The sequence below is a fragment of the Tasmannia lanceolata genome, unplaced genomic scaffold (genome assembly GCF_043159265.1).
Source record: "Tasmannia lanceolata isolate RefF3 unplaced genomic scaffold, GAP_Taslan_0.1 ptg000012l, whole genome shotgun sequence".
Classification (NCBI taxonomy): domain Eukaryota; kingdom Viridiplantae; phylum Streptophyta; class Magnoliopsida; order Canellales; family Winteraceae; genus Tasmannia; species Tasmannia lanceolata.
In genome coordinates, this window is record NW_027518689.1 from 4,461,793 (window position 1) to 4,605,971 (window position 144,179).

Genomic DNA, 144,179 nt, shown 5'->3' on the forward strand with positions numbered 1-144,179 from the left:
CTTTCTTTAGTTTGGACTTTGGTGATTTAAAACTTTACTTTTCTTTTGAAGTATGAGTATTGAAATTGTTATGGTAAGACTTATTTAATTTGGAATAAGATTTTGTTGCGGTTGTTGTTTATAAAATAAAAAAAAATTATTTCTATGATTTTTGCTTTGTTCTTTTGCTCGTAGCGACTTGACGGAATCGGGTCGTTACAGTTGTGGTATCAGAGCTCTGGGTTTTTGTGAAATACCTGGACTACGTGAGAGTGGGTAGATTATAGGATTGGGGTAGACAATTAAGACTTGTCAACCAAAATATATGCACTCTGATTTCTATACCCTTAAAGGGAAGACACAGTACTAAATTTTAATACTACTCAATCAATGGCAACCAAGTCTTCTATTAGTATGGTACTTCCTAGCAATAAAAAGATTATGTCATTGATATATACATATGACTATGTATTGTTCATTTTGCAGATGTATTAGAGGAGGGGAGCTGCTAACCAGGCTAATGTCCATAATAATGATGGACATGAACCAGCTCAGCTCGGTGCGCATGGCCAGGATGGACCTGACCCAGCTCAACCCCAAAATCAAGATGGTCTGCAAATGCTAGCAGAGATTCTTAGACAAAATCAGATAGCTAATCAGACCGCCCTTCAGGCCATCGCAGCCAATCTCGGGGCTCGTCAGGAGTCGAGGCCTCGTGAGGATGCCTCGTAGGTACACCGTCAGTTCCGAGACTACCATCCATCTGAGTTTACTAGTTCAGGTGACCCCTTAGCAGCAGATCATTGGCTTACAGAGGTAGAGGGGATCTTTGCCGTGATGGAGTGCTCTAGCATTCAGAAGATTCGTTTTGCTTCCTTCCTACTGAAGGGAGAGGCGGGTGTCTGGTGGCGGACTGTGGTTCAGAACTATCCCGCAGTCTTGTCTGGAACTTGAGGACAGTTCAAGTCCCGCTTCAATGAGCAGTTCTTTCCGGAGTGCATAAAAGATCAGTTGGCGGGGCAGTTCACAGAACTAAAGCAGGGGGCATTGACTGTGGCTCAGTATGGAGCCAAGTTCAGGGAACTGTCACGTTTTGCACCGGGATACGCAGCGACGGAGGCAGATCGGGTTCGGAAATTTGTTAGCGGTTTTCGCCCTTCCATTAAGGCGAGTATCGTTAACCTTGGTACTAGGACCTTGGCAGAGGCCTGTGAGAAGGCCGAAGTGGCGGAAGACTGTGAGAAATCAGTGCAAGCAGCTAGATCTCAATCATTTGCTAGCAAGAATCAGGGACCTCCACTCAAAAAGCAGAGAACAGATGGTGGTTCGCAATCCAAGACCTTGTGCCCTCTTGGCGAAAAATTCCATTCAGACCAGTGCTGGAAATCAATGAACGTCTATTTCAATTGTGGGGATCCGAACCATAAGCAGAGATATTGCCCTAAGAAGAAGTGTCAGCAGTATGCCAGACAGCCATATCAGCAGCAACAGCATCAGGCTCCTCCTAGACCTCCACCCCAGCCGCAGCAGCAAAATCAGTGGAGGGGAAACCCAAATCACATACCGGTCCAAGGAAGAAATGCACCCCAAGCTCCTATCAATCGGGTCTTTGCCTTGAGTCAGTGCGACGCTGAAGCATCTGATGCAGTTATCGAAGGTCAGCTTCTCGTTAATGGTATATCTGTTCATGTCTTATTTGATTCTGGCTCTACATTATCATTTATATCGCCTGATTTTGTTCGAGAACTAGCTTTATCTCCTGTACCATTACTACATCCGTTGAGAGTGGTCACACCAGTAGGCGATGTGGTAGTTACTGACAGGATATGTAAGGGTTGTATAATTAAAATTGGGGACCGTGAGCTTTTGGGAGAACTTGTATTGTTGAAGATGAATGACTTCAAGGTCATCTTAGGCATGGACTGGTTGGCGTCTTATCACGCCAGTGTGGATTGTTTTCATAAGGTGGTGGTGTTCTAAATACCCGGAGAGGAAGAGTTCATGTTTGAGGGTGTGAAGCGCCCTGGCAAAATCAAAATTATTGCTGCATTAAGGGCCCATAAAATGTTAAGTAGAGGATGTGAAGGTTTCTTGGCGTATGTGAAGAAAGAGGATGATGGTGTAGGGTTATCAGCAGCTGATCTTTCCGTGGTGAGTGAGTTTCTTGATGTTTTTCGAGAGGATCTCACGGAGTTGCCTCCCCACAGGGAGATCGACTTTACCATTGACCTCGAGCCAGGGACCTTACCCATTTCCAAAGCACCTTATCGGATGGCCCCTGCCGAGTTGAAAGAATTGAAGGAATAGTTGTCTGAGTTGCTTGAGAAAGGATTCATCAGGCCAAGTTCTTCGCCGTGAGGTGCTCCTGTTTTATTTGTTAAAAAGAAGGATGGCAGCCTCCGTCTGTACATCGATTATCGGCAACTGAATAAGGTCACTGTAAAAAATCGTTATCCTCTGCCTAGGATCGACGATCTTTTTGACCAGTTGCAGGGAGCTTGTCACTTTTCTAAGATTGACCTCAGATCAGGGTATCATCAGCTTCGTGTCAGAGATGAGGACATATCCAAGACAGCTTTCAGGACCCGATACTGTCATTTTGAATTCGTGGTAATGCCATTTGGGCTGACTAATGCTCCAGCCATCTTTATGGGTGTAATGAACAGGATCTTCAAACCCTTCTTAGATCAGTTCATTGTAGTACTTATTGATGATATACTCATTTATTCTAAGACCAAGGAAGATCATGCAAAGCATCTGAGGAGCGCTCTTAAAACTTTGAGGCAGAATCATTTGTTTGCCAAGTTTTCCAAGTGCGAGTTTTGGTTAGAGAACGTGACATTCTTAGGTCACGTGGTCTCTAGGGAGGGCATCTCAGTTGACCCAGTTAAAGTAGAGGCAGTGTTACAGTGGAAACAGCCTACTAACGCAACTGAGGTCAGAAGTTTCTTGGGGCTAGCCGGTTATTACTGAAAATTTGTTGAAGGATTTTCTACATTGGCTGGTCCTCTGACCAAGTTGACTAGAAAGAATGTCATGTTTATTTGGGCGAAGGAGTGTGAGCTCAGTTTCCTAGAATTGAAGAAGAGGTTGACTTCGTCGCCTGTTCTTGTCCTCCCTTCTAAAAGAGTGGATTTTGTTATTTATAGCGATGCTTCCATAAAGGGGTTAGGTTGTGTACTTATGCAGGATGGGAAGGTGATTGCATATGGCTCACGGCAGTTGAAGCGGCATGAGGTGAACTACCCCACCCATGACTTAGAATTGGCAGCTGTGGTTTTTGCGCTCAGGATCTGGCGTCATTATTTGTATGGTGTGAAGTTTGAGGTTTTTACGGACCACAAAAGCCTCAAATACCTATTTGATCAAAAAGAATTAAATATGCGCCAGAGGAGGTGGCTTGAGTTCTTAAAGGACTACGATTTTACATTGAGCTACCATCCTGGTAAAGCCAATGTGGTTGCCGATGCTCTCAGTAGGCAAGGATGTGCTAGGCTTGCATGCTTGATGATGGAAGAGTGGAAACACCTTGAGCAGTTTAGAGATTTGACTTTGGATGTTTGCAAAGTGGGTGAAAAATCAGTCTTAGCAAATTTTCGAGTTCAGTCAGACTTTTTGGAGTCGATAAAGGCGGCTCAAGCAGATGATGCAGAGTTAGTCAAGTTGAAGAAAGAGGTAGATTCCAGACCAGACTTTTCAATTGGGGCAGACGGTTTCTTGTACTTTAAAGGCAGGATATGTGTGCCAACTAAAGAAGATCTCAGAAGGAGTATCTTGGATGAGGCCCACAAGTCTCGCTATACCATTCACCCGGGTAGCACCAAGATGTATCATGATTTGAAAAGAAACTTTTGGTGGAGCGGAATGAAAAGAGAAGTGGCTAGCCATGTTTCGAAATGCTTGACTTGTCAGAAAATAAAGATTGAGCATCAGAAACCTGGAGGCACTCTAAAGCCTTTGGAAATACCCATGTGGAAGTGGGATAGCATTTCTATGGACTTCATCATGGGTTTGCCCAAAACCAAGAGCGGCTGTGATGTGATAGCATCTGGGTGATTGTTGATCGTCTCACCAAATCTGCATATTTTATTGCCATGAAAAAGACTTGGACTTTGAACAAGTTGGCTGAGGTGTATGTGGCTCAAATTATCAGATTGCATGGAGTACCTGCTTCTATAGTATCAGACAGGGACACCAGATTCACTTCTGGGTTTTGGCGTGGGTTGCAAGAGGCTTTGGGATCGAAGCTAAATTTTAGTACTGCCTAATTACCAAACTACCCTTGGTTCGACGCTGGATTTGTGGTGGGCCATCCTGGAGCCACGTGTCAACAGCTAATTGGCTGCTGTTTTTCATACCCCTCCGTTGAAGGTCGTCACTTGAACCTGACGGAATGACTCAAAGTATAAGGTAGACCCCCTCTAATTCTGAATTGATTCTTATGCAACTGAGTTGAACTAGAGATCTTAATTAGCATTGATAGTGTTTCAACTGAGGGGTCTACCTTATACACGAAAAGCCATACGGTGAACTTGATGAGTTTGTAACTATAGGATTATCGTTGAATGTGTCAGAAAGTTGAGGGGGTGTAACTGTAATTTTCTCCTTTTTCTCTATGGCTGTGTAGTTGTAACCCAAAAACCATTTCTACAACTAATCCTAACCCTCCTATCTATAAGGTTTCTATAATAGGCAAATTTTTTTTATAGATTGGAGGGCTAGGATCAACCTATGGGAATGACCCTCTGGCATCAAATGGACGGTTTTGAAAAATACTAGACTAGGCGGACTTACACAGTATAAAATCCCTTATTTTGCCTTATGGAGTTGATCTACTGTGTTTGTGGCCCTATAAATAAGCGGTTTGGATCATTCTTTGAAGTGGGCCAAACCATGTATGCATCCCGTGTCGTGTATATCTCCAGTCAACAAAAACATATAAATCACCAAATCCACGGTAGTAATCATAGAGAGAGAGAGAGAGAGAGAGAGCAATGGGGGGAGCAAAAGCAGTTCTTCTACATCACATAGCGAGGGAAACCTTGGATGTGAAGCGATTGGCCAATTTCTACGAGGAGATTTTAGGGTTCGAGAGGATCGAAGCCCCTAAATTTGGAGAATTTGAGGTGATCTGGCTCACCTTACCTTCTCTAATTTCCCTACATCTGATCGAGAGAAACCCTCATTCAAAGCTTCCAGAAGGCCCTTGGAGCTCTGCTTCTCCGATCGCAGATCCGAAGAATCTCCCAAGAGGTCATCATCTCTCTTTCGCAGTCTCAAACTACGATTCCTTCGTTCAAACCCTAAAGGCAAGAACATTTCTTTTCATTTCCCTCCTGTTCTCTTTCCATAGGGTTGATTTTCGTTATGGATTTAGCTAACATGAACCTCGAGTTGAGGATAATAACCAGAATCTACTCGATTGAGTTGAGTCAATTCGGCCGAGTCACCCAGAATATATGTTTTTTTTTTTTAATTTATTAAGGCCATGTTTGGATTGCAGGAAAAATACTTCTGACGGAATTGATTTTCTCAAGAAAATTTTTCTTTCCACAATTTAGAGGAAAATAAAGGCCTGTTTGGTTACCAGATGCATTTACATCACTCATCTTCATGATCATGTTTTAAGAGAGAGAGAAAGAGAGAGAGAGGGAGGGAGGGAGGGGTGTCTCGCTGCTGCCGGAGCAGCGACGGTGAAGGAAGTTGCCACAAATATTGATTTCCAAATAATGTCTCGCAGAACAGATTTGAAAATCGGAATTTTTTTGCACTGTTGTTGCTGATTTGGAAATCTAAGGATCTGATCGAGTTCAAAATATCAACTAAATCCAAATCTAAATCTTATGGGTATCCAAATGTGGCCTAATAGTATTTGGTTAATTTGGAAAGATATCATCATAGGATGAAGATCCCACTAAAGATACTTGGTTCAACTTATCCTTTTTCAGTGTAAATAGAGAATGTAATTTTGGAAATATTTTTCCATCCCAAACTTTTCCAGAAAATTCTTGCAATCCAAACAGGGACTAATAATGTGTATTAAAACTTTCGTCTTCAACTAGTATTTCTTGTATGTGTTACATTAAAATAGCACACACTATGCACAAACACGATTTACGCAAAAAATATGTTTTTTATGACTAAATTTTTATGAGTTAAAAATTGTTATGTATTAGTTTAATTTGCACCTGGAGTTTCATGTTAATAATCTAGCACAATGAGGAATATTTATTTTGATTTTGAATGGTATATTATGTTGAATGCTAGCCGCCAAAAATTTGATCTTTTGATCACATCTTAAAAACCCACTCTGCTCGACAGGCGATTGAGTTGAGCCAATTCCGCCATAATGTATGTTTTTATTACTAATGTGTCGGCTACCTTGCGCCTTCAGCTAGTGTTTCTCGTACATGTATACAAGAAAATAGCAAGCTTTCATGTAAACATTAGGTGCTTTTATGACTAAATTTTTATGAGCTAAAAATATAGTCATTTCTGAGAATGTTATGACCATTATCTGCTACTAATCATATATAACTTCAGAATCAAGTAGCAAAGATCTTTAATATTAGAAGCCTCTTCCTTCAAAAACCCTAGAGAAGAAAACACCAAAGATGTACGCTAAGAAAACTCCCAAAAACTATCTTCCTCATTCATGTCAAAACATTTCCCCAGCGTGGTTTACATTGGTATTTATATTCCCTTTACATTGTTGCGCGCTTTAAAACCTAATAATAATTCAAATAAACACTTTAAACTCTAAGAAAAACCCTTGGAATAGTGATATAAATAGTTCCTGAACAGTGAAGTGGGCCCACATTTATCCAAGAGTCACTTAAACTCTCTCCTTATGACTCATAACGTAAAGAAAAAAAAAGACATGACATGGGCCCTATCACCTTAACTTATAACTAAATGAAAGACATACATGAAAGTGACTTTCTTTCACTTAACTAACTCAACTCAACTCAACTCAACTAAGCCTTTGTCCCAAACTGGTTGGGATCGGCTAATGAATCCTTTAGAAAAATTTTATGAAGACAAACTCAACTCAACTCAACTAAGCCTTTGTCTCAAACTAGTTGGGGTCAGCTAATGAATCCTTTAGAAAATTTTTATGAAGAAGGTGAAAGAATCTACCCGGCTCAAAGTGACCAAGTCTAATCCTGTCACTAGTTGGGTTTGTCTACATGGATCATTTTCTTCCACTCTCTCCTATCCAAGGTCATGTTCTCTGTTATGTTCCTAGCCATCAAGTCTTTCCTCACTGTTTCTACCCAAGTTGTTTTCGGTCTGCCCCTACCTCTTCTTACTTTATCACCTTTCACTTAACTAGTGACTTAAATAAACTACGAACCCATTTTCTATGATTTGACTGCGATTATTTCAAAGAGTAATATGACATATTCGATGATCCAAATGTACATGCACTTTTTTTTAGAATATGATGGAACCCACTTCATTTGATGATCCAAACCATTCGTTTATTGTGTCCCAACCCTCTGATTATGAGAGGTTTCTATGATAGGCTGTCCCTCTACAGATCAGAGAGTTAGGAATTATGATCATTCTATGAAGACGTTTTTCGGGGCACACCTATTTACATTGGGCCTAAAAAATGAATGGTGCAATACTTAGGATCATTCTTTAGTACCAAAGGATGTGGTTTTGCTTTTCCTGTGACATGATGAGGAAGCTACTCAAAGGTAGTCTACAGGGGTTATTCTTCAAGGCTTGGTTTTAAGCAAGAAAGAGCGACTCAAGCTGGCCTGAAGAGAGCTCGATGTTTGTTTATATAGAGATATAAAGGTAAAATTAGGTGGCGAATCTTAGAAAATCGGCATGGGAATCTTAGAAAATCGGCAACCATCTCTTCATCTTCTTCATCTCTCTCTATAAAACCGTTTTCCCACTATCAATACTACTAAACTTACGGGATATATCTGTCAGAAAATCAGCATGGGAATCTTAGAAAACCAGTAGTCCCACCAGATTTACATAGTATGAAATGCCTAGGAACATCCTCCTTGGCTAGAAAGAAACACCCATGCCCCGTTACATTTCCCAATTGCCCCCATTGTATCAAATCCATTAGGCCCTACCACATCAAGATACGTGTCCTGCCATGTCATACAAATTTTTCCGCCACATTCCAGCTGGCGAATTCAAATTTCAAAAGTCTCGCTCGGGAACCAAAGGGTACTGTGCGCCCCTAACTGTGCACAATAGCCCACCACCCATCATCTCCGGCAACCTCTACCTTGGATCACCACCGAACTCCAGCGAATCCCATTGAATCTGGCAACGTATCTGTTCCATAGGTCTGGCAACCTCCGGTATCCTCAGTCCCCACGACCTCCCCATCGATTCTGATACTAAAAAAGGCAGCCCACTACCACCCACGGCCTCCCCATCTAATAATTTCGGCAACCGCTGGCATCCTCGATCTCCAAAAACTACCCCATCGATCCATTGATAAATCCGGCAACCCACTGCCTCCACGGCCTATATTCCATCAACCCCAGCCTTCATGGCCTGTTTCCCATCAACCCGGCCTTCTTGGCCGCCATTTCCTTCCCTGGATCCAAGTCCGACATCCCACGGATCATCCTCAATCATCACAGCCAGCCTCCACCACCTCAAATACGGCCACACCATCCAGTGCCAGAGAGAGAGAGAGAGAGAGAGAGAGAGAGAGAGAGAGAGAGAGACCTCTATCATCCTCTTTTTCCATCACCATTACTTCCACATCCAACATCCTCCTTTTTCCCCAAATTTGACCACCCTTTTTCATACTCTGCCATGTCCACCACTTCCAACGACTGAGCAGCCCAGTCTCTACCTACCCTACCTATTTCCGACCCTTATCCCAATAGATCCGGCCATTTTGCACTTTCAGCCACCCTGACTGCATCTCCTGCGGACACTACCCATCTCCAGGCATCATCCGGCCACCGGCACCTCCCTTGCCCATCAAGAGAGAGAGAGAGAGAGAGAGAGAGAGAGAGAGGGAAAGATCAGAAATTAGGAAAGATGGAACAAAGGAGAAGAGAGACCGAATAGAGAGAAAGAGGGGGAGCAGAAAAAGTAGAAAGAGAGAGATCAAGGAGAGATCAGAATAATGTAAGAAAATGAGATGGGAGAAGAGAGAGAGAGATCAGGAAAAGAGAGGGAGAGAAATCGATTAGAGAGAGAGAAAAAGAGGCTAGTAAGAAAAAAGGGGGGAAAATAAAAACAAAGAAAAAGAAGAATGGGGCAAGAAAGAGGCAAGGGGAGGAGAGAGAGAGATAGATAGAGAGAGAGAGAGAGATGAAATCATCTCCCTCCCTAGGGTTTTCATCGCCTAAGGAGAGAGAGGGGGAGAAAAGGGAGAGAGAGACGAGAGAAAAGAGGTAGAGACGAAACAAAAAAAGAGAAATGAGAGAAGGGAAGAGAGACAGAGGTGAGGGAGAAAGAGAGAAAGGAAGAGACCAGAGAGACGAAAGAGGGAGAAGAGGGAGACGAGAGAGAGGAAGAAAGAGAGAACGAGAGGGAAAAAACTCCATCCGCCTCCCTCCCTAGTAGGGTTTCCGACGACCTAGGGAGGGAGTTTTGCTTTCGCCTAAAAAATCGCCCTTTCGGATTCAGCTAAGAAATAGTATTGTAGACACCCAATCTCCAAAGTGCTCCCGTGAGCTGATAAACTACACGATAATGCTTAGCTCTTTCCGCTTGAAGCTACTCGGGACTCAAGGGGGCACTTTGGAGATTAGTAGAGAGGGAGAGAGGAAAGAGATAAGCACTATCGTGTAGTTACAACAATCTGGAAGGATAGACTTCTATCCAAAAGCCTTTATCAATAAGCTTAATTGTATTAATAGTGGGAAAACGGTTTTATAGGGAGAGATGAAAAAGATGAAGAGATGGTTGCTGATTTTCTAAGATTCCCATGCGGATTTTCTGACAGCTATATCCCGTAAGTTTAGTAGTATTAATAGTGGGAAAATAATTTTATAGGGAGAGATGAAAAAATGAAGAGATGGTTGCTGATTTTTTAAGATTCCCATGCCGATTTTCAAAGATTCCCATGCCGATTTTCTAAGATTCGCCACCTAATTTTACCTTTATATCTCTATATAAACAAACATCGAGCTCTCTTCAGGCCAGCTTGAGTCACTTTTTCTTGTTTAAAATCAAGTCTTGAAGAGTAACCCCTGTAGACTTACCTTTGAGTAGCTTCCTCATCATGTTACAGGAAAAGCAAAATCACATCCTTTGGACTCAATAATGATCCTAAGTATTGCACCGTTCTTTTTTTTAGGCCCAATGTAAACAGGCATGCCCTGAAAAATGTCTTCATAGAATGATCCTAATTCCTAATCCTCTGATCTGTAGAAGGACAACACATCATAGAAAATCGGGTTCGTACTTTAGGCATGTACTCTTTGACATAATCGCAGTCAAATCATAGAAAATAGGTTCGTGGTTTATTTAAGTCGCTAGTTAAGTGAAAGGTGATGGAGTAACAAGAGGTAGGGGCAGACCGAAAACAACTTGGGTAGAAACAGTGAGGAAAGACTTGATGGCTAGGAACATAATAGAGAACATGACCTTGGATAGGAGAGAATGGAAGAAAATGATCCATGTAGACGTACCCAACTATTGACAGGATTAGACATTTTTCGGGGCACACCTATGTCACAGAATGGAGATTTTTACAAAGAGTTTTTATATGGTGTAAGCCCTTATAGTCCCTTATTTTTCAAAAAGAATTGCACGGACCACATCATCGGACTATCCAAACCGTCCATAAGATGGAACACAACGTAAATAGGCTGTTCCCAAAAAATTATTTCCATAGGATGATCCCAACCCTCCGATCTATAGAGGAACTGCATTTTATGGAAATCTCTATGATCGGAGGGCTAGGATTATCCTATGGAAATGATTTTTGGGGAAAAGCCTATTTACGTTGTGTTCCATCTTATGGACGGTTTGGATCATCCAATGATGTGGCCCGTACAACACTATTTGAAAAATAAGGGACTATCAAAGATTGAAACTGAAAAAAAAGGAAATGAAATGGAACACTAAATACATGCCATGTATTATTCATCGCGTGTCGTGTAACCATGGAGACTTTTCGTTTTATATCTCCACCCAACAAAAACATATAAATCCCCAAATCCACCCTAGAAATCAGAGAGAGAGAGAGAGAGAGAGAGAGAGAGAGAGAGAGATAGATAGATAGAGAGAGCCATGGGGGGCCAAAAGCGGTTCTTCTACATCACATAGTGAGGGAAACCTCGGATGTGAAGCGATTGGCCGATTTCTACGAGGAGATTTTAGGGTTCGAGAGGATCGAAGCCCCCAAATGCGGAGAATTTGAGGTGATATGGCTCAATCTACCTTGTGTAATTTCCCTCCATCTGATCGAGAGAAACCCCCATTCGAAGCTTCCAGAAGGCCCTTGGAGCTTTTGGCTGCGATCACCAATCCGAAGAATCTCCCAAGAGGTCATCATCTCTCTTTCACAGTCTCCAACTACGATTCCTTCATTGAAACCCTAAAGGCAAGAAGCTTTCTTTTCATTTCCCTCTTTCTCGTCTTCTACAGGGTTGATTTTTGTTATAGATTTGTCTAATTTGCACTTGGAGGCTCATGATAATAATCTCTGCTCACATTGACGATTATTGATGTTGATTTTGAATGTTTTCTTATGTTTAAAAATTCGTAACCCACTCGGTTCAAATGTGGATTGAGTTGAGTCAATTCGGCCGAGTCACGCAGAAAACTTCATGCTTTCATGCAAAATTATGTGCTTTTATTATTAAATTTCTATGAGCTAAAGATAGTCATTTCGAGAATGTTATAACCATTATTTGCAAATAATTGTAATTTACTTCAGAATCAAGTAGCAAAGATCTTTCGTATTAAACCTCTTCCTTCAAAAACCCCAACAAAACACCAAAGATGCACACTAAGAAGACTCCCAAAACCTATCTTCCTTATGTTAAAAAATTGCCCCAGTGAGGGTTACATTTGTCCCTATAATCCCTTTACATTGCTTCCCACTTTAAACCCTAATACTAATAAAAATAAAACGAAAACCCCTTGGAATAGTGATATGATCATATGAAGTATGAACCGCGCGTGAACAGTGAAGTGGGCCATCATTTATTCAAGTCACTTAAACTCTCTCCTTATGACTCATAACATAAAGGAAAAAAAGACGGTGACGTGGGCCTCCATTTATTCAAGTCACTTAAACTCTCTCCTTATGACTCATAACTTATGGGTCTATTCAGTTGCGCCACTTTGGACAGATTCCAGGTAGAAAAGGAAAGTCTTTTCTATCAAAAAGCAATTTCCATGAGTTTTATTGCACATATTTTATGAGTTAGAAAATGATGTGGAATCCACTAATGGCTTAAGCCGCTGTTCCCTTTTCCTCGCTGAAAGGAAGAAAGACAGTGAAGTGGGCCCCCGCACTTAAACTCTCTCCCTATGACCATAGTTGTCAACCCGTGACTCGACTCGACTCGTGACTCGTAAGAACAGAAATTTAGTTGAAAAATATAATTATATATCAAAAGATGAAGCAAGTAAAAAAAAACGCAATAGTACTTGGATAAAGCACTAAGCCAAAAATATAAATAACTATATGCTTGTAACTTGCATGCAAAAAAATAACTAAGTTCTAAGTTCCAACTGTCAAGTTTTCAACCATCAAAACAAGAAAACCCAGGCCTAGCAACTCTACTCGACTTTCAGAGTCTTTTTTTTTTTCTAGTCGACTCCGAGCGACTCGTTCGTGTCACTAGATGAATCGGACGAGTCTTCAACATAGGTGACTCACCTATTTTGACTCGCCTCAAAAGCCCTGCGACCCGACTCGGTTTTTGACTCGTACGACTCGTAAGAGTTTGACAATGTAAGTCACGCATGCGACTCGACTCGACTCGGGAGTTGACTCGTACTACTTCTAAGAGTTTGACAACTATGCTTATGACTCATAACTTAAAGGAAAAAAAAAACATGGCATGGGGCCTATCACCTTAATTTATAACCGAATGAAAGAGATAAATGAAAGTAGCAATTTTCACTTAACTAGACTTAAATAAACTACAAACCCATTTTCTATGATTTATATCAGAGTAATTTATATCAGAGTAATATGACTTACTCGATGATCCAAACGTACATGTAAATATTTTTTTAAAATATAATGGAACCCAGTCCATGCGATGGTCCAAACCATTCGTTTATTGTGTCCCCAACATAAATTGGTTGTTCCCCAAATATCATCTCCACAGGATGATCCTAACCCTCCGATTATGAGAGGTTTCTATGAGGTGCCGTCCCTCTATAGATCGGAGGGTTAGGATCATTCTACAAAGACGTTTTTCGAGGCAAACCTATTTACACTGGGCCCAACAAATGAAAGGTTTGGATCATCCTATGGGGTGAGTCCCACTGTAATTTTTTTAAAATATGTGCATGGACATGCGGACACCATCTAAAAACTTGATAATCAGGATCTCACTTTTTTGCAGGAGGTAGTATTCATCCCCTAAGTTTAACTTTCATTTTGTTTTTATTTTGATAAATTTAAATTTGGCTGAATTAGAAGTTATTTGCAGGAAAAAGGAATTGAGACTTTTGAGAAGACCCAACCTGATGGAAAGACCAAGCAAATATTCTTCTTTGACCCAGATGGTTAGCTTTCATGACTTGGCAATTTTTGTGCATTTTGTAATTATAACTCTGAGATATATATGATTTCTATTGCATTATCCGTTAGCCTGTTATGCACCCAAGTAGTTCTCTCTCTCTCTCTCTCTCTCTCTCTCTCTCTCTCTCTCTCACTCAGAGGCATCCAAGTACTCTTTTATTCACGATTTCCATTGTTTGAAGAAAAATTACTGTTAAGAAGGGTGATTAATGTACATAAAATTTCATACATATGCATCAACTCTTCCTCCGGATTGGGTGAGTGAAGTCATTTTTTATTGACCTACAAAGCTTTTCAAGTTTGATTGGAAGGGTAAGGGACAAGAGTTGGTCAATAATGATTGACCAGGCGGGTTAACTTTGAGATACAATTGAGTTAGCAAAGTAACGGAATTATAAAGTTTTCAGTTTTCACAGATCATAATAAGCAAATGGACGAGGAATAGTTATGGGAACATGCATTAATTAGACTGATCGTGTAAGTTTAAAGAGGTGATCATTAGTTGAAAAATCCAAGGCAATCTCGTTGATGTTAACAGGCACATAAGAACAATTAGACATGCAAAGTTGATGAAATTGTACTTGAACTCCTTTGGAACTCTTTCTTTGACAGTCCACGTTCTTTTGGACAAAGCCACACCCATTGTTGCTTGGAGACCTCTATACCCGGGCAGGGTTACTCTATTTTTAAATATTTTTGTCTTGTATGATTAGCCCTTGATTTTTAGTCATGCAATATGCTTAACTCCACTAGGCATATTATGCATCTTCGGTTTCCAAATGCATGCTCCTTGTTTTTTTTTTTTTTTGAGAAGACACTGAATTTATCATAAAAAAAAGAACAAAATTGCATAGGGAGCAAAGGTTTCTCCTCATAACTTATCTCTCTATTCACTCTTGATTTAGCCATTCTATTTGCCAAATCATCTGCAGTCTTAGGAACCGAAGAAAAGGAGATTGGAGTATCTGTGCATAAATTTGCAACTTCATCAATGTAGTTGGAGGTTTGCCCAATTATCTCGTATGCCCAATTATCTCGTTTGATAGTTCACCCTCAATAGTCAGGTTACCAGCCATATTCCTCTTAAATATCTTCAAACCCGTGAGAAGAGCTCTAATCTGTGCTTCCTTTGAATCGGATCTATCTACCAATCAGATCTGCAAACAACCAAAGCACATTGCCATCAACATCACTAAAAACTCCACTGATACCAGTGTTTAAGATTTGGGACTTGTGCATCAACTCATCCACTATCCTAGGTGAGTCGTTGACACAGGAAGCCCTTCGAGTTCGAGTGGCAGGGTAATGACCAAAACAAATCACTTGTTCAATATAATCTTATGAATTACAATGCCATATTACATGTTCACCTTCAACAATTAGATTGAACATGTAAAAAATTGCAATTTGTTTTGGCAGGTATGCTCGGGTTAGGCAAGCTCCCAACCAGATTTATCAAATAGAAATCAGAGATTACCATCTTTGGTATTCGAAGCTATTACAATCATTAGAAATTATGAAAAATATGAGGTAGAATAGAGATGGTTAGAGGAGCTATCAATATGATAGAATTGTTCAACTCTATCAGAGATTACCATACTCCAGTGTTCAATTCAAATCTGAATTTATTCACAAGTCACGACATTACACTGCTATCGTATCAATGAAGAATAGATGTGCAAATTTTGCAGTCTATGCTTGGTATGAACAATCCCATCTCATCTCCTTCCAATCTGTATGGTTAAACTTGGTTTAAACCCATTAATAATCATGAAGGGCGAAGAAGGTAACCGACATGAAGGAAAGTGAGAGTTTCGGCATATCAGAAAATAACAAACCAGGTTGAAAACAAGGACAGATCCCTTCCTGGAGATTGGAAGTGCCCTCAATGTCGATAATGCAATTTTAAAAGATGAACCGGATGCCACCATTGTGCTTTTAGAGATGGCAGTGGAATGGGGATTGGACATGAAAAGTTCGTGAGAGAAGAGCCTCCCCTGACTAGATCTCGCTAGGGAACAAAGCTTTTAAACAAATGGCTGGAGGTGAGTTTAGCAGAAGTGGTGGTAGAAGGAGATTAATATCTGTTGGTCAATGTTATCGGGGACAAGGTTGAAGACTCAAAATTCTGAAATCCGGCCTGGTAAGGGAGAGTCTCGGAGGGTTGGTCTCAAGCCAGAAATGGGCGAAATGAAATTGGAAAATTTTCCTGCCTGTTGCACCAAAGAGAGGATCAGTAGCAACTAAGTACTCTTCAGAATCAACAGATCAGGGTGCTATGCTCTTGGATATATGTTGGACTGACTGGCCCCACGGACCCCAACTTTGAACACAGTTGCAAGGACAGGTTGGGTCTGATTCTATGGAATACTCTCCGCGAGTGGGCAAGATCTGCGATGGAGGCGTTGGGGAAGTTATTTGGACGAGTAATGGAAGTGGAAATGGAGGGCAAAGAAGGGAATAATTTCAAGTATTCCAGAGCTCGAAATATATCATCGATTTGGAATTTCCTCAAGGTATCAGTTAGATTGAAGGTGGAGGATAGATGGTACCCTATTGAACTCTGGGAAGTTCAGGGATGACCTTCGAATTTTTGCTGAAAATCCCAGGTATAAGAAAACTTGCCTTCCTTTTGAGCTCAACCTACCAATAGACTTGCTGCTTTCCTTAAATTGCCTGCACAATACATTTCAAGTCCCTTTTAATGAATTTGTCAGCAATGCTATGCTATTAGCTGCCCTAGGTCTCTCTAGTAGCCCAGTAATGGACTGATGGCCAATGGGAACTGAAATAGCTTCCTATTGCCTGCTCTGAGAATTTATAAGAGCGCTGCCCACTCTAGTCCGATAGCTATCAGTGAGCAAAGCCAGCTTACACCAATGTTTAAGGAAGCTTCCATATAACCTACATCGTAAATCTTTTTTTTTTTTTTTTGAAATATAACAGAATTTATTGCATAAGAAATATACAACCTAATTCAGAAAACTCAATTCTAAAGGGGCAAGGTGTCTCTAAGTAGAACAAAGCAATTACAAGGAAACCATCCCTATCTAGAGATCCTTCGTCGAGCCTTTAATTGGAATGGAGTTGCCAATCACTAATTCTTCCCTTTCCTCCCCTTCTTTAGCCAGTTTGTCCACTAGTCTTAGTTGTGAATTTCGTTTCATTCGTCGTTTCATTTGGCGTTTTGGTGCACTACAAAGACCAATTTTTTAATAGTTAAAAATATGAAAAAATCCAAAAATATCATAAATTATTAAAGAATATAAGAAATAATTAAATGAACCAAATATGTAAAATAAAAACTCTTCATTAGTCAAAAAATTAGGCCACGTTTGGATACCAAAAAGATTTAGATTTGGATTTAGTTGATATTTTTACCTGGATCAGATCCTTAGATTTCCAAATCAGCTACAGCAGTGCAAAAAATTCCGATTTTCAAATCTGTTCTGCGAGACATATTTGGAAATCAATATTTGTGGCAACTTCCTTCACCATCGCTGCTCCTCTACGTTGCTCCGGCAACAGCGAGACATCCCTCTCTCTCTCTCTCTCTCTCTCTCTCTCTCTCTCTCTCTCTCTTAAAACATGATCATGAAGATGATTGATGTGTTTTGTATCCAAAACTCAAATCCAAATCAAAATACAAATGCATGAGGTATCCAAACGGGCCCTTAAGGAATTTAGATCAGTTTAGCGGCCTCAATGGAACCTAACGCTTCAAAAATTCGATTTTTTAGATGCAGAAGGGTGGAACTAGTTGATTGCTCTGTTTGGAAAAACACGTTAAATGAAGTACAAACTCTTAGATATAATGGGACCAAAGCATCCATCGAAGATCCTAATCTAAGTGAGCTTGTTAAACGGGAAGTTAAGAGGCAATGGAAGCAACTTAAAGAGGATTCTCAAAAGAATGTGGAGGAGCTTTTTTCTTTCACAGGATCTAGAAATATCAAGGACATATTTGTACCAGCATACAAACTACAGTTTTTTAAGGATAAATTGAAATACGAAGACCGCGTGCGTCGAATTGGTTGGGAGGCGGACCGAATACTCTGCATCTGTAGGCTTGAGGAACTGATTGCTATTCTGAAGGATCCGATGGAAGAAGTCCCCACACCGGATTTCGCGATTGTCTTCTTCTACAAGGAAAAGTTGCTGCAGGATAGTGTTGAATTCTTCCTCAGTAAATTAAGGAAGTGTTCCTAGCTTTGGTCTGTTGGGGTAAATCTGTAGTTAGGTTTTGGGGAATTTTAGTTTTGGATTCTCTGAACACGAACGGAATTTTTTTGGGATGAATTTATAGTATTTAAGAAGTGAGTTCTTAGTTTCGTTAGAAAAAAAGAGAAAAAGAAAAATGAGGTAGCTTAGATTGGTGAATCGGTGGAATGGAAGGAAGCAATCGGCCCATATAATGTTAAACTTCAGGTGCGCTAAGGATAGTAGAAGATCCTAAATAGCTTGAGAGACCATGGTCTTTCGCTTGTCGAGGCACCGATGCCTGGAAATCCTTTACTTGGGCACTTGGCTATGAGCAACGGAATGCGAAGGTGGAAGGAATGAGTTGTATAGGGGTTTTACTTGGAGGACTGAGTGAAGAAAGATAAGGGCTATAAGAAGGAGCAATGGCAGTACATGACAAAATTTTTGGACGAGGGCTAGAAAGTATTTTGTGGATAATGTGTAATGTACGGTCTGTTCATGATGTGGAATAGAAAGCGAGGACCTATACGGTCTTTAGTTTGTGGCTCAGGGTATGCCCTAGCCAGCCTTATTGATATTATGTAATGTGAAGGGGACCCCTGGTCCCCAATGTAACTTTCATGGTATCAATGAAAATATGTCAATTTAAAAAAATATATATATAAATAAATTTACTGCAATACATAAAAATATAAAAAATAAAAAATTACTAAAAATTGGAACAACAGGGTCCTCTTCTATAACCCAATCCATCATAACATCAAGGTTGTAAAGATCCAACATTTACTTATAGGAAAATTACATCATATGAAATGCAACCAGCCTGACAAGATGAAAAAAAAATTTAGAGACCAAATTATGAGATTTTTTTACCAGATTTATGTGATTTAATAATGTCTTGATATGATAGAATTTATGAATTTTTAAAATTTGAAAAATACCCCATCATTTGAAAGCTAAGCTTTTGACCTAGCCTGATTTTTTTTTTAATTTTGTAATAGAACGGGAAAGTTGACTTTTTATCCTTTTAGAATTGGGTCATAGAAACTTTTTTTAATAAATCCAAATTGGGGGGGGGGGGGGGGGGTATTCCCTTATTCATATGTAAATCTAAGTTACTTAAGTGACTTTACATGAACATACTAAGAAGAGGAAAGAAGATGAGAAGAGAACTTATAAGAGACAAGAAGAAGAGAAGAAAAGACAACTAAAATGGGGTGTTTTGGACGAAATGGACCCAAACAGACTAAAATTCTGAACGAAACGGAATTTGGAGTTGTTTCGTTCTGGTTTTCCTGCCGAAATGAAATGAAGTTTATAATGGAGCCACTACATTTGTAGACCTCAACTTATGCAGTAATTCTGTATTTAATTTAAAACCGCGATCAAGAATTTCTACAATAAATCCACCTAATTTCCTAGTCCCTGCTGATTTTTTAATCCCTTAGGCAATAACTGATGTAGTATGGGAAGGAGAAATAAAAGAAGAGGAAGAAAGAAGAAGAAGAAGAAGAAGAAGAGAAGATAAAGAGTAGAAAAGAAGAAATTAGGGAGAAGTAGAAGAACTCAAGTAGGGGAAAGAAATCTCACTCAATTAATCAATAAGAAGAAGAGAAGATAAAGAGTAGAAAAGAAGAAATTAGGGAGAAGTAGAAGAACTCAAGTAGGGGAAAGAAATCTCACTCAATTAAGCAATAATTCATCAAAGGTTTACAATAAAGCTGTAAAGAGGCCTATAAATAGGCAATTAACAACCTAAAAGATAGAAACCTACTACAATAAGAATTCCTAAAAGACTAAACTTCCTAATTCTAAATAACATGGAAAATAATAGCCTAAAAACTAAATAACATGAAAAATAAATGCCTAGAAATCCTAATGGGCAAATATGCCACTTATTGGCCTATTATCTGCATCATTCTCCCCCACTTGAAAAAAAGTCGACCTCGAGTTCTAGTCCTCCTGGATCAAATATGTATACTATCCAATCAAGCAGTAGGAGTCGTAATCCTTCGTACTCTGGAATGCTGTACAACGCTCGTGATGACAGTGAAAATGGTATGGAACGCAAGCGTAGTAATACATAAGAAATCATCCATGCAGAATCATAAAGACGCAAACCTTTCCTGAGAATTAATGAAGCTGGAAAAATGGCAACATACTCCTCCTGGATCGGTGGGATCGGCATAACAACTATGGGGAGTACCAATCCATGACCATCCTCAATAAAGATATAACCTGCTGGTATCAAATCCGGCTCAAAGGAATCAGCAAGAAAACCATCTACTAGAACTGTATCAGGCTCAGTGATGTTAGGTTGACAATCCTTCTGATGATCAGCATGCACACTGAAATCCTTGGTCTCAATCTCCACAATCATCTTGATCGGGATATCTACTGGAGAAGCAATGATGTCACTTTGCTATGTAATGATATGGAATCAGTATCCTCAATGAACTGCTCGTGCTTTGCATGATCTGGCAATGCCTCAATAGTCAAGTCACTCGTCTCTGACTCGTGACGGTGCTCAATCGATTCTGTCAATGGATCAGCCTCACATGGCTCGGTCACAATATCTGCGTCTACTGTGGAAGTGTCCAAGATCTCTATCTAGATGCTCGGCAATCGGCCCTGTGGAAATCTCAGAATCGTCATGCTCATTGTCGTCGGCCTCATCAGTCACTGTACTCTGTGGCTCTATATCTGACATAATCAAAGGCTCAACAACTATAATGGTCTCATCCACAATGCCAGCTGGATCATCATGCGGCTCTACAGTAGTGGTAGCAAATTCCTTCTCATGCATGTAATGCTCAAATTATCTGTTTTCTGCTTCAATTTCGGCCTCTTGTGCACGACGGGCTACGACTTTTCGTTCACGACGAACTGCGACTTCACGTTCACGACGAGCTGCCTCCTCGCGTACCAACCTCACCTCGTAGGGATAAAGAGGCCCTGACGCATAAGCTCTCAGAAAATTATGACGGACATCCTCTCATCAACTGTATGGAGGTTCGCCTAAGATACGGCCCTTTGTCACCATGTGTGTCTAAAGTGACTGAGCTTGTCCTCTTATAGTTTTTCGGAGTCGGTAGATGGGTGCGCATTCATCGTAATCGTAGTACACCTAATATGCGTCCAAAGCATAGATCCACCGTAGATATGCATCATCATAATAACTATAGTGAGTGTGGCCTTGCTAATAGCTTTTGTCGTACCCATAAAAAAGTGGAACAAATGGTAGAGCCATAAAAATCGGTATCGAAAAATGAAATCAGCTGTCTGATCTGTCTGTCATGTCGAAAGGAAGACACTGCTTTTTGCGGATCTTAGATCGGACTCCCGGATGGCTCGGATCTGCGATATAGGACCAAAACGGACGGACGCCCAAAGTTGGTTGTTGTAGCGCTTGCACTGATTGTTGACTACTTAAAGTAGACTTGATATACGCGAAAAGTTGTCACGAACAACTTTCGTGTTGAAGGCGAACCCCAATTTTGAGCAGAAAAGGCCCGAGTGAAGAGAGAGAAAGTGAGATGGGTTAGAGAGAAAGTAGAGAAAGAGGGAGAAATAGAGAATTTCTTACTTTTTCTTTGTAATTTTTTTTTATTCGGTTGAAACAAGGGGCTGTTTTTTGAGGGGTTTTTTCAAACTGGAAACAAGGCCAACAAAGGTGATGGGTTTAAGTTGCAGATGGGGTTTTGGGGCTGGTTTTAAGTGGTTTATGACAACAGATTTTGTGGGTATTTCTGGATAGATTTCGGGGAAGCTTCACTGGAAGAAATTGTCGGAAAATCTTGGATCTTTTGCTCTGATACTAAATTGATGTAGTCTGGGAAGGAGGAATAGAAGAAGAGGAATAAAGAAAAAGAAGAAGAAGAAGAAGAAGAGAAGATTAAGAGTAGAAAAGAAGAAATTAGGGAGAAGTAGAAGAAGAACTCAAGTAGGGGAAAGAAATCTCACTCAATTAATCAATAATTCATCAAAGGTTTACAATAAAGCTGTAAAGAGGCCTATAAATAGGCAATTAACAACCTAAAAGATAAAAACCTACTAAAATAAGATATCCTAAAAGACTAAACTTCCTAATTCTAAATAACATGGAAAATAAAAGCCTAAAAACTAAATAACATGGAAAATAAATGCCTAGAAATCCAAATGGGCAAATATGCCACTTATTGGCCTATTATCTGCATCAATAACATTTGAGTAGTCACCTTCAATGATTAAGAGGCCACTAAGACAAGACCTAAACAATCTCAATCCACAAAAAAGAGCTTTTGCTTCCGCTTCGTTGGAGTCACACTTGTTTGTTGGGCCGAAAAAGTTAATAATAAAAAGGCCCATTTGAGTCACGGAGATATAACGCCAACATCTGCGCACGAGCTAACTTGTCTATAGAACTCCCATCAAGTTAAAATTATCCATCCAATAAGGGAGGTAGCCATTTCAGAAGAAGTGTTCTACTTTTCCAACTTTTTCCGTATCTTCCTAAAGGACCTTGATCCCAATGTAGAATAATGTTCTTGATTGATCATTGAAATACCCATGAAAGGCCGAAGCAACTAATAATGGAGCCCCAAAGCTGATGAAAGAAAGAGCAATGTACCATAGGATGATCTAAAGAATCCTCGCCAAGGATGCATCAACTAGCAAGACTTTCTCCTTTTTCTGAGCTAGTTACATGTGCGAATCTTTTTTGTGGCCACCATCCAAGCAAAGGCCATCACCCGTGAAGGAGTGATTGTTTTCTACACTAGAGCCTTGTGAAACATGCTCCTCTGATTTTCTCATGGATCATACTGTGAAAAAATAGCGAACAGAGAAAGGGCCTCAAGTGTTCAGTATCTACACCCTTTTATCGAATGGATTCATGGGGGGAAGATAAGATAAGATGAGTCAAGGAGACCAAGTAAATATGCAAGGATACCTATTTTGCTGTCCTTTAGGCTGTTATGTCTAAGCCTAATGACCCACTCTAGTATCCCACCCTCTCCTCTCAATTTAATCACATTCTATCTTCCCTTTATCCTTAGCTTAAAGATATAGATCTGGAAATGCATGGAATAATGAGGACTTACCTATCCAAAGATCTACCTAGAATCTGGTACCCTCTCCTATTCCCATCCTAAACCTAACAAAAGACTCATAAAGAGACCTAGGACCACAAATGTACCTCATGCACCCGAACCTTTAGCTACAGGTTGCTTCCGACTCTCCCAACCTCCATAATCATTTGCCAAGTAAGTTTTGCTTTGAATTCTTAGCCTACCGATTCCATTGCCTTCATGTACATTGTAGATCGTTGGAATCCGCAAAGATTCATTGATGTAAAGGTTCCAAAAGATTAGTCTCCCTGTCTGGGTGAAATCTTTTTTCTGGTATTTTTCTAACCGTATTTACCTATATACTTGAAAATATATAGACTTTGTCACCTCTGAGGATTCCTTGTGATTAGAAAAAGGCATAGGTGTTCTAAGCATTCCAAATGCCAGACTATAAGGGAAGCTTAGCATATGCCACAGTGCCTGTAGAGTGTAGACAACCTTTGCCCACATGCATTTAGTGAAGAAATCAGGGAATCAGTCAGTAGGTACTCGTCCATTCCACACACTATCTAATGACCCCATTGAAAACTTCTCTTGCCTGTCCACATTAAACTCGTGTATTATTCATTGATTTATCTTTCTCGAGTCTAAAGGACAGGAATAACTGAATAAAAGTAGTCTTACCATTTAAAAAAAAAAAAACTGAATACATGTAGTGATAAAGTCACAAAGGGAGCTCAATTATAAGTAATAACTGGCGGAAGAATTGAATCTTGGTGGCACACTGAAGCCCACTTGCTGATTTGATTTCCCAACATGAATGAAATCCATCGTCCTGAATTCCTGATACTGGTGCTGAGGGAGAAGTTGGTAAAGTGCTTTTGCTAGTGAAGTCTCCACACTTATCTGGGGTGCATCCAAGTGCATTTAGCTTTGCACATTCTATTGTGAATTTAAGCATTTGTGATGATTTGCAGCTTCAGTTCATCCCATTGTGGATGCCTTCCTGTTATGTGCTCTTCTACACGAGTATCCTTAGGGTGCATTCTTTAACCATTCTTGTGTTTCTCATTCTGGAATTTAGAATCAATTCTTATTCTTTGGAGTGTTTCGAGAATGAGAATTGCGTTTCTTAACTCATTAGTGAGAATCACTTTTTCTATTTTTTTTAATAGAACTGTGTTTCTCTATAATAAACAAAAATGGGTTCGTGGGATATATAATAGATCCCAAATTTCTTTCCAATTTTCGTTACGCACAAGATTACCCATTTTCAAAACTTGTAGGGTAACATCTGACTACTAGATTCAGTCCAGTTTCTTTGTATTTCTTGAGACAGAAGAATCTCAATTTTTCCAAGAGCCTTATGTATCTGATCAGAAATTATAAATTGTATTTTTGTGTTATTGGCATAAATCTTATGATCTGCAGCGCTTTCTTTCACCTCACCAACATGATACCTTAGTACAATTGGTTATTGACAAATTAGGTAAAAATGAAAACTCATGTTTTCTTTTTTCATAAGATTTTATGGACTGGTATTTATAATAACATAAACTTTCAAAGTCCACATCTCTATCTGTGACAATAGAAGGCATGCCTTGGGACAACCATCACAGCTAGTGAACAATTCAATTCTCACTGATGTCCTGGTGTCCTGCTAATTCATGTCTTTTCTTTATAGGCTTGGCTGAAATATCTTGATTCTTTTAGATGGCCTCACTGCAAACCTCTGAAAAGCAGGACTATTTGCAATGCCATTAACGGCTAATCTAGTACCCTATTCATGAACCTTCCCTCTCCCGCTATAACCCTTTTGTTCATTGCAGAATCTTTGGGCTTTCTCAGATCATACAACAAGTTACAAAGAATCGAATAAGAGGAAAAACGAGAGAAAAGCCTTGAAAACCCTAAAAAGCTAAAAAGCGCTAGAAAGAGAAAACCCTTGGCGCTTCCTCCCTCTTTCCCTGAATCTTCTTTTTGGCTCTTCCTCCCTCTTCTTCCCCTACATCTTCTTTGGAGTTTGGATTCTTCTATCCGTCTTTTCGAGCTTCTTCTTCTCCAGTTTTGCTGAAATTAGGGAAATTTGACAGCCTTTGGAAGATGTGCTTCGTTCCCGAATCTTTGAAACAACAAAAGCGATTGATGGGCAAATTTCTTCTCCTCCATTCCTTCCCAGTTTTTCCCCTCATATGTTGATTGAAACAGCAAAAGGATATTTTCTTCCTTCGTTTCTAGAAAGCCTAGAAGACAGACAAGAAGGAATCAGATGGCATTATTTTGGGTCCAAAGAGGACCAAATCAGAACACACAGAAGAAGTAATTAGATGACAAAGCGTGAGAGATGGGGCTGGTTTTGTTGAGAGCTCGATAGATCGCTTTTTTCACTACTTCTGCCCTTCTTGATGAAGATCGAGGTTTGAGATTTGGATCTGTGAGCCGAGGAGAGATTGGTAGAGAAGGGAGATGAAGACGATTGAGTTGAATCCCTAAAGCCTCGTTCATTGCCGTGGAGAGAGGGGAGACTGTGAAGAGCTTGGGGAGAAGAGAAAACGTGAAGAACAGAGAGAGAGAGAGAGAGAGAGAGAGAGAGAGAGAGAGAGAGGAGAGAACGAGAAGTAGTTGGGGGGGCGTGAGAGCTATTCCGAGGAATCGTTTCCAATCTCGTGGAGCGATAAATTGTCGCTCCAAAGGATAAAGCCAAAAAATTAGGACGGTTTCTTCAGAATGGTTGCATAAAGTAGAAAAGAACGAGATTCTTGATAAAGATTATTCCCATGGAGCGAAAAAGGCGAGAATTCCTTCCGAAAAAACGTTACATGCATGCCTATTCATTGCTACGTCCAAGCCTATGTCTCAAGATGAGCAATTTTTTTCATGATAAATTAGTTTCTCCAGGTGGTGAGAGAGGGCTAGTGCAGGTAGGAGAAGGAGACTTGAGAGGGCCTACACCAATGAGTAGAGGGTGATAAGTGGCCAAAAAACTAGGAAATATTGTCATCATATTTTGGGTAGAGTTTTTGTTTCCTTGTTTTTCAGGCTTTCCATACCCTCATCATTGGGTAAACTAATATTCCAGGAAAAAAAAACTCTTGGAAAAATATGCCTTTTTTTGGGCGATGATAAATTAGCACCCTCTGTAGGATAATTCACACCCCTTTAAAGGAGGTTATGTGGGTGTGAGGATGGATCTTGAATTTTAGATCAGTCGAAGTCTCATGGAAACTGACGAGGATTGGTCTTTGATGTAAGATAATAACATTAAAGAAGAAGAAGATTATTAAAAAAGCTTGAGCTTCGAGTGCTTTGACCATCCAAAGGAAAAAAGATTATTAAGAAAATATTATTCACCTAATGATGGATATTGTTGACGATATTATAAGGAAAATGGTGAAAAAGCTCGAGCAGTTTGACTCTTCTCTAACACAATTATCGGGCCTGCCAGGTAGATGACTTATAAATTTCAAATTCCTGGATCTAAGGTATACTACCAACTAGTGGCTACTAGGTGGGCCCCATTGAGACAAAAAAGTAGAGCGGGGTCCACCCTAAAATGTGGGTCATAAAACACTTAGGGCAGTGATAAATCGACCACCAAATATCTTAAATTGACCCCCTATGTGTCTTTCTCTCTCCCCATATGGGGGCCGATTTATCACACAATAAAGGGAAATGATATATATTAAATAGAGGGGGTAAGCCGGGGAAGAAAAGGGGGTGAATATATCACTTTCCAAAACTAATGGTCCACGCCAAACTGTGGGTCATTTGATGATGGGATTGAGCCTCTAGCTCAATTGGTCGAGATTTTGTTCTTCAACCTGGAGGTCGGAGGTTCAATCCCAGCTTACCTTGAGAGGGCCTACACCAATGAGTAGAGGGTGATAAGTGGCCAAAAAACTAGGAAATATTGATCGCATCCTGTGTCTTAATAATGGGCGAAGCGAGGAGATAATATCCCTAATTTCATCGATTTTGGAAGCCATCCTCCACGGCCCACCAGATTGGTTTGAAGCCCATGTGATAGTGTTGGACGAGTCGCCTTCAACAATAAGGGGGCCCAAATTGTGATTCGCATACTATTGCAATGCGAATAAAAGGGCCGAGACCTCTGCCTCGTTGGCGTAAAAAATCCCAGCAGGTCCGGAGAAGTGCATGATGAGGTTGCCCAAGTGGTCGCGTAAAACCCCACCAATCCCCGCCGGTCCAGGGTTCCCACGGGAGCTCCCGTCGAAATTAAGTTTAAGCCAACCTTCGGGAGGGGAGGCGTGTTTATTAATCTTCCCTCAAAGAGGGCTTATGAAACACAACACTTAGATCACCAAGCCCATTGAAAGGGGCTAGTGACCTAAACTATAAAGTCCATAACAATAATTAAAGAAATGCTAGACCCAATCTCTGTGCCTCATAGGATTATGAAACTCCATCCTTAAATCTCCATGGCCGTAGAAATGACCAGAGAATTAAGGGGCAAAGAAGAGGGAGAAGAGAGAAGTCTAAACTATGCTATACTAACTGAAATGGGGGAGTTGCCATGGGGCTTGGGGCTACTTGGTTTCCCCCTAAACCACTTTAGCTACAAAACTATAAGCTAAGCTAATTAAGAAATGACATGGAATGAAAAAAAAAATTACCTAGGGATTGAGAAATCCCCTAGCAATCCTCTGCAAATGGGGGCACCGCTCCGACGACTCAGCATTCCGGCGGGATTCCGGCAGAGTTCCGGCCTCCCATAAACACTTCAACCAACACATTCCTCCTTCGGCTCTCATCACCCATTCTCCAAAGGGGATTGAGAAATTCCCTTTTTCCCATCTCTCATTTCACCTAGAGACTCCCATCTTCCCTCTTCCATCCCTTCCATCCATCTCCAACAGCCTACTATTAACGCCCAAAAACCCAACATTCTTCTTTCATCTCATTTTCCCACCTCAACAGACCCACTCACACCCTTTCCCATTCTCCCAACATTCCTCTCTCAACCTCAACAGAACCCATCCCTCTCATCCCATCTCACCAAAACTCCATTTCTTATCCCTAATCCCAACGGCATACAAGTGGGCTCTCTCTAGGGAGGTAGAAAAGAGGAAAGGAAGGGAAGGAAGCTTTCAATCTCCTTCTAGAGTTTTTGAAACTGGGCCCGACATCATGATACCCTTCTGGTTCGTCATTTCTCTTAGCCCAACAGTTGAGGTAATTTCCTTCCCGGCTAGAATTTGGTTCGATTAGTTTTCATTAGGAAAACAATGAGGTTTAGGGTTTTGCTACAGATGGTATATGTAGTCAACAGGGAAGAGACAAACTTTTGTAATGTTTGGTCTAACTAGGATTTACGGGCAGGATCCACATGCTGGGCATCCTCCAGGATTATCCAAGTAAAAAACATACACTTTATGGTAACTTTAGTGTTTGGCTGCCAATTTAGCATCCAAATCCCAGGCTACCTTTCAGAGCTAAAAATTGGATGTCTGTGACATGGCACCAATGTCTCCTCCTTACACTTTCCACACCAAATTTCTCAAAAGTCAAAAAAGAAGATATATGGCAAGTAGAATTTTGCTCTCTCTCTCTCTACTTGGTAATGACACCCCCTCTCATTACTTTATATAAGGTTGGCAACCAAACACTACTTATCATTATTCTACCAGGTAAGCCCTAGGTAGATCAACTGTTGTCTCCTCCCTATTGACCACTTATACCACTAATCTACATGATAAATATCTGCATCCAAACAGAGCCATTAGAGTTCTCCATGGGCTTATTGGGACATCACGTTAATTCATTGTGTAACAAAAAGAAGGCTCAAGTACAGGAGAACGGTTTTACCGAGTGGGGACGGTGCCTAACATCTTTCATCCCAGTAACCAGGCAGTGAATCCAATCTGTGGCGATGTAGACACACTCACAGTCACTTGTGGATCCTAGGCCCTATCCCAGGTCGCGACATTAGTCAATCCCCACAGAACCCGAGGTCCATGCCTTGGTTTTTGTGGAGGAAAGAAAGTGTAGTCCATCCGCCGGTTCCTTTGGGATTAGCGGTAAAATGTAGTCAAACGGTAAGAATCACCAGAATCCAAACAAGAATACGCTCACTTGTAACAGGGACATACGTCTATAGGGAGATATGGCCTTCCGGTTCTTTGCAAACCTAGAAGTTCATGGTTGAGGTTGAGATTGGACATCTCGTATCTGTACACAACCAGCATCATACCTAGCTTAATACATGCATTAGGGTGACTTATCTCGATCACTGGGACAGTAGGTCCTAAGCAGGTAGAATGGGTGCAATGAGCATTTTACAGAATAACCTGTGGATGAGAATATGGATAAGGTCATTCTGTTAGTCATGACCCTTTAATATGTCCTTAGACCTGATGGGTTGTTTTGGTTTATGGTCATGTCATATGGCTTTGTTCTATCTCAAAGTAGTTCCTAGTAGATTACTCACAAGTAGTGTTGGGTCATTGGGTAACCCATGGGATCAATAGTGATACCCAACAAATAAACCTCCACCTCTCTTGTAGAGGAAAGTCATTTAAAATACAATGGTTGTTTTCAAAAGAGTTTGCAAATGCATTTACGGGCTCGAGCTGATTGATTGAAAAGCATACCATTGAGTGGGCTTAGAGGATAATTGATATCCAACCCTGTAGGACCCAACTCGGTAAATGTGGAGGAAGGACGTACACACTTGATGTGATTAGAGATATGTTGATCTGGTGGTCATCTTTAGGGTAATGTCCTACTGGGGCCACTTGCCTAATGCGATTGTAGTTGGACTACATTGCCTAACATCGTAGTGGAGCCCATGTGGATCCTACGGGATCGACCATTGGATCCCTGCATCGATCCCACTCATGAATCTCTTGATCCATATGGATCGTCGGACTATCTGGGTACCAGATTTGATGGTTAGCATGGACAAAATATGATTTACTGTATGAGATATAGGGAAGAGGTGCAACATAATTATGAGGTGTGCAAGTTAATTATGTATATGCTTAATTGATGCTTAAATCCTATTGGTTGATAGTTAAAAGAAATTATCTTGGTTGATTTATACTTAATACTATTGGTTGAGATTAAAAAGAAGAGAGAGAGAGAGAGAGAGAGAGAGAGAGAGAGAGAGAGAGAGAGAGCAATTATCCTAATGGCTGGAAATTTGAAATTGGAAAGAGAGGTAAATTTAAATAGTTATATTTGTTTTAAGTTAGTAAAATAAAAGGATTCTCGTTTTATTATGATTCTAATTAGGGAAATGATAAATGCGCCCCTTTTCATCACAGAGAACATTAGCATCAGTAAATGGCCTTTTAACTTACAAAACAAACTATACCTTTCTGTTTATTTTCCTGGTTGCAACATATAACTTGATGTTGATAAAAAGAGAATAATCACATCCAAAGTTTCCAAAGTGCTTGCACTGATCCACATCCGGCTCCGCGCTTTTTGTTGATTTCTTTTCAACCCGGAAACATTTAACATCCCAAAACAGAGGAATCATTTCACCTTCTGTTTGGTAACCTCGGTTGAGGCATACTGGCGGCACAAGCGCTCACCATTTGCAGGCAAAATTACATGTGAAGCTGCAACAGAGAAAAGTTGGTAAAATGACTTACTCAAAAGGAACTCGACAGAGGGAAAGAACACTTGCGTTGTAGAGACAAGGGTCTGACCTTGTTGAAAAAAAAATAACACATCTAAGAACTCGTTCCAAGCTAGGCATTTTCAGTTTCAGCAACTTGGAGCCTCTTTTTCACCTCATCAAGGCACACTTGAAGATCCCTGAATGCCTCTGTATCTGTGAATCTCTCAGCCTGAAATTCACAAATAAAGCCTCAAGAATGTTGGGTATGAATTCTGTTATGGAAATGCTACTATCCTCAAGAATAAGGACAATCTGATCCTTATTTGGACACTGTCCCACAAATCCATGTGTCACTACAGAGTTGGATGCCAAAGCCATGTATTTAAGACATGTCAGTACAAAGTTGTATTCTATCCATTTGGCATTTTTTATCATTTGTGTCAAGGAAAAACTGTATCAAGCATGATGGAAAAAAGAGTGTTCAACTTCAATAACCAAAATCAAGGAAATAGCATTCCCATGTTACAGTAATTAATTCTTCTAAAAGATGAAATCCGGAGCGAAATAGCAAGCTGATTTCTCCTCTAAAGAGCTAAATTACAGCCTGGTTTTATATATGTGCTATGCATTCATGATTTAAAGTATATAAGAAAATTAGGGTTTCTTAGAAGCCATTGACAATTTGGATTTGGTATTTTTAGCAGGCCTACAGGATAACGGGAAGAGAAAACCAACAAAAGGAATCATTACATAGTCCAAGTCAAACTCATTAGCCAAATTTCCATCCTATCTACCCACTGACAAGATTTCTTCAATATATATGTACCCACATCACAATGAATGTGGATATTGGTCAAACCAAAATGCGGTAAAAACAATTGTTGATTTTTTGGAAGGCAACAACGGCCATTTTCATGTATTGCACATTTCGATCACTTCCAAAGATTTCAAAACCAGAGAAGAATAGGCATTTTTTTCCTACATCCTATAGTTACACTTCAAAATTTTTAATGATATCTTGGATGTTTTTAGAACTAATTAAACATTGTTTGTGAGTACGATGTCAGGATGTCAGGTACCTGTGCTTAGTGTTGACTCTTGAGAAGATAGTAAAATCCCCAATGCATGACTCTTCAGGAACATTAATAAAAAGAAGCAAAGATAACCACAAACGAGATATATATCTTACCTGCTTGACTGTGTTTCTTAAGTGCATCTCAGCTGTAGTGAGTTCTCGATGATTACCAGTGGATGAAGCCATTTCCATGTATAGCTTGCAAAGTTGCAAGGAGGCACGCGCAAATTTCTTAAATCGGTCTTGATTATGCCACAAATCAGATCCCTGCAAAAATGAGTTTGTTAGCAATCCAATGGAGACCCATTGTTATATAAAATAAAGTGCTACATGGACTCCGACTACAATAAAGAAACTAAGCTACAACAAGATCCACTACAATTTACAAAGCCTTCCAGTCACATGGAAGGCTTACGGCCATTTGATAGAATGAACAGTTAATCAAATATCCAAGAATAATAATATTCATACCTCAATAAAACAAAATGAAAAGAATGCTACAATTTTGCAATATTAACTCAAATAAACTAATAACCATAAACTTCATAAAATATTCAAGAACAATAAATTCCCTATCTCACCAAAATAAAATAAATGATTGATAGTATTTTATAAGAGGAAAGTGTCTATAGTATGCCGACTAGAGATCATTCTCTAGTCTGCCGACAAAAAACACATGGGTCCCACCTTATTTAGGTGATGCAAAGCATTCATTTGTTGGGCCCTAACACAGAGAGGGTGTCCACAAAGAATCAGCTCCATAGGATCATCCCAACCCTACGATTTGTGGAGCTTAAAATGGACGGCTATAAACCGTCACAAATCTGTCCATTTTTTAGCTCCACAAATCGAAGGGTTAAGATGATCCTATGAAGCTGATTTTTTGTGGACACCCTATCTATAATGGGGCCTATCAAATGAATGGTTTAGATCACCACAAAAAATGTGGACCCCATGTGTTTTTGGTCGGCGGACTAGAGAATGATCTCTAGTCGGCAGACTAGAGACACTTTTCTCATTTTATAATGGCAACTAAAAATATACTATTACGCTTGTTGAAGTTTGGAAGAAGATCTAGTCTTGTTTTTATGGCCAACCTAAGCTCAATGAAGAGAAGCAACAAGTATGAGGCGAAACTCCAGAAACAACCACAAGAAGCATCAATAACAGAGAAAAAGAAAAACCTCAGAAAAAAATATTGCCTACTCAGAAACATTTTGATAAGATAGTTCTTCAACTTGGTTTTGCAAGATAACAGATTTTATAATAAAATTTGTGTCGTCTAAATCAAAAATTTTATGAGGAAATGGTTTGTGAGCAGCTGCTTAGATAGCTTATCTGAGCATGGATTGTTAAAAAAAGGGTGGGCCCACATTTTGGGGGTGATCCTAAGCATTCACTTGGAAGGCGTCATCATGGATGGGGTGTGTACCAAAAATCAGCTCCATTGGATCATCTTAGGGTGTCCAATTGTGGAGGGAAAAATGGACAGATACTATTTGTCCACAAATCTGGCCAATTTTTTCCCTCCACAAATGGAAGGATGATCCAATGGAGCTGATTTTTGGTACACACCCCATCCATGATGGGGCCTTCCAAATGAATGCTTAGGATCACCACCAAAAAGTGGGCCCACCCTTGTTTTAAAAATCCATGCTCAGATAAGCTATCTGAGCAGCTGCTCACAAACCATTTCCTCAATTTTATTGCTAAAAAATGTATAACACATCTGCATAGTACACCCAAATGGGACAGGGCATCCCAAAGGAGAACACAACATATACATGGTCAATAAGCTCACCTAAAATCCTATCTAAGGACCCAACAACATTCATTTAGTTAGACCGGAGTTGATGACTACCAGTTCTCCCTTCTCCTCTCCTTTAGCAAATTTGTTTGGTTGTTCACTAGTTGACCTCAGCATATGCTCAAATTCAGGGCTTAATTTGGAACAGAGGTCTCTAATTTCAGAAATAACACCTACTGGTTTCCAAGGACCGAATGATTTTGTTGCCGCTCATGCAATGACATTTGAAGAATCACCTTCAATGATTAAGGGATCATTGACAGAGTTAGCATGCAATCCCAATCCCCAAAGAAGTGCTCTTGCCTCTGTTTCATTGGAGTCGCACACACCCACAGGGCCAAAAAAGGTCAATAAAATGTGTCTGTATGATCATTTCAAAAAAAAAAAAAGTGTCTGCCTGAGTCACGAAATATAATGCCAATACCCGCAAGATCTGGAATACCTTTAGAACTTCCATCAAAGTTAAGCTTGATCCATCTACTAGGGAGAAGGTGCTAATTTGGAATAGCTCTATTCTCTGAACCTTTTTCTTGTATAAGAGTACTCCAGTTTCTACATATGCCTCCCATGAAATTCTTTTCATTTCTTCCGCAAAGAATGAGATCCAGTTTCTCTCCTTCCAAATAAAAAAATAGTCTTTAAAAGCTAAATCGAGTATTCTTTGGGGAAAGGGTCGAGGAGAGATATATCTAACGGTAGCTGTCATCCAGTGTCAGTTGAAAAGGCTGTCAAGATCAAAAACCGCTTTTTTAGAAGGAAAAAAACTGTTCAGCCTTGAAATATGCTTCGAGAATTCTAATAATCGGCCGCTTTGATTACGAACTCTTGGCTCAAAAAAGATGTTTCCTGTCATCAGGGGCGGGGGACGAGGATCGAGAAAAAGTATGTATCAGCCACAAAGGGTGGTTTATCTCAGAGGAACCAAAAAGCCACACCCTAGCCTCTAAGTTCAACACTCTCTTGAAGGACTTTGATAAACCTTTTAGGCCTCCTCTCCCTTCAATGGCTTCTGCCTCGTCCTCCTCCCTAAGGAAGAGGAAGGCGGTCTTGTTCGAGGTCTCATTCGATGTGGGTGATTTGCAATTCCTACGTGAATTAGAATATAATGAACAACTGGCATTTGAGGAGTGTCCGACGCCTAAGGAAGTCTCAATGAAATTATTGAAACAGCAGTGGAAGCAGTTTAAGCGGGAATCTTTCGACAACAAGGAAATATTTTTTCAGATGTCAGGAAAGGCAGATCCGAAAGAAGTTTTCGTTCAGATTTATAAGATGGATTTCTTCCAGAAAGCTCTAGCAGATGAGGTCAAGCGCGTCACCAACGATGGGGAGAGATCAAGGCGTCAGAGATAGAAAGATTAGAAAAAATGTTTAGTCTCTCAGAAGGTATGTCTCAGGAGTCAAGGGATTCACTTGACCGGGAAGTTAGTCTACAGGTCCGGAAACGGATAGGCGTCGCTGAGGATAAGCAGGAGGCAGAGTCAAATTAAATGGAATTTCTGGAATCAGAAGAGGAAGATGTTGTTCCTCGTGAGGAAATGGACGAACTATTGGCAGTAGGAGATGTTTTTGTTTGACGATGATTTGGAAGCTACAAAAAAGTTATTTCGTTCTATGGCTATCAAAAACTTGAAAGAGAGTAAAGAGGTTGGGAAGGAGAAGGACGTTAAGGGGGCTGAGGGTAACAACCCTGTATAAACGTTTCCCGGCCCAAAAAGAAAAAAGAAAGAAAATAGAAAAAGGAAAAGGCGGGGGAAAGACTATGGTTGTCGAAGAAGGAAATGGAGTTGATCTTATTGCAGAATTCAGGAATTGGGTTTTGGCTAAAAGTTGACCCCTCCAGGCTTGAGAGGCCTTAGTGCCTTTTGCTTAGGGTTGATTCCTTAGTTCATTTCCTGAACATGGAAGAGTTTTCCTTGAAGTTGGTTTGGAGGAAGGTAGTAGTTAATTTTCAATCATCGGTTGTCTAGATTTGATGATGGAGGTTTTTTTATATTTAGTTAAGATAGTTTTGACCATTAAATAGCAAAGGGAATTACTTGTTTCTATCCAGAAGTATACAATCTCCAAGAGTCAAGGCTCGAGAGATTCTGTCTTTCGCTTTGACTCATCTTCGCTGGATACTTTTGCCTTGTTTTTTCCTCTTTGAGATTTACATCTGTTGTATGGTTTCGGAATTTCAACTTCGGGTCTGTTACGAGAACAGATTGATACGCAGTTTTTGAAGGGCACAGATGAAGGTGAACGAAGGATCCTTTGTATTTGTAAAGAACGCTTGCAGATGAAAGGAAGAAAGGGGGTGATGGATGGTTGCCTTTGAATTGTTACACTGTAATTACTAATCGGCTTTGGGTATGCCCGTGCCAGCACTCTTTAATATTTTGTATCGCAGGATGGGACTCCTAGTCCCGAATGCTACCTTAATATTAAAGAAATATGTCAATTTTCAAAAAAAAAACAGAGCCCGAAAATACCACTTGGAATGCAGCAAAAGCAAAGATGTGAGAAGGAATATATCATAAACTAGTAGCAAATAGAGTACTCTAGATCTTTCGCAGTGTATACTTTTCGATATGAGATTGGTCATACAACCCAAAGTCCGGGCTTTTCAGCCTGACCTATGGAAGAAAACAAAGGTACCTTTTTAAATCATATTGAAAGTAGTGATAGAACAATATGCCAAACAAGGAAATTCTAAATGCTAAATAAGAAAACAAAACAAATGAGTATTAAAAATAGTATGAGATCAATACATAATGGTGATACCTGGTATGATCTAACTTGCTTCAAAAGTGCTTCAGAACACATCGTAAGATCCCCTTTAATTTTGTGCCACCTTGCATATAGTCCCCATATATCTCCTCCCCCACCATTACGAACAATCTAAAATAAGAAAGGAGACAGAAGATAACTAATACATGAAAGGGAACAGATGCTTAAAGGTTATAAATAAAAGAAATTACAAGTTGCATCTCATAGATAGCAAAGGCCACAGAAAATCGCAAGTTCGCAACACAAAAGTAGACAGACTACGCAAGTAAATACTCCCTAATTGCACATTGGTTCTCTCAAAAAAGACCTAGACCTTGAAAAACAAAATGAAATAAAAAGAGAGGATAGGCCACTCAAATGTTTGGATACCTGCTGTAGAACTTCTCCAAGCAAGGCCATCAAATGCTCAGTTTCCCGGGAATCTCCTGGACTAGCTTGCATCGAACAATGATGATCTCCAAGGGCAGCGGAAGGCAAAAGAGTAGGCATGGAGGTTCTTGCTTCCATCTCGACCATTACCCTTTCCAATAATGCAGTATCTATTCTTTTATTCTTTGTCATATCTAATACCATCTTGGTAGCTTCTAGTGCCTGCAAATGAAAAATATATTATATTATTGCCGAGCATCCTAATATTTAAGTTCACATAGTATGACCGTATGATATCAATACATAATTGAGTGGATTGATTTTTTATGTCCCTGACAGTAGTGCATGCATCATTTATAGAGGAAGGTCTCATGGGTTTAACCAAAATCAAACAATTGCTAACTGCAAATCTGAAGTTCTAAAGATACAGAATGCCTAGCACATAGCTCCTTTTATCTTTTGCCAAATTAACTCCATTAAAAGAAGTCAAGAACCAGAAAGACAATGAAAACATTAACTGTCATTTTTCAGGGAACCATCAATATAACACAAATAGAATAGGGAAATGATATCCACACTACTGTATTTTGATGGGGGCACTCCTCACTTAATTAAAAGTACGGTATGGACCCCACCATAGGATGATCCAAACCGACCATTAGATGGGCCACAGCCTAAATAGGTTGTGTCCCAAAAATCATTTCCATAGGTTGATCCTAACCCTCCGATCTATAGAGGGTTAGGATCAACCCTCTAACATTCTGATCAGAGGGTTAGGATCAACCTATCGAAATGCTTTTTGGGGCACAACCAATTTAGGCTGTGGCCCATCTAATGGACAGTTTGGATCATCCTATAGTGAGGGCCATAACGTACTTTTAATAAAGTGAGGAGTGTCCTCATCAAAATACGGTAGTGCGGATAACATTTCCCATAGAATATTTGCTTCATTTTTAAAGGTAATGGAACAGTAGATGCAAAAAATAATTTGAAATTGCAAACAAACAAACTTTTAGGTCAGAAGTAAGAAACTTCACAAAAAAAAGATATCATTTAGACTATGATTTGGCCGACACTTTGAATTTATAGCCGACACGCATGTCGTGTCGTGTCACCCGTGTCCACACGTGTCGAAACTCCTTTAGACACTTTAAGTGTACTACTAGAAGTGTCGGTAACTTTATATGTATGTCCAGTTCATGGCGTTTCTCTTTCATTTCTTAGCTTTTATTTTTCATGGCTGTTAAAATGCTTTACAGATATTTCACCTGGAGAGTAGAATTCATAAAAAATAAAAAATAAAAAACCCTTTTTAGGTTCTATTTAGGGTTTATTTTATTTCTCAAAAACCCTAAATTGTGGTTGAAGATGCCCATGTTATGTGTATGAGTGTGACACTATTTCTAGATTTTTAGGGTTTGCCATGTTAGATACCTCATATCCGTATCGAAACTCGGCACACGGATCCATGTCCACAAATTATGATTATATTTACTTTCTACTTTAGGCGTGTCCCCGTTTCTAAATTTTGGGAGTTCGCCGTGTCCGACACTCCGTGTCCGTGTCGAAACGCGACACTGGTGTCCGTGTCCACAAATCATAGCATTTAGAAAGACAATAGCCTGGGAGTCAAATTGAAGACATTTTGAAAGGTCCATGACCATAAAGACTTCACATTGAATAAAGTAAAGACTAAATGGTTGAAGGTCCAAATGCAAGACCTAGAGCCGATAAATAAGAGGGTTTCTAGATCATATAAGGATACTCCTATTTCTTAAACTGAAAGCCATGAAACTTGTGAGTTTGAGGGATCCAACCTCATGTTGGTAACAGTTTAATGAATGTCAAATTAGATTTTATTGTCATACTGCAAAGCAGAATTCCCTACCATATTCTTAGATCATAGAAGTTAAACAAAATATAATCAAAGACTTTACCTGGCTAAAATTGTTGATGTCCATAGCAACTTGGCTGTAATTCTCCCACATTTGCCAGCTGCTCCGCCTGTAAAGTAGTTTTAGTTATCTTTTTTATTTCATCTGATCAAATTAGAACTTTATTTCAAGGCATCCCTACTTAATAGAATTGATTTTTAAGAAGCATTACTGAAAGAAAAGAAGAAATTACATAGAGAAAAAACCTGAATTTTAGTGCTTCCTTGAAGGCAATGAAAGCTTTCTTGCTCTTTTTATTGATCATATGCCTGCAAAATTTATAGTGCAAAATATTTATTTTTTTCCTTGACCAAGTTTTTTAACAAGAAAAAAAAGATATATCTGAAGCTAGATTGAACGAACTACACCCAAAGTAGAAACATTAGAGACCTGACCATAAGGAAACTATATTGGTGTTTTCTGGTCTTTTGGGAGTAAAAGATTCTAGTGAAGCAAATGTTACGACTTACGACCATTACATCAAGGGAATAGAATTAGATTTTTTCACCTCAATTGAATGGGCCATTTATGTCAAAAACTGATTCATTAAATGTGATTAAATGGAGAAGTAAAAATTATGAGTACCCTTGGAGGGTGGGAAATACCATAGGATGAATTAAGAAAGCCCTACTTCCCTACTGTATGTTTAAGCTAATGCTAAGAGTCCTAAGACTAAGGAGAGTGGGTCAATCTCCCACCTTAGCAGGAGTCATATCTGATTGCTCCGTATTCGTAGGGGCGTTAGCGGAGAGGTTTGATAAAGTTAAATGTGATTAAATGGGCAAGTAAATATAATGAGTACCCTGGAGGTTGGGAAACACCGTAGGGGGGCTTACGACGATTGTGGCTTGTTCATCTAACCATTCGCCTATGTATCCGGAGCTAAACGGGAAGATGGATACATTGGCTAAAGATGAGGAAGGGGGTCTGCAATCAATTATTGATCACCAATTCACCACTTTCCTAGTGTTGATGTAACGAAATAGCTAGTTACTTCCTTTTTTTTCTACACCATGTTTTTAAATTTGAAATTTTTCTAAAGGATTCATTTAGCCGACCCCAGCTAGTTTGGGACAAAGGCTTTGTTGAGTTGAGTTGAGTTTTAAATTTCCCAAAACAACCGAAATGTTTCCACTCCCATCCCCACCGAAACGAAATCGACATAGTTTCCTTTTCACATCATTATTTCTCTGAAATTTTCAAAGAAATTCGTCCGAAATTCCCAAAATTCGACCGAAATGGTCGGAAGGACAAAAAAATGGAAAGATGTTATTATTTGCATTAAGGATTTTAAGTGACTGCAAGCCATCCACGGTATCCCTTCTCTCCTCCCTTCTGTCATTTGCAACCCTCTCTCTCTCTCTCTCTCTCTCTCTCTCTCTCTCTCTCTCTCTCTCCAAAAGCAAGGAAGCAAGGAAGGAGGTTTTACAATACCGTACATGGATTGTATTTCGACAGGCGATCTTCAATGGAAGTTTCTGTCGGACCAACATCTCTTTCAGGTTAGTCTCTTTACTTCTCTATTTCTTTTTTTTGTAGCCTCCAATGAGGTATGATTAGATTAACGCTGGGAATGAGAGTTGTTTTTTTTATTCTCTATCCCCATTCTTCCCTCTCTCTATATATACATCTCTCCCTTTCCTGTGGGTCGCCCAGGTCGCCCTTTTTTGACGATCTGGGTCGCAAACGACCCACGTTTAGGGTCGTGCGACCCTGGATCGCAAGTCGGAGGCGATCCCGGTAACATTTTTCTAGGCATGTGCGGCAACGTATGTCACTAGGTGTTCGATGTGATTAAGCCATTATGGATGGTTTTGTTGCTTATGTGATAGTTTCTAAGTATGTATTTGCACTTATTCTAGCAATTCCAAAGTTTCATCTTTGTTAGATGGTGTATGTATGTATTTGCCTAAGGGCATTATGGTCTTTGTACTCTCTTAATATAAATATATATGAGGGGGGTAAGACTCCAACTCGTTCTCTTCTCTCATCTTCTCTCTTCCAACATGGCATCAGAGCTCATATAATGACTGACTATCCCTACAGCAAATGAGACGTCTGGGCAAGTGACTGTGAGATATATGAGATTGCCAGCCAACCTCTTGTATCTGTTAGGGTCATCAAACAAGTCACCCTCTTCTGGAGGAAGTTTCACATTAGGGTCCATGGGCATAGCAACAAGTTTCACCCCAAGATAACCTGTCTCAACTAATAAATCCAACACGTACTTTCTTTATGAGAGAGAGAGAGGCCTCTAGTAGAGTAGGCTATCTCAATCCCAAGAAAGTACCTCAAGCGACCCATATCTTTGGTGGAAAACTCTTTCTACAAGAGGGCCTTCAATTTCTGTATACCCACTAAGTTACTGTCAGTAATGATAATATTACCAACATATACTATCAGACGAACACAGCCAGCCGCAGACTAATGACTGAAAACAAAGTGATAGACGACGCATTTTCATGCCAAAACGCATGACAGCCTCACTGAATCTCCCAAACCATGCTGAAGGATATTGTTTTGAGCCATAGAGAGATTTCCGCAAGCAACATAAGGAGGAGGACATCTCCCATGAGCAATATACTCAGGAGGTTGCTCCATGTACACCTCCTCAGTGAGGTCGCCATGAAGAGAAGCACTCTTCACATCTAGCTGATAGAGAGGCCAACCATGGTTAACGACCAGGGAAGGCAACACATGAATAGAGGGAAACTTGGCGACGGGAGAAAAGGTCTGTGTGTAATCGACCCAAATGTCTGAGTATACCCCTTCGCAACTAATCGCGCCTTCAAACGTTCAACTGTCCCAACCGGCAAATATTTGACGGAGAAAACCCATCTGCATCCCATGTCTGATTCGTTTAAAGAGCTCTCAATTCAAGATCCATGGCAGCGCGCCATCCCGGGTGAGCGAGGGTCTCGGCCACAGACTGCGGCAAAGAGACATAAGACAAAGAAGACACAACTTCGAAACACATGAGTTAGATTATCATAGGAAACAAAGTTAGAAATAGGATGGGCAGTAGAACGAGAGCGAGTACGTGAAGCAATAGGAGAATCTGGAGTGGCATCAGAAGAGGGAAGAGAAGGTACCTTAGAGGTAGAGGCCGGTATCTTCGGCTGAGCAGACGATGCCTCGAGAGGTGGAGGAGGTGGAACTGCTCGCCAACGCCGCTAATAAGTCTTCGTAGTAGCAGGAGGAGGATCCGCGGATACCTGTAATGGGGCAAAATCCGATACAGGAGGAACCACAGACACCTTTAATGGAGGAAAAGAGGACTCAACCGGGTCAGGAAGAACCGGAAGAGGAAGGGGGTTCGCCGAGTCAAGCATAGCAGGACTATGCTCATGTGAAGGAGGGGAAGTAGGACTCGGACTTAAAGATGGTCACATCTGTAGAAACGAATAACCTGCGTAATCGGGGCTAACAACGATAACCCTTTTGGGTACGAGAGTAGCCCAGGAAGACACAGTGCTCCACCCGAGGGTCCAATTTATCGAGACCAGGGCTGAGGTGGTGAACAAAGCAAAAACAACCAAAGGCCCGGAGTGTGAGAGGAAAAGGATCGAACTGAGAATGTAGATCAAAAAGGGAGATTTACCGTGAAGGAAAGAGGAGGGAAGTCTATTAGCGATAACAAGAGGTAAGCACTGCATCGCTCCAATAGGCTTTAGGGACCCGCATTTGAAAGAGAAGTGTGCGGGTAATATCAAGCACATACTTAAGTGTCCTCTCGACGACACCATTTTGTAGAGAGGTGTAGGCACAAGAGGACTGATGGACAATACCATGAGCACATAAGAAATCCTCAAAACCATGAGGCAGAAAAATATTCCCGAGCATTGCCGGTGCGCAAACATGGCTCACATGAGTGGACAACTGATCTGGTTGCGCTTCCTTTTGTCGGGGATTGGTATCGCGCCTTCCTCTCCTCTGTTGTATTGTGATAATAAGGTCGCGATTCTTATTGCTACAAATCCTGTCTTCCATGAGCGGACTAAGCACATTGAGGTGGATTGCCATTTCATCGGTCAAAGAATCTAGAAGGCGATATATGCACAGTTTTTACTAGATCAGTGGATCAGCTGGTTGATATGTTTACCAAATGCTTAAGTAAGTCTAGGTTGAGCGATATTTGCAACAAGCTGGGAATGTATGATATATACATTCCAGCTTAAGGGGGAGTGTTAGAAGGTGCATGTATATGCCTAAGGGCATTACGGTCTTTGTACTCTCCCTTAATATAAATACATAAGGGGGAGCAAGACTCCAACTCACTCTCTTCTCTCATCTTCTTTCAACAATCTTAAAATTTCATCATTTCATATGTTTTTTAAAAGATTAAGAAATTTCATCATTTGCATATGGTTGCATATGTTTTTAAGATTTTACAAGATTTCCACCGAAATTTCCACCAAAACCGAAATCTTTCCATTTCCACCGAAATTTAAAACCTTGTTTATGATCGGTTCAATCATCTTTTTGAACATTCAATAAAATCAATAAATTTTCCATCTTTCAAAATAACATCAAGTAGAGCACCTCATCCAAAAGGTTAAACCCAACCCACAATTTGACATAACTACCTCAACCACCCAATTGGTTTAATGAAAGAGAATAAAGTAGCACCAATGCTAATCAAAAGAAAATGTTGTGCAAACTATCTTATCTGGAGTTCCCTTGCAACTACCACGGAAATTAAAACTAAACCAACTGTAGTAGGGGATTTAGCCAACAAACGTGTCCTGCCTTGTTCGACACGACACACGTGTCCTGTCGTGTCGACATTACTTCGGACACTTTTAAATGTATTTCCTAGGGGTGTAGAGTTAATGTAGGTGCGTTGACACGTATTTGATTTTATGTATATGTACACGTCATCATTTTTAGATTTTCAGATGTTTTCATGTTCAAGGTTTTAAATGTTGGTTTCGGTGTGGGTTTCGGTCACCACCGAAACCGAAATATTTGGTCTCAGTGGAAAAAAAATTGAAAAATTTTGAAAAAGAAAATTGGTTTTCTTAAAATTTCCACCGAAAAGTACAAAATTTCGGTGGAAATATTTACATTTCGGTGGAAATCTTTTACATTTTAGTAGAAATTTTGTAAAAGGGTAAAAGCGAATTTTCGGTTAAAATTTGGGCCGAAATTTCGGATTTCGGCCAAAATTGAAAACTATGTTCATGTTAGACAACTCATATCCGTGTCGAAACTCGAAACGAATCCATATCGACAAATTATGATTACATAAACTTTCTATTTTAGCCACGTCCCCGTTTCTAAATTTTGGGGCTTTGCCGTGTCAGTGTCAACACGCGACACTCGTGTCTATGTCCACAAATCATAGATATTACCTTAGTGTCCATAAATCTCCCATTGCAAGGACGGCTCAACAAGAACTCACTAATCGGTTATACATCGGTCTACTGTAATTCCCATATACCATCATTGGATAATGCCTCCCAAAAACTGCCATAATAATACCACTGACCACACCCTTGGACCAACGAAAAACCAAAGCACATAGTTGCATTACGCTCCCAATCAACACTCACAGGAAAGACAAAAATAAGAACATCCATTTGGCATAATTTTAGTCATGTTTGGTTCAAAATGTCCCACTAAATAGGCTATGAGTTAATTGAGATCATGTCGATGACTGCATTAACTAATAATTCATAATAAAAGGGAAACAAATCTGTGATGAACTGCCCAAAACGCATTAAATAGAAAGATGAACACCTATTACCCAGCAACATAGAGATACATTAATTTTCAAAAAAAAAAAAAAAAACCATTGCAAGAGATACATATTGCAAATGAGAAATATGTTCTTAAAGTTGATCACCGAATTCTATGCATATATCCAACCATGAGAATGCCAATGCTTACAGTGGGGGCTTTGGGCTTGAAATATAGTCAGAGAGTAGGACAGGAAGCTAAACACATATTTAGAAGGATCCAATCAAAAGGAACACTGAGTTCATAGCCACCATGGGATAGGTAGGATGAAGATCCACTCTTGTTGAAGCAAAAAGATAAGTTTCTCAAGGGCTCTTCTAACATGCCCACACTACATCTCAAAGGGACATAGAACTTTTCCCTGGAGTACCCAAAGTAGCATCATATTAAATACACTAGTGTTCAAGACCTTACACAAATTGAACATTGTTGCAAGTTAAGAGGCCAAAGGAGCTTCTTTGCACAATGTGCTTTTCCAACATAAAATTTTCTTAACATTACCACCCTAAATCAAATGCTAGGCTTAAATATCAAATTGTATACTTTCACAATCCCACTATTTGCATGTTGCGGACTCAAAACCTAGAAATCACCCAATCAGACCAATTGCCATGTTTTGAATACTTCGTCCATAGGATAGCAGAACAAAGACTGGATTGCGAGTCACAGTCGTCCTCCAACATTTCCCTATAGACAAAACAAATTTCTGAAAACCTCTGATGCACAAATGCCATCAATTTTGCACAGATATTTTTAGTTTACCATATGAACCTTCTTCTCCAATTTTCAAGCCCTCTAGAAAAAAATCTTTCAACTGCATTAGGAGTACCTAGAAAGATATTGGTGACATTTACAATGCTGGTCTTCCCAAGAGAGGTGTAATCGAATCTCCAAGTGGCATAAAAGAATCCACAATAGGGAAGATCAATTTATCACCCATCACATTTGAAACCTCATAAGGGAATCCCATGCGGTTAGCTGGCAAACATGAACTCATCCAAAGATATTTTAACTGAGTGGAACAATGTTCGTCAAGGCTAGAGCTGCTAAATGCATATGATATGGGATTTAAGCACCAATAATGTGATTGAGCTTGAATGCCAAATTGGTGCAGAAATATAATGTTGTAGTCATAAATATTCTCATGAAAAACATGTGAATCCATCATAAATATTCTCATGAAAAACATTTTAATCCATTTCTTAAATTATTCATATGCAAATTTTGAGCATAGATATTAAGAACCCAAGCCATTAAACAATATTTTTGGTCCATTATAAAGGTGCATGTTTGGAAGAGAATATTGTATAAGAACTCTTATTAGTAACTTTGCAAAGAGAAACATAAAGATTGAGAAAGAACACAAAGTAAATCATTGAAAGCAAAGCAACAAATTATGGTTTGTAGTTTTTTTTCTATAACATACAAGCAAGCAATGTTATTCCAAGCCTCTCCATTATCAGGATCAAGTTGCACAGCACGAGCAAATCCATCCAGCGCCTTGTCAATATCTCGAGCCTGCATCAAATGTTACAGATCAATCCAAACTGAATATTGTTGTGGCTAAGTAATCTTGGAAATAGCAACTAGTGCTTATTCGTCAAAAAAATTATGAGAGCATTAACTCGAAATTTTTTTAAAAAACTTCAATAATTTTAGAGTCAAGACAAAAATTGTGCAAGAGGTGCAACAATATCGAGTAGAAAAAAGGAACATACATCAGACACATACAAAAAAACTAGTAAAAGCAAACATTTTTAGATAATTCCATTAAGGCATAATATATTTTGATAAAGTAAAATGCACATTTGTCCTACATCCAAGTTTTAGAGGCTCCTTGTAGTTCTTGAAAAAATACACATCCAAGTTTGTATGGCACAAAAGAAAGCAAGCAGCAAGCCATGCAAAAAGTATGTTTTGAGTTGCCTTAAGCCCATATAATCAAATCCATAGTGTAATAAACATGTATGACCAAATACAAATGATCAAAAACCATGGAATGAAGAAAACAAATGTTTTACCTTCAGGGCAGCAGCACCAAGTGCAAACCAGCCATCAGGATACAAAGAATTTATAGCCATTGCAGATTCCCTGAAGTAATTGTAACAAAGGCAAGATCATTAAAATTAATCAATACCAAAAGAAGTCGACGAAATCAAGTAAAGATAAGTCTAGGAAAATTCATTAGGGAAAAAAAAGAAAAAGATATGTAACTGGAAATAAAATAAAGAAGTGACAAGATCAAGCTTCAAAATGAAATACCAAAGGATTTTGGATGTTTCATAGTCCCCCCTATTGTATGCACTACGAGCAAGCGATCGCTGTCGATTAAGCAAAAGCTAGTGAGAACCAAAATAAGAATGTACAAATAATGATGTTTATACAGAATTGAGATCACCTTAGCTCGAGAAGATCGTTTGTTGGAAACTTCCAAAGCTTTCTCATAATAAGCATCATTGTTCGTAACATCACCCAAAGAACACCTGGAAATAAAACAAATGCAATACAATTCACAATATGCTATTGTACTAAAAAGAATAGGACAAAAGAAAACGTACTAAAATCCATTTTGCACATATAGTCATAGTAATAGATACAATTTGACTAACACAAAATACCTAGAAAGTAGTGATTAGTGATTGCGAATAAAGGCATGAAGAATACCCTAATATTTCAATTATGAGTCCTTGAAAAATCGACTACAAGCCAACAACATTACCATTTTCAATCCAGTGCCAAGGGGTGTGCTACTAGTTTTCTGAAGAATGCCCCTTCTTCAGCTATCGTCATCTTCATGTGAACCCCCTGAATCCCCTTGTTCAGAGATGATATCCAAGGAGGGTGCGTAGCTGCTCCTCTCCTTTCCATCTTGGGTAGCAAAAGACCTCATGCAGTGATTAGCTCATATTGTGCCACCAACAGAGATAGAGTAGACCACCTCTATGTCTCAAAGATGGAAACAGATCTTGTAAGATCTCACACCAGAAAGGGAGAGAAAGTTCCTGGGCTATATATGTGAACTCTCCTCCTCCCTGTGTAGACGCGTTTTCAGCATCTCCAAGGGGCCCGCCCTGCGGACTAGGCCGGGCATGGTTAGTGCTGCTGGAAAACAAAACCGGGGAGGCTGGGTAAACCCAGAACCGGACAATATTTACACAGCAGGGTTGGGTCATGACAGATCTAATAATGAATAGTCGTAAATCTTGCTTCATCAGGAAATTCTCCCTTCATAACCCAAAATCTAGATTCTTGGTGGATGGATGAAAAGGGCATGGAAGAATGTTGAGGCCTCAACCGGTAGCAGTCTCTTCATCTTTCAATGTTAAAAAGAGGAGGACAAGATCATAAAACCAACAACAAGAGACTCTCCCTATGGAATTGGGAATAACACACTTCAAAAGAAAGAAGCATGTATCTAAGGTGGGTTAATGATGCAGGGATGGACGGAATTGAGGATGCAGCCGCGGCGTTGGAATCAGATTACCTACGGGAAAGTAGGCATCCAAAACAACTACGGATATCCGAGCAGCTCAACTCACAACATACGATTGCTGTCCAAGGAGAATAGTTGCTTCCGAGCTCAAACACCAAGGGGATCTTGCACAATTATGTCCAAGGATCCTCCTTCCACAAATAAAATGAAACAAGGGGCAATTCAGTCTATACCAATTTCTCTAATGAGGCCTTAAAAGAAACCTAATGACGATTTGAAGTGGGGGCTGAATTGATAAGAGCTGAGGAAGGCGTGGAGTTTGGACTGCTATCAGCAGAAAACCATGCAGAGAACTTCAGAAGCAGGTATCGAGAGCACCTTAGCTTCTGATCCTGTTCATTCACTACACTTCTTGCAAGCAGGAACTCGTTTTGTATTATTCAGTTGTTTGCTGTTGTTCCCCTCAATAGAAAATCTCATAAATTTTGATTTATCTTCACAAATCGACAATTTGTTAAAGGAAATTATCTAATGACTGATCTGTGGTAGTCGACTTGTCCAATGATCAATTCAATGAATGCTTGGTATTTCCATTCAATAAGATTCTTGTGTGCATTGAGTTACAAAAGATTTAAATCTGTAGCTAGCCTTCCATGTCTAGTAATGGTATACAAAAATAACCTCAAGAAAGATCCGTGTCATGGAATCCAGTAAATTGAATTCTTGTTCAATTTTGAGGTTTTGGCTATAACCATTCTCGATCACAGAGAGCACAGTCGTATGATGCTAGAATTGAAACAATGAATACCATGTTTGATCCGGTTGAGACATGTTTGGATCTGGAAAATATTTGTGGAGTGCTCGACGTATTGTTTCAGAGAAGCTCAGCCACGTTAATTGAAGTGGATTTGAACCTTTGAAGTGAGCTGTTCAAGCGCTCAACCTTCTAAGGTGAATTGGCCATGAACAATACTGATTGGGACTGTTTTCATTGCCAATGGCTAAACCTCGGGACTTAGTATGCCTATTTGGACAGCCCACAACCAGTGACGTGGATCCAGGCCATTAACCATTGATGCAGGTTTCCTGCAATGGATAGGGAACAAAAAATTGAGTTTCTGCATTGTCAGAACCTCCTTCAACTCAGTGAATCCATAGCTGAATTCCAAGGTAGTACGTACCTAAACATGCCCAAGGTCCGGCCAACTTTTATGTTAGATCTGTCCTCAAACTTCCTTAGTCTTCTCTGTTAGCTCTTTAATCGCACCATCTCTTATTCAGAACTAAGAAAAACCTGCAAGGTAAACCAATTCTGGAGGTTGGTAGTGAAAAACTTAAATTCTAGACCTTTGAAGTTCTCCTCCTGTCCTAGGACAGAACACTAGAAGGCAGCTCACCTAGCCAGCAGGAAGTCTTCTCAGAACTTGACACTAGAACATTTAGACTTTTAGTCACACTTGAGAAGGATTTTTGGAGCTAGAATCTATTTGAAAAGTCTTCGAGCGGGATTTTTGAAAATCGAATTTGCCAGCGGATTGCAGTGGAGAAATCGGTGTGACGTGGCAGGTCACGATCTTGACTTGGGGGTCCTACAAATTTGGCACTTTTTGCTGGATTCGATTAAATTGAGGGCTATTGGGTAAGGTAAGGGGTAATGGGTTTTTCTTTTGGGCCAAGGAGAATGCTCCTGGGCAATTCATACTATGTAAATCTAGTGGGACTACTGGTCCCCATTGTAATTTTGCTGGTATGAATATATTTGTCAATTTTTTAAAAAAAAGAATCTGTTTGAAAACGTGTTCCCATCTGTCCAAACTCAATACTTTGGAGTAGGACCTGAAGCTACAGGAATGGGTTCACTCTTTGAGGCCCGAGAGTGAGGTAGCTGGAATTGGATTAAGAGGAGGAACACTCAATGACTTCATGCATTGGGCTCTGTTACCTAATAAAAACAGTCCACTACTATAGGGAACTTGTTCTATTTCTTGTAATAAGCCAGTGATCAACTCCCTGCTGCTTCGGACCAGTTTAGTTTGAATTTGACTGGAGTTCAGACCCGAGATAAACTACAGGACTGTGAATACCAGCTCAGAGAAAACTGAAATTCAGGGGTTTTCCCAACAATATTTCGGACCCCTCTTTTCATAGTAAGTCACGAGATTCAACCCCACAATGAACACAGTCCAGCTTGTGGTGGAAATCTTGTTATGAATGTGTTTGCTACAATCGTGTATGAGATGACTGCCGACTTGCTGACAGAATTCTCCGCAGGTCTTCTACCCTCTATCACCCAACGACGACCCGGATCAAGTCCACACAGTTACGTCAGTTAAGGTGGTAGGCTTCCATGTTGGACACCTCAAATTGTCACCACCATGAACAAAAGACGTGGCCAAATGGTAAGGGTTCTGACTGCAACCTTGTCTCTTAAGCACTTGAACATTGCTTGCTTATAGATCGAGATTCAAGATGACAGCACCTAGGGAACAGATTTTCAAATTGATTTAGGAGGAAATTCTTATATGGATTTTATGTTGGTGCTGGAAAATGCATTTATTCTTCCAAGGGCAGCACGTAGCAGCAGGAACCCTCATCTATTGGGAGGATGGTGAGTCATAACTCGTTAATCGGAAAAGGAGACTATATAAAGGTCGCAGCCATCTCCTATCCACTTAGAACCAATCAGGATCTACCAAAGAAAGTTTGTTAGTTTATGCTATAGGGAAGAACAGAATATTCCTCAAAGAAGAGGATAAAGGACAATCTTGTGAGTGGAGTCACTAGGGCCTCAGTCTTTCTGTCGGTTGAGCAATCATAATCGAACGGAAAATGCCGACAATGGTGATTATTTTAAATATGTTGGTGGAGTTATATGTGGATGATGACTTCTATATCATTATTCATAATGTGTGGAAGGTAATTGGGGGCATGCTTTAAAATTTCCACTGAAACCTACACAAAATGACAAAAATGTTTCTGTTTCCATCCCCAATAAAACAATATCGAAACCGGGATGCATAACGAAAAGAAATCCATCTGTGTATTAGTGGTATACTATATCCATATGTGTTACATACTTGTATTTATATGAATTGAATATTAAATGCGGTGTATGTATCATTATAAATATTTATATGATTTACATGTGAATATTAGCATGTAGAGAATTATAAGACAAGTGTGACAGCACGTCACTAAGTGTTCAATTTTATTTTATTTTTGAGATACAACTAGGTGTTCAATGTTAAACAATTACGGATGGTTGTCTTGCTTATGTGATAGTTTCCAAGAGTGTATTTGTGCATATTCTAACATTTCTAGAAGTTTCATCTTAAAATTCTATCATTTGCATATGTTCTCATATGTTTAAGGAATTTTACAATATTTCCACCGAAATTATCAACTGAAACCGAAATGTGCCCGTTTTCGTTGCTACCGAATTCAAAATCGAAACTGAAATTTAAGACCTTGATTGTGAGGATTATCTTGATTGAGAGGACTACCTCATTAAGGGGACTCCATGGTGCAATCCTATCAATACTTATGTGAGAGCATAATTATAGAGATTCATAGAAGGGGGTTTGGAGGGCACTTCGACAGCTACAAGACTTTCAATTTGATACTAGACAACTATTATTGGCCAAAAATGCATAGGAACATAATTTGTCATGTGGATAGGTGTCGGTTGTTAAGGGCATGGTTTTAAATTTCCACCTAAACTAACACGAAACGACCGAAAGGATTCTATTTCCATCCCCACCGAAACTGAGACCGAAACAACAGAAATACATAAACCAAAATTGTGGGCAGATGTATGGACTTCGGTTTGGATCTTCCGCTGACACAAGGTATGGACTCCAGGTTTTTCATCTTGGGCAGGTTTTTGAAGATGTCTAATTTCATCACTTGTAATAAGACATTAGATGCTTCACATGATTTATACTTCAAAGAAGCAGTGAACTCACATGGTGTTCCATGGATGATCACTTCAGATCGAGATCCTAAGTTCCCCATTATTGGAGGGCATTAGGACAATGATTGGGTAAGCTATTCAGCACAGTAATGCCTATCATCCACAAACAGGTGGGAAGATTAAGGTTGTTAAGATGAAGAGACAATGGGATTTGGCATTACCACGCATAAAGTTTTTCCATAAGAGCACAATAAGTCGGTCAATCGAAGAGAGCCTAGTCGAAGATGTCTACAAAAGAAATCCCAATCATCTCATAGAATCGGCACCCTTGCCAATCTCTGGGAAGGTAAGTTGCGATGGAAAGGCTTTAGTGGGAAACATAAAAGAGATCCATGATCAAATGCAAAAGACACATAGAAGGGGTAATTGTAAGCGAAAAAATCAAGGTCATAAGCATCGCAAAATCAAGAACTTTGGGAAAGAGATCAGGTTTATGTGCTCAAAGAAAGATGTGTAACGGACATATATACAACAATTTGAATGATTAAAAGGTGGGGTAATTTATCGTGCTCAAAAGAATAGACCATAATACTGGTCTCATTGATTTGCTACAAGAGATGGAGTCAAACATATTCAATGTTGTTGATCTATACAAGTATGATGGTAAAGGAGTGGATAGCAAGGTACAATTAAACTAGAGGTCGAGTTCTTCAACTAGGGTAAATTGATGCTCACATAGCCTCACAATTGAGACCCACATCTAGGGAAAGCTAAGAGCATTAAGCTGTTCTCTACACCACATTTATACACTATTTATCTTTACATCCAAGGCAAGGAAGCTAAAACTCTACACAACTTTTATAGACAATTCATCTTCAGTTATATCACTTAATAGTGTTTCAAAGTATTTTATTTAATCACTTAAAGCTAGTATTTAAGGAGATTTTATATTGTGTAAGCCCTTATAGTCCCGTATTTTTGAAAAATTACTATACGGACCATACTATAGGATGATCCAAACCGTCCATTTGATGGGCCACAACGTAAATAGGTTGTGCCCAAAAAATCATTTACATAGGATGATCCCAACCCTCCCAATCCTCCGATCTATAGAGGAATTGCATATTATGGAAACCTCTATAGATTGGAGGGCTCGAATCATCATGTGGAAATGATTTTTAGGGAACAACCTATTTACGTTGTGGCCCATCAAATGGATGGTTTGGATCATCCTATAGTGTGGTCCGTACAGTACTTTTATCAAATGAACGGTTTGGATCATCCTATAGTGTGGTCCATACAGTACTTTTATAAAAAATACAGGACTACAGGGGCTTAAACCATATAAAACCTTGTATCTAAGTCCTCTAATCTTAACTATTCTTATGTGGGATATTTATTAAAACCTCGTATTTAAGTCCGCTACTCTTAAGTAACTATTCTTATGTTGGGATAGTTAGAGTTTCTATACTGTTTTAAAGTCGTCAACTGGATGATTTTTCGGTTTTTTATGTCAGAAAAAAATACAAACCATGTATAGTGTTTTCATTCCTAAAGGCTTAATGCACATGTGTGTGTGACTGTGACTGTGCGTGTGCGCTTGTGTGCAAAAGGAAGAGGAGAGGAAACCAACATATAATGTACTTTTCTATCATTTGAAAAAAATGCAGCCTCTTATTGCAAGGTTTGCATTAGCATGGAGATTGAATACAGCTGCTTTGAGGCATTTTCTTTTCTATGTTGGTGTTTTCTTTCGTCTCTTCAAGATCTTGGGTTTGCTAATTCTGATTTACCCTAGATCTACATTAGTAGTCACAGCACAAGCTAAAAAAAAGGTTGTATAAGAGACAAAAAAAATCAAATTCAAGACGCATATAAAAGGTTGCCAAACCACATACCATAACCTTGGATCATTGGGCATTTTGCATAAGCGTGCCTTGATGAGGTCAACAGCTGCCGCCTTCTTCTCCAATAGGCTGTCAAATAAATCAGAACTCCAAGGAGTAAGAGAAATGAAATTCAAATAGATTACATTCAAAGAATTCACTGATTTCATGTGAATGATATTTACCGATAGCAATAGATTAGATTATCCCATAATTCTAGATCCTCAAATATCTTAAGTGCGTCCCCTATCATACCACAGCCCACTAAAAGTTCACCATATTCTCTGAAAAATGAAAAAAAAAATAGAATTAATTAAGAATCTATCAACCATTTAGCTATGGTCGAAAACGGGAAAAAAGAGGAAATGATATTATGGATAGGAACCAGGAAGATTAATTTTTTCCTCGGGACAAAAACATGACAGGTCCAAGTCCTAATTTGAGTTAGTGGAATAAGCAAGACACATACTTTCGCAATGCAGGAATAGTAGGGACATAAACCCCATACGAAAATTGAATCCTTTGTGCTGCTCCAGGAAAAGCTTCATAAATACTCTGGACCTGAAATACAGAAAAGCATACTACCTGAGCTTGAAACAATAACTACTGGAAGAGCAAATAAATGGCATCCTTCTACAACTAGATCTAGCTCATAATAAGGTTTCTCACGCCCGAAAAAAAAAACATACGATCTATCATTTCAAAATTCACAAATGTAGCATGAGAAGAACAGCACAGAAGTATCACGATCAGCACCGTGATCAGGCATTCTTTTTCTTTTCTTTTTTAAATGGTGGTGATCAGTCATTCTAACACACAGATTGATCAGAATTGTTGGGTACTTGATGAAATTAACCACTATACTTAGTCCCAAATATTAAAAATAAGAGAATTCGTCTAGTGAAAATAAATGGTGAAAGCCAAGACTCGGTTAAGAATTATATGTCAATCTACGATATGCGTTGAATCTACCACCTTCAGAATCAATTAGCAAGTTTTCGAACATCGATGAAGATTAACAGAAGATGTATCAGTTTCCCTTCATAAAAAATATATTATAACAACATGCAGGTTAATTTCATTACCATTTCAGAATTAATAGGAGAACAAGCAACCTATTAAAACAGAAACTGAAATGATTTATAATGTAGAATGAAATGAAAAATAATGTAGAACGTGCAACAACATGCAACACAAAGAAGTTGAAAGAGTAGGATCTAACAACTCCCTTTTAAAAAAAAAAGGATTTATCAACTCCCATTGACATTGTAATGAGCATAAAAATAACCCATGACCAGGTGCGGCAAAGCATGCTAGGATGAAGCATGCAAAAAAGTTTTAGAATGTGAATGTGAGTAGATAGAAATGTCTCTTTTTAAAAAACAAATTCAACTAGGAACATCTTATCGACCAAGTTATGAGAGCAGATAACAGGAAAGAGTATCACACCATTAAGCAACTTAGTCCCTTCAAGAGTTTTTTTAATATTTTTATTTGTTTTACCGTTGAAAAATTATAAAAGAATCATATAGATGATTAACAAAAGGCATAGGAGCCCAATTCTACTTCAATAAAGAAAGAAACAAAACATCAACAGATATGCACGAATCCATCTGATGAAAAAAAAATTGTACTTGAAAAAGTTTTTTTCAATTCATAGAAGTTTTTCATGAATTAATATTTGTTCTGCTGATGCAGTACGCAAAGACCTAGACTTACTCGAAAAAACACATATGGCAAATCAAGTTTTCAACGACTTGATCAAGTTCAGCTTTCCTTGACTTGACTTGATTGAGAATTTATGATGACTGAGTACATAAAGAACCAGGAGAGGTAATTGAAAAGCCTGATAGGTTCAGTTAGGTGTTTCTTAATCAAGTTTTGCAATTCGAAATGTTTGAATGACTCAAACAAGTGCTCTGCTAAGTTTTGAGTTATGACCTGTGGACACGGATTCGTGTGTCGAGTGATGGCATGGGTATGATGTGTGCTTCAAGGCAACATCTAAAAATCTAAATCTGGGGGCATACTCGTACGTGTACTTTCATATAAATTATAAAACTATTAACTACTAATCATAATTTGCAACAAAATAAATATGGAATTCATTTAACTAATAAATCTTAGGATTAAGAAACTAAAGTCTCAAAGAAACATGAGATACTCAAATAACAGTGCATTCATCAATCAAATTTAGTTATCTTCAGTCTTCAATATGCATCAAAAAATAGAAACTAATAGGATACAAGGAATATAATATTAAAATAGTATTTGTTTAGTGTTTTAGGTTTCGGGGGTTAGGGTAACAAAAAATATTAGTTAAAGAATGGTTAATAAAATATTAGTTAATGATGAAGGAGGTAAACACAATATTGGGTAAAATAACGTTTCGATGCAATCACATAGTCTGACAGTTCTAGCGTATGTATACAAGTGTCCAAAGAAGTGTTGATATGTGTTGACAGGTGTGTCGGTGTAGACACATGTCGACACGCATGTCTGCTCAAAATTCAAAGTGTCGGCTAAATCACAAGTTTTGAGTCAACTCAAACCTGAGTTGAGTTTCAAGTTTTCATCCCTTTATCTAGATATTGCAAAAAAAATAACTATTTCAAATATAATAATTAGAAGCAACTAATGTTTTACATTTATGGTTAGATTTACAAACTAATGAGATAATTTTCAAATGAATGATTATTTGGCATGTGAAAACCTAGACTTTCTAAAGCTCACCAATTACATACACCAAACATTGCACCAAGCACCATTTCAAGCCAACAAGTCATTGAAGAAATATGCGAAAGAGAAGGCATTATTTCTAATATTTCACAAGTATTATGTTATCTTTTGTAAGGGAAAAATAAAGCAGCAAATTAAAGAGAATAACAGGCAGATTGACGGACAACACAGGCAAAGTAAAGTGGTGCAATTAACTTTTATGAACAAATGAATATAAACAAATTGCCGGAAAAAATATAGAAATTTTAATAAGATTAGTCTCAATTTCCATGTGTGAAGAAAATGCCAAATTATCTAGATGAATAACCCATGTAAGAAGATATCAGGAAGAAGATCCATGGAATCAAATAATGTTTCATTACTGAAGAACAATAAATTAAGTTCCATAATTGAAAAACCTGATACCAGTTTATCCATCATCAACAAAGCACGCTGCTTAGTACGGCTCCGAGTAGACTCCCATCGAATGCGTAGGATGTCACAGAAGCATCTAATCTGGACCACAAAAAGAAATCTATGGTTACTAGATTACACTTTCAAAGAAAATAAGCTGACAAACATTTATGATCATTGTGTTTCGCTATATTCATAAATTTATCCAAATGATGCAATTTGACTTTATGGTAAAAAAGAGACAGACCAACAGACATTTGGAGCGTCAAAGTTTCCAAACATGTTGAAGAGGTAATGACCAAACCTTGAAGAAGGCTCAGGTGCATGGAAGTCCATTTGCATGTCTAGGTCCTTGTATGACCCTTGGGTGAGACTTAAAGTGGGCAGGGGAGAGGGGACAAGGTTTTGGGTAGATCTTTGGTTAGGTGAGTCCTTGTTATGCCATGCATTTCCATGCCTATACCTTTTAGAGACAGAGGGAGTGGATAGGGAGGTAGTTTGGACCCTTATCCTTAGGCGAGATCTTAAAGAATGTGAGAAGCCTGTCTTTCAACTTTTTTATCCCGTCTTTATGCTTATTATTGTTCTACTAACACCCCTGACCACCGAATTTGGACTCCAGACCCAAATGGATTTTTTTTCGGTGCGTTCTTTCTTTTTCAGGTTGGTAACTCTGAGGAAAGTAGCATCCCGCTGTGCAAGGGTGTGTAAGTCCCAGGCTCTTCCAAAGGTGGTGGCTTTCTCTTGGACGGTGGTTAGAAGGAGAATCAATACTTTTGATCGCCTAAAAAGAAGGAAAGTTCACCTCTCCTCCTGGTGTGTGTTATGCAAGGAGTTTTAGGAATCTTTGGACCACCTATTAGTGCGGTGCCGGTATATTCTACAAGCTATGGATGAACATCATCAAAAGCTTTGGGCTATCATGGTCACTATAAGGATTTATCAAAACCTTTATCTAGGAATGAAGTGGCAGTCCTTTTGGGGAAGTGGGTCAATCTTTCCGGCGTCTTGCGCCATATGCAATAATATAGCACATTTGGAAGGAGAGAAATAATCAGTTTTTTCAAGAAATATCGAGATGGTGGGGAAGGACTCTCCTTGACATCAAAACCGATATTATAGCATGGAGTAGAGCAGGAACGGAGCCTTGTCCCTATAGTATTGGTGATATTCTTAGGAACTGGAAGGTGATCATGCGTGAAAAGAAGTGGAAAGAAAAGATAATGCCCAAATGGTGCCCTCCGCCTCCCGGGTGGATCAAGCTAAACTTTGATGGAAGCTTCAAGGGTAATCTGGGTCCGGCGGGTATTGGAGGACTATTCTGGGATTCAAATGGCTAAGTACTATTGTCTTTTTCCGGACCAGCCAGCAATTGTGACTCAAATGAAGTGGAAGCAAGGGGATTTTTATGGGGTCTGAAATGGTTTGTATCGAACAAATCGGCCCCTCTTATATAGAGGGAGACTCCTCAAATGTCGTATCATGGGGTCATATCATGGGCGTGCTGTAAAGCAGGGGGACCATGGGCCCTAGCAGATATTATTGCGGAAATTCGAGATTTAGTGATTGTGATTAACCCCAAGATCCAACACATGAGGCGGTCAGCAAATGAAGAGGCCGATAAACTTCCAAAAAGGATGGGGCAGATAGGGAAGGCATTGTAATTATACAAGTGAACTCTACAAATATCCAATAATACGTACATTGCTGGTTCTTTTTGCATAATATCTGTTTCGCAGGGCACATTCATGTTGGAGCCGGTCTCACAGGTGGTATCTTGTTAAGCTTAGTAGCAGAAGGTGCATCCAAGGAACATTGGGAATTTCTGTGGTTTCAATGCATGCCCACTGTTAAGCTTAAGGATATTGTGACTGAGTAGGGAGTATATGCTGTGTGGTCTCCTTGCTACTAAAAGTTTTTGGTCTTATATGTACTTGTAGGTTGGGAGGTGGTGGGTGGGTGGGGGGGGGTGGGGGGGGGGGGTGTTCTTGTCTCAGCCTATGTACTTGAGTTAATCTTGTTAATAAACGTTACCTTTCAAAAAAATGTCATTTCTTTTACTTTTGAACTCACTCTCACTAATAGAATGGGCATTAATAAACCTTAGATATATGGGATTTTTTGGTTCTGTGGGTGCATAGCAAGGAATCAAACGTCAAACTTTGACATGGACGTCTGACTTCAATCTAAACTACGATCCCCATGGAAGTCAACACATGTCGGTTGAAATCAACATGCATAGGTGAGACAATCGAGCTCTAAATGTTATATTCTTCCATGAAATACCATATTAGAGATGGGATGAATGTCTTCATGGTTATCACACTCAAGGTAAAAAATATTGACCGAAATCCGAAATTTCGGTGGATACCGAAACCGAAATTGGGTAAAGTCGAAATGTTACAAAATTTCGACCGAAATTTCATTTCCCCAGAAATTTCGGGCTGAAATTTAAGGAATATCTCCAAAAAATCAGTTCTTTATTCATTATTTAATATTATCCCGAAAGCCAAAGTTACCGGAATTTCAGAAATTTCGGGGATTTCGTCGAAATTTGGTAACGGATAAAATATTACTTTCTTTAATTTCGATTGATTTCGCCGAAATTTCGGTTTCGGTAAGGACCGAAACCGAAATTTAAAACCCGAAATTTAAAACCTTGATCACACTAGAGTTTCATGGGACTGTCCACTCTTACTCCCATTTCTATGAGAATCTTAAGTCAAAAAAGTCAAGAAGTCACATGAGCAATAACTCTATATTATGCCTCAGCAATGGCTCTCGCCACAGCTTGTTTCTTACTCTTCCAAATGACTAGATTGCCCCAAACAAAGGTACAATAGCCACTTGTAGATCTCCGATCAGCATGAGGACAAGAACATTGCAGTTCTACCATTAAGAAAAATAAAAGAACATTGCGGTTCTATATGTTGGATCAGAGGTTCAACTCGTCGACATTCTTACAAAAGTTGTTCCTACAAAAAGCCTAGAAAGGATAAACTGGCAATAGGGACATGTTTGACATTGAGAGTCCAAACAGAGGGAGAGTGGTGAAAGATAAGCACTTATTTCAGTTAATTGTAACTTAAGGTAGGGGCATTTTTCCCTTTTGTAATATCTCACTTAATAAAATAAGGAAATGATCCACGATGGAACAAAACTCTTTCCACAAATCTTCTTCCTCTTTCACTTCTTTTTTCTTCACTCATTTTATCTATCTTTAACAACAAAAGTATCCTAGTACATAAGTATCTCACCACAGTTCATGTCTCCCAAAACAAGTAAATTCATGAACTAAATGACAAGTGTGCTCTATGCATTGAACTAGAGTAGGCATTTCATATAGCCATTCATCCCTTAGACCGGGAGTCTTTGGGGGTGCAACTTGGGTCGGGTTGGATCGGGTTGAGCCCAACCCTAGCAAAAAAACCCAAGATAACATTCCCTCAACCCTAAACCGACCCAACCCGAGCATCGGGTTGAGGATGGTCAACCCTAACCCAACCCATCTAAGTTGTTTTCCAAAATCGGGTTGGGTTTAGGTTCACTTGGGGCCAAACAGAAAAATATACAAGGAAAAAGAATAATGATATGGAGACAGAGAGCAAGGGTGGAACCAAAAATATAGCTTCTTTTTTTTTTGAAATGGTAGCCAGATTTATTGAAAAAGAGACCGATGTGGTCAAGCTACACGAAAGGGAAAAAATACAAGATCACAAAAACCCCGAGAAAATCATCCCCTTGATTTTTGGCTTTTATCTCCATGAAAATGGCAAAACTACCCTACCATGCCATGTGCATGTGGGGATTTGTAAGGTTCCACTCTTGGTTCCCCTCTCGGTCTCCATATCAGCACTCCACGAAAAAACATAAGCCTAAGAAAATCATGATAACATTAGGACATAGGTACGGGTCTGGTTGCCAAGGTCTCAACCCTAACCCAACCCAACCCGAGAAAATGCCAATCCAACCCGAGCCAAAATCGGGATGAACCCATCAGGTTCAGGTTCAGTCCGACCCAAGTTGCCTAAGAGTCTTAATGTTGTACATTTCGAGTTCAGTCCGACCCAAAATTGGGTTGAACGCATCATGCCACAATAGTCGAGACTCCAATATCCAGAACACTCTACCACATGAAACGATGCTATTTCTTCTGCGAGTAGGAAATGTCATATTAAAGTCCAAAAAGATGAAGTTGTAGCTCTCAGTTGAAAAATCTCCTATTCATGTGTGGGCACGGAAAATTGTTAACCACAACAGTTTAAAAATATGCAAGGTAGTATATTATTTCTAACGTTAGGGATTAGGATGAATATATTTGTTGCAGACAAAACTATATCTAAAGATCTCTTCATTGTGCACAATTTCTGAGGTTTATGTTCATTTGAGCTCGCTACTAATTCTTTTAAGTTGCAAATGGTTCCCTTTAGGTGTAAAATCATATGTGAAAGGACCATCCCAACTGCTCATGGCATGAATTGGTTAAACACATAAAATGATTTGAATAAACTTGCTAGTCTTTTCTTCCTTGTAGTTTTATATAGAGGAACTTCCCCAACCTCCAATCATATGCTTTAATGGTTTTGGGATACTAAGTGTGGATTCAACATGGTTTTGGGATACCAAGTGTGGATTCAACATGTTCACACATAAATAAAATCTTAATTGCACATAACATGAAGATATGGTGGCTTAAACACAGCAGACCAACTCCAAGCTAAAAAATTCCATATTAGAGGGAAACATAAATTCAATAATAAGAAGAACACCGCAAATAAAGGCTTGCGCTAGTAGTGAACACTTCGAACAAGAAGTGCTGGTTATAATGGTTGGGAGTTGGGAGAAATGCCAATAAAAAAGGGTTCCCTTATCTAGCTATCAGCAACCCAATTTTTTTTCCTCCAAGACAGCATATACCTAGGATATAAATATACACAATTGTAGATTTGTTAAAGACCTAACAGAAACAAAATTTACACCTATCTATGCATCTAAATCTTATTATATAACGTAAAAATGTGGCTTAAGAATTAGATAAATTTCCCAACATTTTTATAGAATGACAAAAAATAATATCACATCGATCATGTATAAAATAAAAAAACATTTCCCACATTATATTACTTTAAACTTCATACATGTATTAACGGATCACAACTGAAATGAAACACTAATATTACAAACAAGATACAAGACTCATAAAACTTACAATGAAGTAAGAGAATGGTTGAGCATCAATAGCCTCTATGAATGGAGCCATTTCCCATCCTGCAACATAAATACAAAAATAAATAATCCAAAAAGTAGAGACCAATCAAAACAAAAGTAGAGGCCTGTACAATTTCATGTGGCAAACAACAAAAAATTCTCGATATGCTCTTGCTGAGAAAATCCTCCAGGAAAATCCGATCTGATCGTGCACAAATAAACCAAAACTAAAACTAAAAAAAACCACAAGATGAACACCGAGATTTTACGTAGTTCGGCCAAGATGCCTATGTCCACGGGCGAGAACACAATCTTCCACCATGAGAAAAACAATATACAAGGATTGCAAAGAATTAACCCAGAACCCACAAACTCGCAGCCCTTTTCCTTGCCCTCTCAACCAAGATCGTACCCGAGAGTAACCTGAGAGAACCCAACAAAAAAACCCAAGTGAAATCCCCAGAAGAAAAACCCCTTTCTCCTTCTCTCTCCACTTTTTCTTTTTCCTTCTCTCTTGCTCTCTGCTGCCTCCTGTTCACGGAAGACTTTTCTTATATCTTAGGTTTTTAAAAACTAAAAACAGCACTTTCTTATTTTGCTTTCGCTTCCCACGGTAGTTATGGGAAACAAGACAACTTTCCCATCAATCTCCACCTGGGTTCTTTCCTAACCACCTGAAGATTTTCCGTTGATGTCGCTATCGGTCCGCTGTCGTCGCAAACTACCATTAGCCTTTCTAAGTACCACCTACAAACTATCGAATCATCTTGGTTTTGACTCTTCCTTATTCGATCAACACGGCCAATGCACAAGTGTAGCTGCCAACCCATTGACTCACCGAGTCAACCATAGAGAGGGATCTCAATCCATTCTCCAAAGCGCAGGTATCATCACCTTCTCACCATAGTCTATAGCCTAGGAAACCTATCTTTGCACCAACTGCGAAAGACACCATACGCATGCACTCGCTAACACTCCATTTCCATGGATCTTAGGAACACTAGTCGTCATGTCCCCAACCAGACGATATAATTCACCACACTTCTCTCCTTTCAACAGAACCTTAAAGCCGCGTGTGATTTTCATGGTTCCACGTGCAGCTAAATACCTGCAACCCTAGAGTCCAACCGGCCAATCGACCCTAGATTATTCTGTATCTTTGGGCCATACGTCACACCACCCTAAGTACGAACCACTCCGTCAAACATCTTGATCCTCATCGTTCCAACTCCCAAAATATTCCCTCCAAGTGCACACATGAACATAGCACCCTGAATCTAGAATCGACTCATCATGACAAGTGTGATTACCTGTGGAGACTGTGAGAACGTCTCCAACCACTTCATTATGCTCATCCGTTATGGCCACCACCGTATTTGTAGCACTAATGTCCGATTGGTCAGCTCGCTTCGGACAATCCCGCTTGATGTTGCTATATTCCTTGCAATGGTAACACTGCATGCCCTTTCCGTTGGCCCTGGATCTTGACCTACCATTTCCCGATCCCTTATCAGACGACCTTCCTCTTTGATTCCCACCATGAACAACCAGCCAATGCTCTGGATTCCCATCAAGACCAGGTTTTTTCTGCATCTCATTCGATAAGAGTGACATCATGATTTCCTCTAACTTTATTGTATCCTTACCATACAATAAAGTCATCAGGTTGTCATGCGAATCAGGTAATGAAGAAGCAAAAAGGCTTTCTTTTCTTCAACTTTTCATCAACCTTGTGGAGCTAATCCACAAGCCCGATGAACACAATAATGCGTTCTAGAAGATTCCCGACTCCCGCCTTCCTGCATCTTCAACCCGTACAACTGCCGCTTCAAATACAATCGGTTGGTCAAACTTTTTAAAATGTAAAGCTTTTCCAACTTCTCACATAATATAGGTGCTTCTTATGCTTCCATAACGTTAAACATAATGTTATCTGCCAGATATAGCTGAATCATGCAAAATCGTGCTGACCATCTTCGACTCAAAGTCTTCATCTTCTCCGGCTTCCCATCATTTCACTTCAACGCCTTAGCCAGGCCCTGTTAAACTAGGATGTCCTTCACCCTCATCTGGCATAGAGTGCAACTGCCCTTTCTATCAAGCCTATCGATGTTGAACAAGGTAGGACTCGATTTTATTGCCATCTCAAATCACCCTCGATACGAAGCTCCACCTCGAACAAGATTTTCTCCAACAATCTTTCTACAGTGTTGCATGGATTCGGATTCGCGTGTCAAGATCCGACACGGATTCGAGGTGTCAGATTCGGCCAACCCCCAAAAGTAGAATTCGGATTCGGTAATTTTTAAATAAAATAAATTTTCAAAATTTATTAAAATATATATATATATATATATATATATGAGGAATGATAGATGCAAGGGCCCTTATGCAAGGGCTAAAGAAGGGCCCTTGAATAGAACCACGTCATTTAGTGCAACCGAATTCAGTTTCTCAACCGACTTTAAAAATGACGTGGATCTATTCAAAGGCATTTCTCTGGCCCTTGCATAAAGAGAGCCTTTACATCTATCATCCCAATCACATGGGTCCCACATTTTCTGTGGTGATCCAAACCATTCATTTGTAAGGCCTTATGATAGATAGGGGGTGTACCAAAAATCAGCTCCATAGGATCATCCTAACCCCTTCATTTGTGGAGGACAAAAAATGGGCAGATTTGTGTCTGTCCATTTTTGTCCTTCACAAATGGAGGGGTTAGGATGATCCTATGGAGCTGATTTTTGGTACACCCCCCATCTATGTAAGGGACTTTCAAATGAATGCTTTGGATCATCCTAATAAAGTGGGCCCCCATGTGATTGGGCGCTTAAGCTCACCATAAGTTTGGTGAGCTTAAGCGCACCAACAGTTTCCTCTATATATATATATATATATATATATATATATATATATATATATATATTCATGAAAAAATTAATGGTAGAGGGTTGAGGCGAGTTTTGTATTAAGAGAGTTAAAGAAGGAAGGGGTCATGTTCGAGGGTCGAGGCGCTAGGGTTTTTATTAAAAGTTCGTATAAAAAAATTAAGAAGAAAATACGTTTAAAGGGAAACTATACAGGATTCGCATTTCAAAAGAGACAACGATGAATCGGATTCGCCCAAAAAAATTAGGATTTGTGTTGGACACGGCTACAAGAAGAATTCGGGTGTGTTCCATGTGAATCCATGTCCGATTCGGATGCGGAGACGTGTCAACATGGATTCGGCATAGAGGGGCAAAGAATCCACGCAACATAGTCTTTCTACCCTCCAACGATCGTTGTAATCGCGATCCAATCTCAACACCCACAATCACTCCACCTGCCCTCAACGATCGCTCTTACGTTAGCTCTAATACCGCTTTTTGAGAAAATTCGCCAGGCAAATTCGATCCGATTGCCCACAACCTCTTTTTGCTGCCACCAATTCATGAAAGACTTTTTTTCTATATCTTAGGTTTTTACAGCAACCTAAAAATAGCACTTTCCTATTTTGCTTTTGCTTGGTGTATACATAGGTAAGACATTAGGACATTAAGAACACTGGAATACATGGACTGAATTGAGTATTGCTTGCTGGATTTCTTGCTTGAAGTGTGGTGCTTTAAACCCTAGGTATGATGCCTATGAGAGACTTTGACGGATTGATCCCTGGTCTTCTTTCGTTTTCCTTTCATCTTCTCTAATCTCTGCTATTTCCAATTATTCACCTGCAGCTGCCCAACACAGTCTGTTAATCCCTGCTTCCAATCAACACTACATCTGTCCTCACCTTCCTTTAAATGCCTTTTTTCACTTTCCCTAGCCCGGTCGACAACCCTAACCCTTAAAGAACAGTTCTTTCTTATAGAACGGTTTTTGAACTATTCCAGATTCAAGAAACAGTCCACTTCCACCTTCCTATCACCTCCACCATCAACTCTCAACCCTAAAACTTCTTTCCCATCATTCAAAACATTCTGACCATACTTTTTCCCCAGGAACCTAACCCTAAACTCAGTTATTAAACTGCTCTAATTAAGAACAGATCCAATAAGCCTTTTCATACAGTACCTCAATGGCTCAACCCTATACTGTTGAAATCTGAACCAGCTACGATCGATCCTCCAAAGTCCAAACCAACCCCTAGCATGAGAACTTCAGTCCACTATTTATGCCAAATCCAGCCCAGTCCAAAATCAAGACCCTTTAAACCTGTGATTTTTCAGACCTTCTATAACTGCAGAAAATCGCCTTTACCTGAAAGTCTCTTATCACTCCTAAACTTGTTCTTGAATCCATATCCAGTCCCTACAGTCCTGAAATTTTCAAATCTACCCATGCTTGTAAAAATAGTCCTGAAAGGTTCTAACAGTCCAGATCAATTTGACAGTCCAAGATCTGTCATAACAGTCCCCTACCAAGCCTATTTTGTTTTAGAATGAAAATTCACTATTAATCATCAGATCTGTGCTTACTGTCTTCCTGAACTGTTCCCTATTTCCATACACCCTAAAGCCATCCAAGTAGACAAAAACCCTTCACCTATTTCCTTATTTTCCCAGCTTTGATAATATCAGCCTACCTAGTTGTCTTCCCGAACCTGTTGTAAAGCAGCATTGTAACCGGAAACTTTCACTTCTTTGCCCAATTTTGACTTAGTGGCTTGGGAAGCAAGTCATTTTTGGAAACCCAACCTCTAGAAATTCCAGAAAGGTAAAGATAAATTCTCCATTGCTAAAAAGAAACCAGCCTAGCCAACTTTTATGCTGAATGAACCGCTATGAGCCTGCTTGTTGACATCATCATCATATCGCATTGACATCATGTTAACATCATTATAAGTTCTAAATAAACACCTTATTTTGATCCTTTCTTGCTTTTCTCTTTGTTGCCGCCAGAGCCTTCCTTTGATATTGATTTGTGACCTTATTTCGTCCAACTTATGTGTGGCATCAATTTTCCATTTTTTAACTTTATCTTAATTTTTTTTTTGAAAATTGACAAATATATTCATACCAGCAAAATTACAATGGGGACCAGTAGTCCTACAAGATTTACATAGTATGAAATTATGAATGGCCCAGGAGCATTCTCCTTGGCCCAAAAGAAAAACTCATTACCCCTTACATTACCCAATAGCCTCTATTGAATCGAATCCAGCAATTGTGGGACCCCAAGTCAAGATCATGACATGCCACGTCACACCAATTTCTCCACTGCAATCCGCTAGCAAATTCGACTTTCAAAAATCTCGCTCAAAGGCCTAGAGCTATTGTGTGCGCCTAATCGTGCATGATAGCCAACCACCCAACATCATCATCCGATCTCCGGCGGCGTCCACCTCGAACCACCACCAAACACCGACGGCTCCCCATTAAAAATATATCAAATTCTTTCACCATCTTCTCCAAAACCTACTTCCAGTAACCCAAAAATCATCCCATCCAAAAGTATACTCCTAGCCCTAACCCTAAACCGTAACCATGGTTTTAAATTTCGACCGAAAGCCGCGAAATTTCGGACTTTTCGAGAAAATGCAATTTTTAAAAAAAATGTTAAAAAATTTCAGCCGAAATTTCGAAATGAATTAAATAAGCTTTTTAAATTATTACCAAATTTCGACAAAAATTTCAGAATTTCGGTCGAAATTTCGAAATTTCAGGGGTTCGAAACCGGTACCAAAACCGAAATTTTAAACCATGACCGTAACCCTAAAGACTATACTACTCCCCCACCTCCTTCCCCAATAAACCCTAACAACCCTAAAACTCCCCTCCTCTTCCTCCTATTTCAAACCTTAACCCTACAAGGTTCATTGCCTCTATCCACAACCTCCCTTACCTCCATATCACACCTCCTCCTTTTCCCTTGAATCTGAACACCCTTGTCCTTACATCGGCCCCTTCCATAGCCTCCAACAACTCCCCCATCCATTTTTTCTATCAACCCTAACTAGATCCGGCCCTTTCACCATTAAATCCGGCCTTCTCGAGCCTAGCTCCGGCCATTCCGCCCTATATATGGCCCCCGGCTTTCCATTACCCCCGGATCCAATAATCCACGGCCTCTACGGCCTCACACCGCCTAAAGCCTTCTCGAGCCCAGCTCCGGCCATTCCGCCCTATATATGGCCCCCAGCTTTCCATTACCCCCGGAATCCACGGCCTCACACCGCCTAAAGCTGGCCTTCCACGACTCCAGGTCTAGCACCCCACGGCCTTTCATGGCCATAGGCAACCTTCACGGTTTTCCCCGGCTCCAAATCCAGCTTCACGGCCTCCACGGCTTCATATCCGACCTCCACGGCTCCCAATCCAGCCTCTACGGCCCTAGATCCTGCCTCCACAGCCCTAGATCTAGCCGCCACAGAAAAGCCATGTTCCAGATCAGGCCTCCACGGTTCCCAATTCGGCCTCTGCGGCACATCTTTTGCCAACCATGGGAGAGACGGTAAAAAGAGGGTTGGAGAGAAGGAAACAGAGGGAAACAAGCGAGAGAGGGAGAGAGAAAGTGGGAGAGGGAGACGAGAGAGAGGAAGATGTGGGAGAGAGAGGAAGATGTGCTAGGCCGACGCCCTAGGGAGGGAGCTTTTTTTTATCACCCTTTTTATCTCAAATTTTTGAAAAAAAAAAATCTTCATCTCAAATTTTTTGAAAAAGGAAAAAAAACCCTTAGATAGTGAGCAAAGTTATACCCCTGGGGAGATGACTTGGCTTTCAGTTGGCTAGGTCAGAACCAGTACCAAATTTTCCAATCGTTGAAGAAAATTAGTGGCACTATTCTTACAAACTAATCATCAAATAATTAACTCAGCAAATGAAGTATTTTGACAGAAGCAAACATAGATTTCACCCACACAATTTCTTTTTCTTTTTTTTTGAAAGTCGACATATTTTCATTAATACTATGAAAATTACATTGGGGCCAGAAGTCCCAACTGGCATTACATAGTCTTGAATAAAACTGGTCAGGGCGTACCCTGATCGCAACATATGAGACTTACATCATCAACATACCATACCCTCTGATACTTAAAGCCTCAAACCTTCGATTCAAGCGTAGGCTACCTATCCAAGGGCAAGACAAATCTTGAGCAATGAAGAACGAAGGTTCCTCAATTACCTCTCGGATATAAATACACTTCATCCCCTTCAGCCATCTTGTATTGAAAGCTCCGCCCAGTATCCATGTCCCCTGGCCACACATTCTGATTTCCGGCCACAATGCCTGACATCCCCAAATTTTGTATATATGATATTGTCCGTCACGCCCATTAGTTTCGATTCTACAATCGCCAATACATCCTGTTTTCTTTTACGGCAAAGATCCTTCACAGCCAATTCCTTCCTTCCCGTCCCCAACCCCCAAATATTCCAGAATCAACTTCATTTCGACAATCAATTTTTTCTCCCAAAGAAACCTTTAGCTCTCGCTTGCCTTAGAAAATTGAGTTCCTTTCATTTCATCCCCTTCTTTTTTGTTTTCACGCCACTGGACCATCCCAGTCTTGAATTTTCTTAAAGATATAATCCTTGAATGACCTCTCTAATTCATCACCCGTTGCAGTCTTGGCGCCAAACTCTTCCTCCACATAGTTGTCCGGACCCGATTCTTCTACCTGGCTACACATCATACATGAGTTTATATTTTCAGCAAGCTCCACATTAAGTGTATCTTCCGATGGATTTAACACGGAATCCTCAAAAGTTGCGTCAATTTCACACCCGCCGTTTCTTGCTTCCGTACAGGCCATTGTCTTCTTCTTTTTAGACTCCACAATTTCCTCCACCCTTGGGACATCTTTATCTTTGGGGTTTGTGGATGTGGTGGTCGTCACATCTCTTTCATCCCAGACCACCACGGCTTTCTTGCTAGAATCCGAGTGACCCAATTTTCCCCATTTTAACGCGAGAAATTCCGAGGCAATATCATCCCTATTGACATCATACTGATTCTTCCTCGACTTGCTCGTAGAGGTCCTTCCCTCATGATACTTCACTTTTTTGTACTGAGTTTCAGCAAACACAAGGGCTTTCGACCACAGCAGATCAATCAATTCCATATACATCCCATAGCCATCCGAATTGCTTCCGCCATCCCAGGTCCATTTTATTATATTTTTTTATACCTCCTGCGGTAATGCAAGACTTCATTTTTGCTTGGTTAGAGATGAAAGACCAGAGGCCTTCAAAGAATTCCCAGCCCTTTGTTCATCTCTAAACCCTTTTTACACTGGTAGAAACGCCACGATCCATGAGTCTTTCTTTTTTTGGGTCTATTTTGAGGCATGGCATGATGGCGCCACATTGCGGGCACGTGCACCCTGGGGGTCCATCTGTCGCAATAATAGGAATACCAAATCTCATCTTATCGTTAGAGACAAGATGAGAATTCTCGATGAGGGCATCCAACTGGCGATTAGAGTTTTTCGCCCCATATTCACAATTAGGCGGTAGATTTTTCATCATCCGAGAGTTATGATGATCCCGATTCTCCCGTATGACAGCTGTTAGCCCATCCATTTCGACAGCCCGATGGAGATCATTTGAATTAATTTCCCGATTGACACGATAAGTGGTTTGCCACGTGATGAAGTGTTGGGAACAGCTGTCTTTCCATTTTCTACACGTCTTAAGACAGAAGCAAACCCATTCCTACCGTTCTTATCTGGTGTCAGTGACAAGGCGTACCCGTCATGGCAGTGGGCAGGAGGCCAGGAAGGTCGCCAATGAGGTTTCGCCAAGACACGTGAGGAATTCAAATTTGAATTAACGGTTATGGATTGGTTCTCGTCGATCGTGACCATTGGTTCTATTCCTTTGTCTTTTCTTTTGTCCATCGTCGGATTATCAGAGTTCCTATGATCCTGACCTTTCATTTTCGATCGTCCAGACGATTCAGGACGCGACTCTATCCTTGCCGATTGCCGTTGTAATTCAGCCTCAACCCCGAGTTCAAAAGTCAGATTTTCTTCCCTTGCCTCAGGTATCTCGAAGGGGTAAGTATTCCAGAGAGGAGTAGGGAAATTGGTTGTCAGCTTTGGATCTTCTCCAAACTCCCCGGCAATACCAAATCGAGAAGAATCGGTTCGCAACTTTCAGCCGTACCACTGATCAGAGAAAGGCCCATTCCAACGTGAATATTTTTTATTTTGCATATTCCAAGCTTTGGGGGGTATCACCTTCCATCTTCACCTCTAATACAGTCCCGAATAAGCTCCCTATTGCTTTCACCATTGCCACATTCCAGGCATGCAATGGAATGCCAAAAAAGGGGACCCAAATGGCCTTTGCTCCAGTTTTATATGCCAGATGCCACGGGCTTAATGAGAGAAGAAACTCTCCACAAGCAGCCGCACCTCTATCAAAGACACTGTTGGCTTGTTCCACAGAATCAAAACCAAATAATAATTCATTATTGCTGATAATAAATGGTTCCCCTAACTCTAGTAAATCCCAAAACCATTTCGCCCAACGCCCGTTATCGTCTAGATTCCACCCATTCTTCTTTATTTTTCCGATTAAGCACATTTTGAGCAGTGCACTTCTCTTTTCAACATGTGGATTGTCTATTTCAATCGTTATCTGACTCCCCATATCATTTTTGTCCATAGCACCTCCTTCTGAACGATATGAAGCCGGACTCTTAATAGGTGAGTCCTCCTTATCTGACATCCCGCACGCCGCCGATTTGTTTGTAGATCCGGTTGGATTCTTGAACATCTTCTACACTCCTTTCTCCATCGGAAATTATGATAGGAGCAACCCTTGCATATCCAATCCCCTGGTAGAAACTCCGGCCAACAAGTTTCACCATATCCAATCCCCTCCATCTCGGAACCTACCAGCGGATACCCACACAATTTCTTTCAACAGACATCAAGTAAAATATATTGGTATTTGGTATATGTCGATAACCTAAAATCAATATAGTGACAAAAGCAGAAGTTGAGAATGTTGTAAATACTAAGCAAACACAGATTTCCCCCACACAATTTCTTTCAACAGATATCAAGTAAAATATAATGGTATCGGTACTAGTCGAGAATCTAAAATCAATATAGTGAATAAAAATCATGTAGTTCAGAATGTTGTAAATACTAAGCATAAGAGGAAAAGTTTTGGTAGAGAGATATCCATTTAATATAGAAGGTTGGCAAGCAGCCTACTTTGTAATTCATCATCTGGACCACTTTTTTTAATAAATAGGCATTGTGCAAGGATCACGGCCTGTTGTATTGCATCTAGAGACATTTTAGCATCCCCACCATTGTGAATAACAATTGGATCAACTCCGGCATCTTTCCCATTTTCGACCAGCTTTGGAGTCATCAATATCTCACAATCATTATATTGCTCAAGGGAATGTGAAACCATCTTATCTTCACCAACAGTAGAATTACATCCCCGGAGTGTAGGATTTGAACTGGAGATGGTTTTACTGATATTTTTCTGCTCATTTGAGTTTGCAACAAGAACCATCTGAGCCTTTGCCACTGCCTACAATAAAGAATCAGACCCAGAGTAAGTAACTAGATAATTCCAACTAGTTTTCAAATAACGGATCCAAATAGAAAAGACCTGGTGAACAGTCCGAAAGCCAAGAACACCAGTGACGGAAAGTTGCAGCCCAGATGCTTCTTCAGCTTCATTAAAAAATAGCCTGGACAAAAAGGTATCTCAATAGATCAAGAGAAAGGGAAAATAGATGTTCCCGTTCAAAAAGGTATCTCAATAGATCAATGAAAAAGGAAGACCTGAGTTTTGGGCTTATGCCTTTGATCTTCAATGGTATGAAGCATAAAAGTGCAATTGAAGACAAGGATGAAGTACTAGAAGCCTCATGTAATGTTCAAAAGATAAAAATTTGGATCATATCAACCAATCCAAATCCAAATCACACCATCAAACAGTTGAAACAACTATTAGCAAATGAAAATGCCAATGACAACTATGGTTCCAACAAGATGCCACATCATTCCAGTTACATTGCTTAGCATTTTTCATTGGAAAGACAATAACTGCATGGTATAATTATTGGTCCATGAAAATATTAAAATATGATATTAAAGGAAAAACAATTGGAAAAACTGAGTGCCAACGAGGAAATTTTATTTTTATATAAAAATTAAGAAAAAAAAATTGAGTTCAGAACTCAGGTCTTTGCTTGTAGAGCTGATTCTTCAAATATTGAAACTGAATGAGAATTTGAATCCTTCTTGGATTGGGAAGTCCTAAAGGTAGATTGGTAAAAAAGTTTTTTAATCATTCAAATAAAATCCAGAGATTGAAAAAAAAAGTGGGAAGTTAGTTAAGATAGAAACTCCACTTTCTCATTTATCCCACGACAGTCTTGGAAAGAAAGGGGCGAAGTGCACAACTTCACCTAGCTTACTAAAAGAAAGGAACATTTTGAATAGAACATGTAGTGGACGAAGTGGCAGTAGTCTCACAACTACCTCAAAAGCTTCCTTATCAATAGAGGAGACAAGAGAATAAAGAAAAGAGATGATACACGGTTCAAAAGTAGCGAAGAAAGAGAAGAAAACTCAGGTAAAAATTGTTTAAGCCTTTTCATTCCTTTCGTTTTTGCAAGGGAGTAGATGATCTTTTCCTTTGGGAGAGGAAGGACACTTATACCAAGAAGATAAAAAAACAACCTTCAAATGAAATAGAGAAGAATCCTGAGAAAAAGACTCCTCTAATATAAAAAAATTGGGAAGAGACCGTGAAAAGAGGATTTTATCAATGAAATACAAAACGTTTCAACATGGAAGAATTGAAGAGAAGAATTTCAAGAAGAAAAGGAGACCAAATTACAAGAAGAAGGATCACCTCCAAAGAAGTGAAGAAGAGTTTTGTCAATGATAATTAATCTTCAAATTATGACATCTTTCAAAAGAAGATTATGAAGCCTATACAGTTAAAACTAATCACACCAACAGATCTTCAACGTCTTCCGGTCCCACCACTTTATCTGAAAGTATTTTCCCAATCAACCCCCCGGTATAGAATCACAGCAACAGATCTTCCACGTCTCCCACAATTTTAGTTGAAAGTCCTTTCCCAATCAACCCCACAGTATAGTTTCAACGTCATGATATTAACAAAGCAATGGAAGCATATCAGTAGAGTTCAAAGCATAGTTACCAGAAACTTCCTGGTTGGATGGGAAGATTGCTTACCCGAAAACTCACTTCGGAAGCTAAGTTCTTCTTGCTTCCCAAATTAAAGGGAAGAGCACTTCCCGAATTTAGGGGAAGCGTGATTCCCCAACGCTTCCTACATGTATCCTCATAATTAAGAGTACGCTCCATATTTTGGTGATTATTTCTTACTAAAACAATATTTTCTATTTTTGATAATGTTGAGGGAGCATATATTTTTTTTTTAAAAAGAGTATTTAGAACTTAAAAATTTATCTTAAATTTCAAATGAAACTTATGCGGATCTTTTTCTAAAAACTTAACATTTAATATGTGTGTGTGTGTGTGTGTGAATAAAACATATGAAATTGTGAATACCTAAAATTTGTAATAGCAACTAGTCACGAAGTCATCTTTTCTACTTGTAATCCTTACCAATATTAACCTTTCTTCCCTGACCTTCTACAATCTTACTCTTTCTACGTACTTCTTGTTCACTTCCAATGAGGCTTATTACATATTTCGTGTTGACTTTCAATGACGCTTCCCACAAATTCTCTATACTTTCTTTAGAGTTTTTGCTTCCCGCATTTTCTATTTTCTAAACCCGTCGCTTCCCGTTTTCGCTTGCCGTATCTTTTCTCGCACTCGCATCCCACTCTAACAACAAGGGTTCAAAGTCATTACACCAAAAGATCTCCAACGTCTTCTGCCATTTTATCTGAAAGCCCTTTCCCAATCAACCCCTCGGTAGATTCTTCCATCAATTTCAGATGGCTCTCATTACGCCGATCAACTTCCAACCTATAACACCCTTGGATGTACGCATGATCACAGTAGTAGAAGTAAAAGTTAAACTTCGATTAATCTTCAGAATTGTTTCTTCCGGTGATGTTCAGCTCAATGTTCCAATTGATCTCCATGTCATCTAACCCATTGACCTCAAAATCCTAAGGGTTGATTAGATAGGAAATTTTCTTTAAGGAAATACAACAGTAAGGGTTCTCTTCTAGAAGGATTCGTGTAAGATTTTATAACTCGAGTCTCTTCTAGGACGACTATAGTAAGAGTTCAAACTTCAGGAACATGTACAAATCTAGGAGTCCCTCTTCAAGAAGGGATCTTGTAAGAGTTCAAAATTAAAGAAAATTTATAGCTCTAAAAGTTCCTCTTCTAGGAGCACTCTTGTAAGAGTTCAAAATTGAAGAAGATTTTACAACTCTAAGAGTCCCTCTGCCGAGAGGAATCTTGTTGTAAAACTCCAAAATTTTAAAAAAATATATTACAACTACAAGAGTCCCCCTTCTAGAAGGGCTTCTAGTAAGAGTTCAAAATTCAAGAAAATATACAGCTCTAAGAGTCTCTCTTATGGGAGGGCTCTTGTGCGAGTTCAAAATTCAAGAAAATGTCAACATACAACTCCAAGAGTCCCTCTTAGAAAAGAACTCCAGTTAAAGTTCAAAATTCAAGAGATTTAAAACTCTTAGAATAAAAAATCCTAAAGAGGTTCTATAGCTCTTGTAAGAGTTCAAAATCCAAATTCCTCTTTTGGAGGACTCTTGTAAGAGTTCAAAATCCAAAAGAATTTGTACAGATCCAAGAGTCACTCTTCTCAGAGGTCTCTTGTTAGAGCCTAGATATCAAGATCACCTACAACGCGTAAAGAGAATTGCTATAAGAATCCAAATTTCCAAACTATTGATAAATCTAAGAGTCCCACTCTAAGGACTCTCAAAAGAAGCATTTACAAAACATACATGATTAGGAGAACCATAACTAATAATTAATTTCAATAACATTTTTGCCTCTAAAATGCTTTAGCTAGAAAACCTCAAGAATAATCAGATGCATCTCTATTAAGATATGTAATTAATGGTCAGTAGTGTTTCAACTAATTAATTAAACCTCTTCTTTCTTCTTGAAAGAGGGAAATTTTTTATATCAATACGCTCATGTGTGTATCTTTCCAATGCATAATTTTTAGTGAACACCTCGCACATAGATGTGCCAAAAAATGAGGAAAAATCTACATGGGAAGCCATAAGGATTTTGAAGCCGTAAGGCTTTTGGCGGAGCAAGTTTAGAATTAAAGATAAATATTAATATAAAAACAAAGAAAAAGAGGAAAGACGAGTATCATAGAAAGTATGCGTTAAAAGAGTCAAACATGGCCAAAAGATAAATGGAGCTACAAGGAAAACTTTGGGCAATCTCCAAGGAGATATAAAATTACTAGAAACATACTTAGTGACATTGTTAGTTACCCTCCATCTTTCAAAACATTTTTGCCATCTAAAATGCTTTAGCTAGGAAACCTGAAGAATAATCTGATGCATTTGTATTAAGATATGTAATTAATGGCCATTAAACCTCTTATTGAAAGAGGGAAATTTTTTATATCAATACGCTCATTTGTGTATCTTTCCCATGCATAATTTTTTGTGAACACCGAGCACATAGATGTGCCACAAAATGAGGAAAAATCTACATGGGAAGCCATAAGACTTTTGGTGGAGCAAGTTTAGAATTAAAGATAGATATTTATATAAAAAGAAAGAAAAAGAGGAAAGACAAGCATTATAGAAAGTCTATGTTAAAAGAGTCAAACATGGCCAAAAGATACATGGAACTACGAGGAAAATTTTGGGCAATCTCCAAGGAGATATAAAATTACTAGAAACATGCTTCGTGACATTGTTAGTCACCCTCCATCTTTAAGGAGTTGAATGTCAGATCTACAACCAATCTAAAGACCTTGAAAAAGAGCATGAGAATCTACTTCATTTGAGTCTTTGATGCCAATGGGACCAATATACGTCATCCAAACATCGCCTTCATAATATTTTTTTCCTTGAGAACTATCACCCTCATGACCTTCAATCACACCACCAACACCTGCAGAGCCCATATTGCCGGAGTAGGAACCATCAAAGTTGAGCTTGAGTACCCCCATCAAAGGAGGAGCCCAGTGACCAACACACTTCGGTTTCAACTAGACTCTTCTTTCTCCGTTAGGATTCAAATAAAAAATAATAATTACTTTAAATCATTCTTTAAGGAAAAAGCACAAAATATAACCAACCTCAAAAATTGAATTGCATCCATGCGGTTGGAATACTCCAACCACAAACATTTTCCTATTATTATTTGCTTAAATCAAAAACCCAAAGAGGGCCCACACTAATGACTTTGGTCACTAAACATACTTACAGTAAAATACCTAAACATTCTTTACAATGAAATACTCAAAATATCCCTTAACATATAAAACCCATGAAAAAAACCCCATTATATAAAACTCCTGGGGCTATAAGATGATGGACTCCATCAATTCTTCTATATACATAAGCCATCTTCATGCGAGAAAAAATTAAACAACGTACATCTATCGAAATTCTAAGATGTAACCCTTCATATCCACCTCATAAAAGCTACCAAAAACATATTTTTACGAAGCACAAAGTGAAGGTAATGGTATCTTTACCATAAACGTAGTTGGTGTAATGGAAGATTAACAAAACACATTATTACAATGTTTTAAATCATATGTCATAATCTACAATAATACAATAAACAAGTCAATATAGGGATCACGAAAGGAAAATTCTACTAGACAATACTTCTAATAAAATTTCATTGGTAGACATATAGTGATACACAACAATTTAAAAATTAGTAAGGAACTCACCTTGAAGGATCAACTCGACCATATGTAAGTTCTATTACTCCTGCTTCCAAATGAGCCAATGACACAATAGTTGAAGCTTCTCCATAGCACAACTTGGTGCCCCAATAGCCCGTTACTCTATCCAAATTGCCAAAATGATGTAGAATGTCACTTATCAAGACTTGCAAAAGATCATATAAAGAAGAAGATCGCTCATCCAAAATCCTTTGTTGAAGGAGAATAATTCTAGTTAGCCACCAAGAGATGGTTTTGATTCCACTAAAACTAGAACTCTTCCGCTCCAGCAAAAAGTCTTTCGTCTTGATCAGCAACGTCTTGGCATAAACCATATACTATAAAACAATTGAATTGTTATAGCCTAGACTAGCAAATACAGCCCAAAACAATTGAATTGTTCCATACCTAATATGTTATTCAAAAATCATCATTAACAAAATCAAAATGTATATGGACAAGAAAAACAAAGTACCCAAAAACACATTGAATAGAAAACGCTAATAAGAACAAGAGAAAGATGGGGACCTTCATGGTGCATTAGAAGAGAAACCGGGTGAGAAACATCTATGAAAAGAGCAATGGGTGAAGTTCACTACTAGTATGAGAAAGTTTTCTAAATTCATCGATGATAATGATCTAATTGAGACCCCGTGTCAGGTGCCAAGTTTACATGGACAAACAACCAAACTCCGACATTGATTACTAAATTGGACAGATTTTTTGTCTCTAACGTGGTTTTAAATTTCCACCGAAACTGGCACAAAATGACCGAAATATTTCCATTTCCATCCCCACCGAAACCAAGACCGAAATGACCGAAATGCATAAACCTAAATCAGAACTGTAATAGCGGTATACTATATTCTATGCATTACATGTTTATATGTGTAAGAATTGCGTGCAAAATGTGGTGCATGTATTATGTACAAATATTTATATGAATTACATGTGAAATTTTGTAGGTACTAAATTACCATACATGCGCGACAGTGCATTTTACTAGGTGTTAGATATTTTTAAACCATTATGGATGATAGCTTTGCTTATGTGATGGTCTCCAAGTGTATATTTGTGCTTATTCTAGCATTTCCTGAAGTTTCATTTTTAAATTCTATCATTTGCTCCATATGTTTACTTGATTTTATAGGATTTCCACCAAAATTTCCAACTGAAACCGAAATGTTTCCATTTCTGTAGTGACGGAAACTGAAACCGAAACCGTAATTGAAAACCTTGGTCTCTAAAGAGTGGAAGAACCTCTTCCCTAAGTCGGGTCTTACCTCTACCTTGTCCTATTTCGGATCATTGTCCCCTCATCCACTAAACTGAAGCCCCCTAACTCCGGTCCTAAGCCCTTTAGATACAATCTAGTATGGCTAAAGGTCCAAAGATTCTATGTAGTGGTTGATGCTCGGTAGAAAGAACACAAGGAAGGCTGGAGCAGCTATAAATTTATGAGTAAACTGAAACTCATCAAAGGAATGAGCAAATAACGGAATAAAGACAGTTATTTGAAACGGATTTCCAAAAAGGAAGACATTCTCAAAGCTATTGATCAGTTAGATAATATTAATGAAGAGTGACCCCTGAAAGAAGGGTAGAAAACTACTCCTCTCGAAGCAAAAAACCGAATATGAGAACAAAATCAACTGGGTGCAAGTTAGCTTGAGGCCAAAATCTAGAACCACCAGGTTAAAAGGAGACAAAAAAACATGGATTTCTTCCACAAGATGGAGAACGCCAGGAGAACAAAAAATCAAATATTATCGGTTACGGTTGGTACTTCCTTGATTGAAAATCAAAAGGATATCAATCAGGTTTACGCAAGACTAGCGAAGACTTGTTTGTGAGAATTTAGAATTATCAGCAAAACTGATATACAAAGAGAGATGCTAAAAAAATTGAAATGAAGTGAGGTCAGCTATATTATGTATGCCTAGAGACAAAGCACCTGTCTCGATCGATTTCCAATAGCTTTCTACCTAGACTTTTGTGAGACTATCAAGGAGGAATTGATGGGAGCTTTTGAGGATTTCTACATGGCGGGTAAATTTAAGTTATTTAACAAAAGCATAAATGCCACCTTCATTGCTCTTATCCTAAAGCAGGAAGGAGTGGTGGAGACAAAAGACTATTGTCCCATTAGCCTGGTCAGTGATCCTTACAAAATTATTTTCGATGTGATAGTTACTAGACTAAATCAGCTCTGTTGAGTATAGCGTCCCCAAGTAGCATTTATTGGAGACAAACAGATTTAGATGCATTATGATTGCTCATAAATGTTGGACCTCCATGAATCATAGCAAAATAGAGGGGTTGATGTGCAAGATCGACCTTGAGAAAGCTTAAAATTTCATAGATTACATTTTAAGGAAAATGGGCTTTGGTTTCTCTTGGAAATCTTGTATTAAGGCGTGTACATCAATTGCTTCCTTCTCGTTGTCCATCAATGGCACACCAAACTGTTATTTCAAAAGTGGACGTGAAAGATCTTTTCAGAGGTGTTAAAATGGGTGAACTATCTCCACATATTTCTCATCTCTAATATTCGGATGGAATTATTATTTTTTGCTGACAATCAAGTGCAAGATCTCAAGAACATAAAAGATACTTTAAAATGATGTAAAGCCATATCAAGGTTGAATAGCAACTAGTCTAAAAGTTCCCTTATAAGCATAAAAGTTGATAATTCCAGAACGGCCTTTATGGCGGAGAAATTCGGATGTGGAATGGACAAGCTCCCAACCACATCTCTTGGCTTGCCTTTGACTATTGGAGTTCCTTTTTTGTCCTTATGGTCGATTATAGTTGACAGGATGGAAAGGAAACTTCCTGTAAGGGACAAAAATTACCTATCCTTTGGAGGTTAGATCGCTCTGACTGAAGCAACTTTGGCCAACCTTCCAGTGTATTTTATGTCCCTAATCAAGATTCCTTCTACCATTATGAAAGAATAATAGAAAGGATTTCGAGACACTTCCGACAGGACGGTAAGGGATAAATTAAGAAGCACAAACACTGACTAAATTTGGAAGAGGTCTATAGGGCGGAACAAAAAAATGGAGGTCTAGGTACTGGAAATATCTAAAAAATAAATAGATCACTCCTTGGAAAGTGGCTATGTAGATACTGGGAGAGAGAAAGAGAGAGAGGAATGTGATATGGAGAAAGTTTTTCAAGATAAATATGATAATTACATGAATCCTTAGATCACCAAAAGCCTTACCAAAGGCAAGGGATCAGCTGTGTGCCAGTCGATCAACTCAACAGTGGAGCAATCTAACAAAGGACTCGGATTCTCCATCGACAAAGGCAATAGGATCAATTTAAGGGAAGATTGTTGGAAAGATAACTAATCTTTATGCAACAAATATCCATCTTTATACATATTATGCATATGTACTGTAAAGTGGAAGAGATGATGAAGGAAAATAACAAGGGGAATGGAATTGGAATTCCCATCAGTACTTTAAAGACCAAGAAGACCAGCAATTCCAAGAGCATATTGACACATTGGATCGTATATATTTTCCAAAAACCTGACAGAGGGTGCTGGGTTTGGGAATCTCATGGTGATTTCACATCAAAGTCCTTTTGCAGATATCTCCGCTTCAAACACCTCACTCCTCATCTCAGAAGAATGGCTTGGAAAATTGCGGCTCCTCTTAGGACAAGGTTTTAAATTTCGGTTTTGGTGATTAGCGAAACGGAAACATTTCAGTTTTGGTACGAAATTTTGGCCGAAATCTTTTAAAATCACAGAAACATTTCGGAAAGAAATCATAACTGAAATCCGAGTAAGATCCTCACCACTCGTTTTCTTTATGTTTTCTGTCTTTTTCTTAGAAATATCTTAAAAGAAAGTCGTTATTCTTCTGTTTTTTGTAAGTGGAGTTGATTTCTGTCAGGGTTTCTATCGAAATGTCAACATTTCGACAGAACTTTGCTTTTTTTATCTGAGAAGTTGCACGTTTCGCATATTTCAACTGAAAGTCTGAAACATTAATGAAATCCTGAAATTTCTGGCAAATTCTTATATTTTTCCGAATCCAAGTGGATTTGGTTTCCATAGGCAGTCAAATAGAAATGTTTCGGCTGAAGTTTAAAATTGTCCTGCAGTAAACGATTTTATATAGACGCATATGTTTGAGTATCAATACTGTTGACATTTTGATAAAGATGTTCAGGAAGCCAAATAAATGTATCATGTGCAAGCAAAGTTAGGAATCCACCAGCCACCTATGCATCCACTGCTAGTATGCCAGAAATTTTGGTGCATCCTAAGATGTTTCGAAATGGAAAAGTCATTCCTAGAACTTGGCCTCACCTTCTAAACAGTTAGAAAATCAGTAAAGTGGGAAATAAAGGGAAAACCTTATGGAATTTGACTCAATATGCTATTGCTTGCTATATATGGAAGCAATGAAATAGTAGGATATTTGAAGACGAAAAGTATGAGAGCCTGATTTCCTCCATCAAGATCAACATTATCAGTTGGAGTCTGGATGCTTAGAAGTATACCAAATTTGTAACAATTACTATTCGATACCGGTATGAGGTTTTAAATGATAAGAAGTCTTGTAGTAAAATCCGTTTAAGTATGAAGCCTCTGCTTGCCATTACCATCAAAGTCAATTTTGACAGGAGTTTTCTTGGAAATCCCAGATCAGCTGGAATAGGAGGCGTGTTTAGAAATCATAAAGGCAAGATTCTCACAGCGTTCACTAGGCATATTGGTATTCCGAACTCGAACGAAGCTGAAAGTAAGGATCTTTTGCAAGGCTTTATCATTCTTGATTCCATCAGAAGCAAAACAAAAATAGGAGGAAGGCGACTCGACAATCATCATATCTTGATTATTTACGAACTTAATGAAATGTATCCATGATTTTAAAAAGGAAAAGCCCAATGTATTTCTTCAAATCCGCACATCGGCCAATGCCTTAGATGATGAGTTGGATTAATCAGGAACGCATCGCTTCCTTAGCTATTTGCATTGGTTCTTCCTTGCAGTTTTTATTTCTTGGTTTGCTAGGATCACATCTTCCCTTTTTCAAATAAGCATGGAATTGCATATTTAGCCACATTTATATACATCAAATGTGTGTTCAAAATGGCTCAATTGGGAGCTATGTCATATTTCATGGAATCACAATTGCGCTGGTTATTTAGATTTCATTCTTTGATCCAAAGAATCTAAATTGATTTTCCAAGCTACTTGTTGCATAATTTATGTTGCTAGAACTCAAATCCCATATGGTACATCACCAAACTCAAAATCCAACTTCAAATGTTAGGATGTGTTCAAACACTAGAATGGAAAAAGAATACTTTTTATTAAATTGATCTTTAAAGGTTTATTTCTCGTATCATTGTTCGAAACTTCGAATTCATGTGTTGAACTGAGCTCGATCAAAGTTTTTATGCCTGTTTGGAAAAGATTTAAGACCCAGTAGAATGATCAATAGATGCTCACATGCTACTCTTGCTTCTCCCCTATGCTTGAGCTCCAAAACATGTTCTTTCTCCTTGCTTCTAGGATTAGGGTTAGCTAACTATGGCTCCTAATAACCAGATTTATAAAAACCATGAGAATGAACAAGAGGATTGGGTCTATTGGACTTTTTTTTTTTTTGAAAGGTGGTTGGGTCTATTCGACTAACTCAACATCCTCAAGCAATACTAAGGTAACTCCTAGAAGCAAGTTCTCTATGACACTATACCCCTAGTTGTTACTTCTTAACCACTTTAAGTAAGCTTAAGTTATGTAAATTACTTCCATGTCTCTTCTCATCCCCTTATTCAATCCCTATGAAGTATTCACCACTGTCAAAGCTCCGTGAATGAATCCATGGGATTGAATCCAATGAGTTGATCTAATAAGAAAAACATTTCAAATCAATTATAAAGTAGATATATAAACAGATTGGAAAAAACTTGATCAAAAACATTGAGCGGTAGGCGCCTATCTTATTATGATATTAATATGATCATTTGAGAAATCATATAAAGTATGTTACAGAAACACTGAGCATCTCTCATTGTTGATTTGTCAACCATGTAACAAATGTGTCAGACACCCAAAACATCGTGTTATTTTCTATTCTTTTGTTGATGTAAAGAACCTGATCAAACAATCCAAAACACTACAGACCGCTCAGTTTTAAAGACCGGAGCAGCTTTAGCTACGGAGGTATAAACCCTCAAAATGACGTTGAGGGTGATCAATCTAGAAGCAATGACCAATATGTGAAGATAGTGATGTAGAGCTATCAATGACCTGAAGCCTTGCTCTAGGAAGGCAGCTCTGATATCAATTTTGATGTAGAGCTACGTAAAGTGGAAGCTCTGATACCAAGTCTGATGTAGAGTGAGCTTTTGGCTGCTCTTAATACTTCAGCCCTCTGTCTCACTTCATTTGGAACTAAATTTTCTTTGACTTACTTGTAGATATCAGTAAACTAATGTAAACCTGGGAAGTTCTCATTCCAACTCAAACCAAAACTGAATGTAGCAAGATTAAATTTCACAGTTCAGTTCAATTTGAGCTAGAAATTAACTTCTACGGCAAACGATTTCTCATTCAGCTTATTCTCAATTGAACTGATCTAGTCAACTCTGGACTGGATCTAAAGAACTAATCTAGTTCAGCAGCCTCCATTCAATGGGAATTGAATTTGGAAGTTTGAAACAGCACACCAAGGGAATGTTCATGATAGAAGTAACTCAAGAAATTCACTCCAATTATAGTTCTAGGCCAGATAGATGTGTAGAAAATCAAATCAGCAGGGTTCTGCATTGGATCTAACAGCTTCATGCAAGTTTTCAGCTGAAATTGAGCAAATCTAATATGATCATCAACTTGGCGTGATTTCCACTTTTAATTCTCTGCTCAGATTACAATTGAACTGAAGGAGGGACTCCCAGTTCAGTTTCTGTTTAAAACAGAACTGAACGAGAAATGTTTAAGAAACCAAGCATGATTCGTGACTGATGCATTTTTCAGGAAAACTAGAAGTGTCCAATACAGATCTGGATATTTTGTTCCAGATTCGAATTCTTTTCAGAGACTTGAATAAGGAAGTTGGATCTTCTTCGAAAGATCTGAAACTTCTTCTCTTAGATCTGAGTTTAGACTCAAAAATCTCAGGTTATTCCATAGAACTTCTAGCAACTGTTGGTGTTAGTTCAGAAAATTCTGAACCACAGCTGATAGCACAGCACAAGTTCGAATCTTTTGGAATATAGACCAAAAGAGCAGTGAACTGCCAGCCTGCTATTCTTGGTAGTAAGCACTCAGAAATGAACTAGCTGTAAATTGTTTGAACAGCAAGAATAGGACCCACGCTTAACTGTTAGCAAAGGCATGTCGCAGAGTAGCAGATTTGAGATCTAGAACTCAGAGGTTATAACACGATTTATGAAAGTGTTACAACTCCTAAATGTAGCTGTTAATTCTGTGTTGCAGTTCTTGCAATCTAAATAGGACTGAATCTCGGTTCTACCAATAAGGAAGAGCAAAGAGTTTCATGAAATGAGTTCTGATATATCAATTTTGGAAAGCAAGAACACAGCTTAAGACAATAGTAATTCGGCTGATCACAGCAGGATGAACTTTAAAATTCAATCAAGTGACACAGTGTTCAGTTCTGTTCAGATCAGAACTGAACTTCAACTCGAGGTTTCTGTTCAATTCAGGGATTTGGAGCAACAGGCCATGGCTAATTTAGATCTAGGAATTCAATCTTTGTGACTCTTTTCCAATCTCAGATGGAATCACTAGGCAGACTTTACTATCTGATGAATTTAATGCTGGAAATCAGACAAGCAGTATCCATCCATTACGACAAACGGAAAGTGTTCAACCACATTCCATGTTATTTGCGGTTCAGATATGAACTGAACTATTCGGTTCACGGCTTCTAGGAGTTGTTTCCAACAGAAACTCAAGTAAGACTTCTCTGACTTGCAATTTAGGATAAAGGAGACTTACATTAGGTATGAACAATGGCAGATCTAGGAACTATTTTGATAGATCTTATTTGGAATAGAAATTTTAGAACTAAATTTGAATGAAGATTGAATGATTACATTCAAATGAATTGACAAGATGGAAAAAAGGATAAAGATGGGAATGTAAGACATTTACATGGGAGTTCCTTACAACTCACCAACAATGGAGGGAACTCCGCACACCAAGAACTGCAAACTCTCCAAAACTTTTATATTTCAAAAACTCCCCAAAAAACTACAGCAAGGGGGTATTTATAGGAAAGGTTATAGTTCCTTAGTGCTTGCCAATTAAGAGCTTAGGACTGCAACTTGGGTCGCGTTCAGCCCTAACCCGTCGGATTCAACCTGAGTTTTTCTCATGTTGGGTTGACATTAGCTCAGGTCGGGCCGGGTTAGGGTTGAGGCGCCGACAACCCGACCCGACACCAAACCCAAACTTAAGGATATTTTAAGTTTTTTACTCTTATATAAAGTTAAAACCTAAAACCCTAATCCCACAACACATTTCCTTTTCTTTTCTGCCACTTCCTCCCTCTTCTCCTCTGCCTTTCCCAATATCGATCTCCCTATCTGAGCCTCAAAACCCTCAACAATCTCCTCTGCAACGAGATATTAAAGTGCATACAAATCACCATTCTTCTTCGTTCCTAGGAGATGATAGAGATGGAGTTCGCCTGTTCATCTGTAGAGAACCAAAGGCTAGAAGCTAAGAATTCAATCCACGAAGAGCAAATCGTCATGCCCGAGATCCAACTCAGTAAATACCTCACTTCCGTCTCTTACCAAATCCGCCAATAGGCAGAGACATGGATGGAACAGATTGGTAAGGATCGGTTGCCTGATTGCTAGGGTTACTCTTCAGAGAGATGATGTCGAGTTACTCAATTTTGGTACTAATTGAAGGATCTTTGAGTCATTATTTTGAGCTACTGTATGGGTTAGCATACATGTCTGTTCCATGGCTGCTATGTGGTTCAAAGAATCACCACTCACTGAGAACACATGCCTTTCTCTCTCTACTTTCATCTTTGGATGGTTTCTTCCTTCTTCTTTTTGTTTAATTTTCACATATGGAATGGGGTAACTGAAACTCCTCAAAAATTTTGTTTGTGGTTTATTGGTGTAACTGCAGAGAACATCCACAAATTGAACTGATTTTGAACCTGTTTCAGAACCCATGAATTGTCTTTGCTTTCATATGCTCAGTACTGCTCTCTGCCAATAAGTAGACGGCTCCCCATTGGAGTGATGCAGTTATTCAAAACAGAATGTAAGTATGCCATTTGATTCAGTTTCTGATGTAAACTTATATCTTCATGTTGATCCTCTTGCATTTGTTCGCAGAGTTAAAGAGCTTCGTCAGGGACGCTTCCTTGTGAATACTTTCTCAGCAATGTATTCCGGATCTTCTTCTCAGCTTAATTTGTTTAATTTTTTTTAGAGTAACAATTAACAAATGTTGTGCCTCCATAGAGCTCTCTCTCTCTTTCACTGATATATCATTCCATTCTGAACTTATGAAGTAATGCAGGCTTCATAGTATGGAAGGGAAACCAATAGTAATTGAAGGTGAAAATAGAAGCAAAGGTATATCAGAAGCCTACCGATAGTAATTGAAGGTGCTGCCTACCAGATTGGATTATGTTCTGAAATAGAGACCTCAACCTTGAACTAGATGGTCCCCATGTAGAAGCTTCTATATCATACTTTGCAGAGGTTGACAATTTGTTTTCATTGAGCAGTCCTCAAGCTGTCTCTAGTCTCAACAGCAATGTCACTTTCTCTGAAGAGAGAAAGAGAGAGAGTCTCACCCTGGGCTTGTTTCTGTATTAAATGGTCAGTCAGCTTTGAAACCTTTTCTTTGGTTCAACTTCTACTTCAGGTGGTTGCACTCTCTGTTCTTGTCATCTCAATGTTTTCTTATTTGCTTTCTATTGCAACTTCCAAATTTTATCGCTTATGGAAGAGTATTCCGAATCAAGCGTCGCTCGTTCGGCTTCAACTCCCTTTGAAGCTTCTAATTGGCTTAGAGAGATCGCACTTTGATGACTCTTGGCCATTCTGATGTGATCTGATCGTTGGATCTTTCGTTTATTTTTATTTATCTTTTATTACATTGAGGCCATATGGTTATTTTAGGCATTATTTTGAGCCTATATGTGGGGGGATGTCCACATCATCTACACCCTACCCATGCACACACGACCATATTTTTCCCCGTATTTCTTTCCCTTGTAGTTGTCCTCTTTTACCCCTTCTGTTATTATTTGTTTTCAATGCAGATGAGGGCAATAAGGTCCATTCACCATCACTTAAGTTACTTAAATGAAAAGAATCTCACTGGTGGCAAAGAGGGTCTACTACAAGAGAAGACATAAAGAGAGATATGGGGAAGAGAAGCCCTAACTTTTGAAGAAGCAAAATTCCGTGCACTCCACAAAAGGAGCCGCAAATCTCAAAAAAACGCCTAGGGCATTTTCTCCTCCTCTCTTCTCTCTCACAAAGGTGAGTTTCTCTACTTCTTCCCTCTATTCTCCTCCATTCTTCCTTCTTTCTCCTCTCTTTCTTCCCCTCTATCTCCTTCTTTCTTCTTCTCCTTTTCTTCTTTTCTTTCTTCTCCTCTCTTCTTTTCCTTTCTCTTTTCTTATTTTCTTTTTCCTCTCTCTCTCTCTCTCTCTCTCTCTCTCTCTCTCTCTCTCTCTCTCTTGCCCCTCCTCTACTGACTCTCTTTACTCTCATATCTCTCTACTCCCGCCCCTCTCTCTTTTCTTTCTTCCCTTGTCTGCTGATCCCTCTCTCTATTCTCTTAGTATCTTCACCTCTGTTCCCATCTTTTCTCCTTCATATTTCTTCTTCCAATTTCTACTTCTACTTCCCTTCTTCTTCTTCTATTAATCCCTCCATACCAACTGTTTTGGCACTTGTTGCTGTCCTGCTTCGTACGGATCATATCGGCGGGCTTCTCCCCCATACTCTTGGCCTCTTTCGCACGGATTCGAAAGTGGAAGGACCGTTACACTGCCAGGTGAGATTTTTCCTTTATATCATCCCTATTTTATGCCCTTTTACCATTCTTTTATCCGTAGGATTCATCCACCTTACATTACCCTAGCTTTTTTAGATTTGTTACCATAGTTTAGTGTTGATTTGGGCCCTGGATATTTTATTCTCTTTGCGGACTGTAACGACCCGATTTCCGTCGTGTCGCTACGAGCAAAAGAAAGTAAAAATCATGGAAATATTTTTTTTTTTTATACAAGCATCAACGACGATCCCGATAGAATCTTATTACAACTGAAAGATGTCTTATCATAACAAAGTATTGATAGACATGGTAAATGACGCAAGGCGTCAAAATGTAAAAACTCAGGAACAGACTCTCTGATCACACAGTCCCTTATCCCATGGTTCCTTCATTTGCAAATGCTCCGCCATCTAATGCCTCAACCCCTGTGGTGGAGGAATCAACGTCAAAGCAGGGTCATCCAAAGACCGAGCAGAGTAAAAGAGACAATATAAACAGTTCATACAATATAATCCACATTTCAATAATGTCTAGAATAAAGATTACAATGCCCATGACAATATAAATCAAAGGAGTGACAATAATTTCAATGTATGCTATGTATGCATGTATGCAACAATTTTATAAAATGAGACAGCACAATCCCCAGGTACATCCGGCTTTTCCCCCATTTATTTTTCTGTCAGTTCTTTTCTGACTTTTTCATTTTCTTTTATTTTTTTCTGCCGGTGTCCTTGCCGCACGGCTAACCACTACCCCTGTCTGAAGGTAGTGACGTTATGGACTTGGATTACGGTCTCGCATTTGCCGAGCCGGGGATACTATCCCTCGGGGATACTTTCCCTTTTTGGTTGGTTTGCCAACGAAAGGCAGTACACGCTTCTCGCGTTGGCCTTTGGACCTTAGGTCCCAGGATGATTCCACCACACCCTTAAGTTCCCCTTCACTTTCCCCCATGTATGCAACATGTATGCAATTACTTACCTTTGCCTTTCTTCCTGCATTCATTTCAATTCATTTGATTCCAGCATTCATTTCAATTCATTTGATTCCAGGCAAGCGAGTATAAATTCACTAAGCAGGTATTTATCAGGCAATTTATAAGCAGAGCTACATTGCATAGACAATTATATTGAACACCATTACAAGACAAGGTCTAGCTGTCACCTGCCTTTTCTTATAGTCGCAGTAGGACGAGATGGCTCCTGTAGGCAAATAAGTGAAATAGGTCAACTTATTTTAGTCTAGGTCCTTTTAATATCACACAGACAACACTTGTCCTTTCTGTGTCCATTTATGTCCTAAAATAAGGTTCCCTGTGTTCACTATTCATGTGGGCCCCACATGCTACTATTCATGTGGGCCCCATCATGTCACTATTTATGTGGGCCCTGCATGTCACTATTTATGTGGGCCCCATCATGTCACTATTTATGTGGGCCCTGCATGTCACTATTTATGTGGGCCCCATCATGTCACTATTTATGTGGGCCCCATCATGTCACTATTCATTTCACCATAAGTTGATAAAGTTTACTTTACGGTTACTATGCTAGTATTTCACCGTTAAGTATATAGGTGGTAGAACCAACCATTACTTTATCCATATAGGTGGTAAAACCAACCATTACTTCAAATAAAATATAGGTAGGTGGTAGAACCAACCATGAAAGAGATCATTAAATAATTTAGGTGGTAGAACCAACCATTGAAAGAGATCATTAAATAATTTAGGTGGTAGAACCAACCATGAAAGAGAGACTATTATAAAAGACTTACTTGGTAGTGGATTTTCTTTTTCCTTCTTCTCTCTCTCTCTTCCTCTTTCTCTTTCTTCTCTTCTCTTCCTCTCTCTCTCTCTCTTCTCTTCTCTTCTCTTCTCTTCTCTTCTCCTTTTCTTCTCCTCCTCCTCCTCTATTTATAGACATTTTTTTGCATAGTACTTTTTGCATAGTAAAGACTATTTACTATTTTAAATTATTATTTCTGTCGGTCAATAGTATTTTTGCATAGTACTTTTGCATAGTAAAAACTATTTACTATTTTAAATTATTATTTTCGTCGGTTAACAGTATTTTGCATAGTTAATAATATTTTTTTATTATTAATTTTGTCGGTCAATAGTATTTTTGCATTTTTTTATTATTATTTTCGTCGGTGCGATGATATTTTCGTTTCCACTAGGGATGGGTCCCGCTGGTGGTAGGACCCGCTGGTCGTGGGGCCCGCTTGTGTGGGACCTACTTGTGTGGGACCTACTTGTGTGGGACTCGTTTGTAAATAGTACTCGGTGGGTCCTACTGTGAATAATACTTTTAAATAGTGTATCTCAATAGTGAACTTGCATAGTATTTAATCTCGCATAGTGACTATTGTGAATAGTAATTGTGAATAGTGACTATTGGAAATTTTTAACATATATATATATCTATTCCGTTTTTGTTGACATCTGGGGCGGTGGCTTAGTGGTAGGAAGCCGTTCAATCTTAGCTTAGACTTGGGTTCGAATCGTGTACGCCCCATTATGCCAGATGTCCTCATGCCCGATTAACTTGGGGAAAATGAGTAATGGCCGATGATTACCCACCTATGAGGCCATTTTTATATTTATATATATATATATTTTACCGGTTCTTACATTCTACCCCCCTAAAAAAAAAATTTCGTCCCCGAAATTCCTACGCCCATAACCTAGATATCTTGATAATCAGAATCTCGACACATGATAATTTAAGATCATCTCCTTTACTTTGTAAATCTTAATTTTGATTAGAAATTAACGTCTTGTGAAATCCATCATAATCTGCACTGCCTCTTAAATACTACTAATCTTCTATTCTAGGCAGACATTTTACTCCTATGAATTCCCTTGTTTCCCATAATCCAAAATTTATAAATAAGTTTTCTGACCTTCTGTTGCCCCATCCTGTACCTCGTTGTCATCGTTGATTAGGCCCCATCCTGTACCTCGTTGATTAGGGCGAAGAAACGCTTTTCAGTTCCTGGCTGTGCGTTCTTATCTTGGGTCAGAGGGCGGTACTGATTTCTTCTTCCCTGGTTCTGCTGATTGTTTGCACCGGTTGATATTGTGGCGGAGGTGGGCGGTTTTGGATGAAGGCTGGTGCCTTAGGGCAATCCCTTCTTCTCCAGCATTGCCCAACGTGAATCCTTCCACAGTGGGGGCACAAGTTCTTTGATGGTGGACCACTATCAAAAATTTTTTTTTTCTTTTTTTTTTTTTTTTTTTTTTCCAGTTTACCCTTGAAATGTGACACATCATATGTCACCTATTAGCTATCTAACCCTACTTAACGACACAACCCACAAGCACCAGGGTTTCCGTAAACCCGGGCTTTGATACCATAACTGTAACGACCCGATTTCCGTCGTGTCGCTACGAGCAAAAGAAAGTAAAAATCATGGAAATATTTTTTTTTTTTATACAAGCATCAACGACGATCCCGATAGAATCTTATTACAACTGAAAGATGTCTTATCATAACAAAGTATTGATAGACATGGTAAATGACGCAAGGCGTCAAAATGTAAAAACTCAGGAACAGACTCTCTGATCACACAGTCCCTTATCCCATGGTTCCTTCATTTGCAAATGCTCCGCCATCTAATGCCTCAACCCCTGTGGTGGAGGAATCAACGTCAAAGCAGGGTCATCCAAAGACCGAGCAGAGTAAAAGAGACAATATAAACAGTTCATACAATATAATCCACATTTCAATAATGTCTAGAATAAAGATTACAATGCCCATGACAATATAAATCAAAGGAGTGACAATAATTTCAATGTATGCTATGTATGCATGTATGCAACAATTTTATAAAATGAGACAGCACAATCCCCAGGTACATCCGGCTTTTCCCCCATTTATTTTTCTGTCAGTTCTTTTCTGACTTTTTCATTTTCTTTTATTTTTTTCTGCCGGTGTCCTTGCCGCACGGCTAACCACTACCCCTGTCTGAAGGTAGTGACGTTATGGACTTGGATTACGGTCTCGCATTTGCCGAGCCGGGGATACTATCCCTCGGGGATACTTTCCCTTTTTGGTTGGTTTGCCAACGAAAGGCAGTACACGCTTCTCGCGTTGGCCTTTGGACCTTAGGTCCCAGGATGATTCCACCACACCCTTAAGTTCCCCTTCACTTTCCCCCATGTATGCAACATGTATGCAATTACTTACCTTTGCCTTTCTTCCTGCATTCATTTCAATTCATTTGATTCCAGCATTCATTTCAATTCATTTGATTCCAGCATTCATTTCAATTCATTTGATTCCAGCATTCATTTCAATTCATTTGATTCCAGGCAAGCGAGTATAAATTCACTAAGCAGGTATTTATCAGGCAATTTATAAGCAGAGCTACATTGCATAGACAATTATATTGAACACCATTACAAGACAAGGTCTAGCTGTCACCTGCCTTTTCTTATAGTCGCAGTAGGACGAGATGGCTCCTGTAGGCAAATAAGTGAAATAGGTCAACTTATTTTAGTCTAGGTCCTTTTAATATCACACAGACAACACTTGTCCTTTCTGTGTCCATTTATGTCCTAAAATAAGGTTCCCTGTGTTCACTATTCATGTGGGCCCCACATGCTACTATTCATGTGGGCCCCATCATGTCACTATTTATGTGGGCCCTGCATGTCACTATTTATGTGGGCCCCATCATGTCACTATTTATGTGGGCCCTGCATGTCACTATTTATGTGGGCCCCATCATGTCACTATTTATGTGGGCCCCATCATGTCACTATTCATTTCACCATAAGTTGATAAAGTTTACTTTACGGTTACTATGCTAGTATTTCACCGTTAAGTATATAGGTGGTAGAACCAACCATTACTTTATCCATATAGGTGGTAAAACCAACCATTACTTCAAATAAAATATAGGTAGGTGGTAGAACCAACCATGAAAGAGATCATTAAATAATTTAGGTGGTAGAACCAACCATTGAAAGAGATCATTAAATAATTTAGGTGGTAGAACCAACCATGAAAGAGAGACTATTATAAAAGACTTACTTGGTAGTGGATTTTCTTTTTCCTTCTTCTCTCTCTCTCTTCCTCTTTCTCTTTCTTCTCTTCTCTTCCTCTCTCTCTCTCTCTTCTCTTCTCTTCTCTTCTCCTTTTCTTCTCCTCCTCCTCCTCTATTTATAGACATTTTTTTGCATAGTACTTTTTGCATAGTAAAGACTATTTACTATTTTAAATTATTATTTCTGTCGGTCAATAGTATTTTTGCATAGTACTTTTGCATAGTAAAAACTATTTACTATTTTAAATTATTATTTTCGTCGGTTAACAGTATTTTGCATAGTTAATAATATTTTTTTATTATTAATTTTGTCGGTCAATAGTATTTTTGCATTTTTTTATTATTATTTTCGTCGGTGCGATGATATTTTCGTTTCCACTAGGGATGGGTCCCGCTGGTGGTAGGACCCGCTGGTCGTGGGGCCCGCTTGTGTGGGACCTACTTGTGTGGGACCTACTTGTGTGGGACTCGTTTGTAAATAGTACTCGGTGGGTCCTACTGTGAATAATACTTTTAAATAGTGTATCTCAATAGTGAACTTGCATAGTATTTAATCTCGCATAGTGACTATTGTGAATAGTAATTGTGAATAGTGACTATTGGAAATTTTTAACATATATATATATCTATTCCGTTTTTGTTGACATCTGGGGCGGTGGCTTAGTGGTAGGAAGCCGTTCAATCTTAGCTTAGACTTGGGTTCGAATCGTGTACGCCCCATTATGCCAGATGTCCTCATGCCCGATTAACTTGGGGAAAATGAGTAATGGCCGATGATTACCCACCTATGAGGCCATTTTTATATTTATATATATATATATTTTACCGGTTCTTACACGGACAGATTGTAAGCATGTTTTTAGTGGTTATATTTGATCCATTAGTTCACATTTTTCTTTGTTGGAAGTTGTTATATGCATTGGTCACTTTACGTAGAATCTTTCTATTCGTGGCCTATCTCAAAAGCTAACCAAATGAGTTTAATTTCTCCACTGCAATTTATTAATTCCGATGGCGTAGTTTCTTTTAGACTTGGCAGCAGATGCAACGACGAAAATTCGCAGATCTGATCTTTATCCGGAATTTGATGATCAAATCTGGAAAATCACTTGGGAATGTGTAGGATTCCAAAGAAAATGGGTTGCTTTTGCTAGCATTAGGCACTGGTTCTCATGTTTATTCAATTTTCAAACATAAAGGAAATGAAATCTATGAATTAATACAAGAATTAGGAAGAAATATGTAAGGAATCCTGGATAAAATTGAAGGATTGGGAAATTGGAGTACAGTACAATGGCAGTAATCTGCCCAACAAGGGGCGCTCGGAACTCGGCATCTCAAGGGTCGAGTATCCAACGTTGAAGGACCCCTCCCCCCTCTCTCCAAGAGACCCCCCCCCCCAACTCAACTCAACTCAACAAAGCCTTTGTCCCAAACTAGTTGGGGTCGGCTAAATGAATCCTTTAGAAAAAATTCATGAAGAAGTTAGAAGGAATCTACCCGGCTCTAATCATGGTTCTAGTTGGGTTCTTCTACGTGGATCATTTTCTTCCATTCTATCCTATCCAAGGTTATGTTCTCTGTTATGTTCCTAGCTACCAAGTTTTTCCTCACTGTTTCTACCCAAGTTATTTTCGGTTTACCCCTACCTCTTTTTACTCCCCCAATTTGGCACAAGTCGCCTCTTCTCACCGGAGCATCCAAAGGCCTACGTTGGATATGTCCAAACCATCATAAGCGGTGCTCTCTCATCTTCTCCTCAATTGGTGCCACCCCCACCTTTTTACGAATGTCTTCATTTTTAATTCTATCTAACCTTGTGTGGCCGCACATCCATCTAAGCATTCGCATCTCCGCTACACTCATCAAATGCACATGCTGCTTCTTGGTGGCTCAACATTCTGAGCCGTACAGCATGGCTTGCCTCACAGCTGTCTTATAAAACTTTCCCTTCAACTTGGTAGGGATTTTACGGTCGCACATAACTCCTAAGGCAAGCTCACTTCAACCCTGCTCTTATTCTATGGTTAACATCCTCTTCAATCTCTCCTTCCTTATGTAGAATTGAACCAAGATAGCGAAAGATATCGCTCTTAGGTACCTCCTGTCCAGTCATATTTAGAGCGTCCTCGTCCCGCCTCCTTACATTACTAAAGTTGCATTCCATATATTATGTCTTAGTCCTACTCAGTCTAAAACCTCTAGATTCCAAAGTAGTTCTCCATAACTCTAATTTAGCATTTACTCCTGCTTTGGTTTCGTCGATTAATACTATATCATCTGCAAATAACATACACCACGGCACCTCATCCTGGATACCCTCCGTAAGCTCATCCATAACTAACATAAAAATATAAGGGCTTAGAGCTAATCCTTGGTGCAGTTCTATTGTAATTGGAAACTCACTCGACGTGCCATCCGTGGTTCTAACACTAGTTAGTGTTCCGTCGTACATATCCTTAATCACATCAACATATTTAGTAGGCATTTTTTTCCTTTCAAGGACCCACCACATAATACTCCTGGAAACCCTATCATACGCTTTCTCCAAATCAATGAAAACCATATGAAAGTTCCTTTTATTTTCTCTAAATCTCTCCATATTAACCGCCTAATCAAGAAAATAGCTTCCATAGTCGATCGTCCGGGTATGAAGCCAAACTGATTCTCTAACACCTTAGTCTCTTTTCTTAGTCTATGCTCAATTATCCTCTCCCAAAGCTTCATGGTGTGACTTATGAGCTTAATTCCCCGGTAATTGGTGCAACTCTGAATATCCCCTTTATTCTTGTAAATAGGTACTAATGTACTCTTCCTCCACTCATCGGGCATCTTAGTCTTCAAAATATTGTTAAATAATCTAGTTAACCAAACCAAACCCACATCACCCAAGCATCTCTAAGTCTCAATAGGAATATCGTCAGGCCCCCTAGCCTTACCTAATTTCATATTTTTCATAGCTACTCTTACCTCTGATGTTCGGATTCTACGAACAAACCTCCGATTTGTATCATCAAAAGCGTTATCAAGTTCTCTCAAATTCGCTACAAGTTCTCTATTAAACAACTTATCGAAGTAACTTCTCCACCTCTCTTTAAGCTCGTTTTCTTTTATAAACAATCTTTCATGCATTTTATATGATTCAAGTCTCTGCTCCCCTCACTTCCAAAAATTAGTTTTTTCTCAAATGATGAAAAACTAAACTAAAGCTCTACCCACTAGCCCCTATTTGTAGAAAATTCAAGCCCTCTTAAGTGGATAATTATGGCCGACACATGAGTGATGTGTTACTGCACATACACTTGTACATACATGCACACATCTTGGCCATTGTGATCTCCACACAATCAATTACTCGCCGAAACATCCTTACGCCATGTCCGAGTCAAATCTAGACCTTTGATCGTCGTCCATGTCACGTTAGCTTGGCCCGGTCTACATCAGTTGTTCATGGTAAAATTCTTACGGGAGCCCAATTAGTTAAACGACATATTTGCGATGCTAGGGATTGTGTGCATTGTGGCTTTGTTTTGGAGTCCACGTACCTATTTATTCATTGCCCTAGAACAATCCAAATTTGGGGTTTTTCCTTTGGTTTATTAAATGTTCAGTCAGATTCTTTGATTTGTCACAAGTCAAATCCCTTTGAAGGTGTTGGCATAAGTCAGTCCGTAATATACCTTTTATTTAAATTTGGATCCTTTTCCCAGCAATTTGGATCCTGTAGAAGGATAGGAATGAGTGGATACTTGTAAAAAAATCTAACCTAATTCGTAAAAGTATAAGAAGACTTATTGTTGAAGTTTTGGAGAGGGCCTCTACAACTAAGTGGTTTGTAGCTGGGTTCATATTAGCACAGGGTGCTCCCCACCGCCAGGCCTCTTGGATTTGAAGATCACCCATCGATAATGGATTAAGCTAAATTTTTATAGTATTAGCAAACTCCTTAACAGGAGTGACCATATTAGTCGTAGAGCTGACGTTGGGAGGGGTTCTCCGACCTTAACTCTTGGGTTACATTTTCTTTTGCAAGCTCTGTGGATGCAGTGGTGCGATAGAGGCCAAAGTCCGTGCAGTTTGGAGTGGCGTCACGTTACTTTCTCAGACTAGAGCGATGAAGCAGTGGATTAAGGGTTACACCCTCAATATGATTTCATGGCGTCGTGGGGAGGCCCCCTCACCTTTGAGATTTAGATAATTATTTAGAGACATGTTGGATTCCTTAAGTAGTATTGAGTGTTCTTTCCCCCATACCCATATAGAAGGAAACACACCTACATGTAGGCAAGCAAATTTCGGAGTGTCCTATACAAACTCATGGTTGTGAAGATCATGGCGAATCATGGCTATGATGATCATGGAGAATCACATTTGTAGCAGACTGACAAAGACTACAATATACCATGCCCTCAACAAAATGGTCGACCACAATTGGGGTAAAGTGGAAGTATTCGATACCTCCTACCTCGTATCTGTCCTTATGCAGAAGTATGAAAGGTAAGAGTGGCTTCATCTTAAGTAGGATAGGTCAAAGATCAAAATGTAGGAAAGGAACATGACTCGCGATCCTAAGAATTCGCAAACAACTCTAGATCCTCAAGAGCATGCATGTTAATCTTATGCAGCAACTGAGTGTTGTCTACAAGCCAGCTGATTAGAAAAATTGTTGTATTCATTGAGATATTTCATAGTTGGATTTCCTTCTTCAAACGGTAAGCATCTTTTCTTCACGAAAGAAAAAAGACAGTCAACTGCTCCTCCTTTGAGATGCACATTATTTGGAAACATGAACAAGCTTACAACACCAAAATATCCCTCACACTTTTGAGTGAGTGATTTACAGAATGTTTCGATGTTCATTGCCACCCTCGATGCTACTATTTGCAGTGCTAGTGTTTCTGACGTTTCTAGTGTATCAGAATTTTTTCGCTCTCGTTTGTTATTATTCATCGAGAACAAGTGTGCTCAGTATCTCTATGTCAAGAGTAAAGGTTTATAAAAATATAAAAAATTAAAAAAAAAAAAAAAAGATTGCAAAGAATATGATGATGATGATTAGCATTAAATGAGCAAAATTTGTAACTTCATATACCTGCGGAAGCGAAAATTTCCCAAGCAAATCAGAACCACAAGACATAAGTTGCGAACGAGCCCACATTTCCCACTCCACTCCATATTTGACAATCTTACCATCTTTCAATCCCGGAAATAACAGAGGAAACATGGGGAATTCACCAACAGGTCTGAAGAAACATAAATATAAATAAATATAAGTACTATGAATTTTTAAAGACTAACTAAAAAATCACCCAATTAACCTACTTCCACAAGTAAAAAACAAAAAAAAAACACCCACCCAGTGACATTACACTGCGTAAAAGCTAGAAAAGCCGCCACACCCAAGCACAGAACAAGAAACGCCCTCCACAAGTGATCGGAATCGTATTCCGATTCCAAAACGCTTAGCCAAGCTTCAGAATCATTCTGCAAGAAGGATGTGATGCTCTTCTCTACCTCACAATAGAACCGATCTGCACCGTCGATTGAGTCTTGGAACTCCCACGAGTCTGCGAAACTAAAAACCAGGGGGACTGCATCAGAGGAAAGCGCGCCCATATAGTCTCCCTTCTCTATCAAAGAAACCACATCCTCAGTTAAGCGAATGAGAGGGTTTTGTTGAATTAGGGTTTGTGAATCGTTGTTTTTTGCGGGAGAGAGGGAGCATCGAAGGAGTCGAAGCTCTAGAGCTCTGAGTATTTCGAGTTCTAATTCGGCCATTGAGCCAGGAACTCTGGTTTCCGTTTTGGGAGCGGGAATTAGGGTTTTAAAGTGGCGGTTTGGAAACAAACGATAGGGTTTGAAAAGTCTGGAAGTTTGTTTTCGTATTTTGTAAAGAAGCTGTGATTGAAACTGAGACTTCTAAAAACGAGTTAAAGTGGGCGGGCTTAGTCCCGAAATAGGGTTTCTGTAAATATTCTCAAATAGGGTTTCTCAAAATCACGAAATAGGATTTCTCAAATCAATTTTACAGAGCTATTTATAGAAACCGTATTTCAGATTGGAGAAGATGAGTACAAGGGTTTCAAAAAAAAAAAAAGAATGAGGAAGAGAGATAAGAAACAGAGAAGATAGAGTGAGAGAAAGCTTTTTCGTCACAGTGGGAGGATGGAGACGACGAAGTTGTTCGATCGGGGAAACTTGAGAGAAAGTAGGGTTTCCCGCTAGTTTGTTCGGAAATGGGATGGGAGAAAAGTCGCGGAAAAGTATTTTCCACGTCATTTATTTCATTTTCCACGTTTCATAACACCAAAAAATCAGTTTCCGCGGAAAAAAATTGGGGTCCCCCCCACCCCCCCGCAAACCAACAGAACACAGCACAAGCGAAAATTTTGTCACCGATCCGAGAAATGGACAGCACATGACGATTTTAGGGATATGTTTTTACTTTTTTTTCCCAGTTTTTTTTTGGGGGAATTTCGGTCTATTTTGTTATCTTTGTTTTTATTCATTATCTGTGATCTAGACATGGTTTTAAATTTGGTACGAGATCCGAAATTTCGTTGAATAAAGAATTTCAGATTACGGTCAAGACCGAAAACGAAACGTTCTGAAACCGAAATTGGCGAGACCTACCAAATTTCGGCTGAAATTTAAGAAATTTCATCAATTTCGGAGAAATTTGAAAAAAAAAAAAATCCTTTCCCAAATTTCGGCCCAAAAAATCAAAATTTCACGCGTCTTTACCGAATTTCGGGAAATTTCGGGATTTCGGCAGAAATTTCAGTTTGGGCTAGGTCCGAAATATATGCCGAAACCGAAATTTCAAACCGTGTCTGGAAGTCGAGATTGAAACGGTTGAATATACGATGGTTGGTGGCTTTTTATCTGAATATAAAAAACATAAATGTTCAATGTAAAATGTTAAATCAATCGAACAATTAGGATTTACTGATTGGATCAATTTGTTATCACTACATGTACGGTGGAGATGGGACCAAGATCATCTTTGTCTGAAATCTTGCAGATAACCTCTCCTGTATCGGAGAATTGGCCTATTTTTGCTAGCAACTATCTATTAATCTAAGGATCCTCAATCATCAATTCCAAATTAGGAAACCATCACTAAATGATCCAAACCAAGGCGACCCTTTTGGGAAAAAAATTAGACGAGTTTGGTTAGGATTAAAGAGATTTAGGGGTGGGTTGGGTTAGGGTTGACCATCCTCGACCCGAGGCTCGGGTTGGGTCGGGTCGGGTTAAGGTTGTTAGGGAATGCTATCTTGCATTGGGCTAAGGTCGGCCTCAACCCGAACCAACCTGACCCTTTTTGCAGCCCTATAACTTAGGAATAACACTTTCAAGTACGTGGATGATTTTTTCACCCCCATGTAGCATTATGCGCCCCCCTTTAACATGATTTGACATAAAAAAGTACTAAAGTCTGCCCACAATTCACGTTCACAGGGGGCCATAATCCTTAGGGGGGTGAAAAAATCATCTCCCTTCAAGTATTATCATTGTTACAAGACTTGGGAGCTGTTTGTTTTGGACATGGCAACCGATTATGCCAAGCAACAATTATTAAAAGAAGGGTTTTGCTGGTACCATTTTAAGGAAACAAAAGGCCAAAAATAGGAAAAGATTGCTAATGTGGGAAAAGGCTATTTGATCGGCTCCACTTTAAGGAAACAAAAAGCCTAGTGCTAAGGCATTGTCCGTTTCATTTTGATAATAATAGATTATTTAAAAAAAAAAACTTTTATTCAAATCTAATGAAAAATAACTACAACGATTAAAACTGATTGTGCATTCTTTTGATGGCGTAGATTTTCAGAACTCCGTCATTTTGTCCAATACTACCCATGCTAAATTTTAAAAATGATGATGCTAGCTCCAATAAAATTGTCCCCTTTGCGAAAACAAAAGTCTCTCGCTCGCTCCTTGCAAAACCCTAACCCAAGCTACCTCTCCTTCTCTTTCGATCGATCAAGGAAGAAGTTGTGATTAATTATCACTTTGATTGACCATTTTCGGTTTTGGGGAGACTTTAGTCGAGACCCAGGGGAGGGGAATTCAACCGAATTTGACTACAATGAACAGAATCTGAAAGGAAATTCTGACTGTAATGTACAAGGTAAGGCAAGGGGGCGAAATCTCTCTCTTCAATCACACATACTCTCTCTCTATCTTCTCCTCTTTCCCATTTTTCTTTGTTTTTCATTTTTCTTTCTTTTCTTTTGCACTTGTTGTTAGCAACATGCTTGACCTTAGCTGTTGGGACTGGTGAATGGTCGACAAAGTCATCTGTCAGGGACGGGAAACAATCGTTGGAGAAGCCATTACTCTGGGACTAGTGAAAGAAACCCAAATGAAGGAAAATTAAGCCTCGAGGTATGAGATCCGATACGTCTGCGCTCAGGGATCAGACGTAAAAGTTGTAGATCTGGGATCTGACTTCAGATTTGTCACTCATCAAAAGCTTTGATCAAAGAGATGGATTTCGCCAATTCGATCAACGGGGTTGAGAAGTTGAATAATTAAAATTATTTATATTGAAAATCTTGCATAGAGTCGTACCTCCAAGGGCAAGATTTACATGAAATTGTGAAAGGTGCATAAACCACGTCTCCTAGCGGAGGTACCGAAACCCCAGAGATTTTGAGGAAGTGGAAGATCAAAGCCGGTAAAGCTATGTTCATGTGGAAGGCTACCATTCAAATGGATTTTCTTGATTATATTCGAGATGTTAAGACGCCGGAAGAAGCGTGGGATCTCTTTGCCACTTTGTTTTCAAAGACAAACGACGCTAGATTATAGATGCTTGAGAATGAAATAGGCTCCGTATCTCAAGGGAATATGACGATTCCCGAGTATTTCATGAAGGTGATGAAGATCTGTCATGAAATATCACAACTCGACGAAGAGTCCAGGATTTCAAAGACACGGATGTGGAGGATTGAAAGCCGAGTACAACAGTTTCATTACAGCAATCCAAGGATGGCCAACTCAACCAACACTTGTGGAATTGGAGAGTCTCTTGGCAAACCAAAAAGTTTAGCCTAGCAGATGGCTGGATCTACGATAAAGGAGAAAGATGAGGTTCTCCTTGCTGGGCATGGAATAAAGTTTCAGAATTTCAAGAATCAGAAAGGTAAGCTGAGGGCCAGATCAAATCAAAGGGAAGGAAGTTCTGATCAAGGGGGAGCCTCAATCGATCATGGTTCTGAGAAACAAACTCGGAACAAGGGACAAAGATGGATGTGCTACAATTGTAGTAAGCAAGGCCACTTTGCTAGAGATTGTCGTGTATCAATGAAAAAGAACGAAGTAGGTGATTCTTCAAAATCTGAAGATTTTCAAAAGGTTGATAGTGACGCATCATAGAAAACAAACAGATGTGTGTGAAGTTGCTCTTTCGACTACAGAGGTAGTGGGTGTCGCTAGTTTGGTGGATACAAACAATGGTAACCGAATATACTATTCCAGAGATTGGATAGTTGATTTGAGATGTTCGAATCGCATGACTGGGGATGAGCAGAAGTTTGTGTCAAAAACCGAATACAAAGGCAGTCTGATGGTGGTAACACCAAATGATGCGAAATTGCCAATTACCCACACAGGTAATGTTTTCCAGTCTAGTGGAGAGCTTGATATATTGAAGGATGTCTACCATGTTCCATGCATGAAGAGGAACTTAATGTTGTTATCTCAGTTTACAAGAGCAGGAAATTATGTTCTTTTTTGCCCCAACGACGTGAAGATTTTCAAGGAATTACAAGTTTCGGGTACTCCTCTTATGGAGGGAAAAAGAGTAGACTGAGTTTACATGATGTCAGCTCAGGAAGCGTATGTACAAAGAAACCAAAAGAATGAGACTGTGGATTTATGGCATGCGAGATTGGCGCATGTTGGGTACTCAGAGCTGAAGGCGATCATGAAAAATCAATTGGTGAAGAGACTTCCGGATCTAGAGGTTCGGCATGACACGGTGTGTGCCGGGTGTCAATATAGAAAGGCGCATCAACTTCCATACATCGATTCAACATTTCAAGCAAAGAAGCCGCTTGAGCTAGTGCACTCAGACATTTTTGGGAAAGTGAGAATACCATCCATTGGAGGTATGAATTATTTACTGACATTCATTGATGATTTCTCACGTTTTGTATGGGTTTATTTTCTAAAAGAAAAATCATTAGTTTTTGAAAAGTTCAAAGAGTTAATCTTGGTTGCAAGATCAAGTGCCTTAGAACCGATAACAGGAGCTAGTACACATCGAATGAATTCTCAACTTACTTACGAAAGAACGGGATTCGTAGGCAGCTCACGTGCCCTGATACACTTCAGCAAAATGGAGTGGCCGAGAGAAAGAATCAGCACTTGGCTGAAGTTTCGCGGAGTATGATGCATGCGAAGAATGTACCGTCTCAATTTTGGGCTAAGTGTATGAGAACTTCTACTTATGTGACGAATCGTCTCCCACAGCCAAAGCTTGGGTTTATCTCACCTTATGAGAAGTGGTATGCATAGTTAGCAAAACTCCATTTTAAACAGCGCTTTTTTGAAGAAAAAAAACACGTTTTATTGGTGTGCCCTTTAAAACTCCATTTAAAACTTTTACAATAAATAAAACTCCGTTTTTTTGGCAAACATTTTAAACACGTTTAAAATGCGGTTTAAACGTTTTAAACACGTGTTTTTGGCTAACTTTCCAATTTTACCCCCACCATATTTTGTAAATGAAAAAAATTCTAAAGTCATTTTCTTGTGTTTTCATATTTTAACTATGTTTTGTTGAACTAATACCGTATTAAACTCAAAAATTTTGTCGTCACATTTTTTTGCCGAATCACGTTTTGCTAACTATGGTTGTATGGTACCAAACCCACTGTAAGTCATTTCAGAGTTTTTGGTTCAGTTTGTTATGTATTTATGCCTGACCATCTGCACATCAAGTTTAATAAAAAGACACTTCTGTGTGTCTTTACCGGGTACGACTCTAAAAGAAAGGGCTGGAGATGTGTGAACCTAGAAATTGGATGTGAGTATGTCTCAAGAAACTTGGTGTTTGACAAAGCTTCATCATGGTGGTCATCTTCCCTTTATTTAAAATATCAACCCATTGGATTTGGTGTAAATCTACGCTTCTCCACTCGAGGCAAGCTCTTTATATTGTTGGCAACAGGCATCCTTCTTTTTTGTTAAAAAAGGTGCTGATTTCGGCAATCTCTAATTTACTTTTTTGGCAACTCATTCTCTATATATTTTTGGGAACAACTCTCTCTCCAGCTCTCTGGCTCTCGAATCCCACTTCTATTCCCATATACCACACCCATTTTCTCATGGCCGATCATCCTAAATCTGAGCCCATCTCCATGCATCTAACGTCCATATCCATTTCCCATCAATTCTTGATCATACACATCCATTTCATCGAACCATCATCCCTTTCTTATCTCACTTCATCATATGGTTGAATTGCACTCCCCTCCCTGGTAGCTGAACTCCTTGTGAGCACCCAACCATTGTGACCGACTCACATCTTATGTGAAATCTTGGTTGTCGAATCGAGGGGAGGGCGTTTGCTTTTTTTTTTTTGGAGAGAGGAGATCACAAGCAGCCACAGTTTTCGATGCTCTCTCTCTCTCTCTCTCTCGTTTTGTCTCATCTTTACTCCATTAACCGGATTCCTGTGTGCCTAAACCATTGTTGCCGAAACTTATTGTGGAGCAAAATTTCATTGGGAGCCGAAGTTCTCTCATAGCAGAATTCTATTCACTATTTGGGTTGGATTTCATCTCATAGGTAAGTACCCATCAGGTTTCTTTTACATATTCTAAATTTTATGCTTTTATGTTGATCACTATGTTTTCAATAAAGTTAGCACAATGTTACCAATTCTAGTTTCTATTCATGCTTTGATCTATGTTTTAACTTGGGTATTTTGATTAAAACCAGCTAGGAGATCCAATTAGAACTCAATTAGGATGGAATTTTGATTCCTAGGCTTTCGGGATTTCGAGTTTCCTTTGGACAAAACCAATTTGTAGTAATGAAAGCCCACTCTAGATTGATGATAACAGCCCCATCCTAGCCCAATTGATAACAGCAGCCCTTTTAAATTGATAACATTAGCCTTTTTTTTTGAATTGGTATCCACAGCCCTTTTCAAATTGATATTCACACACCCCCTTTTCAAATTGATATTCACTCACCACCTTTTCAACACAATACAAGAACCCATTTTTGCAATACAAGAGCCCACTAGAATATACAATCCATTGCCAAACACCCTTGTTTGGAAAGCAAAATCCAATCCCAAACACCCTATTTGGAAAGCAAAATCCAGTCCCAAACACCCTGTTTGGAAAGTAAAATCCAGTCTCAAACGCTCTGCTTGGAATACAAAATCTATTCCCAATTAAACAGCCCATTAGAATGTAATAATCACAGCTCATTAAGCATTAAAAGACAAAAAGTAATAAGGCAAAATGTGGTAGTGCCAATATCATTTTCGCCGTAGTGCTGGCTGCCTGTCTTGTGACCCGATTTTGAGCATCTAAACTACAGATTTATAGAAAATGGTAAACTACAAAGTTGTATCCCTTTCAAAGATCTTTCCAACGCATATTCGTAGGTTAAATTTGGCCACACGGTTAAAGAATTATGACAGTTTTAGTGGGCTGTGTTCGTTAGATCTTTAAACGGTCAAGGTTTTGTTGAATTTGTCCATTTGTCAAAGCATGATTATATTAATGTCATTCTCTAAACTAAAATTTAAAAGTTACAAATCCAAAACTCACCCACTTAAAAACCATTGATCTAAATCTGTTAAAAGCCATTAACCAAAAGACCACTAAAAGTCACAAGTGAAACTAAAAACTTCTAATCAAGCAACTTAAAAGACACAGCACACACTAAAAGCTTCAAGATAATTAAAAGCTTCAAGAAAACTCTAAAAGATTCAACAAATCCAGAAAGAACTCAAACTTTCTAAGAGCTTGTGGATCCAAAATTCTTTTAGGAACCCTTAGAGCCCTTTAGGAACCCTTAGTCATTAGGCTAATTCAGCCTTAGCTATAGGTCGCTTGCGAACCTTCAAATCCTTTAGGACGATCCTAGATGCACTTAGAAAGGTTAGGTCTCTTGCATTAGTTTCATATAGAGATCCTAGATGGAACCCTTAAGCACACATAGTCAGCAATCACTAGTTCCAGCCCCAGACCTATAAATTAGGCATTTAAGCACGTAGTTTAGGTGCCTTAGGACGTTAAACTACGAGTGACTTGATCCCCTGCGGTCGGGGTACGTAGGCAGCTTGGGTGGCCTCCAAGGTCATACGCATCCTTTTTCTTTTCTTTTTTGTTTCTTCTTATTATTTCACTTCTTGCTCTCTCATATATAGTATTTTTTCATTCATATGGTTAATTACTCTTTGTTTGCTTATCTACATATATCATTTCATAGTTTGGACGATTATTTGCGTCTTGCTCTCCTTATGCATAAAATTTTAAGTTGCACATCCAAATTAGATCTCTAGGTTGCATGTCACATAGACCACGTTTTATTAAGTAAATATTTAGGAACCACATTAATTAGATTTTTTGGTTGCATGTTCTATGTTCTGTAGCTTGCACATCTTATAGAATTTAACAAGCCTTTTTGAACTAATTTAAGTGAATTATCCTTTGAAATTAAAGACCAGTTTACCGGGCGAGAATGATGCCTAACACCTTCCATTCTCATAATCAGGTAACGGACCTAGACATATGGGATCGCAGACTATTTTGCAGTGTCACTTATGGGTCCTAGGTCCCTTATCTAGGATTAACCTTACCGTTGAGCCAAGGCTCACCCTCAGCTTTTGGAGTAATTGGTTGTTTCACATGATATCAGAGCAAAGGTCATGAGTTCAAAACACTTAAATTGATATTAAAAAATCCACATCTAATGGCCAACCCAACAGAGGGGACACATGTGCCACGTGTAGGCCACCATAAAAAGAGGGGCCCATGTGATGCTGAGTGTTAAAAGTATAAAAGATGAAATAGCGCCTTCTCCAACTGCTTAAGATTTTGGAGTAATTGGTTGTTTCATAGTAGCTGCTTGTCATTTAATAGATGAGGATGACAAAGATACAATAGAACGATAACCAACATAAGGAACTAGTTTAGTCAAAAAGTAAATAACTCCGTAATCACTTTGCTCTTTCCTAATATAGATATATCAGGGTATTTAGTCACCAATAGCAAGAATAAACTTTCAGCATTCCATTTGAAGCCAAAGAAGAAATTTCGACCTGCAAACTTTACCTAAGGAGAGGGTACCAAATTGAGTGCAACTGAAATACTATAGTAGCAAAAAAATTATTCACCATTTTCTTTTAGGGAAATTTAATGATGGATGGCTATCACTATGGAAATTAAGTAAAATTTTCTGCTACTTCAGGATCAACAAATTTCTTCTCCACTTTTGGTACAAGAAAAGATTTATTAGTTTTGGTACCAATCACCTGGTTGCCAAGTGATCCATTCCAAGTGATTAATTCGGGCCCGATCATCTGGGATATGTCCCACCAAACTATTTCCACCTAAACATAGATAGATGAGGGATGAAATGTTTCCAAGTTGTGGTGGAATGTTTCCTGTAAGAAGATTAGGACCCAGATACAACTAGAAAAGCTTGGGTAGAGTACTGAGTTGGATGGGAATTTTCCCTGTCAACTCGTTGTAAATCAAATCGATGATTTGAAGGTCCCTACAGTGGGTGATATTGGCTGGGATTTCCCCTCCTAAGGAATTATGGCTCATATTAAGATATCTCAGTCTGAATAGATGACCGATTTCTTGGGATATTTGGCCATTGAAGTTGTTTTCTTGGAGGTAGATTTCCTTAAGGAATATTAGGATGGATATGGCAGGTGACAAAGAACCCACCAAGTTCTGCCCACTAAGGTTCAATACAGTGACTCGGAAGAAAAAATGCGCATTTGTGGAGGAAAAAAATGGGCAGAAACATGGACACACAATGTCTGTTCATTTTCCCCTCCACCTTTGATTGGGCTAGGATGATCTTATTGATCTGATTTTTGGTACAGACCCTATCCATGGAAGGGCCTTCCAAATGAATGCTTTCGATCCCCCCAAAAATGTGGCCCCCCATGGTTTGTGAGCTCTGCTGAGATAAGCTTCTCTAAGCAGCTGCTCACAAACCATTTCCTCTCTCTCTCCCTCTCTCTCTCTCTCTCTCTCTCTCTATATATATATATATATATATATATATATATATATATATATATATATAGGAATAAGATTGTACGCTTGACCGTACCTAAAGTTAGGTACGGTAGAGTGCCAAATCACATGGGTCCCACATTTTTGGCGAGCATCTAAACCATTCATTTGCAAGGCCCCATCATAGATAGGGTGCATACCAAAAATCAGCTCCATAGGATCATCCTAACCCATCCATTTGTGGAGGCCAAAATGGACAGACAGTGTTTGTCCACAAATCTGCCCATTTTGGCCTCCAGTTTTGGAGGGGTTAGGATGATTCAATGGTGCTGATTTTTGGTATGCACCCTATCTATGATGGGGCCTTGCAAATGAATGGTTTAGATGCCCACAAAAAATGGGGGACCCATGTGATTTGGCACTCTACCGTACCTAACTTTAGGTACGGTCGAGCGTACAATCCTTTTCCTCATATATATATATATATATATATATATATATATATATATATATATATATATATATATATGAGTTCCTAAACCATTCTAAATGAACCAAGAGACACTAAAACTTATTTGGAACGTCTTAAAAGAGCGAATCAACTTAATTTGTTCATCTCTCATCCTTTTTTTTAAATGGCAAGATTGTATTAGAGAAAAACGGGAGTCCAAGATGGAAAACCCCAAGAATACAAGATATGAAATCAAAAGAGTGAGAAAAATATACAAATATGCACTATACTCCTTATGGCGGCAGATAGTCAAACCCTTCTAGCAATTCGCCAAATACCCCCTGCCGAGCAAGCAGATCCGTCTTCTCATTAGCCGACCTCCTGACGTGGTAAAACACAATAGATGATCCCATGATTAAATCCTCTATTTCATCAACTAGGGCCAGGAATCTCCTAGGAGGAACCATCCCTCCCTTAAGCCACCGAATCACATTTAAAGAATCCCCTTCCACAATAGCTTTATCCATCATGCCTCTACTAGTCCCTTAATTCCATGGTAAGCAACCCTAACTTCGGCTTCCGATGCATCACAAATACCAATTGGACCGGAGAATGCCCAAAGAGCATCACCACAATCGTCACGGAAAACACCTCCCACCCTGGCCGGTCCTGGATTGCCAAAACTAGCACCATCAAAATTCACTTTAATCATATCATGGGGAAGGGGCTCCCATCTTTGCACTATTTGAGCTCTGCTTTCCCTACTAAAACATACCTCCCTCCACCCTTCTGAAAGGTCAAATGCCGAAACAAACCGGAACAAAGGTAAACATCTCCCCCAAGAAATGACCAAAGTGATAATTTCAGGTAGAGCCAATGAGGAGATTTAGCCATACCCTCAAAGACTTGTTCCTCTCTCATCCTTTGAACAAGCTTTGGATATAGGACTTCTTTGTACATCTTTACATATTATAACCCTCTTTGAAGGGATTTTGTTTTTCTTTCTTCAAAGATACATAGATTTTATTGGGCGAGTGTAAGAGACTCAGAAAATCTTTGACTGATTAAGTTGTACCTGGACAAACCTCAGTTTGAGACTGGTGGGTTTTCTGTAGACTCAGTCATGAGTTGGACCAGGACCTAGACGAACCTAATTAGCCCCTAATGGAAACCCTACACTCAAGATTTTATATACTTTGTTGACTCAGTCATTTTTAGGACTCAGCCTAGATAAAAGTTGGACTTGAACAAACATAATTCCGCGCTCCAACTGGTACGTAGTAGCACTCGGAAGCACAATCTCAGTACATTAGCTACAGGACAGGCTTGTTATCGTGCTAGAGAGGTGATTGTACTAACACAGTTAGCACCATTTTGTCGGATAGAAAAACGAACAATCTGTCTACCTGCCTAGAAAAAATCTCGCTAGAGGACTGAAAGGGCCTCATCACTTTTGAAATTTGGAGAGCTACCATTTATGACAACTCATAGGAATTCCCGTCCATATGCTTCATAGGGTGGCTTCCACCTCCTGAAATGGCATAGGCGCGTCAGGGCTTCATCCCATGAGGGAGACTCTCTAGTAGACATAGCGTTATTTAGATTTTCCTCTAGCAAAGGATTTTTCTGGTTAGAAGTCACTTTATCATGTGTATCAGCATTGGAAACATTAGGTCACTAGAATTCCAGGAAACACTAGCGCCCGTAGTTTTACGTCTGTATTGTGAGCCATTTAAATGCTATGCAATGCACTGTGTCCCACCGTGTGTGCCAAAAAGAGTGGTGGCGTTTGATCGGTATGGAGGGGCACTCCTGCGCAGTCGGTCAGTGTGTCCAACTGTCCATCTGATGTTGGTGTGTGCGTGTGGAGCGTGTGAGAGTGTGTGCAGGTTCCTCTGTACTTACACAGATGGAAAGGACTTTTCAGGTGCACTCGTGACGTCTAAACGTAGAGACTCTCATGGTCAGCAGATCGTTGAACTCAAGCTAAATGACAAAAGGGACACAGACAGAACGCTAGTGTGAGGGATAGTTTAACTAAAGAGATAGACTCACCTAAGAAGATGAATTCATTGCTAACTTAATCCAAGTATAGCTACAGTTACGAAAAGTAAAGGGTACAAGTGCTTAAATGAAAAGATAAAATGCTAAAAACATCTTTGGATTTGGTTTTGTGATCTCTTCCATGGAGACAAACGTCTTCTTATATAGCTTTATTCTGTTAACCGTTCTTCATTACCCCACATTCTCTTGGAGGGAACTTTTTTTGTAACTACCCATGATGGGTTCCCTTATTCTCAGGTCCTCCATTGTCCAGGTGGTTATCATCCACCTTCTCACGATTGGAAACTGTAATGCCACATCCTTGAATCAGTCAAACCGGATGCGGATGTTCTCTTAGTAATTAGGTCCCATTTGAAAGATTGGCTTTAAGTATGAACACACACTAGAGGGGGTCTTCTAATAACTGTGTATCTTTCTAGATTCCCATATACACACATTCCTCCACACGTCCAATAAATGCCAGCATGGCATATACTTTGTTGACCCAGTCCAGTTGAGCTGGCACTTGATAACTAATGACCGACTAAAGTAAAAATGAGTGTAAACAACTACAAATGGTTAGTCATGAAATTTTCTAAACCCGTTTTTGTTTTGGATTTTGTGAATAGATTTTGAGTCGAAAACAGATCATTGGACTCAAAACTAAACACAATTTGCCTCCAATAATCAGTTTTGAAATCAAAATTGATTCTAAAAATCCAAAACAAAGAGGGCCAAAAGTTTTGCGCGAGAAGACCTAATAAATAAAGTGATGAAGTCAAGTCAATTGATGGCCAACACAATCCAAGTGACTCTTTGTATGTTTTGGTCATTTATCACCATGTGTAGTAATTTTCATTGATAGGTGAGGCTTTCTTATATTTGACTCTTTGTATGTTTTGGTCATTTATCCTCTGCAAATCTCATCTCTTTCTTATATTTTGAAAACCACCTCTTTTCTAAAATATTAAAACCTTTTTATTTTCAGCACCACTTTTATTTTAAAATCTCAAACACCAATTACTACTTTTTTGCCTTCGATGGGAGCTGATAAAGTTGCCCCTTTCAACGATAAATTCGCCTACGCCTTGCCTAAAATCGTTTTCCCTTTCATATGATTCATTTCGCTTTCCCTGTTCGTTTGGATTCTGAGAATCGATATAATCAGTTTTCGACTAAAAATCAATTCTAAAAACCCAAAACCAATAGGTCCTTAGCTAGTAAAACCAATACTCTACAATCCGTTTGGACAGTCTGCTGATACGTATGCAAACTCTCGTTCACTAGAAATGGTTAGCAATGGAATATTCTAAGCCCATTTTTGTTTTGGATTTTTAGCATTGATTTTTAGTCAAGACGAAGCCTTGGTGCAACGGTAAGGTTGCTCTATTGTGACCTGGTGGTCACAGGTTCGAGTCACGGAAACATCCTCTCTGCAAAGTAGGGGTAAGGCTGCATACGTCTAGCCCTCCCCAGGCCCCGCAATGTAACTCAAACTGATAATGTGAATAGATTTTTAAAATAGATTTTTAGTCCAAAACTGATAATGTGACTCAAAATAAAATGTAATTTCAGTCCAGTAATCAGTTTTGAATGCAAAATTGATTCTAAAAAATCCAACACCAACTGGGCTGAAAGCTCTAGGCTGATATCTAATCTAAAGACCTAATAAATGAATGAATTGATGAGTTCTAACACCAACTGGGCTGAAAGCTCTGGGCTGATATCTAATCTAAAGACCTAATAAATGAATGAATTGATGAGGTCAAGTCAATAGATGACTCCATCGCCCGTTCATGTGACTAGTGTGTCGCACATCGTGAATACATGTGCATGGAAATTAGGAGTACTCCAAATTCAATGAAAAGAAAAAAACGTTAGATAAAATGTAGTTGTTAGTAAATGCATCAACATTTTGTTCTGTATAAAGGTCGAGTGTGATCAAATGAAATTGGGAGACAAACGTCTCCTTATATAGCTTTATTCTGTTAACCGTTCTACATTACCCCACATTCTCTTGGAGGGAACTTTTTTTGTAACTACCCATGATGGGTTCCCTTATTCTCAGGTCCTCCATTGTCCAGGTGGTTATCATCCACCTTCTCACGATTGGAAAGTGTAATGCCACATCCTTGAATCAGTCAAACCGGATGTTCTCTTAGTATTTAGGTCCCATTTGAAAGATTGGCTTTAAGGATGAACACACACTAGAGGGGGTCTTCTAATAACTGTGTATCTTTGTAGATTCCCATATACACACATTCCTCCACACATCCAATAAATGCGCGAGAAGACCCAATAAATAAACTGATGAAGTCTCCAAGTGACTAGTCCCAATCACCATGTGTAGTAATTTTCATTGATAGGTGAGGCTTTCTTATATTTGACTGTTTGTATGTTTTGGTCATTTATCCTCTGCAAATCTCATCTTTTTCTTATATTTTGAAAACCACCTCTTTTCTAAAATACTAAAACCTTTTTATTTTCAGCACCACTTTTATTTTAAAATCTCAAACACCAATTACTACTTTTTTGCCTTCGATGGGAGCTGATAAAGTTGCCCCTTTCAACGATAAATTCGCCCACGCCTTGCCTAAAATCGTTTTCCCTTTCATATGATTCATTTCGCTTTCCCTGTTCGTTTGGATTCTGAGAATCGATATAGTCAATTTCGACTAAAAATCAATTCTAAAAACCCAAAACCAATAGGTCCTTAGCTAGTAAAACCAATACTCTACAATCCGTTTGGACAGTCTGCTGATACGTATGCAAACTCTCGTTCACTAGAAATGGTTAGCAATGGAATATTCTAAGCCCATTTTTGTTTTGGATTTTTAGCATTGATTTTTAGTCGAGACGAAGCCTTGGTGCAACGGTAAGGTTGCTCTATTGTGACCTGGTGGTCACAGGTTCGAGTCACGGAAACATCCTCTCTGCAAAGTAGGGGTAAGGCTGCGTACGTCTAGCCCTCCCCAGGCCCCGCAATGTGACTCAAACGTATAATGTGAATAGATTTTTGAAATAGATCTTTAGTCAAACTGATAATGTGACTCAAACTGACTCAAACTGATAATGTGACTCAAACTGATAAAACTGATAATGTGACTCATAATAAAATGTAATTTCAGTCCAGTAATCAGTTTTGAATGCAAAATTGATTCTAAAAAATCCAGCACCAACTGGGCTGAAAGCTCTGGGCTGATATCTAATCTAAAGACCTAATAAATGAATGAATTGATGAGTTCCAACACCAACTGGGCTGAAAGCTCTGGGCTGATATCTAATCTAAAGACCTAATAAATGAATGAATTGATGAGCTCAAGTCAATAGATGACTCCATCGCCCGTTCATGTGAATAGTGTGTCACACATCGTGAATACATGTACATGGAAATTAGGAGTACTCCAAATTCAATGAAAAGAAAAAAAACGTTAGATAAAATGTAGTTGTTAGTAAATGCATCAACATTTTGTTCTGTATAAAGGTCGAGTGTGATCAAATGAAATTGGGAGACAAAAAATAAATAAAATATTGTCTTTGCTCAGCACAAGAAGAGCTTCAATGAGGATGGAGTTACCAGGTATGAGTCTTAGTGTGCTTTTGTCCTTTATCTTCTATGTAAATCTCTTCCATGCCATGAACGTAGTACATTCGAATTCTGCAACCACCACCACTTTACTAGGAAACGAAACTGATCGAATGGCTCTGCTCTCCTTCAAGGATGAGATAAAAAGTGATCCTCTTGGAGCCTTGTCATCATGGAACCATACTCTCCATTTCTGCCAGTGGAACGGAGTCACGTGCAGTCGGAGGCATCAAAGGGTCACTGTATTGAACCTTAGTGGGAAGAACTTGGTGGGTACTCTATCTCCTGCCATATCCAACCTCACCTTTCTTAGAGAAATCTACCTCCAAAGAAACTGCTTGAATGGCCAAATATCCCAAGATATTGGCCGTCTATTTAGACTGCGACATCTTAATATGAGCTATAATTCCTTGCGAGGGGAAATTCCATCCAATCTCACCCACTGTAGGGACCTCGGAGTCATCGGATTGGGTTTCAATGAGTTGACAGGGAAAATTCCCATCCAATTGAGCACTCTACCCAAGCTCTTATTGTTGTTTCTAGGTCCTAATCTTCTTACAGGAAGCATCCCACCTCAACTGGCGAATGTTTCATCTCTCATTTATCTCTTTTTAGCTGGAAATAGCTTGGTGGGACACATACCAGATGACCTGGCACGAATTAATAACTTGAAAGGGATCGCCCTTTGTACAAATTTATTATCTGGTACGGTTCCTTCCTCTTTTTATAATAATCTCTCGGTTATTGAGCAGTTTGAAGTGACAAATAACCAGTTACACGGAACCCTTCCACGCAACATAGGATTCTCTCTTCCTAAACTCCAATATCTACATTTAGCAGGCAATCAATTTACCGGACACATTCCAAATTCACTATCCAATGCTTCAAGTCTTGAATGTCTTGTCATGGGAGGGAACCAGTTTAGCGGACCGGTGCCTGAAAATATTGGATGGGGAAAGAATCTATTAAGATTTGACTTGAGCAATAATTACCTTGGCCTTGGTAGAGATGATGACCTGAAATTTATCACTTCTTTGACCAACTCTAGCAATCTAAATGAGTTGTACATACAGAGAAATCATTTTGTTGGCCTATTTCCCAACTCCATAGCCAATCTCTCAACTCACCTTTATTGGTTGTCAATAGGACAAAACCAAATTTCTGGTAACATCCCTAGTCAGATCGGGAATCTCATCAACTTAAAAGCTTTGGGTATATATTCAACCTTCATCACGGGTTCTATTCCCACTTCAATTGGGATGCTCCAGAACTTACAACAACTCTCCTTGAGAAATAATAATTTGTCCGGGAAAATCCCATACAATATTGGAAATATTACTCAATTGATCGGCCTCGATTTAGGATATAACAACCTGCAAGGAAGCATTCCTCTATCTCTTGCAAATTGTACAAAACTTTTACAATTGAGGCTTTTTCGAAATAACCTTCGTGGTACAATACCAAAACAAATTATTGGCCTTTCTTCGCTATCAATACAACTCGATTTGTCTCAAAATTTTTTTACTGGCTCCCTCCCATCAGAAGTGGGTAACTTGAAAAGTCTAGAGCTATTGGATGTTTCTCAGAACAAATTGTCAGGTGAAATCCCAAGAACTCTTGCAAATTGTAAGAGCATGCGAGAACTTTATATGCAGGGTAACGCCTTCCGAGGAGATGTTTCATCAGTTTTTACTACATTAACATCCATTGAATTCCTTGATCTTTCAAGCAATAACTTCTCAAGGAAGATTCCAAAATATCTAGAGAGGTTTAGGTTTCTACAATATCTAAACTTGTCTTTCAATAATTTTGAGGGTGAAGTACCAAAACATGGTGTCTATGGAAATGCTAGTGCAATTTCAGTAATGGGAAATGATAATGTTTGTGGTGGTATCCCTGAATTAAAGTTGCCTACATGCCCAGTGCTAGCTAATGACAGACGAGGAAAAGCCCATGCTTCTAGAGTAATCATCCTAGTAGTAAGTGCAGTTGTATGTTTGATTTTCTTATTGTGTGTGGCTGCTTCTCTCTACTGGATAAGAAAGTCAAGCAAGAAACCATCTTCCATATCTTCTATCGTGGGTCAGCATTTAAAGGTTTCTTATGCAGAGCTCTTTAAAGCAACAGATGGGTTCTCTTCAGCCAATTTGATAGGAGCAGGAAGTTATGGATCAGTGTACAAGGGAATCCTCGGGCACATTGAAAATGTTGTTGCTATCAAAGTACTCAACCTTCACTTAAGGGAAGCTTCAAAGAGTTTCGTAGCTGAATGCAACGCATTGAGAAACATTCGTCACCGAAATCTTGTGAAGATCTTAACTTCTTGTTCAAGCATGGACTTTGGAGGTAACGATTTCAAAGCTCTGGTGTTTGAGTTCATGCCAAACATGAGTCTAGAAAAGTGGTTGCATTCAAAATTAGATGGGCAACTTCAATTCAGAACTTTAAATTTCATTAAGAGATTAAACATAGCAATTGATGTAGCTTCTGCGTTGGATTATCTTCACCATCATTGCCATACACCAATCGCTCATTGTGATCTAAAGCCCAGCAACATTTTTCTGGATGAAGACATGAATGCTCATGTGGGTGATTTTGGATTAGCCAAGTTTTATCCAAGAATCTTTCATAACTCATATGAAGATCAAAGCAGCACAATTGGATTGAAGGGAACTATTGGGTACATTGCTCCAGGTAACATTTTCATCAATTTTCTTCATCCAGTATATTTTCAGTGAGTTTTATAAAATATTTCTCACTTATTAGGTATATAATGTAGCACAACAAAGGCTAAATTAGCATCTTGAACCAAAAAAATTACTTGATAGCATTTCTATATTTATTGACAGAGTATATGGAATGTTATTTTACATCAAATGGTCTCGTACATGTCACCCGAATAATAGGCGGCCTTTTTAGTACCAATGACCATGAGTTTATGCAAATACTTGTGTAGAAAATGCTAATCATGTAAATGGTTAAAAAGTTATAATTTCGAAAAAATTCAGAGAAGTAATTATTCAATTATTCAATAAAATCTCTAATGTTATTAGAAAATAATGAGAAATTTTGTAAATAAATTTCCAGAAAAAACCCATGACTAATGTTTCTCTACAAAAACTAACCCTAAGATTTGGGTAATTACTAATATCACAATTAATTGTCTAAAATACTTTTTAACATATCGTACCCTTTGTAAAGCATGGCCTATTCTTTTAGAAGAGCATGTATTAGAACGTGGCATCTCCATAGAGTTACATTTAATATGAACTAATATGTGTTACGTAAAATAATAGCATATTCATATTATAAAATGAATGATTATAAGTTTAATTCTTATTACCTTTTATTTTTTGGGTCTTTAGTGTGGCTAATGAAAAAGCTTATGTTGATACCTCATTTTGTGTGTCATATGACCTACTGCGACCCAACACTCCAATGATGAATCAAATCGTGCTTCTCAAATGAGCTAGAGCAGTAAAACACCCCGAAGACCCATGAGAGAAAATATATTCCAATGAAAGAAGCAAAAGTACCATGAAAAGTGGCTTTTTTCAAAACTACCCAACTTTTCAAAAAGGACAAAAACGCCGTGGAGTTGGCCAATCGGACGAGCCCCTGTTCTATTATTGGATCCCACTACTGCTGGGTGTCATTTCCATGAACAAAATTTGGCTCCAAACCGGTTAGGAAGAAGTTCCCATTGCCACAGCCTGACACCATGTGTGCAACCCCTTTGCCATTTCAAAGATTGGGTGAACCATTTGCCAAGATTGTCTAGGCTGGCGATCGGCAACCACCCTTGAACGAAGGTATAACACTCTGTGGAGTGTGACAAAGCCGAACATTTAGCAACCACTCATCCATGAAGGCATAACACCCTGTTTCCTCTTGCATCTGTATATTTTGTGGTTACTGCATCAGTAGATTTTGTGGTTACTGCATTAATTGTGGAGATTTTGTACCTAATAAGATTATTGGAGCCAAGGATTGAGCAATGTAGGAGGTTAGCTAATGAGGTGGCGGGCATTCTAGCAAAGGAAGGAGTCCTTCGAGAGTCCATGTTAGTCGTGTTGCCGATTATCTCACCTATCTAAAAGGCTTTGTAATGGGTCTGCGGACCACTTTTATGTCATGTGTGGGACTTCTTGTCCCTGCCCAATACTTTTGACTATTAATACAATGTCAATTTTAAAAAAAACCCATAGAGTTAGGTAGTTGTTTTCATCCTTCAATTTTGGACGAAGGGTGGGAGTCAAATAGCCACTTTCTGGCATCGGCCTTACAAGGATTTCCAGATTAATGATTGCCGCCAAAGATCCCAATTGGCTCATCACAAGTTCACTCCACGCCAGCTGCTGAAGGTGCACACACTTCCCTCTAGATGTTAGTGGAGGATGGTTCCCACACTCAGAACGCTTGCTTTCTTTCTAATAAATAGTTGTTTCTATTAATCCCTAGTCAAGCATCTCAACTTTTGGTGATTTTTTTCAAAGAAAAGTGGTTTGGCAGAAAGATGAATTATGTTCTCCAAAAGAGCTTGAGCACATGACAAGCAACACTTTCCTAGTCTGGTTAGATGGTTCTATATGGAGTCATGTCCGGGACTTAGGGCCCATAATCCCTATTTGGTGATCCTAGGGTAATAATTGGTACATTACCTCATTCCTTCTAAGATCGTAAGAATGTGGTGTGTGTGTGTGTGTTTGTGTGTGTGATCCAAGGAATGAATTTTTGGCAATCCTCAATCGGAAGAGAAAAGTGGGAGGAATATATACAGTTGTGATACGTGATATATGGAAAATCTAGAACCAGGAATGTGGAGGCTAGGGCAGGGCATGAGTAACATGTAGGCAAATCCAAGGAATGATTATTGTTTAACCAGCTATCAAAGGTTGTTACAATTCCAAACAAAACTCTCAGTAGCCCATTAAAAAGTGTAAAACAATGTGAGTCTTCCTCATAATGAAAACATGGTCATGAGAATAATTGTAGCCTTTTGGTAATTATCCTAAGTTTCTTTTCCCAATTGTCCTAAATTTAAGGTGTTTGAGAAATATAGGTCAAGGATGTTTGTAATAAGGGTTTTGTTAACAAATGCCCCGGGGGCACTCGTTAAGGTGCATTGAGAAGGTAAATTTGCAATAAATTTACAAAGGGATTAAGAGTTTTACATGGCTTTTGAGTCTTTTTCTCAAACAATGTGTAGATTTACCTTTTCAATGCACCTTAACAAGTGCCCCGGGGGCACTCGTTAACCAAACCCTTCTAATAATTCCTAATAATAAATACGATACTTTTGGATTAATGTTGTGGCTGAAATAGTGTTTCTCTTGGAAAGGAAGGTAAAATGACGCCATTTCCCTTTCCGAGACACGTTTGGTTGGCGTGCACTATTCACTCTACTTCCTTCGGTTTAACGGATTTTTCAACAGTTGCCTTTTAAGTTGCCTCTCCCAAGTCAACATGAAAGTGAAATTAAAGATTTGACATTTACAACTATTTTGTTTGTACTTAAAAATGACATCATTTCACTTTCCTTCTACTTCTACTTATTTTTTACCTTATAAGTAGTATGAAATTAAATTTAATCTGCTTTTGTAGTGCTTTTGCATGTGTAATCACTCAGACTTGGTTGGTTTCAGATGAAAAAATCATGTTGAGAAATTATCATGGTCCAAAATTGGCTAGCATTTTTGAGTAATACATGGTAGAATATTATTCATCACTTACGTGACTTGATTGGCCGAAACCCATGTTATATTGATTCTTCTAAATGGGTGAAGTACCGTGTGGGACACGTACCTCTCAAATTGCACGAGTCTCTATGACAGTTCTAGATCTCTTTTATCTATTTTCTGTTTTACTAGATGCTACTGCCACAACTTTATAATTAGGGATTTGCTAGCGTCCATCGCGTAGCGTTCATTGCAGATGGTCTGTTGCATGTCAGATCAGCCACACAGGCTCACTTTACAGCAGCTTTTGTCTTCATTCATGAGGTGGCTCATCTGACATGCAACAGACCATATACGATGGACGCTACGTGATGGACGCCGGCAAATCCCTTATAATTATCACATATTTTGAATTTTACCCATCCTATTAATAATTTTCTTTAAAAAACAAAATATTATATCTGCTTAACTTATTAAAATTTAAATATGTTACTAGTTAAAATAATATTATTTTGTAAAAAGCCTAAAATTTGACAATTGATTAAAATATTCTGGCGAATCTACAAATCATTCTTTTTTAGGTTTGCTGAATTTGACACTAGATACCCATGTCAGATTCTGACACTCTTACCTATACTAATGCAACATAGGACATAACTTCTATATTTTATTTTATTGTGCTAAATCATTTTTTATGTGTTTATGTAAAAATTCTGGACTCTTTCCATGCAACTTAGGTTTATAAATGTGAAGAGATCATTCAATTATCTATCATCTCTTTGATAAAATTTTCACCTTTTTTCAAAATCAACCTCATATTTACTTTTAGTTTCTAACTGGTATCGTATATCCTTTATCACAACAAAACGTGTAAAAGATGTGTGGAATTGCAGAATATGGGGTAGGTGGTCATGTGTCCACAACCGGAGATGTGTATAGCTATGGGATTCTTTTATTGGAGATATTCACTGGAAAGCGCCCCACAGATGACATGTTTAAGGATGGCCTAAGTCTTCGCAAATTTGTCCAGTTGTCTTTCCCTGATCGAGTGATGGAGATTCTGGACCCATTAATTCTTTTAGATGATGATGAAGAAAGAGCTACAGACACTGCTGAGAATTACAATGATAAGATGCGTCGTTTGCAGGAGTGTTTGGTATCTTTAGTGCGGATTGGAGGGGTGTGTTCTGCAGAATCTCCGAGAGAACGAATGGAGATGGGAGGCGTTGTAAAGGAAATGTGTTCTATTAGAAACATATATCTTGGTGCTGGGATTCAAAGAGAATGATGAAATTCACTGCTACATCCACTTTTGTTTCCCACTTGGACAAAGATAACTATCTTACATGTGGTTTCTGCTATGTGTTTGTAAGTTAATGTTATATTATATGTGATGTGGTTAGTGGTGCCACTTGGAGGTAGTACTTTTTTCTCATATCTATATTTTCTCCAACTATTACTAAAAAATTATTATCAAATCTTGAGTGTGAAGGTTTCCATTGCAATACACTGATCATTCCATCATGAATTACAAATAACATCACAAAGGATCTTTTTATCCTATGGGAGATTTATGGATGATGATTACTAGGCCATTAATTAAATCATGGTAGCTATGAACTGTGTTGGAAATTATAGATAAGTTTGTGGAAAAAGGCTTTGTTCTTCATTCTCCCTTTTTCTCCTTTCATTTGAATTTGTATGTGATGAATGTGTTACTTCACAATCAGTCTGGAAGAAACCCTCTCTCCAAGTTGGTGTAGAGTGAGATAGCCATGGATTTTCTGAAATTTGATGAGAAGCCTTGGCTTCTCACCATGACGCTGAGCTTCTCAAATTTGATGAGAAACCCTCTCTGTTATTTTTTCTCCTTTTTATTCTCCTTTGAAATTGATGAATGTGTTTGTTCACATTCAGTCTTGGTGACCCACTGATTTTTTCCATTATTGAACTCATCACGCACAAACCAATTAATTCCGAGGAATAAGGGGTGTTTTATAAAACCTGTTTTAGAAAGAATAAAGTATGGAACTATTCTCTTAAAAGATCGGTGAAGAACACCCTGTTTTAGGAAGGGTGAATGTTACAGCACCACCTTCTACTCTACTCTAACCACATGAAAATAAGAAAAAAGATTTCAAATCCAATCCATTGAGGGGTGATTAATTGAGATTTCAGATTTCAGATTTGAGATTTGAGGTAGGTGGGTTCTCTGTCAAACTATAAGAGAAGTAAAAACAATCAGTAGGTAACAAAAGACAAAAGCCATTTATAGTTTGTTTTGCCTCACTCTCCCACTTCCACTTCCATTTGCATGATAGTGTTTTGATGAAAACAAAAGCTCTTCAATTGGAGTTTGAAACCATGTCCACCTGACACTATTTTTTAGGTGTAATTCTATATTCAAATCCTTATCAGGAATCCTAAGGAACTTACCTCCTTAAGCCAGAATCTACTTCCTTCCATGCCTTCCATTTCTTTGAGGATGAGCTTTTTTAATTTTTATGTATCAATAGTCATGCTCAAAAGCATGTTTGCATCCCAGGGAGGCATTGCAAATGGAAGATGCCAAACCAAAATTATCTTTTTTCCATGTGATTCCATCTGTATTTTCCTAGCATTACTCCGTTCTATTTGTCTCTTCCTAATGATGATGGCATTTATATGTAAAAGAGTAGAAATGTAATGATTTTGAAGAAATTTATCATTACATTCCTTAGATTTTATTAGTTTGTTAAACATGTTATGAGTGTTTTCATGAATCAAGAGACATTTTCTATCTATTTCTTTCCTTCTCTAGTGGATCCTAGTACTTATCTTCTTACTATATACCAATCACAAACTTTACGTTCAATCCGTTGCATTAGTTGGTATCAGAGCGAGGATTAACCTAGTCTAATTGTAAACAGAAACAGAGATAACACCTTTAAAAATGGCTACCATGGAGAAGTTCTTTTGAGGGACAAGTTTTGCATAAATCACATTAGTACATGACACGTTTTCACTATCTCGTTTGGACAATCAAATTCGATTGATGTATTGATTATTGTATAACAACTCTCCTCTGCCCCTTGGAGCAAATTCCTGGCTTTGTCCCTTCTTGAAACTAATGGAAATATGTAATGGGGAATGCGGAAGTATAGGAATAATATGAGTGACTTATATGTAATGGGCCGGTTTTGGAATGTCTTAGATGCAATCCAAAAAATTAGCAACAGATTTTGAGGATATATATTATGAAAGTTTTACAAACGTGAAAATCAGAAACAAAATCATGAGGAATAAGGTATATTTTTTGGCAGATTCAACATTCCTACGCAAGGGCAGCAACATTCATAAAGTTAGTAGTTGCAAATATGAAAGATTTGGATATGGGAAAGTTTTTTTTATAAACTTAGCTATTTCTTATCTTTTCCAATTTTGTAGCTAGCTTTAGTTGTTTGGATAGCTTGCCTTTCCTATTTGGAAGCTATCTCTTAGGGGTCGTTTGGATACACGGATTTTAGAATCCAGGTTTTTAGTTTGAGAACAGTGTAAAAGAGGGATCATGATCAGGCTGCTGCATGCTGTCCTGGCAGCGTTTCTGGGATTTTAAGTGAGAAATTCAGGTTTTAAAAATCTCTCCTGGGTCCTAAGATTTCTAAAACCTGGTAATATGGGAGGATCTGCTGCTCTCTTGCTGACGGAAAGAAGGGTGAGAAGTAAAAAACGAGTAAAAACCGGCGGCTAGTCCGCTTCTTCTCTTGTCTCTGAGCTTCAATTTTGAAGAAATCATGGATTCTAAAATTTTCGTATCCAAACGGTCTTTGAAAATGTAAGAAGAGAGATGGATGATGGTGTTCTTTGGTGGTGAAAATAATATTCGCATCATTACGTTTTTGCTAGACATAGCATATGTGAGATTTCTTACATATTTTATTTTCTTCTTCTCCTCTTATACAAATCTGGCGAATCCAAGCAACAACGAACAAAGTATACGAAGAGAATATAGGTTCAACCCACATAGGTACACCGTAAAGATGTTTATACTACGCTGATGGACGGAGTTCAAATATGAACTGAGGTAGGAGTTTACAGTATGTGTGGCATGAGTTCACATAATAAGTTGATCTTGATAATAATTCCTGATAATTTTGTTTTTGAAAATCTTATTTTATAAATACTTTAATATGGGGCACATGCCATCAAAACACTTAGGTCTATCTATTTGTTTTGATTTTAATTTTTTTTAAGGACAAGTGAGAGATTGTTAGTTGTGTGACCTTTAAAATCTCTTCATTCCTCCTATTGGCTGTTGTTGTTTGATATTATCTTTAATTTCTTATCTTTTTATCTTATCCCACTTGATAAGAACAAACAACAAATAAAGAAATTTTGTTCGTATCTTCATTTTTTCTCAGGCAATTTTTTTCTTCAGGAAATATTTTGGAGAGGAATTATGAGTCAAGAAATTTATTTGTACGTGTGGCTTTTGTGGACCCCCTCTAGGGGGAAAAAACCAAATCGTAGACTTGGAAAATAGGAGGCCAAATTCCACATAACAGGACAAAGACGATGCTCTACAAGAATCGCCATACAGTTCACTTGGAAGAAATTTTTTGAAATGGAATTAGGAGTTCACAAATTTATTTGTAAGGTGTGGCTAAAAAACCAAATTGTAGACTTGGAAGTTTGGGAGTCCAAATTCCACAAGCCATGAAGATTGTCTACACTAAATGCCTTTCAGCTCACGTACAGGAAATTTGTTGGAGTGGAATTATGATTACAAAAATTTCTTTGTAAGGTGAATCTTTTGTGGACCACTTCGAAGGGAAAAAAATAAAATCAAATGGTAGACTTGGAAATTAGGAGTGGAGACATTGAAGGGAAAAAAACCAAATCGTAGACATGGAAATTTGCAGTCCAAATTCCACAAGATCAAAATTACTCGAGTTAAGAAAAAAAAGAAAGATAAAATGAAATTGGCAATAAATGCACCATCATTTCTTTCTATTTAAAGGTTTAGTGAGATGAAATAAAATTAGGAGACAAGAAAAAATCTTGTATTTGTTCAGCAGAAGAAGAGCTTTAATGAGGATGGAGCTACCAGGTATGAGTCTTCTTAGTGTGCTTTGGTCATTTGTCTTCTCTGTAAATCTCTCTTCCTTGCCATGAACGTAGTACATTCGAATTCTGCAACCACCACCACCTTACTAGGAAACGAAACTGATCGAATGGCTCTGTTCGCTTTTAAGGATGGGATAAGCAGTGATCCTCTTGGAGCCTTAACGTCATGGAATCATACTCTCCATTTCTGCCAGTGGAATGGAGTCACGTGCGGTTGGAGGCATCAAAGGGTCACTGTATTGAACCTTAGTGGGCAGAACTTGCTTAGTGGGCAGAACTTGGTGGGTACTCTATCTCCTGCCATATCCAACCTCACCTTTCTTAGGGAAATCCACCTCCAAGAAAACAGCTTCAATGGCCAAATATCCCAAGATATTGGCCGTCTATTTAGACTGCAACATCTTAATATGAGCTATAATTCCTTGCGAGGGGAAATTCCATCCAATCTCACCCATTGTAGGGACCTCAGAGTCATCGATTTGAGTTACAATGAGTTGACAGGGAAAATTCCCATCCAACTTAGCACTCTACCGAAGCTATCCTAGTTGTTTCTTCGTCATAATCACCTTAGAGGGAGCATTCCACCTCAACTAGGGAACGTTTCATCTCTCACCAGTCTCTATTTATTTGAAAATAGTTTGATGGGACACATCCCAGATGACCTGGCCCGAATTAATAACTTGAAATGGATCAACCTTTCTTCAAATTTATTATCCGGTACGGTTCCTTCCTCTTTTTAAAATTAATCTCTCGTCTCTTGTGGGGTTTGCCGTGACAGAAAACCAGTTACACGGAACCCTTCCACCCAACATAGGATTCTTTCTTCCTAATCTCCGATATCTACTTTTGGGAAGCAATCAATTTACCGGACACATTCCAAATTCATTATCCAATGTTTCAAGTCTTGAATAGCTTGGAATGGGAGGGAACCAGTTGAGCGGACCGGTGCCTGAAAATAATGGATGGGCAAAGAATCTACTCAGATTTGAGTTGAGCTATAATTACCTAGGCCTTGGTAGAGCTGATGACTTGAAATTTATCACTTCTTTGACCAACTGTAGTAACCTAAATTGGTTGGGCATGCAGAGAAATCATTTTGTTGACCTATTTCCCAACTACATAGCCAATCTCTCAACTCACCTTTATTGGTTGTCAATAGGAGAAAACCAAATTTCTGGTACCATCCCTAATCGGATTGGGGATCTCATCAATTTACAACATTTGGGTATATTCAACCTTCATCACGGGTTCTATTCCCACTTCCATTGGGATGCTCCAGAACTTACAAGAACTCTACTTGGGAAAAAATAGTTTGCCCGGGAAAATCCCATACAATATTGGAAATATTACTCAATTGACCAACCTCTATTTAGTATTAAACAACCTGCAAGGAAGCATACCTCTATCTCTTGCAAACTGTACAAAACTTTTAAGATTGCTCCTTTCTCGAAATAACCTTACATGTACGATACCAAATTATTAGCCTTTCTTCGCTATCAATGGAACTCTCTTTGTCTCCCATTTTTTTTACTGGCTCTCTCCCATCAGAAGTGGGTAACTTGAAAATTCTAGAGCTATTGGATGTTTCTGGGAACAAATTGTCAGGTGAAATTCCACGCACTCTTGCAAATTGTAAGAGCATGCGAGAACTTTATATGCAGGGTAACGCCTTCCGAGGAGATGTTGTGTCAGTTTTGACTACATTAACATCCATTCAAGCTCTTGATCTTTCATACAATAACTTCTGGGAGAAGATTCCAAAATATCTAGAGGGGTTTAAGTTTCTACAATTTCTAAACTTGTCTTTTAATAATTTTGAGGGTGAAGTTCCAAAACAAGGGGTCTTTGGAATGCCCGTGCAATTTCAGTCGTGGGAAATTATAATCTTTGTGGTGGTATCCCAGAATTAAAGTTGCCTACATGCCTAGTCCTAGCTAATGACAGACGACGAAAAGCCCATGTTTCTAGAGTAATCATCCAAGTAGCAAGTGCAATTGTATGTTTGATTTTCTTATTGTGTGTCCCTGCTTCTCTTTATTGGATAAGAAAGTCAAGCAAGTAACCATCTTCCATATCTTCTATGGAGGGTCAGCATTTAAAGGTTTCTTATGCAGAGCTCTTTAAAGCAACAAATTGGTTCTCTTCAGCCAATTTGATAGGCACAGGAAGTTATGGATCAATGTATAAGCGAATACTCAGTCGCATTAAAAATGTTGTTGCTGTCAAAGTACTGGACCTTCACTTAAGGGGAGCTTCAAAGAGTTTCATAGCTGAATGCAATGCATTGAGAAACATTCGTCATCAAAATCTTGTGAAGATCTTAACTTCTTGTTCAAGCATCGATTTTGGAGGTAATGATTTCAAAGCTCTCGTGCTTGAGTTCATGCCAAATGGGAGTCTAGAGAAGTGGTTGCATTCAAAATTAGATGGGCAACATCAATTAGGAAGTTTAAACTTCATTAAGAGATTAAACATAGCAATTGACATAGCTTCTGCGCTGGATTATCTTCACCATCATTGCCATACACCGATTGTTCATTGTGATTTAAAGCCAAGCAACATTTTTTTGGATGAAGACATGAATGCTCATGTGGGTGATTTTGGGTTAGCCAAGTTTTATCCAAGAATCATTCAGAGCTCATCTGAAGATCAAAGCAGCACAACTGGATTAAAGGGAACTATTGGGTACATTGCTCCAGGTACTAATTTTATCAATTTTTGTCATCCAATCTATTCTCAATGAGTTTTATAAAATATTTCTCACTTATTAGGTATATAATGTAGTGCAACAAAGGCTAAATTAGCACCCCTGAACCAAAAAAATTACTTGATAGCATTTCTATATTTATTGACAGAGTATACACGAATGTTATTTTACATAAAGTAGTCTTGTACATGTCATTCTAATAATAGGCGGCCTTTTTCGTACCTATACCATGAGTTCTATATCCAAAATAGTCATGTAGAAAATGCTGATCATGTAAATGGTTAAAAAGTTTTGGGAAAAATTCGGAGAAGTAATTATTCAATTATTCAATAAAATATCTAATATTATTAGAAAATAATGAGAAATTTTGTAAATAAATTTCCAAAAAACCCACGACTAATGTTTCTCAACAAAAAATAACCCTAAGATTTGGATAATTACTAATATCATTATTAACTGTCTAAAATATTTTTTAACATATCGTACCCTTTGTAAAGCATGGCCTATTCTTTTAGATGAGCATGTATTAGAACGTGGCAACTCCATAGTGTTACATTTAATATGAATTAATCTGTGTTACATAAAATAGTAGCATTGTCATATTTTAAAATGATTGATTATAAGTTTAATTTGCATTGCCGTATATTTTTTGGGTCTTTAATGTGGCTAACGAAAACGCTTATGTTGAAACCTCTTTGTGTGGCCTACGACCTACACTTCCCTCTAGACCTTAGTGGAGGATGGTTCCCCACACTCAGAACCCTTGCTTTCTTTCTAGTATATAGTTGTTTCTATTAATCCCTAGTCAATAATTTCAACTTTTGGTGATTTTTTTCAAAGAACCGTGGTTTGGAAGAAATATGAATTAGGTTCTCCGAAAGGGCTTGAGCACATGACAAGCAACACTTTCCTAGCCTGGTTAGATGGTTCTAGACAGAGTCATGTCCGGGACTTAGGGCCGATAATTCCTATGTGGTGATCCTAGAGTAATAAGTGGTGCATTACCTCATTTCTTCTAGGATTGGCTCACCCCTTGCATGTCTCTCAAAATGCACCACTCTTCATGGAGGCAGTGCATGTGTCTAATCCAAGGAATTTTTGGCAATCCTCGGAAGAGAAAAGAGGGAGGAATTGGTAGAATAATGAAATAAAGTAAATTTAGGCAATTGATTGGTGATTTTGGTAAGGCTACTTATATCCGGACAATCATCCTTTAATGGGTCAAACTCACCTTGTTTTTATTGTTTAACCAGCTATCAAAAGTTGTTACAATTCTAAAACAAATCTCTCAGTAGCGCATTAGAAAGTGTAAAACAATGTGAGTCTTCCTCTTTATGAAAACATGATCATGCTAATTATCCTAAATTCCTTTTGCCAATTATCCTAAATTTAAGGTGTTCGATAAATATAAGTCAAGGAGGTTTCTAAAAATAATTACTAACAACAAATACGAGACTTTTGGAATATTGTTGTGACTGAAATAGTGCTTCCCTTGGAAAGGAAGGTAAAATGATGCCATGTCCCTTTTCGAGAAACGTTTGGTTGGCTTGCACTATTCACTCTACTTCCTTGTGTTTAATGGATTTTTCAACAAGTGCCTTTTAAGCTGCCTCTCCCAAGTCAACATGAAAGTGAAATCAAAGATGATATTTACAACTATTTTGTTTGTACTTATAAAATGACATCATTTCACTTTCCTTCTACTTCTACTTATTTTTTACCTTATAATTAGTATGAGGTTTAATTTGATCTACTTTTGTAGTGCTTTTGCATGTGCAATCACTGAGACTTGGTTGGTTTCAGATGAAAAAATCATGTTAAGAAATTATCATGTTCCAAAATTGGCTAATAGTTTTGAGTAATACATAGTGGAATGCTATTCATCACTTAAATGACTTGATTGGCCAAAACCCATGTTATATGGATTCTTCTAAATGGGTGAAGTACCTATGTGGGACATGTACGTCTCAAATTGCAACAGTCTCTAAGACTGTTCTATATCTCTTTTATCTCTTTTCTGTTTTTTCTGGATGCTACTGCCACAACTTTATAATTATCACACATTTTGAATTTTACCCATCCTATTAGTAATTTTCTTAAGAAGAAATAAAACATTATATCTACTTAACTTATTAAAATTTAAATATGTTACTGGTTAAGATAATATTATTATGTAAAAATATTAAAATTTGACAATTGATTAAAATATTTTCGCTAATTTACAAATCATTCTTTTTGAGGTGTACTAAATTTGACACTAGATACCCATGTCAGATTCTGACACTTGTACCTATACTAATGCAACATAGGACATAACTTCTATATTTTCTTTCTTTGTGCTAAATCGTTTCTTATGTGTTACTCTAAAAATTCTAGACTCTTTCCATGCAACTTAGGTTTCGAAATATGAAGAGATCATTCAATTATCTATCATCTCTTTGATAAAATTTCCACCTTTTTTTTCAAAATCAAACCTCATATTTACTTCTAGTTTCTAACCGGTATCTTATATCCTTTATCACAACAAAGAGTGTAAAAGATGTGTGGAATTGCAGAATATGGGGCAGGTGGTCATGTGTCCACAACCGGAGATGTGTATAGCTATGGGATTATTTTATTGGAGCTATTCACTAGAAAGTGCCGCACAGATGACATGTTTAAGGATGGGCTAAGTCTTCACAAATTTGTCCAGTTGTTTTTGCCTAATCGAGTGATGGAGATTCTGGATCCGTTAATCTTTTTGGAAGATGATGAAGAAAGAGCTACACACATTGCTGAGAATTACAATGATAAGATGCGTCGTTTGCAGGAGTATTTGGAATATTTAGTGAGGATTGGAGTGGTGTGTTCTGCAGAATCTCTGAGGGAACGAATGGAGATGTGAGACATTGTAAAGGAAATGTGTTCTATTAGAAACATATATCTTGGTGCTGGGATATATCCACAGAGAAGGATGAAATAGGGCCTTATTTATCAGTGAAGATTCATCTTACCTTAGTAATTTTTGAGATATTATGGAAAAAATAATTTGGACAAAGATTAATATCTTGCATGTTATTTCTTCGATGTGTTTGTAAGTTAATGGTGTATTATGTGTTGTAGTTAATGGTGCCACTTGCAAGTACTCCTTTTTTCTCATATCTATATTTTCTCCACTTATTAATACAAAATTACTATCAAATCTTGATTGTGAAGGTATCCAATGCAATACATTGATCATTCCATCATGAATTAAAAATAACATCACAAAGGATCTTTTGTTCATATGGGAGATTTAAGGAAGATGATTACCAGGCCATTAATTAAGTCAAGGTAGCTATGAACCATGTTGGAAATTAAAGATAAGTTTGTGGAAGAAGGCTTTATCCTTCATGCTCCATTTTTCTCCTTTCCTTTGAATTTGTATGTGATGAATGTGTTTCTTCACATTCAGTCTTGGAGAAACCCTCTCTCCAAGTTTGTGTGGAGTGAGATAGGCCTATTTTGATGAGACACACTCTCACCTGTTTTTTTCCTTTTTACTCTCCTTTGAATTTTTTAGGTTTTGTTTTCCTTTCTCTTTGATTTTTCCTTCCTTTAGGTAACCCCCTGATTTTTTTCTGTTATTCGACTCATCACGCACAAACCAATTAATTAATCTTGAGGAATAAAGGGCGTTTTATATTACTCCGTGATGCATAATATAAAACCAGTTTAAGGAAGAACAAAACCTAGAACTACTGAAGAATAACCCGTTTTAGGAAGGGTGAATGATACAGCACCACCGTCTACTCTACTCTAATCACATGAAAATTTTAAAAAAGTTTTCCAATCCAATCAATTGAGGGATGATTAATTGAGTATGAGCTTTCAGATTTTGGATTTGAGATTGGTGGGTTCTCTGTCAAACTATAAGAGAAGTAAAAACAAACAGTAGGTAACAAAAGACAAAAGCCAGTTATAGTTTGTTTTGCCTCACTCTCCAACTTCCATTTCCATTTTCATGATAGTGTTTTGACGAAAACAAACGCTCTTCAATTGAAGTTTGAAACCATATCCACCTGACACTATTTTTTAGGTGTGATTCTATATTCAAATCCTTATCAGGAATCCTAAGGAACTTACCTCCTTAAGCTGGAAGCTACTTCCATCCATTCCTTTCATTTCTTTGAGGATGAGCTTTTTTAATTTATGCTTATCAATAGCCGTCCTCAAAAGCATCCTTTTTCTCTTTTTTTTTCCTTGTGATTGCACCCCAATTTTCCTAGCATTACTCCCTTGTATTTGTCTCTTCCTAATGATGATGGCATTTATATGTAAAAGAGTAGAGATGTAATGATTTTGGAGATTTTATATGGTGTAAGCCCTTATAGTCCCTTATTTGTCCGAAAGTATTGTACGGACCACACTATAGGATGATCCAAACCATCCATGTGATGGGCCATAACGTAAATAGGTTGTGCCCAAAAACATGTAGTTCCTCCATAGATCAGAGGGTGAGGATCATCCTATGGAAATGATTTTTTGGGCACAACCTCTTTACATGGACAGTTTGGATCATCCTATGATGTGGTCTGTACATCACTTTCTGAAAAATAAGTCATTTACAAAATATAATGGGGGTAAACTTGGAAAGTTGGATGAAAAACACATTTAACATGGTTCAAACCAGAGAAAGACGGGGTTTAAACATTTTGCTAAAAATGGAGTTTTACTAAAAAAAAAATTAAACTGAGTATTATATATATATATATATATATATATATATATATATATATATGAGGAAAGTGAAGCTACACCGCCGGTGTAGCTAACTTAGCTACACCGCCGGCTTAAAATACAATGGGCCCACATTGTTTTGGTGATCCAAACCATTCATTTGATTGGCCCTCACATAGATAGGGTGTCCACCAAAAATCAGCTCCATAGGATCACCCCAACCCAAAAAATTTGTGGAGGCAAAAATGAACGTGTAAAAACCTTCACAAATTTGTCCATTTTTGCCTCCACAGTTTGAAGGGTTGGGATGATCCTATGGAGCTGATTTTTTGTGGACACCCTATCTATGTGAGGGCCAATCAAATGAATGGTTTGGATCACCAAAACATTGTGGGCCCATTGTATTTTAAGCCGGCGGTGTAGCTAAGTTAGCTACACCAGCTGTGTAGCTTCACTTTCCTCTATATATATATATATATATATATATATATATATATATATATATATATATAGGGAAAAGTGTTGGTACTCGGTCGAGTATATAAGGTTATCTACTGTGTCGCTTAAATCAAAGGCATATAGGTTAGTAACCGTTGATTTAAAGTAATCAAGCCCGTCCAAATAAAAGCATCTGTGAGAGAGATACCAGAGCAGCGACTCTCTCTCCCTCTCTCCCGTCCGACTCTCTCTCTCACTCTCTCTCCCTCCCGTCCGACGGAAATAGGGAACCTCTCCCTCCTCGTTCTCTCTCTCTCCCGTCCGACTCTCTCCCTCTCTCGTTTTTCCGGTCCTCGTTCTCTCTCCCGTCCGACTCTCTCTCTGGTATTTCCGTCCGACGGAACCCTACCTACCGTGTCGTGGCTTTAAAGCTTGGGATTTATTGCAGAAAACCACCGCCGTCGATTGAAAGCTTGAAGGTTGTTTGAAATAGGGTAATCTTGCAGATTTATTAAAGATTTCTGGAGGGTTTAAAGGTACGGTTCTTCTTTAAATTGATTTTCCATTTTTTTGATAAATTTCTGTGTTGATTTTTTTTGGGGATTTTTTTTCAAGATCGGTTTCTGGAGGGTTTCAATCCACGGTTTGGGGATTTTTTTTCAAGATCGGTATTTCTTTTTAGATTTCACTGATTTGGGAAATATCGATGGCTTTCTGACTATCGAATTGAATTCTCTTGGGTTATTTGATTTGGGTGTGTATTTGTTTTTTAATTGGGTTTTGCTTCAGTGATTTCACTGGTTTGTGGCCATGAATATTTACATTTCTGATTTGAAATTATGATTTAGTCTTTAGTCTCTTTAGGCAGAATTCCTGTATTCTCTTTAGTCTCTTTAGTCCTGTTTCCTGGAGGGTTAAAGGTACGGTTCTTCTTTAAATTGATTTTCCATTTTTTTGGGGATTTTTTTTGAAGCCTACCTTTCAATCTGATGATGCTTGCAAAAGAGAAGAAGAATTTGGTGGAGGCTTGGTGAGGGATGTGAAGGCACTCAATTTTACTTTTGGTATAGTAGAGGTTTCTTTAGGAAAACAAACCAATCCAAGAGGATGGATTGTATAATGACTAGATCCGTGAACATGTCGAAGCTCTCCTCTATCATGCTTTAATGAAACTGTGAATCAAAGGGTCTGAAAATGGTTTACCAAAAATCCCCAATGTGGAATAAAAGCGGCTATTAAAATAACTCACTCAGATGTGAATGGCAACCAGAATCGCTGTGAGTTATTTTAATAGCCGCTTTTATTCCACATTTACATGGTAATTCTCCAACTGAACCGGAATCGCTACGGTTAGAGGAGGCCATTAATCTTCACTATCTGCACAATATTGAACAAAAAGAATCGCATTACCACAATCATATGAACATAATTTAATTCAATCCTCAAACCTGGTTAATATTACGCTTCGAGATGAAGAGGTTAAAAACCATAAAGTTTCTGCAATTTTTTAACGCTGGAAAGAGAGGGTCTGCTATGCTATTTCGAAACCCTTAAAAATAATTTAAACTCATTTTTGAACCCTAAAAATGAGAGCGTAGAGGGGTTTTGAGTGGGTGCAAATAACTTACAAAAAAATTGGGGATTTTTCTTAAACCATTTTGGAAGCCTAAAAAATGAGTTGAGTGGGTGTAGATAAGTATCAAAAAAATTGGGGATTTTTAGTAAACCATTTTCAGACCATTTGATTCACAGTTTCATTAAAGCATGATAGAGGAGAGCTTCGACATGTTCACGGATCTAGTCATTATACAATCCATCCTCTTGGATGGGTTTGTTTTCCTAAAGAAACCTCTACTATACCAAAAGTAAAATTGAGTGCCTTCACATCCCTCACCAAGCCTCCCCAAATTCTTCTTCTCTTTTGCAAGCATCATCAGATTGAAAGGTAGGCTTCAAAAAAAATCCCCAAAAAAATGGAAAATCAATTTAAAGAAGAACCGTACCTTTAACACTCCAGGAAACAGGACTAAAGAGACTAAAGAGAATACAGGAATTCTGCCTAAAGAGACTAAAGACTAAAGAGACTAAAGACTAAATCATAATTTCAAATCAGAAATGTAAATATTCATGGCCACAAACCAGTGAAATCACTGAAGCAAAACCCAATTAAAAAACAAATACACACCCAAATCAAATAACCCAAGAGAATTCAATTCGATAGTCAGAAAGCCATCGATATTTCCCAAATCAGTGAAATCTAAAAAGAAATACCGATCTTGAAAAAAAATCCCCAAACCGTGGATTGAAACCCTCCAGAAACCGATCTTGAAAAAAAATCCCCAAAAAAAATCAACACAGAAATTTATCAAAAAAATGGAAAATCAATTTAAAGAAGAACCGTACCTTTAAACCCTCCAGAAATCTTTAATAAATCTGCAAGATTACCCTATTTCAAACAACCTTCAAGCTTTCAATCGACGGCGGTGGTTTTCTGCAATAAATCCCAAGCTTTAAAGCCACGACATGGTAGGTAGGGTTCCGTTGGACGGAAATACCAGAGAGAGAGTCGGACGGGAGAGAGAACGAGGACCGGAAAAACGAGAGAGGGAGAGAGTCGGACGGGAGAGAGAGAGAACGAGGAGGGAGAGGTTCCCTATTTCCGTCGGACGGGAGGGAGAGAGAGAGAGAGTCAGACGGGAGAGAGGGAGAGAGGGAGAGAGAGTCGCTGCTCTGGTATCTCTCTCACAGATGCTTTTATTTGGACGGGCTTGATTACTTTAAATCAACGGTTACTAACCTATATGCCTTTGATTTAAGCGACACAGTAGATAACCTTATATACTCGACCGAGTACCAACACTTTTCCCATATATATATATATATATTTTTTGATGGGTAAGTTTGGGTTAGGCAAGACCCCTACCAGATAACATAGATAATGAAAACAGATTACATCTAGGGGGGCTCAAAAGCCAACAAAGAGGGAACAAGCTCCCATTTACAGCTCAAACACCCAAAATAGGCAAAGTAGGAAAAAAAAGAAAACTACAAGCGAGGGTATAGAGTCCCATTAGAATCATCTACAATGATGGCCAGCAAATCTATAGGGAGGTCAACCACGGGGATATCCGCTCCCTCAATGCAGCAAGTGGGTTTAGAGAGAAAATCAGCAGCAACGTTAGGTTCCCTCCACACATGGGATAACTTCCAATTCGTCAGACATAAAAGAGCATCCCGAATATCAGCAAGAACCGGGATGGCCTTCCAGGGACAGGTCCAATCATCATTGATGACATTCATAGCAGTGAGAGAATCAGATTCAATCAATGTATAAGTGAGACCCTTTTCCGCTGCAAGTCTAGCCCCCAGAAGGATAGCCTTCATTTCCAGCACATGAATTTCTTCAGCAGGTAACTTGACAGAAAAAACAGCAACCTCCTTCCCCGACGAGTCACGAATAAGTCCACCCAACCCAGCATTATCACCATGGATGGCCGCATCGGTATTCAGCTTGAAAAACTGAATGGGGGGCTTATCCCAAGAACAATACTGAACAACTTTACTAGCTTGGAAACACCCTAAACCAAAGAATTCAGCGATTTTTATATTGCTTTGAGTCCTGGGATCTTCAAGCTGGAGAAAAGAGAGCCTCGAAGTGATAATGGAGAAGATAGAATGAAGGATTTGTTGCTTATGCCGAGGCTGAGTCCCATGATATCTCTTATTCCTTTCTTCCCAAATCTTATAGATAGCAGAGCATAATCCAACTCTTATAATAGTCGACACCTGACCATTCCCATTGATTTTGTTACGGATCCAATGTTCTTCATCTAAAACTAATTTTTGAGGCTCTCTCCTATGACCACACCTCCAAAGGACAGATTTCCAAATCCAGGCCGAGAAAGAGCATTGGAAAAAGAGATGATCAACAGACTCCACTCCAACATGACACAGTAAGCAGTTGACCTCCCTATTAACACCGAGGAACCCAAGCCTGTCCCTGGTCCAGGGCCGATTATTGAGAGCCTGCGAAGCAATGAGACTATGTCTCGGGATGTGCCCATTGGCCCAAATAGTCTTAGCCCAAACCGGCCGAGAATACCGTGTTTAATTTGGTCCCAAGCCGATTTGAGGGAGAACTTCCCATCAGGAGAAGCTTTCCAAATCACCTGGTCTTCAGAATCTTTCAAGAAAATCCCCGTACTGATAATGCTCCTGAGTTGGGACAAATGAGGAAAGCTGATTATCTGGTCCCAGCTCCCATCTTCATGCATTCCCGCAATGGTAGCCTGATTCATCTGATTGAAGAACACTCCTTCAGAAGTTTGCTTACAGATAGGACCATTCGGATGCCAGGGTTGAGTCCAAAAATTGATCCCCTTCCCATGCCCAATGATAAAACAAACTTGAGAACTAGCAAATTCCCTGCAGTTAAAAATACTTCTAACCCCCCAAGGAGGTTTCGAAGGCATAGGCCTTTCCCAGAAATTCTTCTTCTTGAGACATTGAAGTTTAAACCAGTTAACTCACAATGATTTCCTGTTATTAACAATGTGCCAAAGAAGCTTAACCTGAGCAGCTTTATTAATGTCACCCAGCCTACGGATTCCAGCACCTCCCTCCTCTTTTGGACGGAAAATAAGATCCCAGGAGATCGAATGATATTTTTTCACCTGATCTTTGCCAGCCCAGAAAAAATTCCGAAAAATCTTTTCAATGTCTTGAAGAATAGTCGCAGGGATGTTATAGGTTCCAGACCAGTACACTTGGAAAGAAGAGAGCACTGACTTAATAAGTTCCAAACGCCCCGCTCTAGACAGCATTTTATTACCCCACATAGCAAGTCTTTTCCGGATCTTACTCAGCAGCGGCTGACAGTCTTGGTTAGTCAATCTGGATGTGATCAATGGGAGGCCCAAGTATCTGATGGGAAGGCGACCTTCATCAATATTGAGCTTGGAACAAATAACCTGCCTGAGATGGTCATGGATACCAGTAATAAAAACCTCACTTTTCAGAACAATAGCCTCCAACCCAGAAATATCTATGAAAGAATTAAGGCAATCTAAGATCCCAGCAACAGATTCTACATCTGGAGTAGCAAAAATCATAACATCATCAGCGTACATAAGGTGGGAAATAGACAGATTCCCTTTGAAAAATGGGGTTTTAAATTTACCCAAGGCCAGAGCTCTGTTAAGTAAACAGGATAACATCTCCATAACTAAGCAAAACAGAAGGGGGGAAAGAGGGTCCCCTTGTCGGAGCCCATTAGAGGAAGGAAAGAACCCCTTCGGAGAGCCATTGACTAGCACAGAAAAAAAAGCAGAGGATATACATTTAAGAACCCAGTTACACCAACTCTGAGGGAACCCAATCTTAGTCATGAATTGAATGAGGGAATCGTGAATAACGTGATCATAAGCCGTCCGAAGATCCAACTCGATACACATAGCTTTAACTCCAGTGTCTCTATGAAAATTATGGTACAATTCATGGGTGAGAAGCACATTATCCTGAATAAGTCTGTCCTTTATGAAGGCAGACTGATTAGGACTAATGATGCTATTCATGACTTAGAGACCCGGTTGGCCATCAATTTAGTAATAACCTTGTACACAAAATTACACAAAGAAATGGGTCTAAACTGGTCCGGTTTACAGGCCCCATTACATTTAGGGATGAGAGAAATAAAAGTAGTGTTCAGGACAGGAAGGAGGTTACCTGAGCTGAAGAAATACTGAATGGCCTCAATCACATCAATACCAACCAAATACCAAATTTTTTTAAAAAAGGCCCCGTTGAAACCATCAGGCCTAGGAGTCCGGTTGCCATCACAATGGAAAACCACATCTTTGATTTCAGCAGAAGAGACAGGAGAAATGAGCATATCAGCATTTTCTTTAGATAAACAATGAGTAGGTTCAGGAATTACCCCATTCGAAGTCAGAGAGTGGTTCAGCAGAGCACAGAAGTGATTAACTAAAACCTCCTCAACCGATCTAGGGTCAGTACAAATCTCACCATTATGGTCCTCAATACCAGAAATAGCATTCTGATTTCTCCTCATAGACATGGCGGAATGGAAAAAAGAAGTGTGAGAGTCCCCCAAATTCAGCCAGCTAACACGAGATTTCTGATGGTACAACTGCTCTTCATGCTTGGAAAGAACAATATAATCCGTCTGAATAGTCTTCTCTTCACTTCGGAGGCTAACATTGCAGGGATCCCTGGCTATTCTATCCTGAACATCACTGAGATTTTGACGAACCAACAGTGCTTTAATACCGATCCTACCAAAAAAATTCTTGTTCCAATCTCTGATAGTCAATTTGGCACCCTGGAGCTTTTTACAAACCCGAAAAATGGGATTACCTTTGAGTCTAGTAGCCCAGCTTCTTTCCACAACTTCATAGAGGGAGGTATCAGATAACCATATATTATGGAACTTGAAAGGCTTACTACCCGATCCCTGAGTAGGAGAAAGGTTCACAATGATAGGAGCATGATCAGAGAGACCAGAGTTATTATAATGAGCAAAAGAGTGCGGGAAATCAGAGAGCCAATCAACATTTACTAGAGCACGATCAAGTTTTCTCAGTTTAATGTTACCCACCCTGGAACTATTATGCCAAGATAAAACTTGACCAACAGATTTCAGATCAGTAAGAGAGCAATCATCAATGCAAGTATTGAAATCGTTCATATCAGCAAGCACAAGATCAGCCCCACCCCATCTTTCATCGACATAACGAATAGCATTAAAATCACCCAAGGATATCCAAGGACGCTGGATATGCTGAGAAACATCAACCATAGCAGCCCATAGATCTCTCCTGTCAACCGCATTATTTGAGGCATAAACCGCAGTTAAAATAACAAACTGGTTGGAGAACAGGAAATGACATTCTCCATGAATGAATTGATTAGCAATAGATATAGCATTAAAGTAATCAGTAATATACGAATCCATGTCACTGCTCCTGGCTTTAGTTTCAGTGAGACACACCAGGGACAAATGGTTCTCAAATATAAACCTCCGACTGTCCCCTCTTTTTGTTGCGGAGCCAAGACCCCTAACATTCCAAGCACCCAGCACTATCATCAGAACAGTCATTAGCAATAGAGTTGGGCCTAGCTTCCATAGGCATAGATATAGGTTGGGAAGGGAGGAAGACATGTTGCCCCTGGATGTCATTTTCCTCTCCGGGTTCCTGAACCACTAACCTGCCCCTCATCAAATTCATCTCATCCTGATCTTTTTCGAGTAGATCTTCAAGAGCAGAGTACGCATTATGAGTTACAATTTCTGGGTCCTTCGGAGATTTTACTTCCCGGCTAGGAATTTTACTACTTACATTATCAGCAGGAGCAATATTGCTAGTGTGCAGAATCTCCTTGGTAAACACACAATCCTCATCCATATCCACAGTAAACTGACGATCCTCCTGAATCACAGAAGAAGAGTTCCCTTTAACCTGTCTCCAGATCTGTTTTGGTTTGACGTCTTTGGGTTGGCGGGGAGATTTTGGACAACCTTCGGTGGGGTGACTAAAGATATTACAATGCTTGCACGCAACTGGTTTCCAATCGTACCACATCTTGATGATGAACCCCTTTGGAGGTATGGATAGGGAAAGATTCCGGATAGGGAGTACCGGCCTCAACCTCAATACACAGCCTGGCATAGCTAAGTCTCTGAAACTCTGCAGTATGAGAATCCATATACAGTGGGTTCCCAATATAGCTCGCTATTTTACTGATGCCATCCGCACTCCAGAATTGCAGCGGGAGGCTGGAAACCTCACCCATATCGGAACAGAGGATAGAGATGCCTTTTCCAAGGGGATCTCAGGATTCCATCGTCTCAGAATAATAGGTCTCCCACCATAGGAGTGGTCGCAAGTCTCAAGCACAATGGTACAGTCTTCCTCACAATTAAACTGAAAAAGGTAAAAGCCCTTAGAGAGTGTGAACAACTGCAAGTCACCTTTGATCTTCCATTTCCGCAAGAAGTTATCTCTAAGATTAAGAAAATACGGCCTCCGTCCTAAGAAATAGCCAACCAAAGAGTTAGTCCACTTCTTCCCAATCTCCATTACTTCTTGATCCTCAACTGAGTATTATATGGCAAACAAATAACATGCATTTTTTCCCAATTGCTAACTATGGTACCACACGGATTCTAGCACATTTGGACTCTAACCCCACTACAATTCTAGGGGTTAGTCACTTGCCTATGGGGTTGGAAGTTTATCAAGTTGTCAATATTCTAGTGTTTGTTTTTATTTATTTATCAAAATGTATGGAATTTATCATTACATTCCATAGATTTATTAGTTTGTTAAACATGTTGTGAGTGTTTTCATGAATAATATTCAAGAGACATTTTCCTTCTCTAGTGGATCCTAGTGCTTATCTTCATATTATTTACTAGTCACAAACTTTACGTTCACTTCGTTGCATTAGTTGGTATCAGAGCGAGGATTAACCTAGTCTAAGGTTAAATTGAGTAAGAGATAACAACTTTAAAAATGATTACCATGGAGAAGTTCTTTTGAGAGCCAAGTGCATAAATCACATTAGCACATGACGTGTTTTCACTACAAAATTAGTTATAATTTATTTGGATAATCAAATTCGATTGACGTATTGATTATTGTATAACAACTCTTTTTTGCCCTGGAGCAAATTCCTGCCCCGTCCCTGCTTGAAACTAATGGAAATATGTAATGGGAATTGTGGAAGTGTAGGAATAATATGAGTGAATTATAGGGGTCTTTGTGAAGGTGGGAGTGAAGAATGGACGGAGGGGATGGATTTCAAAAGGTTGTTTGAAGGTTAAAGAAATACCCTACGAATAACAATAACAATTTAAACAGGTTATACCCCACGATAAGATTTTGCTTAATCAAGAGACGGAGAAGGGATGCGAGGTCATTGGTGAAGAGTAGTTTAAACACATCTCACGCCACACAAACGGCCATTCCCAATTACGCCGTAAACCCTTTGGATAAGTTCACCTCAAGGTCTAACTCTCTCTCTCTCTCTCTCTCACACACACACTCATTCTATATCCTTCTTTGAATTTAGGTCATTTTTTGTAATAAATACAAGACTGATTTCTTTCCGTTGTTAATTCTGATTCTTCTTTTAATTTAGGTTGCTTTTGTAAGAGATATAAGATTTATTTATTATTAGTTTTTTATTTTCATTTTTTTCGTCTATTCATTCAGATCCTTCTTAGAATTTAGTTTTTTTGTTTTTTGTTTTTAAGAGATACACGATTGATTTTTTTTCGTCTGTTAATTCAAATCCTTCTTTTAATTTAGGTTTTTTTGTAAGAGATACATGATTGAATTTTTTGATGTTTTTTTCGTCTGTTAATTCATATCCTTCTCAGAATTTAGGTTGTTTTTTTTTTTTTTTTTGTAAGAGCAAGATTGAATTTTTCGACTGTTAACTCATATCCTTCTTTTAATTTAGGTTATTTTTCTTTGTAAGAGATATACGGTTGATTTATTTTTTTTAATTTTTTTCGTCTGTTAACTTATATCTTTCTTTTAATTTCGGTTGTTTTTGTAAGAGATATAAGATTGATTTTTTTTTTTTTTTGTAAAAATCAGATCCTTCTTTTAATTTAGGTTTCTTTAATTTTTTTCTTATTTTTCTCTCGTTCCTAGAAGTGCCAACGATTTGGCTGATCGCCTCAAATCGGGAGCTTCTAGAGCTCACTTGTAAATGGGGGATTATCTGGTGTGCATTTGTAATCTTCTACGATTTAATTAATTAATGACATCTTTTCAAAAAGCTAAACAATTTATTTTAGGGAGCTACTAGCAAAACATGAAAATGGGAGCTGATGATAAGGTAAGGGCATTCAAGTCATTTTCTCTTCTGTCTTTTTCATTGAAATGGAGATTTCCAACTAACTTACGAGGAGCCGTTTGGATACACGGAGTTTAGAATCCAGGTTTTTAGTTTGAAAACAGTGTAAAAGAGGGGTCATGATCAAGCTGTGGTATGCTGTCCTGACAGCGTTTCTTGGATTTTGAGTGAGATATTCGGGTTTTAAAAATCTCCCCCGCATCCTGTGATTTCTAAAACCTGAAAATGTGGGAGGATCTGCTACTCTCTTGCTAACGGAAAGAAGGGCGAGAAGTCAAAAACGACGGCTGGTCCTCTTCTTCTCTTGTCTCTTAGCTACAATTTTGAAGAAATCCCGGATTCTAAAATCTGCGTATCCAGAGTGTTCTCCTTTTATCTTAAGCATGAGATATTACGAGACATGCGCCCCTGTGTAGGACCCAAAAATACTTTATCTAAAGTGACTACACATAAAATACGTTTACAATCGGTGGTATTTGAAATCAGGACGGTTGATCTCTTAAACATCATTGTGCACCCCACATATAGAAAAAATGACAAAAAATCAATGGTTTAGCTTTCTTGGTGAAACCCAAAATGAGACTTTATCAACACTTCAGTTCGGATCCACTCATGTCTAGGTCACAATCCGTTTAGATCC

At 38.8% G+C, this 144,179-nt stretch overlaps 3 protein-coding genes and 1 pseudogene across 6 annotated transcripts; 2 read left to right on the plus strand and 2 right to left on the minus strand.

Moving 5' to 3' along the window:
• Window positions 1-30,177: 30,177 nt before the first annotated feature.
• On the minus strand, window positions 30,178-99,665 carry LOC143887041 (uncharacterized). The gene is made up of 21 exons (XM_077391155.1): window positions 99,071-99,665; window positions 98,807-98,957; window positions 77,622-77,953; window positions 72,369-72,450; window positions 71,957-72,287; window positions 61,805-61,863; window positions 56,608-56,697; window positions 53,933-54,024; window positions 53,649-53,747; window positions 53,476-53,553; window positions 46,630-46,714; window positions 46,494-46,552; window positions 46,253-46,322; window positions 45,658-45,749; window positions 38,696-38,758; window positions 38,493-38,559; window positions 36,556-36,777; window positions 36,181-36,297; window positions 31,722-31,874; window positions 30,621-30,761; window positions 30,178-30,530 (listed from the first exon to the last, which is right to left on the minus strand). Exons 1-20 carry the CDS (start codon window positions 99,490-99,492, stop codon window positions 30,663-30,665), a joined length of 2,763 nt encoding a protein of 920 aa, XP_077247270.1. The 5' UTR covers window positions 99,493-99,665; the 3' UTR covers window positions 30,178-30,530; window positions 30,621-30,662.
• LOC143887872 (uncharacterized) lies at window positions 88,122-90,871 on the minus strand. The gene is made up of 2 exons (XM_077392107.1): window positions 90,447-90,871; window positions 88,122-88,282 (listed from the first exon to the last, which is right to left on the minus strand). The coding sequence occupies exons 1-2, from the start codon at window positions 90,606-90,608 to the stop codon at window positions 88,205-88,207; spliced, it is 240 nt and encodes a 79-aa protein (XP_077248222.1). The 5' UTR covers window positions 90,609-90,871; the 3' UTR covers window positions 88,122-88,204.
• Window positions 99,666-114,764: 15,099 nt separating the features above from the next.
• LOC143887576 (receptor kinase-like protein Xa21) lies at window positions 114,765-122,137 on the plus strand. Of its 3 annotated transcripts, none has more exons than XM_077391657.1 (3): window positions 114,765-117,370; window positions 117,509-117,718; window positions 121,596-122,137. In XM_077391657.1, the coding sequence occupies exons 1-3, from the start codon at window positions 115,000-115,002 to the stop codon at window positions 121,988-121,990; spliced, it is 2,976 nt and encodes a 991-aa protein (XP_077247772.1). In that variant the 5' UTR covers window positions 114,765-114,999; the 3' UTR covers window positions 121,991-122,137. The 3 variants fall into 3 exon arrangements, with proteins under 3 accessions (XP_077247772.1, XP_077247773.1, XP_077247771.1); XM_077391658.1 differs by having other exon boundaries at window positions 117,596-117,718; XM_077391656.1 differs by having other exon boundaries at window positions 114,765-117,718.
• Window positions 122,138-127,888: 5,751 nt separating this feature from the next.
• LOC143888481 (putative LRR receptor-like serine/threonine-protein kinase At3g47570 pseudogene) lies at window positions 127,889-131,533 on the plus strand (annotated as a pseudogene). Its single transcript, XR_013254604.1, has 2 exons — window positions 127,889-128,507; window positions 131,071-131,533. The product of XR_013254604.1 is annotated as a putative LRR receptor-like serine/threonine-protein kinase At3g47570 pseudogene (transcript).
• Window positions 131,534-144,179: the final 12,646 nt, after the last annotated feature.

Bases quoted from the DNA above. Each gene is read 5' to 3' on its own strand.
- LOC143887576 (XM_077391656.1), top strand. From the start codon at position 115,000: ATGAGGATGGAGTTACCAGGTATGAGTCTTAGTGTGCTTTTGTCCTTT. The intron at 117,719-121,595 runs GTAACATTTTCA...GTGGAATTGCAG, and splicing joins TATTGGGTACATTGCTCCAG to AATATGGGGTAGGTGGTCAT.
- LOC143887041 (XM_077391155.1), bottom strand. From the start codon at position 99,492: ATGGCCGAATTAGAACTCGAAATACTCAGAGCTCTAGAGCTTCGACTC. The intron at 72,451-77,621 runs GTGAGTTCCTTA...CTTTTTGTCCAG, and splicing joins GGTCGAGTTGATCCTTCAAG to GCTATTTTTTAATGAAGCTG. The intron at 72,288-72,368 runs GTCTTTTCTATT...TCTTTATTGTAG, and splicing joins GCTTTCGGACTGTTCACCAG to GCAGTGGCAAAGGCTCAGAT.
- LOC143887872 (XM_077392107.1), bottom strand. From the start codon at position 90,608: ATGCAAAAAGTACTATGCAAAAAAATGTCTATAAATAGAGGAGGAGGA. The intron at 88,283-90,446 runs TCCACTACCAAG...GAGAGGAAAAAG, and splicing joins GAGAAGAAGGAAAAAGAAAA to AAAATAAGAAAAGAGAAAGG.